At 33.5% G+C, this 105,002-nt stretch overlaps 12 protein-coding genes and 1 pseudogene across 18 annotated transcripts; 4 read left to right on the top strand and 9 right to left on the bottom strand.

Moving 5' to 3' along the window:
• The first annotated feature begins 4,600 nt into the window (after positions 1 to 4,600).
• LOC8280281 (nudix hydrolase 3) lies at positions 4,601 to 19,524 on the top strand. Its single transcript, XM_048377706.1, has 22 exons — positions 4,601 to 4,811; positions 5,320 to 5,433; positions 5,673 to 5,852; positions 6,065 to 6,142; positions 6,328 to 6,424; positions 7,128 to 7,261; positions 7,677 to 7,758; positions 8,711 to 8,797; positions 9,632 to 9,738; positions 9,951 to 10,122; positions 10,281 to 10,531; positions 10,631 to 10,712; positions 12,106 to 12,171; positions 12,816 to 12,893; positions 13,013 to 13,108; positions 13,346 to 13,452; positions 13,576 to 13,744; positions 14,130 to 14,213; positions 14,656 to 14,750; positions 14,825 to 14,915; positions 14,996 to 15,142; positions 19,256 to 19,524. Exons 2-22 carry the CDS (start codon positions 5,351 to 5,353, stop codon positions 19,307 to 19,309), a joined length of 2,340 nt encoding a protein of 779 aa, XP_048233663.1. The 5' UTR covers positions 4,601 to 4,811; positions 5,320 to 5,350; the 3' UTR covers positions 19,310 to 19,524.
• Positions 19,525 to 21,269: 1,745 nt separating this feature from the next.
• LOC8280278 lies at positions 21,270 to 23,829 on the bottom strand. The gene is made up of 5 exons (XM_015715398.3): positions 23,393 to 23,829; positions 23,000 to 23,217; positions 22,596 to 22,724; positions 21,770 to 21,901; positions 21,270 to 21,548 (listed from the first exon to the last, which is right to left on the bottom strand). Exons 1-5 carry the CDS (start codon positions 23,718 to 23,720, stop codon positions 21,435 to 21,437), a joined length of 921 nt encoding a protein of 306 aa, XP_015570884.2. The 5' UTR covers positions 23,721 to 23,829; the 3' UTR covers positions 21,270 to 21,434.
• A 967-nt stretch (positions 23,830 to 24,796) lies between these two features.
• LOC8280277 (tubby-like protein 8) lies at positions 24,797 to 28,659 on the top strand. Its single transcript, XM_002512711.4, has 9 exons — positions 24,797 to 25,977; positions 26,100 to 26,214; positions 27,069 to 27,245; positions 27,384 to 27,439; positions 27,537 to 27,633; positions 27,738 to 27,827; positions 27,915 to 28,007; positions 28,166 to 28,233; positions 28,331 to 28,659. The coding sequence occupies exons 1-9, from the start codon at positions 25,526 to 25,528 to the stop codon at positions 28,404 to 28,406; spliced, it is 1,224 nt and encodes a 407-aa protein (XP_002512757.1). The 5' UTR covers positions 24,797 to 25,525; the 3' UTR covers positions 28,407 to 28,659.
• A 1,500-nt stretch (positions 28,660 to 30,159) lies between these two features.
• On the bottom strand, positions 30,160 to 33,852 carry LOC8280276 (AP2-like ethylene-responsive transcription factor At1g16060). The gene is made up of 8 exons (XM_048377585.1): positions 33,217 to 33,852; positions 33,042 to 33,124; positions 32,881 to 32,889; positions 32,517 to 32,605; positions 32,346 to 32,419; positions 32,176 to 32,226; positions 31,539 to 31,615; positions 30,160 to 30,994 (listed from the first exon to the last, which is right to left on the bottom strand). The coding sequence occupies exons 1-8, from the start codon at positions 33,378 to 33,380 to the stop codon at positions 30,483 to 30,485; spliced, it is 1,059 nt and encodes a 352-aa protein (XP_048233542.1). The 5' UTR covers positions 33,381 to 33,852; the 3' UTR covers positions 30,160 to 30,482.
• A 6,158-nt stretch (positions 33,853 to 40,010) lies between these two features.
• On the top strand, positions 40,011 to 45,950 carry LOC8280275 (probable folate-biopterin transporter 3). Its single transcript, XM_025156214.2, has 5 exons — positions 40,011 to 40,693; positions 41,842 to 42,101; positions 42,516 to 42,611; positions 42,697 to 42,867; positions 44,811 to 45,950. Exons 1-5 carry the CDS (start codon positions 40,357 to 40,359, stop codon positions 45,399 to 45,401), a joined length of 1,455 nt encoding a protein of 484 aa, XP_025011982.2. The 5' UTR covers positions 40,011 to 40,356; the 3' UTR covers positions 45,402 to 45,950.
• Positions 45,951 to 46,002: 52 nt separating this feature from the next.
• Positions 46,003 to 49,342, bottom strand: LOC8280274 (aspartyl protease family protein At5g10770). Of its 2 annotated transcripts, XR_001534779.3 has the most exons (3): positions 48,440 to 49,342; positions 46,339 to 47,731; positions 46,003 to 46,127 (listed from the first exon to the last, which is right to left on the bottom strand). XR_001534779.3 is itself a non-coding variant. In XM_015715353.3 (2 exons), exons 1-2 carry the CDS (start codon positions 48,639 to 48,641, stop codon positions 46,458 to 46,460), a joined length of 1,476 nt encoding a protein of 491 aa, XP_015570839.2. In that variant the 5' UTR covers positions 48,642 to 49,342; the 3' UTR covers positions 46,306 to 46,457. The 2 variants fall into 2 exon arrangements, 1 of the variants encoding a protein (XP_015570839.2); XM_015715353.3 differs by lacking the exon at positions 46,003 to 46,127 and having other exon boundaries at positions 46,306 to 47,731.
• A 4,950-nt stretch (positions 49,343 to 54,292) lies between these two features.
• LOC8280273 lies at positions 54,293 to 58,229 on the top strand. The gene is made up of 6 exons (XM_002512707.4): positions 54,293 to 54,676; positions 54,781 to 55,005; positions 55,090 to 55,263; positions 55,367 to 55,473; positions 55,904 to 56,226; positions 57,409 to 58,229. The coding sequence occupies exons 1-6, from the start codon at positions 54,530 to 54,532 to the stop codon at positions 57,984 to 57,986; spliced, it is 1,554 nt and encodes a 517-aa protein (XP_002512753.2). The 5' UTR covers positions 54,293 to 54,529; the 3' UTR covers positions 57,987 to 58,229.
• A 187-nt stretch (positions 58,230 to 58,416) lies between these two features.
• On the bottom strand, positions 58,417 to 61,864 carry LOC8280272 (protein HEADING DATE REPRESSOR 1). 2 transcript variants are annotated; one of them, XM_048377880.1, is made up of 3 exons: positions 61,486 to 61,864; positions 58,950 to 59,300; positions 58,417 to 58,868 (listed from the first exon to the last, which is right to left on the bottom strand). In XM_048377880.1, the coding sequence occupies exons 1-3, from the start codon at positions 61,540 to 61,542 to the stop codon at positions 58,650 to 58,652; spliced, it is 627 nt and encodes a 208-aa protein (XP_048233837.1). In that variant the 5' UTR covers positions 61,543 to 61,864; the 3' UTR covers positions 58,417 to 58,649. The 2 variants fall into 2 exon arrangements, with proteins under 2 accessions (XP_048233837.1, XP_002512752.2); XM_002512706.4 differs by having other exon boundaries at positions 58,950 to 59,278; positions 61,486 to 61,859.
• A 2,865-nt stretch (positions 61,865 to 64,729) lies between these two features.
• Positions 64,730 to 70,170, bottom strand: LOC8280271. 5 transcript variants are annotated; one of them, XM_015715459.2, is made up of 6 exons: positions 70,095 to 70,170; positions 67,724 to 69,298; positions 66,805 to 66,891; positions 66,279 to 66,353; positions 65,877 to 66,191; positions 64,730 to 65,236 (listed from the first exon to the last, which is right to left on the bottom strand). In XM_015715459.2, the coding sequence occupies exons 2-6, from the start codon at positions 69,264 to 69,266 to the stop codon at positions 65,010 to 65,012; spliced, it is 2,247 nt and encodes a 748-aa protein (XP_015570945.2). In that variant the 5' UTR covers positions 69,267 to 69,298; positions 70,095 to 70,170; the 3' UTR covers positions 64,730 to 65,009. The 5 variants fall into 5 exon arrangements, with proteins under 5 accessions (XP_015570945.2, XP_015570944.2, XP_015570946.2 ...); XM_015715458.2 differs by having other exon boundaries at positions 67,724 to 69,333; positions 70,095 to 70,169; XM_015715460.2 differs by lacking the exon at positions 70,095 to 70,170 and having other exon boundaries at positions 66,805 to 66,888; positions 67,724 to 70,079.
• A 12,660-nt stretch (positions 70,171 to 82,830) lies between these two features.
• Positions 82,831 to 87,573, bottom strand: LOC8280269 (phosphatidylinositol-glycan biosynthesis class F protein). The gene is made up of 8 exons (XM_048378189.1): positions 87,307 to 87,573; positions 87,123 to 87,188; positions 86,700 to 86,742; positions 85,694 to 85,748; positions 85,261 to 85,309; positions 84,721 to 84,788; positions 84,046 to 84,154; positions 82,831 to 83,309 (listed from the first exon to the last, which is right to left on the bottom strand). The coding sequence occupies exons 1-8, from the start codon at positions 87,556 to 87,558 to the stop codon at positions 83,196 to 83,198; spliced, it is 756 nt and encodes a 251-aa protein (XP_048234146.1). The 5' UTR covers positions 87,559 to 87,573; the 3' UTR covers positions 82,831 to 83,195.
• A 1,521-nt stretch (positions 87,574 to 89,094) lies between these two features.
• LOC8280268 (leucine-rich repeat extensin-like protein 3) lies at positions 89,095 to 90,036 on the bottom strand. The gene is made up of 2 exons (XM_002512702.4): positions 89,882 to 90,036; positions 89,095 to 89,694 (listed from the first exon to the last, which is right to left on the bottom strand). Exons 1-2 carry the CDS (start codon positions 89,961 to 89,963, stop codon positions 89,324 to 89,326), a joined length of 453 nt encoding a protein of 150 aa, XP_002512748.2. The 5' UTR covers positions 89,964 to 90,036; the 3' UTR covers positions 89,095 to 89,323.
• A 3,744-nt stretch (positions 90,037 to 93,780) lies between these two features.
• LOC8280267 lies at positions 93,781 to 95,266 on the bottom strand (annotated as a pseudogene).
• Positions 95,267 to 97,837: 2,571 nt separating this feature from the next.
• LOC8280266 (mitogen-activated protein kinase kinase kinase 20) lies at positions 97,838 to 99,357 on the bottom strand. Its single transcript, XM_002512700.4, has one exon. The coding sequence runs from the start codon at positions 99,178 to 99,180 to the stop codon at positions 98,083 to 98,085; it is 1,098 nt and encodes a 365-aa protein (XP_002512746.2). The 5' UTR covers positions 99,181 to 99,357; the 3' UTR covers positions 97,838 to 98,082.
• Between the last annotated feature and the right edge of the window lie 5,645 nt (positions 99,358 to 105,002).

Here is a 105,002-nt window from a genome sequence, read left to right as displayed (position 1 = left end):
CCTAATTTTAGTGATGTATTTTTTTTTCTCTCAATAAGTGGAGTGATAGTAATTATAAAGAGTTAAAAGTTTGATATTAACTAAATTTGAACGAATCAAAATTTTATATAATATTTTATAAATTTCTATTCAAAAGTTCAACCTTTTAAATTCGCAATCGTGTTATTCGAGTTAAAGATAAAATATTATAATTTATCATATGCTATAATACATATAATAAAAAAATTACTGGCGGAATAATTTGACACCCTTTGCTACTATTTTTCTCTGTGTATTTCTCTTGAGAGGATAGACTTACTTTGCAGAAGTTCTATTTTTGACTTCATACAAGGTCTTCAAAGATATTATTAATTATTATTATTATTATCAGATATTCAAGAATTATGATTCACGAATCAATTACACTGAAACTTCTTCTGTAATTCTATCTGGTTTCAAATTTTGAAAAGGTTTCTCTGCAAAGCGTGGTTGCTAAGGAAGGAATCGGCCTCAGCTTTCTTTTTTGTTTTCATGTGTAGAAGATGAGAATAGAACCCACAGTTTCATTAGTGCTTTGTTAGTGTATTGTTATTTTATGATATCTGATGCTCATTTAATATTTTAGTGGCTGAATTATGCAAATACTGAAGCTAAAACATAAGTCTTAATTTCTATTTAAAATTTTAAAAAAATAAATATTGAAGAACTGGTTAAATATAAAAAAAAAAATCCAAAGTTAGAGAATATCATTTGATAATTAACGCACAAAAATTTGAAAGTTTCTCCTTTAGATGACACCTTATTTGCAAAAGAAAAAAAAAAAAGAAGCAAATTAAATTCTTTTGCTTCCACAAATTGTTACTGTAGATCTACCCGGTTCGACTCCTATTTTGTCATATTTACGTAAAAGTCAAATTTTAATTAAATAATATTTAAATTAGAAAAGAATTCTATTAAGCTAGTTGTTAAAAAGGAATTAATTTTTAAGTAAATAAAAGGCTAAATTATAAAAAATATATATATATTTTATATTAGTTATCAACTTTAGTATGTAATTTTTAAATTTTTAGATATCATATTTTAATATTAATATTCAAGTTTAGTTTTCGATGAAATTATAAGTTAAATTTATTAAAGTTGTGTGAATTTTGATGACAATAAATAAATGAGACTAAGTCATCATTTTTATTACTAAAAAATTATCATTTAAATGTATAAGAATATCAAACTTCAAAATTAATAAAAAAATAATAATTAATTTATATGCTTAAACGATAATATTTGAATAATGAGATAAATTAATAATTTTAATATTGATGATAACTCATTTTTATTGTTGCTCAAAATTTACATGGCATCAATAAACTTGATTGATAATTCTAGTAAATGCTAAAATCCAAATTAATATTAAGATATAGTGTTTGGAATTTTTTAAAATTTTAAAAATTAGATGCTATAATTACTAACAAGTGTAAAGTATAATACTTTTTGATAATTAAAATCTAAATATAAATCATTTAAAAAATTTCTAAATGAAATAATATATAAATATTCACTGAACTTTATATACCGAGAGAATATCAAGTTTAAACCTTCCAATTTATATTTTTACTCGGTCCTTAAACCTTTAGTAAATACAGAAATATTTACAAAATTATTTTTTCTAACTGAAATTAAAAGGAAAAATTAATGTATTTACCAATTATTTCAAATGACAAATCCTTTTATATTCTCATTATTTCAAACAATGAAGTTTTAAAAATAATTTAAAAAAGAAGAAGCCCTCTTTAAAAATTGTATACATTAATTGACTTCAATATTTCCATCAACAGCTTTTATTTATTGTCTATAAATTTTTATTTATTATCTACAAGTTTTATTATCGCTGGAAGCCCTAAAAAATGGCAACTTGATTATTATGAAGTCGACGTTCCCTCATAAACAATGCCTCAAGTTTTACCTAATTAAAATATACTTTTTTCTTTAGTGAAAGTTACTAATGTGCTAGTTATTTACCATGCGTTGCTCGACTGTTATTATTATTTCGATTATAAAATTAAATTTATAGATACGATTTAATAAATTTTTTTAATATTTAATATTAATTTATAATATTTTAATAAATAATAACAAACTCACTATTTTTAAACGTCATTATTGGTGCAATAATATAAAAATTATTTTTAGAATACTTATTTATTAATTTTAATATTATTTACGTTAATACTATCAATATAATTGATATTACTATTTTTAGAATTATAAATTATTATATAATATCAAAAATAATTTATTACTGGATATAATATTTAAAAATATTATTTCCTATAATTTTAATTATTATATAATTAAAAACTAATTTTTTAGTTAACTTAATATTAAAATATAATTGATATGCTATTTTTTAAGATAATCATTATCTAATTAGAAAATTAATTATTATCTAATTAAGAAATTAATTTATTATTAATATGTTACCTTTTGAATTAGAATGAGTGTTTAATTAAGAATATAATTTATTAATTAATAAATGAATAGAAAAAATTATAAAATTATATATAAGTTTGAATCCTATATGACAAAAATAAGTACACATGTCAAGAATACAATTCTATGTATTAAAGATTAAGCATGCATAATACATATATATATATATATATATATATATATATAGATTTTCTTAACTTGAGTTGAGGATATAGTTGTTGTTGTAACATTAAACCAACCATTCTGTTTGAAAAGCTTGTTTCACTATTCCATCTTCTTTCTTGCTTGAACTGCCTTGAAAAATTTGTAAGAGTATGATGTTCTAGTTGCCACCTTATCATTTTTTGGAAAGATTTGCTACATATTTTTATTGAGCAACAAAATTATAATGTAAAACAATCAAATTTATAAAAAAAGGTGTTAGTTATACAAGAACGTGTGTTATCGATTTTTCAGAAATATATAGTATATTGTGGTTGAATGGAATGAGAGTTCACTAGTTGAGTATGTGAATAATGGAGCAAGAACGAATTCTTAATTTACATAGAAACTCACTTTTAGGTGAGCCTTCAAAGTAAAACTACTTCTGAGAAACATCTTTTATTTTCTGAATCATGTAGGCATACGTGGCTATCTTGCATCATCAAGTTTCCTGAAACCAATGGCTCAACTTCCAAAGATAGAACTGGAACACTCTCAAGATCACAGCTAGTTGAAGTAGGAATTCCATCCCATATAGTGTCTTCATGCCTAATATAAAAATTTCAAAGTTTTCAATCACGATAAATGGCAGTCTTGAAGGATTTCTTTCCAGTAGCAGAGGAGTGAAGAAAGGGGACTCTTTGTAATTGCCACGGAATACCCATCTAGGCTCTTTCATATCAAATGTAAATAAGGGCTTGAAGCTAAATAATCTGTGTATCGCAGATGATTTTCATTTTGGCCATGGGGATGTGCAATCTGTTCAGTTAATGAAATAGCTACAATTGATACCTCTTCTAGTGCTGGTTTCTTTGAGTTTTATCTCTTTCTTTCTTTACCAAGAAAATAAAAGAAAAGAGAATAAAAAAAAAAAAAAAAAAGAAGAAGGAAAGAGTCACACTTTTTCTTGAAAGTTCTTTTTGTTTTCCAGATATGCAATTAAAGCTTAATTGAAGAGAGAAAGATGAGGAGAAAAGTGTTTTAAATTTGATATATTTCTTGTTCTCTCCTTTCTTTTTCTAAATCCTTGCTCTCTTTGAACTGAGACAATACATCTTATATTATATTTATATCTCTTAACTAAATAGACAATTCAAATAAATATGAGTCATATAAATTAATAATATCATATGAATAATTGATTTTATAATATAACTAAATAAAAATATAAAAATATATATTATATATAATATATAAAATGTCTGAAATCAATTAATTTTAGAAGATGTGATTCATTTTCATTAGATGCATTTAAATATAATGATAAAAGGAATCTATTTAAGAAATTCTTTATTTGTATTAATCTAATATTTTATAATGATAACTACAGCCGGATTATTTCTAGAACAAAAAAAATGAAAAAAGGAAGAAGTGCTCGCAAAATTGAATAAATTGTGTATTATTCTATTAAAATTATATTAAAAATTAAATAAAACATAAAAGGCTGAAGGAGCTTATATTCTTAGTTCAATTTCAAGGGTCAATATATGAAAATATCAATTATTTTCGTCACTATATAGGCTAGCTAAAAAAATTGAATGATTTTGATTAATGAATATATAATTTTATAACTTTATTTTTTTGCAATAATATGATTTATAACTATATTAATTAATATTAAATGAATAAATAAATCTTTGAGGTAGTTTTAATTGATGTCTTTTACTATTGCGATATATAATTAATAATGAATAATAAGTTTTTATCTGTAATTGAGTAGATTTTTTTGTAGATTATTATATTTTGAATCCATAAGGACATCTGATTTCAAAGTCTAATGAAATCAATCTAATTGGAATTCTGTTTCTCTTCAGCTTCAATCCATAGCTAGCTGGCACTTGCAAGTGCCATTTAGAGTTTTACCATTAATTCAGAAGGCAATTCCTCGCTTTCTTTTATTTGATACTGAATTTCCAGACATAGCTTTTGAATCAAGAAAAAGCAAACATCTTCTTTTGCATGCTTACTGAACTTTGTCTAGCTTGGCTTCGCTTTTTCAGATTCGGAAGGAAACCTGCCAAGTTTCGAAACTGAGTATTGCTATGTTTGGCGATTCAACTTCCGGGATTTCGATCTCGGGCGCTACCCTCATAAAACTGATTTAATTCAGTATTGTTTGGCAATAAAATAGGCGAGCAAGAATGGTAAGTATTGTTTGGCAATTTTATTCCATCTCTAAACCCGTCCCATTTTTGATGGGAGGATAAGGTTAATGATTGAACAAATAATAGAAAATAGAGCAAATTATGACTCCATTCACAAGCTTGGCCTTATTAACTTAAAAATAAAATATTAATTTTATAGTTTTTTTTTTATTTAATGAAAAGTATAAAATCTTGATGGTTTTTTTAAATTATTTTAACTGTTTTTGTTATGGAAAATGTACTTTTAGAATATGTAAATGTTAAACATATAATTAAGTAACAAATATAAGTTATTTTTCTGAACATAGGTTTCTCTTAAGAAGAATGAATAATTTCGCTAAGAAATGGATAACTTTTAGAGATAAGTTATTATTATTATTTTCTATTTATTTCTTTGCCGAAGAAGCAGTAAACGTTCCAAATAACATTATTGGCTCCGTGAATCGAACGCAAAATAATATAAAAATTGTTCGATTCCATTTACAAAGACATCGTTGACATAAAACAGAGAGTTAAACTTTTGACAAACAAGAGAGGAAATGGCTGCTCCTATTCTACAAGAAGAAGAGCACCTCGACGTTCTCACCAAAACCGGTGAAAAAACTGGCATTTCCAAACCCAGGCAAGCATTGCTTCTAATCGACGTTGTTTTTATTTTATTACGGCCGGATTCTTGATCAAACAGTTTCTGTGCAATCCTTACTTCTTCTTTTTTCACTGTTGTTGATGCATAACTTGTTGAAGTAGTAACTTTTGTGCTGTTATGATTAAAAAACAAAAAAACAAAAAAAAAGAAGAAGAAGAAATTAAGAAGAAATCAATCAATTGCATATTTAGCGTTTCAATGAGGTTGAAATGCAGGGGAGAGGTTCATAGAGATGGAGATTACCACCGTGCAGTTCACGTGTGGATATACGCAGAGAGCACGCAAGAGTTGCTTCTTCAAAAGCGAGCTGATTGTAAAGATTCTTGGCCAGGACAGTGGGATATTTCCAGTGCTGGTCATATTTCAGCTGGTGATTCTTCGCTCATATCTGCTAGGTCAACCTTTTTCTTTTTTGTTTCTTTTCTGCTCTAGATTTATATGCATTTTTGCATAAAGTATTGTTTTTAATCTTTTTGGTGCTAAATTGACTTGTTTCGAATAAATCATTAATTGAATTATAGCAACTATGACCTTTCAAGCATGAGAATTGACTCAATTGATATCATGCTTAGTTTAGTTATGCTTGTTGTTTATTGCTTGCATTCAGGAGGGAGCTTCATGAAGAGCTGGGCATTGTCCTTCCAAAGGATGCATTTGAGTTGATTTTCGTTTTTCTCCAAGAGTAGTTAGTTATTCGATTCCTCTAGGCTTTCCTAATTATGTTTTTTTCTTATTTGTTATTTTGGTTAATTACATGCTTCATGGCAATCTAATACTGCTTTTTAGTGCATTAAGCCGTTAACTACTCTCGTTCATTACATCTCCTTTTGGCCTAGGCACTAATTGCTGTTAACTTTACATTTGATGCAGTGTCATCAATGATGGCAAATTTATTAATAATGAATATAATGACGTATATCTTGTAACAACTATAGATCCAATTCCTCTGGAAGCGTTTACTCTTCAGGTGAGTCTGTTAATGATCATATTTTGTTCAAACTTAGAAATTAGGCTGTTTATTAGAGAAATCCCATGTATAAAATTTGGTGTTACTTATATAGCATTATCTCTGGACTTGATACATCTAAGTTTTGTTTCAAATGCTTTAACATGATGATGTAAGAATATTTATCATTTGTTCCACACTCTTATCGCTGCATGATGTGCTTAGCTGTTCCTGATCATCATCTTAGAGCTGTTTGTGTTGGTAGTTAAGATGATTCTATTATGCTTGAACTTGTGTTCTTATTCCAACTTAAAACTTGAAGGAAAACTTCGGTGAGTAACCTCTTAATCTGTAAGAATTTATCTCGCCCTTTAAATTTTATATTAGCTGCGACTCAATATGTGCTTTTCTGGGAATCAAATGTCCCTTGTTTATAAAAAATTGCTTCTGGGGATCAAATTAAATAGCTTGTTACTTCTATTTTTCAATGACTCTTGAAGGTTTGGCCTGTTTATATTGGTTTTTAACTCGAAAATCTTAAAACTCTTTGTGGCACATGCTAGTTGTAATTGCTGGCAATCAGATGGAAAGTTTGTGCTTTGATGCGCAATACCTGTTCAACTGTGGTTTGCCTGCTATTTCATGGTTGTAATAATCTACAAATACATGCTTTCAGTTTTAAAGTATAAGAATCTAAATATGTTTGTGTTTTTTCTTGTAATAGGAAACAGAAGTATCTGCTGTCAAATATATTTCCTATGAAGAATATAGAAGCTTACTTGCCAAAGAACATCCTGATTATGTCCCCTATGATGTAAATGGACAATATGGTCAACTCTTTGACATAATTAAGAAAAGGTATGTTAAACAGTGACCCTGTAACCTTCATTTTATTATTGTAGTATACAACCTTTTGCCTTATCCATGTGAAGTTACTTTGTTCCCCTAAAGAGTTTTAAGAATTGGGTGTAGTTGCTCACAACCTTAGGATTTATATCATGGAAAAACATTTATGAGAGATAAAATTACTTAATTACATTCTTGCATATGCGAAAAGATATTTCACGGTATATCCCATTTGTCTGTCACCTCCATTGGCCTGTTCTTAGGCCACCATTTTCCTGGCATTAGAGATATACTTTAGTAGAAAGATTTTTGGTAACATTCTGTTAAAGATAATATTGGGTGAATGCTACAGCCTTAACAACATGGAATTCTAGTTCTCTGACAAACCTTTTCTGTTTATGCCATGTATTCCATCTAATTTCCAAAGGTATAAAGAGAATACTGCAGCACGCAGTTTGACTCTACAAAAGCAGCTCGGTCGATATGCTCCAGTTTCTCTCAGTGCAGAGGTTGTCAACTTTCTCTTGTTATTTACCTTGATTTCTTTCATTCTTTGATCCTCAATTGCTGTAATATGTACTTAGTTTATCCCCTTCAAGATTTTGATGCCAGTCAGACTTGGCATAGCATTCTCTTATTGTGATATGTCTACCGTGCACTTATTCAACCTATAGTTTCTTGATTTGAGTGATTGCCGCTGGCAAGACCTGCTGAATATATGTTAATGGGAGGTGTTGTGAATATCTCCAGTGTTGACATGATTGGAAGTTTATATACTATTTTTAAAAGGATGGAAATTCTGGTGCTTAATGTGTTAAAAAAATATTAGCATATGCAGTCAATAGAAAGATATGCTTGATAAAATCCCATCCCTTGAAGCCTTTACCAGAGCAAGTGAAATGATTAAAAAACACAAACTGCTTACTTCTCATATAACAAAAAGACAATTATTTTATGAAGTTAGTTTGTGAAATGTATTATATATAGAATAATGACTTAGTTGGTATTAGACATTGTGCTCATTTCTCAGCTCCTAAAAGCTTTTTTAACTATATCCTCAAGGAACTGGCTCTGTATGCATCAAAGCCGAAATAAAGAAACATGTAATAGGCATTCTAAAATGTCAAAGCTGTGCTTGTGTCCATATGATGGGTCTAAGCATTTCCTTCAATTTAAGTTGTCATTAATTGAATGATTTGATGGACATAAGTACCAGGGATATCTTTGTTTCTTGTTAACCTCAGTTCATTCAGCTTACGTTGATCAGAGTTATATTAAATGCTTTGAGGAGGCATTTTGGACTGAATTTGAATATTTGTTGATTAGTTTTATTTCAGACTTCTATTGTTCAAATATCATGATATTATCTTTATTGTCGTAATTTTACCCCTTTTAGTTGTGAGCTTTAAATAACTATTTGTAAATTAAGTCAATTCTTTTTCTTTTTTCTCCTCGCTGTAGTTGACAGGCCTATCAGATGGGGACAGGGAAGCATTGGGTTTGCTTATTAAGGCTGCAAAAGTTGTGGATGAAATCTTCTACCGCCAGGTGTTTTATCTATGTAAACTTGCATGTGGATCTACATATGCATGAACATATGCTAACAAAAGCACGCAGGCTTTTAAGCTTCTGTTGTAGCTATAACATGTTTTAAATATCTGTGTTTGATCTTCACCATGTGGTTTACTTCAAGTTGTAACTTCTGCAAATTATCTTTAGAAAGGAAATTTTATAATGTTCCTGAAGTAATTATCATATCATTTCTGCATCTTAAACGAAGATTTATAATTGGATAGGTGATCCATACAAACCTTATTGAAAGACTAGGTTGACCCTTCGTTTTCGGGAAAAAGTGGAGGAGGGATGGTGGAGAGAATGGGGTCGGCAATGGGTTTAGGTCAGACAAAATGAGAACGAACTTATTCTGGGTGTGAAACTTCTAGACTCTTTCACCAACTCAATGAAGAGCTCTGTATTTGAAACTTGTCTTCCAACCATGAGTTAGTTAATTGCTTGATACCATGCAAAGTGGTTCCCCAAATCATTAACAGAATGGAGCTGGCCGCTTAGAACTTAGCTGCTTACTCAACTGTATTTGACATAATGCAAGCGAATCATTCTGACTTGCAAATTTATTTTGATATATACTCGTGATAAAGGTTTTATTTTAAATCTCTGTCAAATGTATGCATTTCACTGTTTTCTATCCAACTTTGCATGTTTTTCCTCCCTTGGAAATTCAGTTTGTTGGTTTATTGGGAAAAACAATGCCATGTCCCTTCAAAAAAGCAGCAATTTTAATGAGCCTTTTTGGTGCTGCTATGCTTGACAATGTTCACTAATTGCTAGTTCCCCCTCTCCATTTATTTTCCTCTTAATCAGGTTTGGTACAGCAATCCTGCTCTAAGAGATTGGTTAAAAGACCATGCTGATGCATCAGAATTGGACAAGCTAAAATGGCTGTATTATTTGATTAATAAGAGCCCATGGCAAGTATTCTTGGGGCTTCTCTTTGTGTTCCTGTTTTGTTTGTGTAAACTTTACTTGAAGGCATGACTGAGGAAGTCATCATAACACAATTTGCATATCCTTTTTTGTTCTTAACTCATTCTTTTCCTACAAGGGTTAATGTCAAAGAGTGACTGGTTTTTCACCTTAAGTTGTTGATTTTTTGAAATTTGAATTAATTCTCTATCAACAGGTCCTCTCTTGATGAAAATAAGGCATTTTTAACAACTGCTGATTCAGCCATAAAGTTGCTTCCTAAAGCCACAAAGTCAGTTGGTGAATGGAAGGGTCTAGAATACAAAGCAGCATTTCCTATTCTAAAACCACCTGGTGCGAACTTTTATCCACCAGACATGGACAAAATGGTATGGTAGGGAAAGTTCATCATGCACTTTATAAAGAATTTAATAAGATCTACATCATATTTGAGTCACCATGCCACTAATTTGCTGCAGAGTTCATCATTTGTGAGTCTTTTTTTCATATTGAATATGCAGACCACTAAGTTTCACTTGTTCTATAGGAATTCGAATTATGGAAAAGCACTCTGACAGAGAGTCAAGAACTTGATGCAACGGGTTTCTTCACTGTTATCAAAAGGCGTAGTGAATTTGATTTGGGCTCCCCTCTATCAAATCATGCTATTGATGGCACATATCATTTGGTGGGTAGTCATGATCTGTTTACTGTTCCCTACTCCAAAGAGTACAATTCTCTCCTCAGAAAAGCTGCTGAACTATTGCATAAAGCTGGGGACTTGGCTAGCTCACCAAGGTATGCTGTTTCATTTTTGTTTTGACTGATTGTTAGACATCATGCAGAATTCTGTTCCTTTCAACGGATTTTTGCTAAATATGTTCTTCTGCTGTGTAGTTTGAAGAGGTTACTACATAGCAAAGCTGATGCATTCCTCTCAAATGACTATTATGACTCGGATATAGCCTGGATGGAATTGGTCAGTACCCAGTTTACTTCTTTCTAATTCCTGAAGATATTCATAATTCTATCATACAACTTGTATGTTGTAGCTAGTTCAGGTACATGGTAAAAAGCTCCTCCTGTTCGAACTGTTTTTCTTCTTCTTCCTCCTTATTTTCCCTTGGGTGGCGGGGGTTGGGGGTCGCAGGAGCTTTCTTGTAGAAATAACTTCAGCCTTCCCGGATACTTTTAATACCCACACTAAAGACAAGGTTGCATGTTTGGGGTCAAATTTTCTGTGAAAAATTAAGTTATTGGGCAGTTAACATGTTCACACAGTTCTGATGTGCACATCTAAACCACCATGTCTTAAGCATTTTTTTTTATTCATGATTATGACATTCCAAATCAATCTTGGTATTGAATTGTCAAAATTTTTTACAAGAATTTACTGGAAGCTATTCTATGAATCTAAAATGTTCTTTTTCCACTGCTGGACACATTTCTTAATCTTAGAATTGTTTTATTACTTGTTTCAAACAAAATAGAGTACTCTTGTTGCTGTTGAAGCAGCAATAGGCTGTGCCTATGATGCTCAGACTCTTCATTATCGAAGAGGTACCTGTGTCGATAGGATATGACATGGGTAAGGGTATTCTTAATTAAAACAGTGGATTAATCCAAAAGAGTTTTGATTAAAAATTAATTTTACATATTTTTATTTTTTCGATGTATAAAATTAAAAGATGTATTAATGTAATATTTTTTGCATGTATATTTTTGCTGTAATTTAATATCTTTCCATAAATTCATAATTACAGGCTTCAATCAAATTGAAATATTTACATTTTTTTACATATAAGACGCATTCATGTATCCATATCCATATTTTGGATCTTTTCTAGCCGTGTCCACGTATCCTAGATTTTGGAGGGTCAAAGAGCCTCCTAGATATGTATCAATGTTTGATACCCGCACCCGAGTCCAAGCAACATAGGGCTGTGCATTAGGCTCTTTTCTCTGTTTCACTTTTTTATTCAAATTTTCTGCTAAAAACAATGCGGACTATGTGATATAAAAGGATATAATATCAGAAGAGTCGACAGCTAATAGAAGATTAGAGGAAAAAGAAACATGCAGATTAAGGCTTAGTTGAGTTTGTTTTGTTTCTCATTTTTTTTAAATCTCTATTTTATCATTGTTGCTTTATCAATTAAGACTGATTAGTATAATATTACACTTGCACCTCTATAATTTTTTATTTATTTAAATTTTTACCTTTACAAATGCATAAACAATGATCTTGTTCTTGTTAGAATTTTCTTTTCTGTAATATAAAACCTCATGCGTATGTTCCCAATCAGATGCTTAAGCTGTTAGCATTCTAATCAAATCTGATCAGCATTTATTTATTTGTTCTGATGATGTAGGATTCTAAGTTGGATGTAACTATAGGTCCATATGAGACATATGAAGATGCACTTTTTGGATATAAGGTAATACTTTTGTATCCATATGTTCATTTTTTTCAACTTTAGTAAGGCCAGGCATTTGTTGGCATTTTGCTTTCCTCCTTGCCCATTTTTAATGCACTTCCCTGGCGACATTACACAGTTTTTCTACTACTGTGAGGACTAACATGTTTGTTCTCAAGGGGCCTAAATATGTTCTAGAAATGTTGCTGACAAGCAGGTTTTTGGCTAGTAGCACTTGTTCAATTTAAAGCATTAGACTTACTTTTGATCAGGGCTAAGCTTGATCTCATATGAGCTTGAATTGAAAGCCAGTGGCAGTATGTGTTTATGTAATGTATAAGCTTAATATCAATTCTATACTGGATCCAATGCAAAATATTGGATTTCAGCTTCATAAAAACCAAGATTCCCATTGCATTGTTAACTGAATTACCCCAACCCACTGTTTCTCTATTTCCCATGCTCTTCTTTAGTCATGTACAAGCATGACTGCACGTGGCTGTGTGGCTGTGTGCATGAATGTGCGTATCTCTGTGTTTCTTTGGTGGTGTGTCAATGTGATTTATGTCTTAGGAGTAAATTTTCTAACCTTGTTCATATGTTCCTGTTCTTAATCTTCCTCAGTTGGCACATATTGCTTATGAGTTGTACTGGATTTATATTAGGCTACCTTTGAAGCATACATTGGAGTCCGGGATGACAAAGCAACAGCTCAACTTAAACTCTTTGGCGATAATTTGCAGGTATTGTAGCTATTAAAAATCAAAGTTGTAGCACCTTCTCTCTGTATTTTTCTTCTTTTAGTAGAAATTGTTTATCTACCTTTTATTTCCTCCTTTCTAACGAAAGTATGTACCTATAGGTTTTGGAGCAAAATCTTCCCATGGATAGTTCCTACAAATCAACCGATGTTAATGCTGCTCCTATTCGTGTCATCCAACTTATCTATAATGCAGGGGTGAGTTATTGAAATTTTTATTTTTTGATAAAGGTGGATTGGGGGGAACTGTAAACTAGAAACTATATATCCTAAGAATGTACTCTATTAAGATTTTAAGACCATCAAGATGTTATAAGAAAAATATTTCCAGTTATCCACAGATGAAGACCATATGGTTAGTAGCTACAGTTCCATTCTATGTAATCCCTTATCCAAGTAAGAAACTAAGGCTAACATGTTATCACTTTAAATCAGGATGTAAAGGGCCCTCAAACAGTTGCTTTCAATTTACCCAATGATGAGCGTATAGTCAAAGATCGAGGAACTTCAATGGTCATGCTTAAGAATATTTCAGAGGCCAAGTACAATGTCTTTCCTTTGACTTTATGTTATCATAGTATCTTGCTTGTTTCCATGTGCTCTTTTCAGAATGTTCTGCTAGTGCATGAAATGTTTTAAATGTTGGATATGACTATCCTAACCAGGTTCAAGCATATTCTTCAGCCTATAGCCGACGTGTGTATTACTAAGGAACAAAAGGAACTTGTAGATTTTGAATCTTTCTTTACACACACCATCTGCCACGAATGCTGCCATGGTATAGGACCTCATACTATAATACTTCCAAATGGTGAAACGTCTACAGTTAGAAAGGTTAGTTGCATAACTTTGTGCTCTATATCATCCTCAGATTTCATAGTCTGGATATTGGGATATATTTTCATATTGTAGCTCAACCTTCAATCATAAAATTAAATTCAAACAGAAGTCAGTTTTCATTTAATAAACATAACATGGCAGCATCAGTGAAATCACCGCATTTCTTCCAAGTAGTCATATGATAATGTCATCATTTCATAGGGCTAGTAGATTGGTGCATATATTCATCATTTAGTTACCCTTTTAAAGTTTAAGAATGAAAGGGCATTGGAACAATACTTCAAATCTACACAGCCATAGTTTCTTTAGTTCTTATTCTGCCTTCTGAAGCCAGTATCCTCTCTAATTTTTCTTGTTTCGGTGCTATAATTTGATACAGGAGCTGCAAGAACTCCACTCAGCTTTGGAAGAAGCTAAGGCTGATATAGTTGGCCTCTGGGCACTAAAGTTCTTAATCAATAAGGTTAGTCGCTTACTTTACATGACAATCAAGAAGTTTGTGTACGTGGCAATATACATTTCCACCTCAAAGATATTCGAAATTACATTCATCTATTAATACATTTATGAGGGTGCATTTAATAATGAGTGTTTAGGGCGAACCAAATAGTTTAAACTAAAGTATTAAGTCGGCCACAAGAAGTTGAATGCTAATCTGATGTTATCTTTTGCTCCATATGTTATGCCATTTATTATGAGGTGGCCTGTAGTCTATCAAGGAGACAGAGGGAATTCATTCTCCAATTTCAACCCAAGTTCCATTTGAGGATGCTCTAAGTTGATTATAAAGTAGCTGTACAGTTTGATATAATATGAAATGCAATATCGCGAGGATTTACTTGGTAATTTGTGTCCTCTCTTTTTATCTTTTTATCTGTTTATTCACGTGTGTCTGAGGAATGCAGAATTTGCTTCCGAAGAGTTTGGTAAAGTCCATGTACGTTTCTTTCCTTGCTGGGTGCTTCCGCTCAGTTCGATTTGGTTTGGAAGAAGCTCATGGGTAAGCTAAATTCATTCTTTCTTTATTACATCGGTGTGAACTTTACTGATCATTCTATTTTTACATATTTGTAGAAAAGGACAAGCAGTCCAGTTCAACTGGTTATTTGAGAAAGAAGCATTCATCTTGCACCCTGATGAAACTTTCTCTGTTGATTTTGAAAAGGTATGCTCTTTCCAGCTTTCCTTGTTAATAAATTCCTTTTACTGCGTATTAAGGCCATGAATGTTGTTTCCATTTGAAAGGTTGAAGAGGCAGTCGAAAGCCTTAGTAGAGAGATACTAACTATACAGGCAAAAGGTGAAAAAGCGGCTGCAAATTTGCTGCTTCAGAAATATTGTAAAATGACGGAGCCACTAAAACTAGCATTAGACAAATTAGAGGCCGTTCAGGTATGAGATGTGAAACTTTGCTACTAACTAATGCATGTGCGAATCTATCAAGGGCTAGGTTACCAATCAAATTTCATATATTAGCATGTTTATATTGATAATAGGAATTTAACTTAAATTTCTCTCACATCACATACACACACAGCTAAATATGTGAGATTCTACATAGTTATTATATCAAGCAGATTGTACTACTCATTTCTAATTTGGCTGTGAAAAGATAAGATCGGTTGCATTGTATGCTTGATAAAACCTGCACACCGAGGGGATGGAACTTTAATATCTGGAAGCATGCAGAGTGTCACAGCCCGTATATTTCCCTTTCTCGCACGAAGGTTCAATGGCCCAGGAAGCCTCCAGAGTTCGCTACAAAGCAAGGGAGGATTCTAGAACATTCTAGAATCATCTGGAAACATCTGGAACATTTTAGAATAATCTAGAATGCATGTATAATGTGTAGATAAGTATGGAAGTGTGTAGAACATTCTAGATACTTAATCTTAGCCATTAGATCGAATGTATCATCACCGTCCATTGAGGAGGTGGAGGCCTATATATAGCTTAGAGAATTCATTTGTAAGTATCAAGAAAATCAAGTTGTAATCAAGCTATTCAAGCTTAATAGAAGAGCAAGTAGTTTCTCTCTCTAGAAATTCTCTCTCTAAGCTTTCTTAAGCTCTCTTTTGTTCTTCTTGTCATCTTGGCTAGCATTTTTGCCTAGCATTTGAAGAGTAAGGCTGACTAGCTTACTTATTTCCGCGAGAAAGTAGCTAGTGCCGCACGGTTCGTTGGTAGAAAACACCAAGCCCGTGACAGTTGGTATCAGAGCAAGGTTCGACAATCGTTGAAATGGCAAAGACATCAGGAGCAAGTGAGGCTGCCAGAGTTCCGGAGGAGGTAAGGCAACTCCAAAGTGAAGTTGTGAAGGACCAGCCGGAAACGTCCAAGCCACCAAGGAAGGAGAGAGGAAGGTCGAGAGACGTTGTGTCCGACATGGAGGCCAGGCTAGCCAAGGTAGAGCTAACGGTGGCCGAGGGACAAGACACGTTCTGGGACTTGGAGCAACGCATCGAGGAGCTCGACAATGGAAGGGAAGAGCTCCAAGAGAGGATGCAAGCTGCCCTGAATGAGGGAATGTCCAGATGTCAGGACCAAGCCAAGACCATGGAGAAAACTCTCCTTGCCGAGGTTGTGACGTTGAGGGAGATGCTTGATGGAATGGTTGCTAGGTTGGTGGCAACCGAAGAGGAACTTATCCTTTGTAAGAAGGCAGCTATCCAGGGAGGTGGAAGTGTGCCGATGATAGTCTCCACTTCATCGAAGTTAGATGTTCCGAAGCCTAAAGCTTATAAAGGCTCGAGGAATGCGAAGGAAATTGATAACTTCCTATGGAGCTTGGAGCAATACTTCAAGGCACTTGGCTTAGTAGAAGAAGCCAAGAAAGTTGACGCTGCCGCACTCTTCTTAGAAGATACCGCAATGTTGTGGTGGAGAAGGAGGAGTGGCGACATGGAAAAGGGTACATGCACCATTAGCTCGTGGGGAGAATTCAAGGAAGATTTGAAGAAGCAATTCTACCCCGAGAATGCTATTCGAGATGCAAGGGCCAAGTTGCGGCGACTCATACGGGAAGTATCAAGGAGTATGTTAAAGAATTCAAACACACTTCTTGAAATTCCCAACTATACCGATGAAGAAGCCTTATTTGCGTTTACGGATGGGTTGCAGATTTGGGCAAGGTTGGAGTTGGAGCGCCGTGGTGTCCAAGATCTCAACACCGCCATTGTCGTGGCCGAATCCTTGATAGAGATCAGGAGGCAAGACAAGCACAAGCCCCGACCAAGAAAGGCAGTAGCGGAAGAATGGGGAGATCGCCACCACAAAAAGGAAGGCTCCTACAGGTTTGACAAGCCCAGAGAGGGAGGTAACCATGGCAACAAGGATGACAAAGGTGGAGAAAAGCCTCGTATTAAGTGTTTCTTCTGCGACGGACCACATAAGGCGAGAGAGTGCCCTACGAAGAACAAGCTCTCTGCGTTGGTCGAAGAAAGGGAAGAACACCAACGAGTGCAAGAGGAGTTTAAGATGGGTTCACTACAACTTCTCAGTGCCATCAAAACCAAATTTGAGATGCCCAAGTCCAAAAAGAAGGGCCGATTATTCGTGGAAGCGAAGGTTGGAAGCCGTACGGTAGAAGCATTGATAGATACCGGGGCTAACAACAACTTCCTCGAGGTAAAGGAGGCAGAAAGACTTGGCATCAAATATGTAAAGGAGCAAGGGTGGCTCAAGGCTGTGAACTCGGTGCCGAACGCAACATGTGGGTTTGCGCGAGATGTCAAAGTAAGCCTCGGTGAGTGGTCTGGCCTCTTAGACTTTTCCATTATTACAATGGATGACTATGAAATGGTGCTTGGCATAGAATTCTTGGATAAAGTGAATGCATTCCCACTTCCCTTTGCCAACACCATGTGTATCTTGGAGCAAGGGAATACTTGTATGGTACCGTTGAAACGAGAAGCCAAGGTAAAAGCCATGAAGATCTCGGCCATGCAATTGTCTGAGCGGGTAAAGAAGGCTCAACCGTCATTCCTTGCGGCACTAAAGGAAGAAGTGGCAGTCTCGCCACAAGATAAAGTGCCAAAGGAGATAACAGGGGTCCTAGATGAGTTTGGGAATGTAATGCCTGCGGAGTTACCGAAGAAGCTCCCACCGAAGAGAGAGGTGGATCAGAAAATGGAGTTGGTAGAAGGTACAAGGCCGCTTACAACAGTCCCTTATAGTATGGCACCCCTTGAGTTCGAAGAGTTGCGGAGGCAACCAAAAGAGTTGTTGGATGCTAGCCACACTAGGCCATCCAAGGCTCCATGTGAACCACCGGTACTCGAGCAAAAGAAGCCAACTCTGAAGCAAGAAAGATGGCAAGCATCCCTTGTGGAGTCCGATTTTGCGAAGGAGTACAAGCCGGGAAAGGCAAACTTAGTGGCCGATGCACTAAGTAACAAGGCAAAGTTAGCTTCCACCACTAATGCTAACTTTCCTTCATTGGACCAAGGCAAGGTGGAACGAAACAAGCCCACCGAATTGTCAAAGCCATTACCGAAGTACAAGGGATGGCATGAGAAAGCCGACAGGGCATGTGCTCCTCTAACCAAGGCCGCCAAGAGAATGAAGAAGTGGGCGGATGGAAAGAAGAGTCATTCAGAGTTTGAGGAGGGAGGCTTAATGATGGTAAAGCTCCTTCCCCATCAAGGCCGAAGATTTGCTAAGAAACTTAAAGGGCATAATCGAGGCATACAGCAGGGACGCGACGAGGGCGTCGCCAGAATGAGTGGGGGAGAATGTCACAGCCCGTATATTTCCCCTTCTCGCACGAAGGTTCAATGGCCCAGGAAGCCTCCAGAGTTCGCTACAAAGCAAGGGAGGATTCTAGAACATTCTAGAATCATCTGGAAACATCTGGAACATTTTAGAATAATCTAGAATGCATGTATAATGTGTAGATAAGTATGGAAGTGTGTAGAACATTCTAGATACTTAATCTTAGCCATTAGATCGAATGTATCATCACCGTCCATTGAGGAGGTGGAGGCCTATATATAGCTTAGAGAATTCATTTGTAAGTATCAAGAAAATCAAGTTGTAATCAAGCTATTCAAGCTTAATAGAAGAGCAAGTAGTTTCTCTCTCTAGAAATTCTCTCTCTAAGCTTTCTTAAGCTCTCTTTTGTTCTTCTTGTCATCTTGGCTAGCATTTTTGCCTAGCATTTGAAGAGTAAGGCTGACTAGCTTACTTATTTCCGCGAGAAAGTAGCTAGTGCCGCACGGTTCGTTGGTAGAAAACACCAAGCCCGTGACAAGAGGCAGGCACTTGAATGTTTTCAGAAAATGAATTAAATGATTAGTTTTTTGGGTCAAAAATTTGTGCCGCCAAATAATGTATGGGACTACACTTCTATGCTTGGTAAAACAAGATTTCTCATTCACAGCTTAGAAACTCTTTATCGCAAGTATATGTTATACGGTATGTGTAAGTAGTGTCAATATTTTATGACCAAATGAATTGATTTTGCAAAGACTTAAGAATTGTTTTGTCTCTTCCTCCTTTTTTCAGGTACCCGTGGATATAGTTCCCACATTTCCCATAGCCGATGAAATAGTGGGGTAAAGCCAGTGGGGGGGAGAATCAGACTATGCTTGTCAAGCCAATTCTGATTAAATCAATGAGAATAATTAGACAAATGCCATATGGAAGACATACCTTCAATATTTAAGGGATTAAAATCCAGCAGAGTACATGGGTATTATCATCTAAGCCAAGTAATGCAATTTCATTTCCCCCAATAAATGAATCAACCTTATTTGCTAAGGTTGCTTTTTTAAGTTTGTTAAATTAATTAATTGAGAAATCAAGAATCCTTTTTGGAATCCAATAGTTTGAGATTGGCAATTAAATTGATAATAGCCAAACTGAATATACCTAATCCGAATCTATATTCGGTATAGTATGACAATTCGGTTGTTTAAAATATGAACTAACAAAATTCTTAATAAGTTTACTGTAAAAAAGAATGCTACAAGTCTCCTTCATATTGAGACTATATTACAAGGAAAAAAAAGCACAAAGGAAAAAGCTCATTTTATCTCTCGCAGTCAGATACTGACTTAAGCAAGCATCAAAAAGGCTTCTTCTGTTTTGCAAGTCGAATCATCTTTCCATTGCCTCACATGTACCCTCTTTGGCTAGGAACTCATCAGTGCCAATGGAATTTATTTCTTCTTCTCTACTAAAAAAGAAAAAGAAAGGATTTTTAGGCAGTAAGCTCGAAAAGTATCTGCACTTGCTCTCTAAGAATACATAGGAAAAACTGCAAATGAAATGAATAACCTCCATGATTTTTAACTCCTTTAGCCAGGATGTGTATAAGGGACAAGGATCAGGTTTCCCTTCAGCAATTGCTTTTTGAGACAAGGAGTATAACCAGCCATTCCTCCATTTGAACTGCAACAAGTAAGATTCTAAATGAGATTCTTTTTCTTCTATGGTCTCTTTCTTATTGCCTCTTTAAGTAATTAACCAAGTTGCATTTCACAGCTAAGATAACAGATTAGCATATAGGAATTGGAATCCGTAGTAGTCCACTAAGGTTCAAAAACATAAGCTGTGAAAGAAGACTTTTGCCTCTCTAACAGCTGCTGGAAGGTGGCCAACAGCCCTGGATAAGCACATGATCTTTCCTCGACACCTTTATCAAACACTATCCCTTTTTATGCAGATGCAAGTTCTTTCATAAGACTACACACCTGAAATCAGAAACTCATGTCAAATCATTAATTTAATAACTGAACCTTCAGCATCTATGATATTTCTGTCTCTTTTCTTATTCTTTTTTCCCTTGGGCAGGGCTTCTTCATAAAATAAGAAAGAGTATTTATATCTTATTGGATGAGAAATTTAAGTTTTTCTAAGTAAGGCAAGAGCTGAGCTACAGTTAAGCAAAAGCAGAAGGAACTTGAAGAGGGTTTTGTTTGTAGTGGAGGTAAGTCGATAATATTAAACCAAAAGCAGATTGCGAATCGAATATATTTTAAGCTACTAATTATTGCCTACTGATTTATTACTGTATCCTAAATTTTGTCATTTCAATATTCAAGTATATAACTTAAATTGTCAATATGACAGAGATTGTAGTACTTGACCATGACTAAGTTGTTTGAATGGGCGACTGATAATACATATTGATGTCATGCCTGTTTCTCATGAAAGAAGAAAAAGCCATTGTACGAAGCTTAGTATTTGCATGGTTTGTTGTAATTCAGTATGCTTATGCCTACTAGCATTGTTTATTATTTTGTGTTAAAAGTGACATCGTCTAGTCATAGTTATTGGGCTGTTATGTTGTAAATATATATTTGAATTGGGCAACCCCCTCGGTTTGTTTTGGTGCTAGATAAGACTTGCCGGTTAGTTTTTATCATTTCTTTGTGGTCCATTTCTAAAACTGTGATAGAGTAGCCTCAAACTTGGTAACTCATGGAAATGAAGTCCGATGCAGCTTCATCAATCTGGTTTCTTAGCATGCTAAAGTGTATCTGGTGTGCGTGTGTAACAGAGAGAGAGAGAGAGGTGAGAACAAGTTTCAGCAGCCAAATTGCAAACAGAGATCAAAATATGCAATGAATTACAATGAACTTCCATGTCAAGGAAGCGGAAGAAAACATATTCCGGTATTTTCTACAGGCACTCCTAAGAAATGTGTTTTAGTTCATAACTAAAGTGAAATGCTAATAGTCTATATAACTTTTAGCTCCTTAAGCCAGGCTGTATGCAGGGGACAAGGATCGGGTTTCCCTTCAGCAATGGCTTTCTCAGAGAGAGAATAGAACCAGCCATTCCTCCATTTGAACTGCAAGAATAAAAATTTAAAATGAGATATGTTTTTCCCCATGTTTGTACTGTACAATGAGAGGCGACTCTATCCTCTCTCTCTACCCTTCTTATTCCAAGTATGTAAGGAGAATTCAATCCCACCTCTTAATATAACACCAAGTTATTTGAGAGTTAACAGGCAATATGGACAAGCAGAATCCATACATCCTCAAAAGCCTAAGGTATGTACAAACTTACCTCTTTCACAGCTGTTGGGAAGTGGGCAACAGCTCTTGAGTAAGCACATAATCTTTCCTCAACACCATTTTCAAATACTATCCCTTTTTCTGCAGATGCTGCAGATGCAAGTTCTGCAATAAGGCTAGAAACCTGAAAGCAAAAATATCAGTATCAACTCAATATGCTTGTTACCGCTGCTTAGACATCTGTGACATTTAGGAGATAGAAGGGTCCACAAATTGAGTTGGTGCAAGGAAAATTCATCTCATCAATGCCACTAATACTCATTGACCAACCAAATTGGTAAATGAATTAAAATTGATCATGAACATGCAACTGAAATGTGACACACTAGCAGTCTAATGCACTAAGGAGGAATCATGTCCATAAAAAAAACCAGTGGTCAAAAATCCTATGAATAGCCAAGTTATATATGGAACAAAATTCCAGTAACAACTTCCATATCATGATTCTATCCCATCTGTATTCTGAAGCGTGCATGACATCAATCAAATCATTCCTTAAGTCCAGATCTTCATTTACATACCAACATTTCAGAAGAAAAGTAAAATAATGTAACGATGCTTAGGAAACATCTAGTATCACAGTTATATCATCTAACTGGAGTAATGCTACAACATAGGCCATACACCATAAAGAAGCACTCTATTATATATGGAATCTACAAACATCACGAACTCGTCAGATTTACTACCACCGAGCTGATTACACTTAAATCATATGGAACTCACTCATATTTCAATTCAGCACAGCAGTACACAATTGATATGGAAAAAACCAAATCCGATGCTTCCAAATATATCACTGTGAAAGCCAGTATTACCTCAGATCGGTATTCCTTCTCCACAGCACCAACAGTTGCTCCTGGATGACGAGCTCCAACAAGCATGAATGCTGCAATCCAGATCAACTTCTCTAACATTTGCTTCTGAAAAGCGTCCTTGTCAAGGATCTGATTCAAGAACAGAAATATGCTTGACTGAGCTTTCAAAATAAAGGTTCGAGAGAAAATGCATCAACACATCACTGTTAATTCCAGAATAGTTGAAGTTCTTATAATGCATTAGAAGTTCCAAATACAAAGTCTAAGCTCATTTATGTCAACCTCCTATACCAACCCCATCAAACCTTAATTAGAAAACAAAATCGAGAAATCAGGACCTGTCAATTAAAAGAATGTCTCTGAAATAGTTTCGAAGTATGATTACAAAAGACTTCCTCTTTTACCTTACAAGATAGGCCACCAGCATGTAACCTTGAAGCCACAGCAGCAGCCCATTTTCCATAAGCTGCAGTCAGTCCTTCAGGATTGGTATCGGTCTTACCATCAATAGGAGGTTCTCCAAGCTTCGCAACAGCAAAATATGCCAGCACTTGGTCTGCATCTTCTAGCCCTTTACTTTCAAGCCACGGCTCCAGCATTCCGTTCTGGAAAAAGACCAAATCTGCTAGACTGTCAACACCACTCAAGCACACATAGAAACCAACAGGTATTGCCCAAAAAGAAAAAATCCAAACTTTCACATCAAAAAATCCCAATAATGACGCAATCCACCAATAGTGACAAAACATAGTTACAAGATTCAATCTTTATAATAATCAGGTGATTGTAACTTATACCGTTCCATCTAGACTTAGGAGTAGCTTCAAGAACAGCTTCAAGATCATCATTTCTTGTACAAACAAGAATTGGACCCTCAAAATCAAGTGGAACAGGCTCTCCTCTCTTCACAAGTAAATCTTGACCATTACCCATTTCTTGTAAAGCCCGTCCTACTCTTCCACCACCCACGATCACAGCAGGGGACACCGTAGCAGCAGGAGTTGTAGCCATAGCTAAAATTGAAATCTTTTGAGGTTTGGTAATAATTTTAGTGCTAAGGAATGTGAATTTTGAAGTGGGTTTTATGATAAAACAGCTAGAGAGACTAAGAGTAATAGGGGCCATGGATACTTGTGATGATTAAGAAGAGAGATGGCGGCATGGTGGAAATATGCTTTTGGGTAAGTAATTAAAGGGAGGTTCACAGAGGCAGAGTAAGAACAAGAAAAGGAACTCGCTGCCACTCAATTTCTAGCTATTTATCCAATGAATCAGTTTTATTAGATGACATGTGTACTTTTCCATGTAGGGTCCAGATTCCAGAATCTTATTTTTCTTTTAATTTGATGAAGAGAATCCATATTTAATATTTAACTAATTAATAATTCCAATAATCATTAAATTTAAAAAATTAATTTTCTTCTCGTTGAATAATCATTTATTTCATTAATAAATAAATAATCATAAATTCGAAATACTTGTTTATATTGTACTTATTAACGCAAAATATTTATAACAGCTTTTTTTCTTGATTTTACTATTTTAATATTTGCAATTGATAATAAATTACTAAATATATAAATTATGTTACTAAAAAGACGTGAAATAAAAATTGTAATATGTAATTCTTACATAAAATTTTATAAATTTTATCTATTAAAATATTTTTATATAAATTGTTCAACACCAATATATATAATTATAAATTTTTATTAAATAAACAAATGAGTTATTGAAAGAAACTTAAATTATTATAAACTATCTCACCCAATAACTTGGTAAAATTTGAAAAACAACGGACTTCTTTCTTTTATCATTAGGGCTCATAAGGAATTATTTATAAATTTTGTGGGCCTGAGCCTTTCACAGCATCACAAGTTCAGATAGTGGAGTGGGCCGAAACCTTAGTTCAAACCAAAACCAAGCCCGATTTATATATGCCAAAAATCGATTTATTTATTTTCAGAAAAATGTCAATTAATATTTTAACCAATGTTATTAACGATAACTAATTTATCTCTCCATAAAAACACACTAACACTTGACATATAGCACATCCTCACCATGCTTATGAAAATTACAGCACATCCTCTTCCCGTTCCAACTCAAATTTATAAATTTTATATTTTTTATTCTAATTATTTTTTAAAAGATTGTATCGCACTGGTTTATAGTAATTATTTTATTTATTTTAGCTCAAAATATCTATTGTTATATACTAAAATTTTGATTTTTCTACAAATTACTTGCTTTAAAAAATTGCAACTAGGAAGAGTACTTTTAAAAATAAATTATTACATATTCATACAATGGAAGAATGAATAGCTGAGAATAAGAAAAGTAGCCTGAGAGTATGAATGTTTAAACTGCGTTTCCCGCTCTAACGGTACTCCAAAATCAAATTTCCGACAGTTACCGTTAGCCCCTCAAAATTAAAACATATTATTACTTATTATTCAGTCCCCACTACCCAACAAAAAAGAAAAGAAAAACTATGCACACTTCTCTAACACACTTTCAAATTCAAATCAGTGGGACCCGTCAGAAAAAAATTAAAAAAAAAACCTCCATTACTCTTTTCCAAAGCTATCACAGCCAATCACATTCAATTTTGCTGCTGCATGTCATGGGACCTGTTTACAGCATCATGCTGTGTCAAAATCTGGATTTTAGATTTCTTTTTTGGTTTAAATGCCACCAAAAATCATATGCAGAACTAGTATTAAGCCATAGTTACTAGATTTTAATAAAGCTTGCATTTTTCTATGTAAATTCAGTTCTTTATCATTCAAGAATCTGTCTTTAGTGGATGTGAAGATGAAAAACAACCAGAACAAAAACCCATTGTTCTAAAATCTTTCCCAGAACATACCAAAACCCAAGCACCCAATCTTCATACCAGTTCTGTCTATTTTTCTTTCTATCAAGAAATGGCTGATGTCAAGAAACCAACTGCTTTAACTCAATCTTCATACAATTCCCTTTACTTCAATCCTTTAACTGAGTCCAAACACCAGCATAGCTGCAGTGAAGGAGACTTAGCTTCAGCTTTTACTGATAACAAAGAGAATAACCATCCAATCTTTGGCATTGATAATAAAGAAAATGCAAGGCCCACAAACTCTAAACCCTTATCTACAAATGGGTCTGTTGCTGTTATGCCAAAGAAGTTATCATCAAATATGAAATCTTTGTCTACTGGCAGAGTTTTTAAGCCATCTTCTTTGCAGTGTTGTATGCAGATGAATGAGCCTGAAAAGGTTTTCAAATCTATATTATGGGATCCTGTTGAGTCTGAGAACTCAACTTCTTCCTTGAAAATTTGGGATTTTTCTGATTCTGAGGCTGCTCCTGCTTCTTCTTGGTCTATATTGCCTAATAGGTAAGTAATGAGTTGATACTTGAATTCTTCAATTCTGAATTCTAATGTAATTCTATAAAACTTTGAATGACTTTGTCGCTTAATTTGTTGATGTTACAGAAGATTTTTGTTTTTGTTTACAGGGCATTGCTATGTAGGCCTTTGCCATTGGACATAGGTAGGTGTACCTGTGTCATTGTGAAAGAAGCACTACCAGAAGGATTAAATGGGGGTTCAGTGTACTCACTGTATACAAATGTAAGATCTTTACCGCTGGTTAATAGTTTTTATTTAAGGTTCCTATGAATTCTTGTCTTGATGAGGTTTCGATATAATGTTAACATAATTGCTCTGGTTGATTCTTAAGTAATTTAATGAATATGTTTTCATTTTGTTGAATTCAAGTAGCTATACTGTTAATGATGACCTCATATTAGTTGTATCTTTTAGGCACCATTTAGAGTCTAAAAGGAGAAAACTGATATTATTTTGAGTATCGGAGGTAACAGGATTGTTAACTTGGTGCTAGAAAGTAGACTTTGCAAAGAATATTTTGTACCTTTTCTATAATAGCGAGAGACTTGAGTACCATCTTGATTATTCATGAAACTTGAACTCTTTAGATGTACAATTCATAGATTAATTGGGTTGAAATGGCTTCTTTGGTTATCAGTACGCTACCTACATTATAACAAAAGATACTGATTCTAGCATAAACACTGTTGTGATTAGTAAATGATTCACCATAACAAACAAAGGCAGTACTTCCGTATTCTTACGCCACTGCAAAAGTTCAATAGAATTGATAAAAGAACAGTTAAATTTTACTTCTAGGTTGTTCCCTTCCGAATTTATAATGAAAAGAAAAAGGGTTACTGCTAGTACTCTTATTATCATTATGACTAACTTTAGTGCACCTTCTAGTTCTCTATACTGTCACATATTTTATTTCAATCCTGATGCTTTCCTTGTTTGGTTGGAGTGGAGCTGATGCTTTCTGTTACAAAGAATCTAGCACTAATGGCTTCTGCCTATAAAGATTGCTGAAAGTCCAGTATTGGGACTAACACTTACTACTTTATCTTCGATTTGGCATTATGTCAAAATTATAGGAAGGACAGGGACGACAGGATCGGAAACTAGCTATAGCTCACCACAAGCGGCGCAATGGAAAGTCAGTATATACTATAGCTCAGAACATCAAGGGAGTTCTGTCTAGTTCTGATGATAGTTTTCTTGGAAGTATAACAGCTAACTTCATGGGTTCCAAGTATCACATATGGGATCAGGTTTGGTTCCTCAACGCTTGCAAGTTTATAGTGAGCCATGTCGCATATAGAAATGTGTCCAAGATATTTCAAGTATATCTGTAACGATCTCTTTGATACTGTATAAACTAGAGTCACTACTCACATGTTTGATTGCAGGGTAGCCGCCTGAATTCGCCATCTAAGCAGCGTAATCCACTTCTGAGTGTTGTTACGTAAGGCAGAAGACCCCTCCTCCCCTTCTTTCCTTTTTCTTCGTTATTCTACTTCTAATCTTCGTTATTAATTTCATTTTCTTTGTCTTCTAAACAGATTCGTGCCCACTGTAACCACATGCATGGGGAGTTATAGAAGCATGAGAGTTTACATACCTAAGCACCAGTCAATGCTGCTAAAGAACACAGCTCAGGTTAGTCCTGGATATTCTGAGATATTAGAAACCCTAGCTTTAGGGGTTTGGAATTTTTGTTATGATCATCGGTTTCTTGACATTTCTATTCTCTGTGGGGGTAGATGCAACACATTAATGGTCTGCCCAAGGATTGGGAGGGGAAAGTGGAGAAAGTACATCAGCTACATTCAAGAAGTCCAAACTACAATAATGTAAGATTTTAAAGAGTTTATTCCCATTATTCAAGAAAAAAAGGATTACTTATTTTGTCATGGAATTGATTTCTTTCGGTTTTGAAGTTTTCAAGGCAATATGAGTTGGACTACAGAGACAGGGGCAGAGCTGGACTTAGAATCCAAAGATCAGTGAAAAATTTCCAACTGACATTGGAGGTATAATGAATTCTGCTACGTAAATATCTTTTTTCCTTTTCTGGGTTTCAGTTAATAACTCAAAAGTTAACACAAAGGAGCAAAATGCTGTGAATTTTTGTCAGTTCCAATCTATTGTTTCTGATTAGTGTTGCTGACTCGTGTATGGCTCTGCATAGGAGAATGGGAAGCAGACAATTTTGCAGCTTGGAAGGGTGGGGAAGTCAAAGTTTGTGATGGATTTCAGGTGCATATTCATTTTAAGGATGGGATCTTTTTTTTTTTTTCACTTTTGGCATGTAAACTTTGCTTCAAAATAAACTATCTTTTTCTTTGATTTGCAGATATCCTTTAACAGGTTATCAAGCGTTTTGCATATGCTTGGCTTCAGTTGATTCAAAACTTTGTTGCACAGTTTAAGTCACCAAGTTTTTTGCAGTTCAATCTCCGAACTCAAATCTTTTTAGTTTCTTTCTTCTTTCTGCTGTTTCTGGTATGTGCTTCTCACTTCAGAAGAAGCTACCTCGAAAAGTGTCATTTTGTAAGAGTAGGAAACAATTAGCTGATAGTCATTACTTATGAAGTGATTGATATCTGAACCCATTGAAGTTATATGTAAATGCTATGTGATATTCTGATTCTGGAATTAATTTACATGCATCTGAGATTCAAATAGGCAATTCATTGTATCACTTTCAAGTAGAGTTGCCCATACCTGTACATATTATACTCCTTGCTAATCCATAACTTTAAGTACCAAGTCAACTTGTATCTGCCTAACCACTTGCCCTACCGAAAATTGTTCTGCTTATTTATTTTTGCTAGCCAATGTATCGGTGTATAATGGCATCCGGTGCCTAACACCTAATTCTGCTAACTTGGAGAAACTCATCTCCAATCAAAAAGTCAAAACCTTCAACAGAAAATATCGCTATTCTTCCTGCTAAAACTTCTGTCCAATTCTTTAGTTTAGTACATTCGACTATTATTTGCCTTTTGCCGCCTAACATTAAAATTTGAATTTGTGATAGAATTACTTATTTGATTTATGACATTAGTGAAAACGAATATTAAATAAATCATGTTTATTTTAGGCGTATAATAAAAAAAGATCAACTCTTTTTTTTATTATTTATGTCCCAAGAATTGTAATGCAACTGCATGCTTAAAACTCGAACTCGAAACCTTAATTAAAGTAGAAGAGATTTTTATCATCTCATCTACATGCTTTCGAATAAAATCAATTCATTTACATTAATCGGTAAAATAAAATATTTTAGAATTCCAAAGAACTTTTTCTAGTATTAGCTCGGAATCTCTAACAATCTAAACCATAAATTCAGCTTGACGATGCAAGGTAGGGATGATAAGTGATATTACATATGCATATAAGTCAAAAGGGCATTAAAAAACAGGTAGAACGAATTTTATATATAACTATTGTGTGGTAACTTCACCGTCTAACGAACAATGTGTTTATAGATACAACAACATTCCGAGTATGTGGTCCACTTAGCTATTCTTGCAATGTCTACCATCCCTGCAATAATATATATATATATATATATTTCTTTTGTTTTATCAATTAACAACTACTGCCTCTTATCCTTTCTGTTTGCAGTCTTGCGTACCCCCTCTTTCTTATTATCATTTTTTTTGTGAAATGTCTTATTATCAGTTATATATCAAGATTTTAACTTGTGAAAAATTAATTAATATGCTTACAAATTTAAATTCAGTCCTAATTAACCCTTGGCCAAACTAAACCTCAGAGGTCCCAGAAAATGGAAAAAGAAAGTAACAAAAACATCCATCGATTACTATCAGCATGAATATATATTATCTTATTTTGCATGAAATTAGGGTATCTCAATATATGGGGGTCCAAAAATTTCGATCTCTCCTGCTATTTAGCTTCACATACTCAATTACTACTATTTACATTACCACTAACTGCCCATGATTAAAAATCAATTAATATAAACATAACAACTAATAAATAAATAATATCACATATAATTATACAATTGATTTTACTTGAGAATTTCTGTTATCTTACTAATTTGTTTATGAATTCTTTCTCAAAGAAATTTAATTATATCTATTGAAGGCATGAAATCAACCATTTAAGAGAGGTGAGAGCATACATAGCATAAAAGATCAAATAAAATGAGGCCCATAATACTTGCCAAATTTGTCTTATTAATTAGAAAAAATAATTGATAAATGAATGTCAACTAATTTGTTTTATATATCTACATGTAAATTAAAATTAAAATTAAAAATTAAGAAACTCTCTTCTATTCACATCTTTCAGAAAGAAGAGAAGCCATATGTGAAGAAAAACAAAAAGAATATTCTGTATTGTCTCTATTTCCTTACCCTTGATCGTCATCATCGTGTTATCTGCTGCCACCATCCTTAACTCCATATATTCACAAAACCCTAATACGATATATTGCAAGGATATATGCTTATTTTGCCGAGTATTCTTCTCTAATCATTAAGTTCACAATGAAAAATAGGTGAAGCAAATGCATCTAGTTCTCCAAATATTATGTCATCACCCTCCGTGAAGCTGCCAGTGTCTTGACAATCGAAGAAAGTCTGAATGTCATCCGGGAAGCTCCGACGAGGCGGTTCAGACTCGGGTGGTGTCATAGGGCAATCATTGGCTGATGTTCTTTCTAGCATTTCCTTGAACTTCGTTGACTGCAACAAAAGCCCTAATGCAGATGAAGCCGAGCCACCGCCTCCGCCACCACATGTTGGCAGAGGCATGGTGGTTTCCGCTGTGGCGGTTGAGCTTTGGTGGTGGGCTGTGAAAGTTAATCCAAGATCTTGAGTAGGGTTTGGCATAGGATTAGCATCAGAAGTAGGGTTTTCTTGAGGGTTATTAGGACGGAGCCATTTGATGTAACGGCTAAGGTCAAAATTTGTAACGGCATTAAGTCCACGGTACTCTATAGCTGCCATGTCATAAGCTGTAGCTGCCTCCTCTTGAGTGGCTGAAATGGGAATTGCAAGAGATTCAGGGGTAATTCGGTAAAAATATATATGGATATATAATAGAATTTAATTTGCATGCAAATACTGGTAGTAAGTTTGAAATCTTAAATGGCAGTTGAGGTTTGGTGATCTATATCTCAACCAACTCGATTTGATTGCAAAATTTGACCCTTTACTCTTTGTCCCATTATCTTGGATTATATGCTCCCACACATTTAAAATCTGTTAAGTTCTCATTTGTTGTTTCAAAAAATCTTGGAGCAACTGTTTGATTTCATCTAATTCTATCAATTATGTCAACATATTAACAATTAGAAACCCATTTACTCGACTATTAGATTAATCAAAGCTTAAAGGAATATAATTGTTTTTTTTTTTTTCTTGAGATAAAAGTTTTGGTCCAAAAAAAAAAGTTACCATATGAGGAACAAAGGTGACATGTTTCAGTAATGGATGTAGTTATAAACATCAGAAATAAAAGGACACAGACAAAATAAAAAGGATATATAGAAGATAGAAGATAAGAAAAGCAGAAGAAATTACCGTATGTTCCAAGGTAGAGGTATTTGTTACCAAAAACTCTTCCAATTCGAGCCTCCCATCTTCCATTATGATGGTGTCTGCACAATTTAGGGTTTGCTCAAAAGAAAATCTAGATAACATCTACCAAAAAGATTGTGATTAAATTTCTTTCTTAATAATCGTCGAGAACTTGTGGAAAGTGATAGCCGACATATATAAGTGAAAGGGTTTCGCCTATTGACTAAATGTGGTAAATTCCTTTATATATATATATATATATATATATATATATATATGTTGAACTTCAACTTTTCTTCAATTTAAGTGTCCATATTTCCATATTTAATTTCTTTTTCCTTTCGCTCTTCTGAAAATTGAAACCTAATAACATTGGCAGCACATTGAAGAGAAATCAAATCTTTTTCATGAAAAAACTTACAAGCCATCCAAACACAACCAATGAATTCATTATTTTCTTTCATCAGAAAAAAATATTACGTAAAGGCCTGCAAAGCCAACTAATTAAGGACTGCGTTTTCTATAGCAACGTGTCAGAAAAATTTGCAGCTTTTCTCTAATCTACAAGACAAGTACTACTAAAGGTAATTAGTTCTGCATTTGCATGCCATAATTGGCAATGAATCAAATGAATTAGTACCTTGCAACACCTCTATATTTGGACACCCCACGAGAGAAACCACTGCTCTTCCTGTGAACCCAGTTCATGATAAGTATGAATATCTTCATCCAGCAATAATTACTTTTTATAAATAAATCTATATATATATAAACTAATTAAACTATAGAGAAGTTGTATATAATAATTACCTCCTCAAGGATCCAATATACTCTTCTTTTGATTGACCCTCCATCTCTTTGAGCTCCTCTTCATAAGTTGACAACTAAAACAACATTTACAGTCGTTAACTAACATGACTTTCATACAAAATGAAATTAAGATTTTATTTTATTTTTTGTTTTTTGAGTAGAGAAATTTACTGGGAAATTAAGGATGGTATCTTGCCCCCAGTACTTTAATGCTGCCAAGTCATAGGCATGTGCAGCAGCTTCTTCATCATCATATGCACCTACCAAAGCCAATTTCAAAAAAAAATTAGTACAGTTAGCAATAATATCAAAGCAAACAATTCAAATTCAAGATAACCTTCGAGCACCATACAGAACACAATAAAGAAATAAATATCAATATTGGTAGAAAATTTGTTTTAAAGAAATTTTTTTTAAAAAAATAATAGTTTTGCGCTCTTTCATCTTCATGAATTTGACAATGACAGGATCAGAAAAGATAAAGAGAAAGGAAAAGGAACAGATACAAAGACAAAGACAGATATACCAAACATACCTAGATATACTGTATTTCAGTAAGATTCCACACCAAGATGACCATCCAAAATCGAATCCAAACACACGAAACAAATAAATAAAAAGATTAATCAATAAAAAATAATAAAATAAACATATAAAGTGATTGCAAGAAAGAAATGGAGAAAAAGAATAAGAAACCTTGTCTTCCTTTCTTGTTTTGTGATTCATTCCAGCAATTCTTGTCCCACAAATGAGCCTCATACCGTCCGGTCCATCGATGCCTGAGAACCCATTTTTACACATACCAATAAATATGAACAAGAGACCAACAAAGAAAGACACGAAGCCATAAAAATATGGAGAGAAGAAAAACCTTGTAACACCCCTGTAAATGGAGCTACGTTGAGGAGGAGAGTCTCTAGGGACAGTTTTTCTAGTTCGTTTAGCCTTGGTTGAAGAAGGGTTGGTGCCAGTTTTTGCACTAGTATTAGTGTTATTGCTGTTGTTCCTTTGCCTTTGTTGTGAGATCTTCGCCATTAAATTACGTTCACTTGAGCTAAAAATATGTAGAGAAGAGAAGAAGGAAAACCCACGTTAAAAAATGTGTATAGATGATCAGAAGGTAGTTTTAGTAGGGAGAGAGAGAGAAATAAAAGGGAGGACTGGGTCATAAATAATAAGATATCCAAAGCCAAAGAATAAGGATTTTAAAGGGAAGAGAAGAGAGAGGAAAGCCGGCTACAGAGAGAGATTAGAGAAGAAGAGTGGTGAAGTTGAGTGGCCGTCTCTAAGCGGCCTTTTGTCTTCTTTGTCTTCACCTATGGCCATGGGCTTTTGTGAGTTATGTGCTTTTTTTTTTCTTTTTCTTTTTTTAAGTATGAATTTTTAAATTTGGTGTAATATTGTCATAACAATTAAGTGTGGGTTTGACTTTTTATAGTTCTGTATTATGGCCTTTAATATATATATATATATATACAATAATTTTTTCCAAAATTTTATTGTATTTTTTCATAAAATTAAAATAGATATCAATTCTTCCAACATTAAATTTTACCATTTATTTAAATTTAACGGTAAATTTTGGAATGTTGTAATTTATAATAATTTAATTTTTTAATATTTTATATTTTTATTTAATAAAATTTAGATCAAGCTTGTATAAAAAAATTTACAATTTATATAAAGACATTTTAATATGTAACATCTATAAAATTTTAGATGAACATTATAAATAAATATTTTTATATAAATTTAATTAAATTTTATAAATTTTTATTGAAAAATATATAATAATATTAAAAATAATTACATATGCCATCCTGAAATTCACCAAATTTAACATTATTCTATAAACTAACTATGTTTTTTATTTAAATGATATTACATGATTATAGAATTATATATATATATATATTATTTAGTTCATTATTTTTTATAATAAATTTATTTGTAGTTTTCTTATTCATTGGATATATATGGTAGGTTATTATTTGTACGAGAGGAGATAATTATTTCTTTATATTTCTCAAAAAAAATCACTAATATTAATTAAAACGTTTTTTGATTCTCACAATAAAAAATAATTAATTAGGTTATTTCCTAGTTAACATTTACAGTTATTGTGCTCAATCATGTGGAGTATCAACCACGAAAATCAAATATTAATTGATACTAATAAAGTAAAATTAAGGAGTGCGAGGATTAATAGTATAGTTACTATTTAGGTGTCAAATAATAAAAATCTTACGTGTGACCTTTATAACATTTTAGGCCACCTTGAGTTATTGCATTTATGGGCTATACTACTTCATAAATGTGTGTCTTTTCTACTATATATGAAACTTTATGTTATAAGATAAATAAAATATTAGTACCCGTTTGGTGAATAAAAAGTGGAATTCTTGTTTTCAAAATGACATTACAGGAATTTAAATAATAATAAAAAATAAGGCCTTGGGAAGATCATTAGTTAATATTGTTAACAGGAAGGATTTTATTAATAGAGTTATTAAGTATATAATCTTAATTAATGTGCCAAAATATCTCAATTAGGCTGACATTCTTATATATTAATTATCATTTATCACATATAATATATATCATACCCAATTAATCATAAATAGATACGAGATTTAGAGATGGAGATTTAGGTAGAGTTGATAGTTTGGAAATATATATTGCTTTTTTCTCATTAAAGTAAGAAGATAGATTAAAGAAATTCTTTTTTTTCTTTCTTTCTTTCTATTAGCCTCTTTATTTTCTTTTTCATTAATTGGGAAAGGATAGGAAACTAGGTAGAGTTACATTCCAAATAAAGTGATCTATCTTTTGTACCTAACATAAAACATTTATGTTAAAAAGATATTATTCAAAACATATAAGATATGGACGAATTTGATAAAAATAAAATAAAAAATCAAGAACCATCCAGTAACAAATGAAATTTATTTATTTGACCATGCATAAGTTTTTAATGTTTATGGTACGTACGTATTAGAAAATCTAATTTAAAGAGATGTAAATCTTAAAGCCCTAATTGATTAATATATCGAAACAGGAGGCTGTATTAAATGCTATATATTTGAGAAGTGGACAATGGGGATGAAAGAAAATAAAATTTTAACAGGAGCTAAATTAAAAAATTTATGAGGGTTAAATTGAAATCAAATTGAATCTTTTTCTTTAAAAAAGAAAACTATACAAGTAAATATAAATATATATTTATATTGGCATCTGGAGTTTGAAGACATCAATAGAATGAAAAAAGAATTACACCCAGAAGGAAATTAAAATGAGTAAGTAATTGATCATTGTCCGATGGAATATCTATGTAGCTACAAAGGAGTTAACATGGTGTCTTATTACTTGTCATTATTTGTGTATTGATTACCAGACACAGACAGAGACTAGTGGCCAATGGCTGCCTACCTAGCTACTAATTAATTTCAAAAGCCTTAATTAAACAAGGCATAATTTTTAGAAAATACTATTATTAGATATGAGGAAAATTAGATTGTTCTAAACATGGAATGTTATTAGTCTAAGTTAGAATTCAATTAGAATTTATACATTATTAATTCTATATTTTTTTGAATAATTTTTTTATTTATTTTATCGCTTTTGTATATCTGATACAATATTAATTTTTATTTTTTATTTTTATGTTGAAATAAATATAATAAATTTATAATATCTGTACAAGTAATTTAGTCTAATTTAACTAGTTTTTTTTATTATTATTAAGTCTATTAAATATTTTTTAATTAAAATAAATTAATAAAAAAAGTAATCGTTAGTATAAAGTGAGTAGTAATTATAAAATTATTGATCCTTTCTCACTATTGAACATAGATTCACCTGTGTGGGTTGAATCCTATAATTATCCAAGATTATTCTTCCTCTAAGTATATGTAATATTTATTACCAAAATCTAAATTAATTTTTGCCCCTTTAATTATTTTTAGAAACAAAAAGAAAAGTAATTGAAGAAGTGCCAGAACAGATCTCGAGATGAATTGGGTCTCTCTGCATAAGGAACATGAGCATTGAGCAAACAACCAACCAACCCACCAGAAGTTAAGGGGGGCGAGAGTCGAGACCCAATGTCTTTAAGTGCCATCATGTTTTGGTGCACTATATTTTGCGGCGTGTCGCCTGGTTTTTAGTGCACTATTCAATTCCCATTTTCTTTTTTTATGAAATAATTTTCAATGCCCACAAAAGTTGCTGTACATTTTTGTACCAAACTTTTAGAAGCTACTTATATAAATAGAATTTAATTAAGACTATAAGCTATAGATCAGTAGCCTACTGCCCAATTCCTACCCCATAAAGAAGGAATATACTTGAACTCTTACCCTATTGACCATTTATGTTTATCCTCTTTTCTTTCTCCTAGCTACTTTCTCTTTCAATGGAGAGGAATCTTGATAATCTAAGCCTAATATACATTATATATTGAAGTCTTCAATCTTTAATCAGTTCAATAAGAATTAGTGTCTTGTGAGGAATCGAAATTGAGTTCAAGTTCTTTGCAACTTAAATTTTCTATTTGTATTTGGATTTATAAATAAATATAGTTTGATGCATTTAAGTTTCTTTAATAAATAGATGTAATTTATTTTTCTTTTTTCTTTTTATGTTTCTTTTAAATTAATTAAATATCACGCTTTGACTAGATCTCTTCCATTTAAGTATAAGATTGGTGTTGTGATGACGAGATTGGATTCCGTATCAAGCTAATTATAAATTTATGAATATTTTATAATAAAAAAGAGTTTGTATAATTATTCTTATAAAAAATTATTATTATTGGTCGCCCTTTCTTCCCCTTTTTGCAAAAGAGGCAACGAAAGGTAAGTATCTTGCTATATATGAGATGTGATAGATGCTTATATATATCTAGATTCAATGCATATAAAATAAAAATGGAACTCCTTGGAATATATAATAAAATGCCACATTTCAGTGGAAAGTCACGTTCACTATATTGTAAATGAATCTTTTTTGCGGTGGTTGAAGCCATTAAAATCGAATTTTCATTTTCATAAATTATATTTTTGAAATATAAATAAACAAATATAGCGTCGGCAGTGTACTTTTTTAATATATGTAAACTAAATTTATAAGTACTTACAAATAAGGTGGCCACGATTTAGGAGTCGTTGGTTTGGTTCAAAACCGCTAGTTTACAATTCAATGGAACTAGAATCGGTCAGTTTCGATTTACAGTTTCGGTTCGATAGCTTCATACATAATAAAATTAATATTTCTAAATTTTTCTAAAAAAGTATGAAAAATAGATTTTGAATTTAAATTTCTTACCAAAAATTAAGATGCCTACATATCATTTTGTAGCTTTTTTACCTATTCTTTAAAAACTTATTTATCTTCTTAATCACTTTCTACATCGGAAGTTGAAGTCCCTTTGTTTATGTGATTGAAGAAATATTTAAATCCTTCTTTTATAAATTTTATTTATTTATTATTATTATTAAATTTTTTATTCGTTATTATTTTTATTTATCAAATATTTTTAATATTATTTATGTTACTATAATAATAATTATTATTTATGTATATTATTATTAATATTAAAAGAAGTTAATTTTATTTTTAATTAAAATAATAATTATATTATATTATAATAAATACTATTACTATTTATTATTATTAATTTATTTAAAATGGACGGTTTGGGACAGGAACTACCGAATCCGGTTTCAATAAATATTAAACCAACTCCTTTTCGATTTTGGTTCCGGTTTAAGCCGGTTTCGGATTTAATTGATTCCGATTTTAAATTTGACCAATCCAGTTTCAATTTTGTCTACTCATAAATTCTCTCAGAATAATTTAATTTCACATGATAAATATCTATAATAATGTCCACTCAGGTGCAAATGCAGTCTTTAACTTGTCAACTAGCCTTGTGTCAAATGATAAATTAATTTGGCAGGGTATGGATGTAGTTGCTCAAACTCTTAAGCTTTATGGACCATGATACCAATGATCAAATTATCTTAACTCTATGCGTCTTGAGAGATTGTGGAGGGAGTTGTGGAAGTTGAAGCTGCCAAACAAAGTATAGATTTTCTTAAGGAGGACGTTAGGCAAAGGACTGTTAACAGGAGAAGTTTTAGAAATCGACTGCAGCATGCTAATGAGAGGTGCAAGATTTATGGTATTAAGGAATTTGATACGCATCTTTCCTTTTTCTGTCCGAAGATGAAAGATATCTAGTCAGCTTCCTCAATTGATTTGAGAACCGAATCATAAAATTGCTCTAACAATGTTATCCTTCGGATACCGCTTTAAAAATTATTAAATATATATATATACATAACCTTTCTATAGTAATAATTTATATAGGAATAACCTCTACATAGTGATAAAAAATTACGGTTCCAATTTGGATCAGTTATAAATAATAATAAACTCTTTATTGTAATAAGTTATAAATCTTTTAAGTCTCATCTTAAGAAATTATTCCTCTATATAGAAATATTTATATATATAATTTTAAAAAAATATATATTATGCTATATTTTATCTTACTATAATATTATTTTGTCTCATTAATCTTATTTGTATAATATAACAAGATATTTACTTATTTTATCTCTAGTTTTTATTATTTCATCAGCAAGATTAAGTATTAAATTTTTGTAAAAAATTAAGATTCAGACCTCTATTAAATTATAACCTCTTTATATTTAATTATATATGTATAGGATAGAAATAATAATAATAATAGGAAAGCCCTTTGTTTTGATGAGCTCTTTTAGTGTAAGTGCTCAAGCCCAATTGAGGTGACATAAATATGGTATAGTAAAGCCTCCAACGAACAATTCATTTAAATTTTAAAACTTTCAAAACTCTTTTATGAAGAAAAAAGAGAATATTATAGTGAAAATTTTCTTTCCAAATACAATTAAAACTTTTAGAATTTCTTTACCTCTTCTAATATTATCAATTAGTATATTTTTATAAATAACTAATGATAATTAGAATATTATTTTAAAACTAAAAAATACTATTTCAATTAAAAAAACAAATAAATAATTAATTAATTAACCTTTTCGTTTTAGTCTCATTTCCAACAAAACAAACGGGCTTTTGAGCGCGCCCAAGCCCGACTAATGCCATCGTCTTTCCTTTTGCTTCTTTTTGTTAATCTTTTTTTATGATAGGCACTTTCAATTTTTCCTTCAAATAATGATAAATCATAAAGAAATACTATTTTATAACCTTAATTTCTCATCTGTTTTTCTAAATATTTAGCACGATATCTTAATTCCATTTCTTTGCTTCTATTTTAATCCATTCAAAACCTATTTAACAATAAAAGACAACCTTTATTACAAAAATTAATAAATTTATACTATATATTGATCTACGGTAAATAACAATTTTAAATTGAAAACCCCACTCGTTTTCATATGGATCCTAATTTTAATTATATTAGCCATCTCTCTTTTTTATTATATATTTATTAAATACAAAGTGATTTTAATTTAATCTTTATTTAATTGTAAACATATACACTCATATAACCTCTGTCTAACTACAGTTTCTAACCACCTAAAGTCTTAGCGAAATGGCGCCAAAATCAGTAAATCAGCTCAAAATTTCTGTAGATTACATAACTATGCAAAATACATTTTTGTTAACGTAATAAACCTACAAATTAGCTGATACAATAAAAACAAAAATTTGAGATAATCTTAAGAATGTCCTAACAAACGACACATCTAGCTCAAGATCTTCAAAGTCCACCTAAGGATTTGTTTATTTCGGCCTCAAAAGATGATGCTGCATCGGTCAACGTTCACGATTCAGTTGTCCACAACTAGAAGTCATCAAATTGAAAATTTTAGATCCAAGGTTTTGTTAGAGATCATCTATCTTTCTCTCTCTCTCTCTCTGATTCTTTTGCAATACCTTTGAACAGATTTTGATCAAAACTTGAGATTCCCAGTCCACAAAACAACCCAAAAAATCAAAACCCATGGAGGAATCCAACATAGAAAAGAACCCAAGTAATGGATTTTTGGGTTTGATGTTGGGGCCAGTGCAATGGTTCAAAATGCTTAGTGAAGAGTTGCACTGGAGCTTTGTTTTAGGAGTGGTGACTGTTTATGGAATTAGTCAAGGAGTTGGTGTGGGTTTGAGCAAAGTTAGTACTCAGTATTACATGAAAGATGAGCAAAAAGTGCAACCTTCTGAAGCACAGGTGTACCTTGGGTTGCTTCAAATCCCTTGGATTGTTAAGCCTTTATGGGGTCTTTTTACTGATACCCTTCCTGTTCTTGGTTACCGTAGACGCCCTTATTTTGTTTTTGCAGGTAAGCTAATCTGCTTTCTTGTGCAACTGTAGTCTCTTCTATCGTATGCAATTTGATATGCTTATAACGTCTGATTTAGAGCTCTAGAATCTCAAGTTTTTTCTTTTTCCTTTCTTTGTTCTTGATGATTGAATAAAAATGTAAGATAGCATGAAGAAGCGAAATTTGTTATACATTTTCTTTAGGCTTAACTACCCAAATAATCATGAGATTTGCACTTTTTTCAATTTTATCTAATTCTTTCGATCTTTTTTTTTTCAGATTTAGCAACAAACCAAGACTTTAATTTCAAATCTAGAAACCCGACGGATTTGTTATGAAATATGCAGTGATTTTTTGCTTACTTGGAACTGAATTCATGGATTTGAAATAGAAGTCTTAGTTTGTTGATACAACTGAAAAATTTGAAAGAATTTAGATAAATTGAAATAATAAAATGCAAAGCTCAGAATTAGAAAAAATCCTGAAATATTTACTGCATTTTCAAATTAAATTTTCCGGATTCTAGATTTGTACTAAAGTCTTAGTATGTTGCTAAAAATTGAAAATTTTGAAAGAATTAGATAAAAAAAAGGAAAAAGTGTAAGGTTCAGATTTATTTGGATTATTAGGCCTTTACTGTTTCTTTGCAGAGTAAAGAATATCTTTCTGCATTAGCTTTTTCTTGTTAATACAAATTTTGCAACTTAGATTTGTTAAAAACACAATGCATGTCAATGCTTGAGCTTTTGGCAAAGCTGTGAATTACAAATTGGGATTTTTTGTTCTAGATGTTGGACTATAGGATCACCAAGTGTTTTCTTTTTTCTCTTAAAAAGAGAGGCTAAAACAATTCTCAAGTCTATGATAGACAATCATATTCTCTCACTTCAATTTAGTGAGAAATCACAGTCAAGTGATTCAGGTCCAGAATATGAGTGCAATTTACATAAGATGAGGATCCGCAAGGAAGTATTAGGAGGGATCAGACAGGCTAGCTGAGACTGGCCCTTTTAACATATGATTTTCCATTCATTTTCCAGTGATATGTAAATGTAAGTGAGAAGCAACTGAGTTTTACCTTCTCTTTACATGAATGTATATAAGAGAACAAATGGGAAGCAAAGTGCAGTGGTTTGACATGTGTGGCTCTTCCTTATTTCTTTCAGGAGCTCTTTCCATTATAGCAATGCTTATGCTGTCAGTGCAGAAAAACTTGCATCTTGCATTTGCTCTGCTGTCTCTAATGGCAGGAAGTGCCGGTGTAGCTATAGCTGATGTGACCATTGATGCTTGCGTGACACAAAACAGCATAAGTCATCCTTCTCTAGCTGGTGATATGCAAAGCTTGTGTGGAATCAGCTCTTCCGTTGGGGCCCTTGTTGGATTCACTCTCAGTGGCTTTTTGGTTCATATAGTTGGTCCGAAGGTAGCTCCTGTTGATATTTATCATTGGCCATATTCTATGACCAGAATAAGTTGGTTCTGTTGCTTTTTAGACCTGTTAATATAAAGTCCTTTTAGCCAGATTGGTTGAAGACCTATGACATTACTGCATTTTGATCATGTGATTTGTATGAGAAGGGACTGGAAACAAAGAATCAGATTCTCAGGTTCTTTTGCAGTCTGAAAAAATCTCTGATATTGACATGCGACACAATTGAGTTTTTCTACGCAGATACTATTATCAGATAAAGCCCTTGCATAATATTTTGGGCCATAATTGTTGTGAATCCAACTGGACTCTAGAGGTTGTTCTTATGCAACCTTTTGGAGCATTATCAGATTACTTTTTTGAATTTACCCATTCTTTACTTGTTAAAATGCTCCTCTGACCTGGCAGGGTGTTTTTGGGTTGCTCAGTATACCAGCAGGCCTGGTCATTGTGGTAGGAATAATTCTGAGAGAATCTCATGGGCATAGATTTGCTTCCAAAAGGGTAAGAGTATTTGAATTATTCAAATTTTCATTTGGCACATTTATATGGCAGCTTTCTTTTATGCTCACATGAAGCCATAAATTAGGTAAATGAGAAGTTCTTGGATGCTGTTAAGGCAATGTGGACGACACTTAAATGTCGGGATGTATGGAGGCCATGTTTATATATGTACTTGTCACTTACAATGAGCTTACATATTCATGAAGGAATGTTCTATTGGTATACAGATGCAAAAGGAGGTCCATCTTTCTCAAAGGTAGATTGTTTTGCCCATTGTCTACTTCACATGGACTTAGGTAAATTATCCAATAGAACTGCATGCCTGGAGGTTGGATTTGTGTATTTTCCACAATCTCCTTGCATTTTCCCACTATGATGTTTTTGAATTTACATTGGTTCCCTGATTTTATTTTCTGGTAAGTTGCATTCTCCTCTGCTCAAATTTTTTTTTTTCCTCCTAGTCTTAATTGAGAACTTAGGTACTTTAGAATGGATTACAATGAGCCTAGGCATAGGAAGGTGAGTGGCACTTATTGAGGATATAGAGATGGTCAACTGATATGGGAAAATTAATGGAGTCAAATAGTATTGCATATGGAGAGGTCTTGACTAAAATGATATAGCAATGGTAGAAGTTGATCTAGTATTAAAATGGCTACTAGATGGTTTTGGCCTTGAGCAGGGTTTTGGCCTTGAGCAGAACTGATGGATAAGGACTATTTTGAGACCAAGACTTAGTTCATTTGACCATGTTCTGAATGTTGATAACTGTAGGATGATTACCAACTTTGCATAACTTATAGAAAAAAGTCATGTGTCTTCCAACAATTGGAATAGCTTGATCATCTGTTATGGGACTCTAGGTGCAAAGAAAAAAAAGAAAAAACTATATATGGGGTTCATATTACCAAGTGCATATTAAATGCTTCAGCTGCTCTCTTTGTAAAGAGAGAATTTTAGCACTTGCATGGGCTAAAGTTGATTCCATGCACTTATGTTTTGTTAAGGTCATGCATAGACTTATAGAGCCTAAAATTGAAGGCTTTTGCCAGTGAACTTTCCAGTTGAGAATGATAATACTGATGGAAATGTGCATTCTAATATCAAAATTATCCCAAAGCCACTAATAATAAAGTACGCTGTTGAAGCTGGTATGGATTTTCAAAGAATTTTATCTGCTTGTTCGACACACAGAATTCCTTTTGCTATTCATGTTGCAATTTATTAATAAAAGTTTGTGCCTGTTGACCATTTTGCTTTGAAGAAATGATATTGTCACCTGTGTGCCAAATTGTTTGATAGTCAAACTATTGTTTGAGGAACCCTTTAATATTCATGTGGAAAACTAACTAATCTGATTGTGCATCTGGTTTTATTCTTAAGAAGTTTGCCAATGACATTCATTTGGAGCTTCTTTAATATGATGTGCATCTCAGAATGTTACTGATCCATAGGATGTCACTTTGCGTTGGTAATCAATTCAGCTCAATAGTGACTCCTCTTTGGGTTAAATTTAACCTTTTGGTTTAGCAATATAAAATGCTGGCATACAAATGCTCTGACAATTTTACAAAAGACTGAGCACTTCTGAGTTCAAATTTAGAAATTTTCTTTAAAAAAAGCTAGGTTGGTAACTTATCACATTTACGAGTTTGTATCTAATTTCTGGTGCCTAAAGAATCTCACTACAAATTTATCAAACTGAGTGTACAAAAAAAATATTAAGCTGAAGTTGATGACTGTCTTGAACTAAAGAACTTGTGAAAGTTCAATTTAGCAAATTAAAATTTAAAACTAGGAAATATGGTGCAATTTTCCTTGTTTGTTTGACATATCTACCGACATCATTTATATTATAATCATTTTAAGTACCCAAGAGCGTGTAGTTGAAATAGTAAGGGTATCTTCTAGCTTAATTGCAGTTGTGTTAAAACTCTTGAGATAGTATTTTATCACCTGCAAGGGGACCTGCCCAGCACGTCCTAAATTACTCTATATTATTAGATCAAAAATAAAATCATTTCAAGTAAATTGGACTCCCTAATGTTTTTGCATACAAGATTGCCACTGTATGATTTTTTAATACTATTCTCAAAAATCAAATGTACCTACGATGTGCAATTCCCACTATGTTCTTACAAATTATTACTTGTAACATGAAACGCGATTTGTAAACTCTTTGATTTCTTTTTTATACAGGAGGTTGTTGGGACCATATTCTCAGTGGGCGCAGTTGGTTCTCTCTGTGGTGTGCTTATCTACCAAAATTTGTTAAAGGACCATCCTTTCCGGAACATACTTTTCTGGTCTCAGTTACTATATGGTGCATCAGGATTGCTAGATTTGGTATTAGTCTTGCGTTTGAACTTGAGAATTGGTTTACCTGATTACTTCTTTATTGTGATTGATGAAGCCGTTTCTCGAATGATTGGACGCATTAAATGGATGCCTCTTCTTGTACTCAGCTCCAAACTTTGCCCAGCTGGTATAGAGGGCACTTTCTTTGCTCTGCTTATGTCAATTGATCATGTTGGTATGCTTTCATCAACTTGGGCAGGAGGTCTCTTACTCCATATTTTGAAGGTTACACGAATACAATTTGACAATCTCTGGATGGCCATCCTGATCCGGAGCATCTTGCGAATGGTTCCCATCAGTCTGCTATTTCTGATACCGAAAGCCGATCCCACCTCATCCATCCTTCCAGCAGAGATGTTGAATACGAAAAAAGGTGATGATATGCTTAAAAATGAAAACCTTGAAATGGTCTCCCTTGTTAATGATTCTTAAACTAGAAGGTAAAAAGGGCATCTAGGACACTGCTTGTCTTTTCATGAGAGATAATAAAGTGAAAAGAGGCCATCCATGCCCATGCAATTAGATATTCCTGTTGATGCATTTACGAGATAATGTCAGGAACTATCATCCAGTAGCTGAAAAGCGGTTGCACAAATTTGATCATCCCTGGAATTAACTATTTTCAGAAACGTGTCTGGATATGACTTAGACATGATTTCTTTCTACTACTAACAGTCAGCAGAATAGAGTGGCTTGGTCAACCTTATGGACATTTCCTACTATCCGAGGATCAAGCAGTCAATTTTGTGTATATCACTGCAATATTTCTGGTAGGCATTGCTTTAGATTACAGATAAGATAAAGCTCTGTAATCAAGTTGAAGTAGAAGCACAAATATTTTTGGACCTTATTGAAGAGATAATTCTAACATGGGAAATTTCTACAAATGCCCATTTGTCTGTCTTTTATTTGGATAAGTTTTACAGATACTAATGTATCATCTTTTATTTTTCGGGAAAATCCATTAATATTGTTGGGATACATGTGGCATCAAATCTGTCCTGAATGCATTATCATCTTCTGCATGATATTTAGATTCCTTGTACAAAAATATTTCTGTCTGTTTTCATTTTTACGCAGTACAGCTGACAGAATATTGTGCTTGATTTGAAGTCTCTTGAAAGACTGAAAAATTCCATGAACTCTTGATCTGATCATCTACAGGAAAAAATGTAGTGGATAGTTAGTTATATGCAACGCTGTCATTGCATCTAACTATCATAGACATGCATCTGCATTCTTCCATCCTTCTTAGATTCAAACAGATCATACACAACTTACATGGATTTGCTGTGTTAGGAAGTCAGAACATTATTACACTGAAGAAACACTCAAGAAAAGAAAAGAAAAGGCATTTAAAATTCTTTACCTTTCCAATGAGATACAAAATACATGTCTATCATTTCTTTGCCAACAGAAGAAATTGGCTACTGCATTGAAGAAAATATATTCACAAACCCAACACCTAATACTATCTGAATCATATTCTCAGTTGAAACTGCAAGCTTCTGCTGCAAATCCTAGCTTGGACTCCTTAGTATTATAGATAACCCTTTGGTTTCTCTGCTGATAATTTCCTATTATAGGTATCTCGTCATCAAAAGAGAGACTGGCAAGAGCCAAACAGACCTGAGATGCATCAGTCTTTACAAAATAGAAAATCCCAGTTACATCCACAGTCAGTTCAGCGTTTCCCTCAAACTGCATCCTTATTGTAGGAATATCAACTTCATCATAGCCGTTAAGGTTAAAGCAAGTATCTAAGATTGAGAAAGGTGGAGCAGAAGGAAACCCAGAAAATTGTTTCAGAAACTCTGCTTTCAGATCTCTGTAAACAGGAGGAGGGAGCCTGGTAATAACTGTCCCTGAATCAATCAGAATTCCGCTTTGTCTGTAGTTCGGGGCTTGTAAAGCTACTCCACCAATACTAATACCGGTTAGGTTGAGAAAGTAGAATGTTGGTAATTGAGGATTCGCAATCATTCTAGTGTAGGAGATGGGAGTTGTGTTCTTGTAAACTGAAGAATTACCACCCAGGATTAATGAACCTGAAGCATCAGCTGCTGTAGTTGGTAAACAATATGAGAAAACACCTTCAAAAATTGCAGAAGTTTGAGAGACCAATGAAAGATCACTCCTCCCCAATCCCATAAGACCTGAAGCTCCTCCAAAGAGACCTTTATTATTCCTGCCACAGCCAAAAATGAAATTGCTGACATGAGTGGTTCCTAAATTGAGCTGCTCCATGCCTAAATCGCCGCGAGTATAAGACCCATCACCATAGTTAACAACATAATTACAGGTTGGTGTATTGCTGCCACAAACTCCTAAATTCCCAGTTGCATATTGGAGAGATTGACAAGTTGAAGAATTACATAAAATTGTCTGGTACGAAGGGGATCCTGAAGGATTGAAAAGAGGGTCTTGTTGGTTATAACATAGTCTACAAGGTTGGCATTGAACCCATGTTAAGTCACTTCCAGTGTCTACAATCACTGTCATGTTCCGACCGCCTATTTCAACTGTAACTATGTAGTTTAATGTTTGAAGTCTCACCCCAGAACTTAACGGAATTTGACTATCAAGAGCATCTATGTTATTTCCAGAAAAAATGCTTTTGATTCTAGATTGAAGTGACCGAACACGAAAATCATCAAGAATCAAGCTTTTCTGTAGCTTCTTGTTCCAATCAGTGCTCTTTCCTGATGAGTTGCAGAAATCTCTGTGCTTCATTTCCAATATGGTTGCACCCTTCTCCCGTTCTAAAATTTAAAATAGAAGGAGAATGCGTGTCAGAAAATTCATCAAAATAAGCAATTTCTTCTTCTTAGTTAGCACACAAAATAGAATACCAACAAGAGAGAAAGAGAACTTATAAAAGCAACTGAAGCTATAGCTAGATGCATTATTAATACGTTCAATAAATGAAATGCATTTGGAAGAAAAGTACTTGTCTTTAGAAATCATATATCCAGTCCCCACACCATCCCCCCTCCGCCCCCGCCCCCCCGCCCCAAAAAAAAAAAAAAAAAGGACACACATATATGCATAAATGTTAGGCTATTAATTAATGTTGACAAGAAAATTAGCTAAAACATATTGAAGTACAAAACTCAATAATAGATTACATATTAGTATGGAAAGTAAAGTTAAGTCAAGGTAAGCTTTTATCAAAAACATTCAGTTTTCAACCTAAAAAAGGTTAAAGAGAAAAAGAGAGATAGAGATCAATGATGATTGTTTCCCTCTAGCAAAAAGGAGCAAAGCAAGCAGTGGATTACAGATCCCAAAGTGCAGAATAAAATAAAGAAGCTAAAAGAAAAAGAGAGAGACTTGGTTGGTCATGATTCATGACGACCATTTTATCAATATTGCCTTATCAAAACCAAAGCCATTCTTTGATCTTTTACTTTCCCTCTTTTTTTTTTTCTTTTTTTTTTTCTTGGGTTGCTCTTTAGGGTTGGACTTACTTGATTTCTGGGAAAGACAACTTGAATTAGTATCAGTATTACTCTTCAGTTGCCATTGATATTCTTGCAGGCTGAGGACTTTCTTTTCTTGTAAAGATTGAGCACCGCCATTAACAACAGTAAGAAGAAAAACAAGAAGAGAAAGAAGAGTGTAGTAATAGTGTCTCAGTGGCAAAGTAGGCTTTTGTTTTTCTTCCACCATTGTTGATATTGCTCAAGAAAATTATGAAATGTATCAATGTAAAAGAAAAAAAAAAAAGAAGAAAGAAGGAAGAAGAAAAAAATCTGGGGTATGTGTGGGAGAGAAAGAAGAGAAGAGAAGGGGAGATTCTTGAGAGTTGGACTTTGGCAAGAGAACAAAAGAGGAAGGGCTGGCTAAAGGACCCACTGTTGCATGAGAAATTATTGGGGATTCACGTGCAAATTATACTTGAACATAGAATTATAAAAAAAATTATAATTATAATAATATAAGGGAAAAAAATATTGATAAGCTTTGGTTTTAATTGGTGGAAGTGTGATCGTTGAACAGGTTTCATGGTTGAACTGAATATGAACCCTATCATTAAAGAAAAGAAAAGAAAAGAAGAGGTAGTGTGGTTTTTATAAGTACAGTAATAGTGGTGGTGGGATATGATAATATATGTGGAGAAGTATATATAGTGATTACTTTTTTAGAATGATTTCATTGGGTTTGCTAAGCTTTCATTAGATAAGGACTTTACCCATCACGGAATCAACTGTCACTGGACTGCTTATGTATCACAGACAGAGAGAGAGAGAGAAAGAGAGAGTGGGTGATGATGATGGTGGTGGTGGAGGTGGTGGTGGCGGTGATGGTGGAGGATTGGTGGGGAAACACGTTAAGACATGTTGTGTGTTTCATGTTGTCCCTTTCTATAAGAAGAGTAGTCATATGTCATATCTATTGAACATATTTGCTTTAGATTTCTTTTTTTATTTATTTCTTTCCCTTGTTCTTTTGCGTTTAATTGCTTGTTATAATAAACATATACCTTTTCAGCTTTAGCTCCTTAATTAACTTCCTTTGTCTCAAACCAACTTAGATATCACAAATGCAATCCCATCAATTTCTTAATATAATTTCCATTTGGCTTATTTCTTTTACCAAATTAAATTCAAACTAAACTAAATTTTCATTTTTGTATTAATATGTGGAATTGATAATAATTAATATAAGTCCTAAGGACACTGAAAAATTCTCTTGAGGAATGAATTTGGTGGGACTGAGGAGGCACAATACGTATCCATCGTGCAGAGAGCAAATGTACTTTTCTGTCTTTCCTTTTCTTTCTTATTGAAAAATACAAAAAAACAAATGTATTCTATAAATGCCCTAATTCCTGTTTTCCTAATGCACATCCAATTACATTAACTTTCTTTGCTTTTCTTCCTCATTTTGTACTCTAAATTACTTAATTTGTTTTGTTTTCTTTTTCTTTATTTTCTCCTTTATTTTCTTATACATATTCTTTTGCAGAAAGTTTCTTAATCATAGTGTAATCACACCACCAATTACTTTAAAATACTCCCGCACATAATAGTATTTAAAGAAAAACCTTTTGCACAGCTCTATTGTATGTCTTCGTTAATACACCGAATTAATAGATAATTGACATGTATTGATTAATTTTAATAATGTATTAAATATTCAATACTAAAATATAAAACACAAATGCATACATGTCACTCTTTTAGTTATTATGACACATACCAAATATGGATAGAGATTTTTCGTATTTATAAAAGCATGAAAATGTAAGTAATTATTTAATATTTTATGTAGCATCATTAATCGAAAAAAACTAATGGTTTTCCACTTAATCGAAAAAAAAACTGCTCGATTAACTATTGATTACTCAAAATAAACTATCCTATAAAAATAAAAATAAAAAACTATGAGAAAATCGGTCGAGTCTTTTTAACTGAATTGACCATTTAATTATTTAAATTATTTAAAATTAAAATAAAACATAAAAAATGAAACCAACTGATTTGTTTGATTTTAATTCAGTTGGGCTATTTTTGTTTTTAGTTATTTTCCTTTAAATGCTGAATTGGTGAGTAAAGGTAGCCCAAATATTCTTTTCATATGAAAGCCAATAATTGGCCTTCTTAATTTACAAGCCCAGTTGTAGCAGTCACTATATATTAGGTCCATTCCTCTCTTCCTTCTTTTTCAGTAAGATTGGAACTGCAAAAAAGAGTTAAAATGGATCTACCGATCCTTTCAGCCAGAAACTACTTTTTAAGGAACATCACCAGTTATAAGCATTTGTTTTGTAATTTGTCAACTAAATTTTTTATAAAGTAAAAAAATATGGTAATTAATAAATTTTATATTTCAGAAGTAACATTTAGTATCCATTACAAAACAATGAAAATTTTCAAACAATGATATTATGAGTCCAATACCAGGTGTTCTTGGGTTGGGTTCAGCACCGTAAATGGATGACAGATTTTTATAAAAAGTTACATGTTTACGGTTTTTTTAATAAAATTTCTATTTATGATAAAATATGAATAATAATTCTAGGCTAGTATAGAAGGTCGGCTCTATATTTCGAGAGGATTAATTTAGTAAAGAATGACTTTATATCATAAAACATTCCTATCAAATGTAAGGCATCTATTAAGAAATCAAATCTAATAATCTAAAACGACAATATAATAATTTCATCAAAAGAACATTAAATTTTAATATATAAAAAAATATAATTTCTTTATTATTTTACTTGAAACCAGACTTCATCGATTTCCATGACTCGGTGAGTATGGAAAACACGACAACTGAGGAACCGCTCTTACTAAGTGCAACCTCGGATGCCATTTTCATATTAATGATTCACTCTCTAGACGAATTGCTTACCTCAGACTCCATCAGCTCACTAATTAACTTGCTTTTCCACCTCCGATGCGGTCAGACTCGTTCATCGACAAAGCAACTGTAAGTTTTTCTACTAACAATAACCCTGTTGAACCTTTGGTCTAGTTACAGTGGCCAAGAAATAAGTGGCACATCTCCACAAATTGATTCAAACTTTTTCACAGTACAAATCTAAGAGGAGGAGAGAGGGGGAGATGCTAGTATAGTTGGTTAAGATTTTCTACTGTCCGAATAAATTTGCTATCTGCATAAAAGTAATTAATTTAGAAGTAGTTCTTCTTTTGATCAAAATTCATGTGCAAAAGTGAGAGGATAGTTGTGATCAGACCAAGACGTTGCTCAAAAGCTCGGATGTTTCTCCAGAAAATTTCTGGATAATCGGTCACTTCAATTTTTTCCTTTCTCTTAAGGATCGTCATCTTAAATTGAAGTATGCTCGGGATCCTTCAACTTTATGTTAAGGAAAATAAATACTAATTATTTATAAGAATTGTTTCTTGTATTCAATCAATTTAAACAGGCGAGGCTTCCTATTGGCCAATGACATTTACGATCATTGAACAAATTCAGTTAACGAATATAATTATGCGCGGCCAATGTAGCGGCTTTTTTTTATTATTATTATTTTATTTTAGCAAACGCTAATGCAGTACCAATTGACAAATTGACACTATCAATTTCAAATTGGATTATTGTAACAACGGACACGTCAGCAATCCAATCCGTAGAATTTTATTTTCCTCTTTCGTCCTGGTGATACGGAGATCTATGAGAATTCTTACACATCTCTTACTGTTTCTTCGTTATTGTCCGCTCATAGCACCATTTGGCATCATCCTATTCTGCATAAAAACATCTTAGATTTTTTAGAAAGTAATAAATGATTCTTTATATTTGTTCTATCTTTGTAACTTGCTTTTTAGATATAGTTTTAGTTTGATTTAATTTTTTTATTTTTATAGATTATTATTTTTAATATATTTACTAACAATAATAATAAAATTTTAGTATTTTCAGCAATAATATTATTTATAGTAGGTAAATTGAGCTTTTAAATTTATTATATCCTTATAATTCGTATCTAAATTTAGTTTTAATTCAATGCATATAAACTTGATGAATTATTATTGTTGAATCTTTCTCAAACATAAATTAAGTCCATTGATTAATTTATTGAGAAATTTTAATAAATTATATATTATTAAAATAATTAATTTTATTAAATAAAAAATATATTTTTCTAAACATTTAAATAAATCATTATTATTTTTTAGTTCTTTTGCTATTAAGAATTATTTTTTTATGCTCAACACGATACCCACATTAGTAATCGGTGTAAAAAATTATTATAATTAGTTTTGCTAAACTACTAAAATTTATTATTTTAGTATTTCTATAAAATACACTTCTAATATTTGTAATTAAAAGAGTTAAAAGTAACTTGAAAGTTTTAATTAAATTAAAATTTATTTAGAATTTAATTATATATTGGTCATATTATTATTGTTAGAATTTATATTATTTTATATACAAGCATAATATCTATAAAGTGAAATTCAAAAACAATAACTAAAAGAGATATATTTCAAAATCCATATATTTATCCAAAGTAAAATTACACTATAAAATGGCATAAATTTATTAAGGATTATATTGTTGGAATGCATCATGACAATAATGGAAACAAAAACGTAAAAATAGAAAATAAAAAGAAAATTAAAACAATTCTTAAGAAAACGTGAAGAAAAAAAGAAATAATGTAATGCTAATGCGTCCTTTGATAGTCAATAGTCAACACACAGAAGGAAGACAAATCCAAGTTGGAAACGTTATCCAGAAACGGCATCCATAAACAGCATCTAAACAATTTTGTTAAGAACAATTTAAAATGAAATACACACGTGTCAGTCTCAAGCCCACCAGATTCTTCCACGTTATAATCTGTAACCAATCACAGCCACTTACTTTTATCAGATTAAAGCCAAAATAAAATCCCCGACATTGACATCTCATCATACCACAAGAACGTTCACGAACTGGGTCCCCCTTTTCTTGTTATCCACTCTCCACTATCCATTTTACATGGTCACGTGTTCTCACCTGATTTTGACACGTAGCACACATTGCCACCTTAGCCGACATCATCGTAGAGTGGTGGCAAATTTATCCCTACCTATTAATAAAAATAATATTTAAATGGTTTATATGTAAACATTTGGATAACTATTTTTGCCCATTTAAATACAAAGAATTATCAATCAATATCCAATTTTGTCTTCATAATTTCCACAAACTATAGGATATCTAGAGACGTCATCATTGGCATCCGACAAAAATGCTTAATTGGATCCCAATTTTAATAGAAAAATTTCAAAACAATTAGAAATCCCATCTATTAATTTCGATAATAATTTAGCATCCAGTAAATAATTAATAATAAGTCAAGATTGATGTTTATTTAATATTTTTTTCAAATTAAATTTGAATAAATAAAATTTATTAAAAATTATATTTTATAAAATAAATTGTGTTATGTAGTAATTGGTAAAATTAATATGAATACATAAGAGACTAATCATTGTAAATATGGAAAAATGAGTGATATATCATCCAATTATATCTTGATCCAAAAAACTCCCCCATTTTACAAATTTACCCATTTCAAGAGTTGACATTGTTTTAGGAGTCTATTTTTCTGAGACTGAGGATGTTGATTGATCTTGAAAATATCACCCATATTGTTTTCAAACTATTTATTTGAAGAGGTCAGTCTCTCAAGAGTATGTTTATATTTAAATTATTTCAGGAATTTTAATTTTAATCAAATCCAAGGATATTTTAGTAAAATTCAAGTTCAACAATAGTCCTCGCTGGCCGAGGCAAAGAACACGTGGAAATTCGGCTCATTCACGTGACAGCCGCCTTTTGTATAAAAAATAAATAAATCTAAGGAATGAAATAGCTTCAAGGAAGAGCCATTGTAAAATCGCGGAGAGCTGAGGAAAGAGGAACAGAAACAGAAACAGGAAGAAAGGAGTAAGAGTAGGAGTAGCAGGAGCGTGATATTTTGTTATTCGAAAGATTCTCTCCTAAAAAAATCTTTGATTCTTACCGAGTAAACCGCCGATTCTCAAAAAGAAAAATAAATAAAAGGCAAGGATTTTGAACCAGAAACAATTATAATGGTTCAGCTAATGAACAATTCTTCTACTAGAATTATAAAGAAATCACCAGTCAAGCTCGAACTGGACGATTCCTCTTCATTAGAAGATCAACTAGGTCCGCTTCACAAACGTTCAAAACTTGACTACTCTTCCTCTTCCTTACAGGTTTGGTTTCTTTCTTTCTTTCTTTCTTTCTTTCACTTTCCTGTTTTTCATTTCTTTAATCTTTTATTATTCATATTGGATATTGGATTTCTCATTTGTTTCAGATGATACCAGCTGCTTCTTTGTCTAATCCACTTGAGGAGCCAAGCCCTTTAGGTTTGCGTCTCAAGAAAAGCCCTTCCTTTTTGGACTTAATACAAATGAAACTTTCTCAAGCAGCAAATAATCCCAATAGCAAGAAAGATCAAAAGACTGCTGTTATTACTGCTACTGATAAGCTCAAGGCATCTAATTTTCCTGCTACCCTTTTGAGAATTGGGAATTGGGAGGTATGTGATTAATTGTTTTATTGCTGTTTAATTATTATTATTATCTTTGGGTTGGGAATTAATTTTGGTTTTTGGGTCTTGCAGTATAAATCAAGACATGAAGGAGATTTGGTTGCGAAATGTTATTTTGCAAAGCATAAGTTAGTCTGGGAAGTTCTTGATGGCGGTCTTAAGAATAAGATTGAAATTCAGTGGTCTGATATTGTGGCTATCAAGGCTAATTTTCCCGATGATGGACCTGAAACTTTGGATGTTGTGGTATTTTTTTTATTTTTGTCTCTAACTATGTATATCTTTTGTATACTTTAGTGATTAGGGTGGTGATGATAGATTCATATATGGATGTTTGTGTTTTGTGCAGTTGGCTAGACAGCCGCTTTTCTTTAGGGAGACTAATCCACAACCTAGGAAGCATACTTTGTGGCAGGCTACTTCAGATTTTACTGGTGGACAAGCTAGCTTACACAAGTAAGGTTTCTTTTTTTTTCTTTAAAGAAACAATTATCAAGATTGATTTGTTTACTTTTGTTCCCTGTAGTAAGCATGGCTTGAAATATCAGTCTTTGTTGAAATATTAGTGCCTTCTATAAATTCTTGTGATTGGATTAGGGGAATGTAGTGGGGTGTGTTTCTAAGGTCAGTTCCCATGGGAGTCTTAGTGGATCTTTGCTTCTGTTTTGGCATTTAGAGATTGTTTGGCATCTAGCATGGCCACGTCGTTTTCTTCTTAACACTGCCCAATTTAGTTTGAACTAAATTGAAATAAAATCATTAGTAGTGTTGGAAGATTCATCAAACTTTATGACGTGCATGGGACACGTTTAAGAATAAGTTCCATATCAAAATCTCATATCATGTGAATTGGAACGCTGTGTTGATGCTGTTACTTTTGTTATAGGCAACATTTTCTGCAGTGCCAACAAGGCTTCTTAGGAAAGCATTTCGAAAAACTTATTCAGTGTGATCCTCGTCTCAACTTTCTTAGTCATCAGCCAAAAATTTTGTTGGAATCCCCGTACTTTGAGCAAAGGCTTCCTCAATTTGGTGACTTGAATGAATCTGCTGAGGTGCTCGAGCCAAAAGCTGAGGAGAGACCTGCTGTCTTTGCTTTAGGGGATGCAGCTTCTCCAGTTCTTTCATCTTCCTTGAGTGATGAACACCAATTTTTCATTGGCAGGACCCCAGAAAGTATTTCTAGGGAAACTCCATCGCCTAGCTCAGGTGAGATATGATTCTAGAAATATTTTACACTTGACAACATTTGTCAGGTTTTTAAATAATTATAACGTCCATGCTCTTTTTATAGATAATTAGCCTCATCTCTGTTAACATCCATGCTGCATTTTGGATCACTGAAATTGACCTCTTAACTTATTCTTTTGCTACAATGATGATCACAAGGATTAGGAGTTGCCTTACAACATGTTTTACAGAATATGGTAATTAGTTGGGCATCATGCTGTTGCCATATTGGTATTGTTGACATTTATAATGAAGTATGCGTATTCATAGCTCTAATCCTACAACTCTGGAACAGCTTTGAATGTATTTGCTATATTATGTTAATTCTTTTCATTCCCACTTCTTATTTGGTTATTTATTGTAGTTTGGTTGCCTAAGTAGACATCTGAGCTTACATAGAGACCACTAATATGCTACTATATGACCCACGTAATTGATTGATTAAGCATTTTCTCCCCCTTTTGAGATGTTATTGGTGTTTCCTTTGTGGAATAATTATAACATTGAACATATTTTAACCTTTATCGGATGACAATTTACTTGTTGCCAGAGAAGGTAAATCTTTGTACCTTCTTTATTTGTCTCTGGCGCCAAAGGGTATTGGTCTACTATGGAAATCTACCCTGAGGTTGAGTGTAATTTCATCTGTAAAATCATTGAACTGTTCTTTGCAAATGATTGTGGCATTCCAAAAACCATTTGGTGAGTTAGAAACTATATACAATATTGTCACACACAAGCATGCGACCATCTGATTAAAACTATTGGTTATGTCATCTGATTAAAACTATTGGTTAATGTAATGTAATCAAGAATCTTTTGTATACAAATGATTCAACATAAAGAATCATCGGTTGGGGCAGAACACATGCTATATGTGATTGTCAGTAGTTTATCAGTCCATACTATCTGCGGAGGGTATGTAAGTACATTTGATGCTTCTGTAAAACTGTATCTGAATGCCGCATCCTAAAGGAGTCTTTTGTTCTGATTCAGTTGATTTTGCAACTATATGCAGTCCTGCATTTCATGCTTGTTATTATCGTATCTGTTTTATTATGTGTTTTCTTGAATAGTAATATTGTCTATTAAGTCAAGCATGAGCCCTACTTCATCAATACCATCTTACTAGTCAAACTTATCACCCGGTTTTGTTGATAGATGCCTATGGAATCAAAGAATTCAGGAGTCTCAGAGCAGACAGACAGATGACGCCAAGCCATTGGAATCAAATCAAGGTGCCTGGACTTCATCAATCCATGTCGATGAGCGACTTTGTGAACCACATTGGGCAATGCATTTCAGAACAGATGACCACCGGTAATCCTACTATTTTGGATGATGAGACAAAGTACAATGACATTCTGGAGGAGATTACTCAATACTTGCTCAGCGACTACCAACTAACGTCAGCATCAGACGAGCAGTCCCTCATGTCAAGGGTCAATTCTCTTTGCTGCTTACTCCAGAAGGATCCTGGTTCAGCACGAAATTTACAGGCTAGGAGTAGCATTGATCTTGAAATAGATGGTGATGGGAGAAAAGGTGAAGCTATATCCAATACTATGGCAGCCTGCCAGAGTAAAGCTGCAGATGGCTTTCCATTGCCCGAGGATCAGTTGGATAATGTATCTAGCTGCAAGCAGGCACCGGCTATGTCGAGGAAGGATTCAATTGGGGACCTGCTGCTTAATCTTCCAAGGATTGCATCCCTACCCCAGTTTTTATACAACATATAGGGAGAAGATTTAAATAATCAAGTGGAATGAATGCCGAATTCTGCTGCTGTCAACTGACCATAGCTGGGAATTATCTGGTGGGAATTATCTCATCGGAATGTCAATATAGTGCTTTTAGTTTTTGTAAATTTGTAGCGGTTTTGAGGATTTAGAGATTTAATATTGATGAAGGATCCTCCTATGTTTATAGTAGGAAAGTGTTGGCGCTTTATTTGTACATAATTCTGATATCTTAACTGTTCATATGGTTGTCTGGAGAATTAGATGGTTGTAGCTCATCTTTCTTTACAGTATTTGCTATATATGGGTGTCATTCCTCAAATTACAATGCATTTCTACTTCATCTTGAAATAACTGTCATATTTCTATAGTAAGAATATACGAATAACTGGCAGAGGTGGGGAAAAGGGCATTGCCATGAAGAAGGATATAGGCATCAAAGAATTGCAATTATTAAGTTGTTATTAACCAAGAAGAATTATTTAAATACATATACCTTTCAAGAAATATGGGACTAAAAAATGCAAACAACAGCAAGCAGGCACAACGTAGTACCATCTCCAGCAAACTATTATAACAAGACTAATGTATATATGCATGTATGATTCCTTCTAACTCTGCAAGCAAACCTACAAAACAATAAAACAAGATGAGACAGCTAGTTTAAGGTTCATCAGGACCTTCATCTCCTGCGCCTTCATCACCCATTGGCTCGTTGTCCTGCAGCATGTTCATCAGCATGGTTACTTGGTCTTGCAGCATGGTATTTTCTCTTTCTACCTCTGCTCTTTTACTCCGCTCCTGCAGAAGCTGTACTTGCAGGTGCTCTAGACACCTTGCGTCTTCTTCCAATTGTTCGTTTAGGCCATCAATCTCCCGGTCCTGAAAGAAATATTCAATGATGGTTTTTTCTGCCCGTGCAACCGTACATGATTAGGAGATGTCAGGTGTATGGAAAGTTACCTTTCTGTTCATTTCCTGAACAGCAATCCTTCGCATGCTCTCGACAACATCTACATTGACAAGCTTACGCTTCTTTCCAATCAGCCACCCCTTTGGATAGCTTGCGGCATCAAAATCTGGTGGAGGGAGCAGAGATTCAGCTGATGGTCGCCGGCCATTGATATTGTTTACAGGTTCCAGTGGTTCAAAGAGAGCCTTCCGCTTCTCAGAAAGCACTGGAACTGCATTTAGCTCCTCCATCTTTTCGTCATTGTAAGATTCTTCCTGTTTGTCGGGTGGTGTTTCATTAGCAGTGTCGTTTGTTACCTTGTCAGAATTCCTCGCGCTAGCTGTTGGAAAGAAGTTACCATTCTAGTTCCAACTATTTTAGAACACGTGAGAAACTTAGAAACACTGATAGCATAAGAAAATACAATGATGTTGGGTGTATTCCTGCTCTCTGCAGCTCCACACATCAAAAGCTTTGAAGGGAAAATTGCAGATACTAAAATTGAAATGCAACCATATTTTTCCTTTCAGTACACCAACGTCCTGTATTATCCGATTTTAAGCCTAAAGGGCTAGTGAATATTCTATCCACTGAATCGAGTCTTACAGCAAGATTCCCCCCATTATGACCTCTTCCCATTTCATCCACCTTTAAATTTTCTTCCAATCAAAGAGAAGATTTTTAATTATCTCCCTTCAATATTCTGTCTTTCCTACTTTGGCAAATGCAATGACAAGTTTCTTGCTGCATGACAGGACGGACTAGAGCATGCTTACTAGGTTAATTAGTAAACTAACTTATGATCTCCAAAATGTCGAGGAATTAAAATTAGGGTACATTATGGAGCAGAGAGTTCAATAGTACAGACTATAGAGCATTCCTATTGTGATAAAGTTGCTGGTTAGAATTAAAAGCAGGAGAAAATACTACAGACAAGCTACGGGTCAGTGACGAAGATTCAGGGTCATTGTCAATTGGAAACACAGCCAGCCATTGTTTGCTTCTTCTTCCTTTAAAAATTTAAAGACACTGAACTGTGTATAGTAGTTACCAAAGCATAAGCTGAGGGCAAATTAACTGTAAGAGAATTTTGCACGGAGTCTGAAAACTTTTACCAAAGCTTATTAGAATAAAACAAAAGGAAGAAATCATGAGAAAAGGAGAAACAGAAAAAACATACTTGAATTTGCTGTCTCGAAATTACTATTACATAATTGCAATCTTTTCTTAAAGAAGAGTTGTAAAAATAAATAAGAATGTTAAAGAGTCACTGTTGACTGGGAGACTCTATTAATTAAAAGAAAAAAAGACCATTCGAATAGAAAAAGCAAAGCAGCAGTTGACCAAATAGCCCAAAAGCGACATAGTTTCAATGACACCAATTTGCAAACGAAAACTCTGTTCTTTTAAGAAACAGTTTCCTGAAAGCTTATACGAAAGTGATCAAATGAGTTTAAATTATATTATTTCCTCAAAGACTCATCTTTCCCTCGTCCAACTACTTCGCATTAAAAATTCGTATTGATATTGTCCTACTCACATGCAAATGATGATTGTCACTGAAATGTTCCTTTCTATTTTGTTCTTTTTAAACGGCATTGAAATGTTTCATTTAGGGGTCATCACGCTTTGGGAGAATCCGACAGTTTCCAAACAGAAATTCATTATTACATCCTTAGAATTGCACCGGAACATAAAAATCTCTATTCCGAACTCTTTTAGTTTGTCGGAACATCGGTATTGAAGGGAATAATAGAAATTCAGAGATTTTTCAATTTTTTTGTTCACATTAAATAATTTGCATTCAACTTGAAAATCTATTAAATAACTTAAATTAAATACAAAAAATTAAAATTAATAAAACTAAATATTGCATTCTCTTTTTTTAAAAAAAAAAAAAAAAAGAATGCATGTGGAAAAGTCAGTGGAACAAATCTTGATAAAATATAGGTAAATAAAAATTTCATCAATACATGAATTTTAGCAGAAACGAAATCAGTGGCAAAACAATAATCATAATAATAATAATAATAATAATAATAATAAAAGACATGATTTTCATGAAAGATAAGAAAATATATTATGAATAAAAAGAATTTGAAAAAATAAAAAGGAAAAGGAGATATAAAAATAAGAATGGTGATAATGAGGAGAGAGTGACTGGTAAGCAACCTAACCTCAAGAATTAACGTAGCAGCAAAGTAACTGTCTAACAGCAAGTCATAACATTCTTAACAGCCCTAATAACAGCTGGTCATATCAATAACAGATGTCAAAGTTATTCTCTTACTTTGTCTCAATACAGAATTCGTAAAACCTTAATTATTCCAATTATGAAAATGGGTAAGAGTCGGCTATTTTAATTTAGATCTTCAACTTCAATCAAAATTTCAAGATGTGGGTTCTCTTGATATATGATTTTGTAACAAGAAAAATATCAGAAAGCCAGCTTCTTTCTTTCTTTCTTTTTCTCTTTGATTATTACTTTCTCGGAAAGCAAACAAAAAAGTAAAGAAACAAAAAGGAAAAAGAGTAAGAACTAGCTACCTGATCTCCTTCTAGATTTCCAGGAGATATTAGGAGTAGAGGATATAGAGAATCCATTCAAAAGCCCATCATCGACCTTCTTCCCTTGTTTACTATCGTACTTCTTATCCTTTTCCATTAAAGAAGCACTTCTTGAAAGCTTCATGCTTTTTCAAGAATTGAACATCAACAAAATTAAAAGAGAGGCCTCTCTTCTCTTCTCTTGTTGCTGAAGCTTATGCAGAGAGAAAGATAAAAGAAAGAAAGTTCCTGAGAAAAAGAAAGAAAGAGATAATAAGAGTGTTCTGTCCTAAATTTCCTTCTTTTTTTGTAATTTGGGTTAGCTCCAGAGCTGCAAAGAGAGAAAGAAAGAAAGATGATGCTATGTCGTTTGTTGCTGCTGTGTTGTTTGTTGGGATTTTCTTGGGGTCATGAACTGATGACGGGACCATCAAGGCTTTTCTTTGATCTAACGGTTAGGATTTGGCATTTTGGAGGAAGATTTTAAGCCAACAGTTATCTCTGTGGGCCCATCTGATCTTGGATTTTTTTGTCAACCCCTTTCTTTTTCTTCCAATTTTTAATTAATTATAATATGTTTGTTTTTATTTCTAATTTTATAGTATTTGTCAGCATTTTGTATTGGCATCTGGCTGCTCTTTTTCTAAAAGGATAATTTCATTTCATCAATACAGAAATTCAGCACAAAGACATACATTAAGTGAGAAGAGGTGCAATTTTAACAAGTTTAATCTCTTAATTATTATTTTTATAATTCATTTTTTGAATATCCAATTAATAGTTACATATATATTCTTTAAGCCACAATAACAATTATTCTAATAACCCTAAAATCTAAAAACATAAAAAAAGAAAAATTGAAGATAAAAATGACCCATTGAAACCCTTAAGCCTCATTTTTAAAACTTATTTTCTATATTCAAGATTGAAATTTATATGAACTAAATCAAATTCATAAACAACATATGAATGGGAGAATATTTTTCAGGAATAATGGGTATATCTTTCTAAAATTAAAAATAATAATAATAAATTACTAATAGATGAAATAAACTAGCAAGAGTGAAGGGATAAAAGAAAGGATTTTTGTGAAACAAAAGAGAGAGAGAGAGCAACATTCCAAACTTGTTCTTTTAGCTAATTGTTTAGTGCTGATGGAAACTATATATTTCCATTCATTGGAAAAGAAAATAATTTTATGATAATAATAAAAAAAGTAAATTGTGGAAAGCATATACCCTAAAGGATAAAGGAATTTTTGTTGGAAAGAGGAACCCTATCTCATGCTTCTGATTCTATATTTCACTTTTTCTTTTTAGTGTTTATAGTAAGAGTTTTTTTTTTTTTTTCTTTAAATCTACTCTCAATAGGTATAATTCTAAAAATTCAGATTAATGACATTTAGCTAAAAAACATCTTAAGAGATCTTATTAATGCCCTGTTAGACCAATACTACATCAGTCTAGTAAAAGTTGATAAGAGCATATTATGTGATTGGATATTTAATTTTAATAAAAGTAATTTAAATATTAAATTAATATAAATAATTTTGGTCTTTCATAATTTGATTTGATAATTCCACATAACTTTATTCCAATTAAAATATTTATATATATTTTTAGTAGTTATTATGAAATTAAATTAATTTGATTAAGGTACGAGTTAAATGGGTGAGAGTATAGAGTCCGACTATATCTATATAAATTATTTATTTTTTTATTGATAAGAAATTCGGATGAAAAATCAAAAAATTAAAAAACTGTACCATACTTGTTTTAAAACTAAAATGATTAGAATTAACTATAGTTTCATCTTTATTTATATAAATTATTTATTTTTTTATTTTTAATAATGTGGAATATCTAACAGAATCTATGCTAGATTTTTTATAATAAATTTAAGTTGTTATTTTTGTTAACATGGATACTTGATATAGACGAGAAAGTTCATGTCTTGCTAATTCTATTAGCAAGGATAAAAAAGACAGTTTTTATTATTATAATTGTAAGAGAATTATAGTTATTCACCAATGGAATAAGTTTTAAAACAAAATATAACATATACTGAATTTCTATTTTCCAAAAAGAAAATGCAATGGAAAAACCAAAAAAAGAAGAAGAAAAAAACCAAGTTTCTGTTAGGTGCAGATGGCAATGGAAAATGATTAATTAGATAGAGATTTCATATTTGGAATACAAAAAGGACAAAAAAGTGATTTTGATAGGATACTTAATGGGCTCCATTATTGGGTGAAACCAAAAGTCAACAACATACTAAAGCCATGCTTTTAGACAATATATTAGCACAATTAACTTGATTTTAGTGGTCCTATGTTATTTGCATGGAGCAGGTAATTTAGTTTAATATTAATCATTTTGATTTAGAATTTAGCACTAATATAAGGTGGGGGGAAGGGGGCCAACTAGGAAAATTATTTCTATTCAATAACTCCAACCCATGTGATTAATACTTAAATTTCCAATATTCCAATAATACAAAAAGTGTTAACATGGTTGTATATGATCACTATATTATGATTAAACACACATTTTTCTTATCAAATGTAAAATTAAATGTGACAAATCATATGTTTCTAATAACAAAAGTGAGTTTGTAAATATCATATTTTTAAGGCTAAATGATTTGTGGAGAACCGCCCTTTCTAAATGATTTTACCTGTATTTTTTGGAAAAAAAAAAAAAAAAAACCAACAAATAAGAAATTGTCAATCCACTTCCTTATCTATTTGGCAAAGAGTGAAAAGAAAAATAATAATGGCCCAAAATTTGTTGGGGAAAAGCCTGTTCAGTCCCACATGGAAAATGAAAGTAATCAAGTAAGGGGAGACAAGGCCCTCATAATGCCAATAAACTTGTCAGCCTTATAAATGGGCTCATCTGTATAATCATTCTCAAAACCACCTTCTTGTTTACACTTGTGGGTAGCACCTCAAAGTTCCAGCAAGTAATATTGTATGTAATGTAGGGGGCTGCTACACTGTTCTGTGATAGTATTTCTCTTCCAAATTTTGTTCAGCTTCTGCAGATTTTGCAGAAGCACCAAAAAGAAAGTAGTTCAATTCAATCACAAGTTAATATGCAAAAGCATCTACAGGCTTAGCTTTAGCCTAATGGTATTAGATGGGCAAAAACTCAATTTCGAATTCCCTTCCCTCCTATATAAATCAACAAAAGAAAAAAGTCGAAAGAGAGAAATTAATAAGCAAGTCTTCGACATACCAGCCTTTAGCAGTTGAAGGATTAAATATTCAATTGAGAAGAGATATATCATCTTAATGGTATTGTATGGACCCCTATATACACCTTAGAATGGCATATCTACTACATGAGATGACCTACTAATCCTATTTATACCCATCATCTGCTATATACAGTTACTTGAGTATTAGCTGTGTTTGCCTTAACCACTCTTCTATAAACTTCTCATTTTCCCCATTATATCCTGACTAAGGCCATCAAGAAGTCAAAAAAAGCAAAGAATTTGAATAATCATGAAGACAGCAGCTAGTTCTTGTCACCTATAGCACAAGGGATGCATGGAGGATCTTGAGCTTGATCTTCAGGAGTGATGCGCTGCAAGCAAGAATCATGAAAGTGGTGACCACATGGCAAGACAGCAACAGGTATTGGTTGCTTTGGCTGGTCGATGGGGCCTTCTGGTGTGAAGGAGAGATCCCTGTTGCATATGTAACACTTATTTCCACTTGGTACAAGTGTTTTTTCATCCTTGGCTGCAATGAGAAGTATACGATCAAAATTTCTATTCCCAAAAATTTTAAAACTACAAAGTTGTTATATCACCAATGATAATTGATAAATAAACATCATCAACAAATAAAATCTGATTTAATGAAAAAAAGAAATGGCAATTCTGAGCAATGTTGATTCTAAGCAAGCAGTCTCATGTTTCAGAAGCTGGCCCAGCCAATTGACATGCTTTCAGTTAATCAATAGACTGACAACTGGCACAGCAACACTTTTGCTAGTGGCCAAGCGGTCCCTTCAGCGGGTTCCCCACTAAAACATGCATCAGTCAGATTGAACTCCAAATGCTATATTTATACAAGGCATGTATACCAAGATGCACTTCTGAAGAATGAAAGTGACACTATAGAAAGCATATATCACATCTCATAATCTCAAGCAACAGATCTATTACAGCAAAGAAGGGAATAATATAAAATAAACACTCCAAAGTTTAAACAAATAGTTTAAATTTAACAAGGAAAGAAAAATATTTTGGAGAGAGGACATTGTAATCATCACAAAAAAGCACTTCAAAGCCATGTCTAGTAAGTCACTTCCATAAATAAATTGTAACATCGGAAATCACCATCGTACAAAATTTGATCAAAGAAGCCTTGAGAATACCTTGGTGCTTTACATACCGCAGAGGAGAAGTTCTGGCCAAGGATGGGAGATGGGAAGAAGTGTAGGATAGAGGTGGGCGACAGCGAATAGTGTGAGGTATGCGTGGGCTTAAGGAATTAACTGGAGCTAGAGGTGCATCAGGCACACCAGTTTGGGCCAAAGCTGCAGTAGACAGATGACTGCGAGGTTTAGTTACTCTCGTTTTCGTCCGCGGAGCTTTGGTAACATCAGAAGGAGATGCGCTTGCAGCCCTCTTACGACATGGTTCAGGAGAAATGCTAGAATATTGAGCAGGAACATTTACTGCTGGAATGTCTTTAGTGTGGTAAAATTAACACTAGTTATTAGACAGAAACATGCAATAACACTTCAATATAGATGCAATAACGGTGTTATATGTACCAGTAGTATGAGGAGGTCCTAATAAACTTTTAGAAGGATTAACAGAAACCAAGGCTTGAGATAGATGGTGATTACCTGCAAGCAAACATTAAAAGAAATCATATTACTAGTCAGAGCAGACACTGAAACTTGGCAACCAAAGTCTACATTATTGAATTTGCAGATATGAATTCCATATATTAAGAATGTAAAATCAAGTAGCACAAATATCATTCAGAGACTACTTTATCATCATTTTCCACACATTTATTTATGAATGAAAGCATTTCAGTTTAGTGCGGATTTGAGTTAGTATTAAACAGAATATCTGCTGTCTTGGTTATAGAGCCTGGCTACCAGTCTACATTTCAGCTATGATGCTTGAGATTCCAACTAAAGTCCATACAAACATTGTGAAGTTGGGATGTCAATTGCAGCTCTGCAAAACCAATTAATTAGTAGATTCCAGAAGGAACTTGAATCATGGTCTTTCTGATACAGACGCACAAGCCAAACATGTGATGCTGGTGAAACATATGAAGCATACCATTACTATCAGGCTGAACTCCATTCTTGCAAAGTGTACCACATTCAGCAGCTTGAGCAGCAGACACCTTACTAACATGATGACCTGCTAAAGAAAGTTTTGACATGATTTACACAACAAGAACATTAATAGATATCAAAGCATAGAATTTTCTCTCTCCCATCCAACGAACACCAATCAATGCTGGAGCAATAACTCAAATACCCTTTACATGCACAAGAACAAAGGGACAAGCACCAATAACTTCTCAAAATCTAAATGAGCACTCGTGGACAGATACATGTTGAATCTTCACCAACAGTGAAGCACATTCTTTCTTCCGCACGTCAATATCCATCAAATAGAAATACTTAAAAAGAAAAAAGAAGAAAAACCCTGATTAACAAAGAAATTAAAGCTTGACTGGATAGCCATCTTTTTTCTCTCTGCTATTTCCAAGTATTTTTGCTAGGTCCCTGAGGAGACATTCCAATGGTTGAAACTAGGGAATTCAACTAGAAGGCCCCAGGTCCAATTCATACTGGAATGACAATTCTTTTGGGATGAGGAAGGGCTTCCTGCTGCTGTAAAGGTTAAAGCCTAATTAGACACCTGACAAATCAAACCATACACATATAGCATACATATACTATTTGTATGTATGATCTATTGAACAGCTACATCTAAAACATTAGCATTTACAATTAAAAAGCTAGCATTAATTAGGTATTTAGTGGATTCATTTCATTCCAAGACTACAAATGGCTCATGCATATTTTACAACTAAAACAGTCAGTCAAGTTCATCATTAACTTAATGACACGGTGATGGGTTAGAACAAAAGGTGGTCCAACTACAGGAAAATTTAATGCACCTGGGTAGTTGCCGATGAGAATTTTTAGATGAGAATGCACTTGCCATGGATTAAACATAGAGTTACCTGACTGATCCTGCCCGGCCCTATTCCTTGTGACCCCAATAATGGGAGAAAAGTTCCTGACTGCTCCAATGTGAGGATCCTGAGATGATGATGGCATCCCTGTTGCTATAAACCATGGTGTATTACCAACTTCATTGCTAATATGTGGTATTGATGAATTGGTTGGAAAGCCTTGAGAGCTTGCATTATTATCTACATCAACAAATCTTTCAACCCTTTTCTCTCCAAGTCCTGAGTTTCCCCTGCTTGGAATATGAAGATTTTGTTCATCTACTTGTAGCGACAGGATTCGACCTGTCTCATTTATAGATGGTTTAGAGAACCCATCTACATTCTGCACTACACCAGAAGACCTATCTATATTCTGTGCTTGATGAGAAAATCCATCCACATTCTGCGTCAGACTTAAGAACCCTCCAGAATTCTGTACCAGACTAGAAAATTTATTAGCGTTCTTTACATCATGATAAACCCCACCTGCATTCTGCCCTAGACTAGATAATCTATTGAGATTCCTTGCAGGATAAGAAACCCCGCCTGCATTCTGCCCTAGACTAGAAAATGCATCAGGATTCTGTGTCTGGTATAGACTCTCATTCAGCGCTAATCTTGAAAACCCACCCGTAAAATTTTGGAAACTAGAAAAACCACTGGCCATGTTGGAACTAGAATTCATAAAACTTCTAGCAATATTTTGACCAGAGGAAGTATTTACTGTGGGAAGGACAATCCTTTTAGTGCTCTGGTTGCTATCTTTACTGGAGACCTTGTGTTCAGATCTTGTCTCCACATTACATCCAATCCCAAGAGTCAGAGTTTTCCCATCAAGTGCTTCAGGATGATTAGATTGAGCTGCATCTCTCATAACATTATTATTCATTCGCAGTTCTCCACCACTTAGGCTATAGTCTGATACTGGTAATGTACCTGAATGGAAAAATTGGTTCCTCATTAGCGATTGCCTAGATATATTACTACCATTTGCTTCTCCACCAGGTCTGCACAGTTGCGAGCTTCTAGTGCTTGGGCTATGGCTTGATAAATGTGGACTACCTGCATAGGTGCCTTGATTTCCTATTAACCAAGGTGTACAAATATCATTAGCATTTGCTTCTTCACCAGTCCTCGGCATTTGTAGGCCTCCAGCCATATCAGTCCCTGTGGTTATAATATTTCTCTCAGCTGCCAGAGCCCCAGGAGCATCATGTTGACCAAATTCATTAACATTCCCTACCAAAGATTGCAAATCCGAGACAGGCTCATAAAAGTAACCATACCCAGTTTCAGGATAAGCAGAGACATTAAATGGGCCAATATCATTCTCAGTGATAGGAAAGTATGACATATCCTGTTCATAAGGTTGAGGCACTTCATACATACCCCCAATTGATAAGTAAGGAACTGGATATGCCGCATGATCAAAACTATTATCATCATCAACAGCTCTATTTAGTGGATGCAAGGACGCAAATTCTTCATTACTTTGTGGAGAGGAAGTAGATTTTGGTGATTTATCTCCTTGATTTGGCTTTTCACTCGCCATGGCATAACTAGTTCCGGGGAAGTAAAAGTGTACTGAAATATATACATTTCCAGAAGGATATACAAAACTGAAATTTAGACAAGTGTGCACACAGTCACACACTATAAAGAAAGAAAGAAAGATATAAACAATGGAAAGCTAGGAGAAAGAAAACAAATAACATAAACAAGAACCACCAACGCTCCTAAAAATTGTATCAATTAAAAAAATGCACTTTCACTAAATCAATTAAAGGAAATAATATCAATTAGAACGCAATCTTGACATAAAGCAGATAGTCATTGTAATCCAATTCTGCCATGAAAATAGTTGCATAAATTTACCACATATACCTACAATCAATCTTTATACATGTTGCATGTTTCTCAAATAGAATTACTACTATTAAGACGAAAGAAAATCCCATTAAAATACAACACAAACAGCACATTTAAAGACCATAAACCCATACTGAAAAAACCCCAAAAAACCCATAAAAAATAATTTAAAGCACAGTAGCAAAAATTGATACAGCAAAGAAAAAAAAAGAAAGAAAGTAAGAAACAAAAGATTAAAGAAAAAAGAAATTAGTACACAAAATTAAGCACAAAAAACTAATAATGTAAAACAACCCAATCCAAAATAAAAATAAATAAAAAACCCTAAATTAACAATCATTTGCATATCAAAGCTACATGCATAGAGGAACCATATCAATAAGAAGAACATGTAACCATATCAAAGTCAATACTTTAAATTTTTCGAAACTATCAAAAATCAGAAAAAGAAAAAAAGAGAAGAAAAGAAAATAACAATCAGATTAACATTAATAAAGACTCTCTTACTTACCAGAGAGAGTGAGTGATGGCACAGATAAGAGTGTTGTGTATGTATGTTTTGTTTTTGGCGGTTAGGTCCCTTAAGGAGGTGCTTTTAAAGGGTTCGGTGTGGGACCCACTTAGACTTTTTAAGAAATTGCCACGTAATCGAGTGGGGACTCCATGTAGCAAAGCTGCGTGCTTACTTGTCTACTTTCAGTTGAAACGGTCAAACTTCAATGGACACCCGTAAAACGACGCCTGAGCAACGCGTGTCGAAAGCAGTGGCATTTCTGTTATTAGAAGCAAGCTGCTGGGGGTGTTTCGGTTATAAGGATGACGATTTAGCAAAGCAGTGTCATCAGGGGGCGGGCGGCGTGTGAATGGCTAGTTAGATTCGAAGGAGCGTGACTTGCACGTGAGATTTTATTATATATTTTTCCCACATTAGGAAAAAAGGTGAGAAACTTGCACGTGACATTTTAAGCACGTGGAAGAGGTCTAAGTAAGGCTTGCACAAGTACCAATTTGTGTATATTGCTAAAACCAATCCCTCTAGATGTACTGTATGGTTCAGCTTTTGGCAGCACTTAAACTACTCCTATCATGCCTTTACATTTCTTTTATCATTTTTTATTCATAAATATATTGAAATTTGTTATTTGCAAAAAAAAAAAAAAAAAAAAAGGTTAAAAGGCTCACCATAGTCACCTATTAACAAAATAGAAAACCACCACAGTGAAGAGACATATATTAAGACATTTATATTTGAAAGGGTCTAAGTTCCCATAATATAATTACTAACACATTTATATTTTCTATAAAAATATTATCTTAAATTAGCTATGATTTTATATTAAAATATATAAAATTAATATCAAAAATTTAAAATAAATATTAAAAATATTTCAAATAATATTATATACCAAATATTCTAAAATAATACGATATAAAATTTTCTAACTAATTATAAGTATATATATATATAAAATATGTATATTATATATTAAATAGAAATAAAAATATATAATAAATATAAAAATATGTGAAATTGATATCAAAAATCTGAAATAGATACTAAAATATAATTTTAATTAATATTTATATACTATATATATATATATATATAAAAGAGGTATATTATGTATTAAAATATATGAAATAAATGTAAAAATATAAAAATATATTCTAAAATATAATTCTAAACGTCAATTTCAGATACTGATTATATAACAGACATATACTAAATAGATACTAAAATATGTGAAATTAATATCAAATATCCAAAATAGATACTAAAAGATAATTTGAAATACTAGTTATATATTAAATATATATGAAACTTATACTAAAATATATGAAATGGATACCAAATAATGGTTTTAGATATTAATTATCTATATACTCGGCTCCAAAATTGATTGCCTTGCAATCAAATTGATATTACCGAATGAATACTAAACATATATCAAACATATACTAAATATATAAATAATTCTCTATTTAGAGCAGGTACTGCTACTATTTGTAAAAATGTAAAAGAAAAAAATCAACAATAACTTGATAAATTAAATGAGTTAGCACAAGAAACTTTGATATAAAATGAGAAGAATGAATACGATGAAGTTGATGGATATCAAAAATAGATTGAGTCAATGATTATTCTTATTTAATAAAATTTAATCTTTTTTTAATTTAATGAAGATAGATGACAAATAAAATTGATATATATGGTCTTTTAATAGAGTGAAAAATGATAAAAAATTGTATGAATGTCTCTCAATTTCAGGTTCATACGTAAATGAAAGGAAATACACTTATCTAAGCACGCATGAAAACATGTATCTTTTTTTTCTGACGCTTATTTATAATAATTTTTTATAAAAAAAATCAACTAAAATCGATTAAATATAGATGATAGTCTCAGTTAATTGAAATAAATTAATAAAATAATATTCACGATTTAAAGTAAAATAAATCTCTATTTCTTACTCATTATGAGTTAGTTTTCTTTAGTTATACAGGTTGGTTGGTTTTCATGTAAAATCTCGGCACTAATTAGTTGAATCCTTAACTGGCTTGTCACAAGACTTGGCTTTTCTTTGTAGCTCAATTTGGATATATCAGACAGGGAAATAATTAAGTCCTACACCAAGCTTCTACAATGGAATTTTCTGTATTTAAATGCTAGATATACAAAAAAAATATATATTATTAAATATATACTAACTAGATACTATAAATATATTAAATATATATAAATTAGATATTAAAATATGTAAAATATATACTAATTAGATACCAAAATGCTAACATATACTATACAATTTTAAATATATACTTAATATATATCTTTTACTTGTACATTCTTTTTTAAAAATAAAAATTTACAAACATAATTAACATATATAAAAATATCACAATATTATTTTATATTTTTATATAAGTCATGATTTTTATGTAATATATGACTCTGTTTATTATTTTAGATATTGAAAATTTTTTTGATAAGTTTTTTATCAGTAATTTTCAATTACAATAATTTATAATATTTATAGAAGTTATATAAAAATTTTAAAAAATTGAAAAAGATATTTCAAATAAATTTTGGCAATTTAAATAAAAATATAATGTTATACGAGCTTGATAATATTATTTAATCTAAATTTTAATTATTTCTATTAGATAATAAGAATAAATCACATTAAAATTAAAAATTTTAATTATAATTCAATAAAAAGGTATTTTTAAATCTTTTAAATGGATCGAATTGATTATTTTTGTCAAATTACTGAGTAAATCGACTAAAAAATTAAAATATAAACTAATTGTCTATTGTCTGTATAAGTTCTGGAGGCAAACTGATAATTTAATTATGAAAAAATAGAAAAGAAAAAAAGGCAAAATGATTTGTCATGTTACACGAACTACCAACAAAAAATTTTCATATTACATGCAATAAATGCAACTAGTACATAAAACTAATCCACATGCACATGGTAAGCAAAGGGCAAAAATCACCTGCACCAAATATATTAAACCAACGTAAGGTACAGATGATATTTTAGGAGCTAGATGCAATATTTTTTAAAGAATTCAAATTATATAGTAAAAATATAACAATTATCATACTCTCTCGTATGGCTTTCTAAATTTCTTCCTTCTCTCCTCTCGATCCATTGGTAATGAACTAATTGTTGCACGATCTGTTTCTTCTATGATCTAAAAGGGCTAACTCGATTATCGAAGTCCAAAAGAGCAGAAAGATCTCCCATGGCGAGGTGCCTCTTTATGGTCTTAGCTTGAGGACATTCTTCTGCCTTGAGTTTACAACATGAGGATTATAGAATGAACAGCTCTCGGCTCCCTTTGGTATCAGAGCCATGGTGACAGTGAAGAGAAACCCAACCACTATGTCTTCAGAAATTACTACTCACACTTCTACCCTGCAACTCTCCCCTTCTTGCAAAAAAAACCGTATCCAACAAAATAGACCCTCTTGTAGAAATTTCTCATATACCTGAGAACGTCCAAGTTGAAAACACCCTTGTACCTATTATAAACCCGTATAATATCTTTAAAAAATAAAATTTTGTCAGAAAGACCCTCAATCAGATTATCCACAAACAACCCCTTTCTGTTAAAGAATATGTACAATCTTCTTCCCTTTCTCAATGTTCTCTCACTGCTACTACACAGGAGCAGTATGTCACCCTTGAGATCCCAACATCCTTCATAGAACAATGGAGGAAACAAGACTATACACATCTCCATCTCGGAGCTGTCAGACTAGTCTTATCCTATCATGGAAGGATGGGTTTGCCGGTTACAGCCGTATGTCGCTGCTGGACACCAGATATCTTAGGTACAAACATGCAGTAATTGGCACGATAGTCACAACACTTAACACAGGCAGTATTGTTTTGACTTTCTTTCCCAATTTCAATCTATCCCTCAACGATCCCTACCTATCAACTGCACTCAAAGTATAAGTCCAAATCACGGGGGCAAATCAAGTAATTGATGCTCTCTCTGCGACCCTACATCATCAGATAGTCTACAGATTACAGGATCATGCCTTTAACCTCCAAATCTCAGGCTTCCAAGCCTCCTCTGATGCTTTGTTCATTATGGCTGACTCTAGCCAGATTCCTACAATTGTCCAGGCTCCAAGGCAGCTGAAAAAAGAAGATCTGCAAAAGTTGATCCCAACTGAATGGGTAACCAACTATGAAAAGCTTCAGGCATCCCAAGCTAAGCCTGTTCAAGCCACCGACCCTCTTTTTGTCAATCAAAAGAACGGAACAGTAAAAACGATCTTCACAAAAACAGGAGAATCTTCTTCTGCACCATCTATCTTCCAGGCATCAATGATACATCCTGTATCTAAACCAAGGGAGAAGATCCCTATTCATTCATTCCAGTCCTCTGGACATCAGATCTATGCTGCTAAAGTAAAAGGACACTTCATCTGGGATGTTGACCCAGGAATGTGCCAACCAGGATACACCTGTGAAGATAATCTCGATTTTGCTGAACCTTGTTTTTAGCATTCTAACAAAAATCCACGAGTTATGACTCCAGACTCTCCATGCTCAGCCATGGAACCAAGGCCGGATGACCGGGATCCAGACGGTCCTTGGATGGGCATTCCCTAGAAACAAAAGCAGAGCAAAGCACCGCTCCCAATGTTCAACAAGGCCTTAGACCTTCTTACAAAAGAAGGAAAGACTGTTCTTGACATCTCTTTTGATGAAATGAAAGAACTTTTGGCCCAATTAGGAATTGAATTTGGAAAAAGTCCTTCTGCAACTTGCAGAAAGGAGATCTAGGCTGATCTACCAGCAACACAACCACCCCATGCAATCCAAAGTTGTTATATGTTTCAGCCAGAAGATTTCCCTCCTTTAGGGAAGACTGAGAATAAGAGATCGGAAATCCTTCCCTCAAGGATTACTCCCTCCGGATCCATAGAGCCCCTCACACCACCAGAAGAGGTTCTGAACTGGCAAACTTCAAATTCCATTGTCCAGAATTCCTATCTAAAGAAAATAGATGGAAAACTGGATCAAGCTCTACATCTGGCTCATAAACTGGACCACAAGTTGGATACATTCTCTCAGGAAGTACTCCAACTCTATTCAACACTCACTGCCAAATATCAAGCTTTGGACAAAGAGCTTCGAGTTCCTCAGCCAATCATTCCAGCCTTCATCCATAAGGAAAAGGAAATTACCAGGCTAAAAAGGCAAATTGACAAGATTGAACATGATCTTCGAAGAGATCAGTTTGCTACGATCCCATCTTTTACATCAGCAGCTTCTACATCTTCTGCTATTGCTCCCTCATACTATTCTTCATTTCATTTTCTCCCACAGCCAGAACAACAACAAGAAACTCTCTACCAGCCCTTTGGCATTTTCTCTTATCTTTACCCAAGAGACTCAAGAACCCAGCAAAAGAAAATCTCTCCTTCTTTAGCCTCTAAAGAAAAATTACCAGAACAATCTCTCATCAGTCCCTATGATTCTGATTTCTCCTCAAACACCTCAGAAATGGCAGATATCACTGAAATTCTGATGAATACTTTACTACTGATCCCAGCCCAGAAGTAGTGGAACCTGAAGATGAGGATGCATAGTCATTCTTTGCCCCTACTGGAGCTCTATACCCAAGGTCAAAATCGACAACTGGTACGGGACCTTGGTTCTCCTTTGATGACATGCCTCCATCAAAATGGAAGGGGACAAGCTTTCTGAATTCTTGGCATGGATCGATCTCCAAATGACCCTTGAAGGGGCCACACTAAAAAAGGTTCTTGCCGAATTCGTCACAAGGTTCACAGGAAGTTTGAGAGATTGGTTTCAGTCACAGCCTGAGTATACCAGGCTTCAATTTGTGACACTGCCAACTCCATCGTGATTCTGATCCTCTATAACCAGTTCCTTGGAAGTTATGATCTTGTCATACGACAACAAAAACAAGAATTCTTTGATCGAAAATGTTGTTCGTTAAAAATGAAGGATCTGGAAAGATATTATTCTGCTATGTCTAAACTTTATTATGTCATCGGAGGACATGATGGTGATGATACACTGAAGTATACTTTCATCGCCTCATTACTAGATGAAATACAACTAGAGGTCAATAACATGATTGCTGCAACAAAGAAACCGGTCACCTCCATCACTCTTGGAGAAATTTGGCAATTCACTCTCTCTTCCATCAAGAGACTCTGTGACCAACAGGATTTGTTCAGAAGGCTATCTCAATGAGATTTAATAGTTTAAAAGCCTGTAATAAAAATCATCTCAAGATCAAGTGCAAGGCCTCAACCTGCGTATGTTCCAATCATAAGAAGAAGACTGGGTATCATTTCCAAAAATACCCGCGCAGGAATAAGGAGTTCAGATAAAGAAAGACGCGCTCAAAAGGGTTCAGATATTTCTGGAAGAAGCGGAATCAAGGTCACAAATCTGATAGATGTTACATCTGCAGAAAAAAGGGACACTATGCTAAGAACTGTCCCCAGAATCCGGAAAAATCAGCAAAAATGATTCAACAAGTCAGTATGTCTATGTCCATTCCAGACTCATTTGAAGAGGATATAGAATCTCTCATCTTAGAACAGGATAATCTTACTCCAGAAAGTCTTTTTGGGATTGAGGCGGAATATTCAGATTCCACGGAATCCTCAGAAGGGTCCTCTTCAGACTTGGATGATAGCGAGATCCCAATCTTGATGATCAGTCTCTCTTTGAGAGAGGAAAAAGAAGAAGACATTCTGAGAGATGTAATGCAGTACCCGTTCTCTCCACATCCACTCCCTCAGTTAGCTCAGTTCGCTACTCCTGAATTCTCTCACCCTGTAAACAAAATCCCTCAAGTACCCTATGTTCCTATACAAATTCTACCCTCAAAATATGAAAAACCTGTTCCAGTTATAGCTTTCTTTGACACTGGAGCTCAAAGAAGCATGATGAATCCGGAGGTCCTTCCATCTGAATACTGGAAGCCCCATGATCAGTTTTTCAGGGCAGCCAATGGTCAAACCTTCAAAACTACTCTAATCACAAAACAGAAAATCAGGATACAGTTTTTTCCTGATTGCGTAGTATGGACGCATATCATTGGTTCGGATCTTCCAAGCAAGGACATCCTAATAGGGTTTGATGTTTATCATCAAGCTCAGAAGCTCCAGATTCTTCCTACTGGCATAAAATTTAAAAGACAATTTCGGCCATACACAGAGACCTCAAATCTGTTCACTATAGCAGATACCGGTCCACCATTCTTGCAATACACAGAAAAATTCCTTCTCTTTTGTCCAGAATCTCATTCATACTTCCAACACCCTCTTCTACTATGGAAAAATCCCCAGTTCTATATCAGACTCCCTTTCAAGCTTAATGAGGATATCAACCCCACAAAGGCCACACATTTGGGAATGTCTCCTACAAATCTAGCCCTTGCCAGATCAGAATGCCTAACCCTGTTACAGTAAGGTCTCATTGAGCCCACAACCTCACAATGGGCTTGTCAAGCCTTTTATGTGGAGAAACGGTCTGAAAAGATACGAGGGAAAAAGAGACTTGTCATAGACTATAAGCCCCTAAACCATTTATTATAAGACAACAAATTCCCTCTCCCTCGAATCTCAAACCTCAAGGTCCATATCCAGAAGGCCCAATTCTATTCCAAATTTGACCTGAAAGCGGGCTTTTGGCAGCCGGGTATCCAGCCCTCAGAGAGATACAAAACAGCCTTTTGTATCCCTAATGCCCAGTATTAATGGACAGTCATGCCTTTTGGGCTCAAAACGGCCCCTTCAAAATTTTAAAAGACCATAATTGAGATCTTTGGGCCTATCCTTTACTCCTCTTTGATCTACATCGATGACATTCTCCTATTCTCAAAAACAGTTGAGGAACATCATCAACTCCTAAAATAATTCCTCGCCATTATTCAAAAATATGGCATCATGCTGTCAGAAAAGAAGAGTCTTATTGGCCGACAAGAGATAGAATTCCTTGGCATGCAATTCAAAAATGACCAATACAAGTATGGTCCCCATCTGACAAAGGAACTTGATCACTTTCCAGAAGAAAATCTCTCAGTAAAACAAATTCAACAGTTCCTTGGGATTCTGAATTATGTCAGAGAAGCCATACCACACCTGTCCAGTTACACGTGCCATCTCTCAAAGATGCTCAAGAAGGACCCTCCTCCTTGGGGAACAAAGCAGACTACAACTGTTCGGAAACTAAAAGAGTTGGCTCACAATTCTCCACCTCTTACTATCCGGTCCACAGGAAAGCTCATTCTCGAGACAGATGCGTCTGATTATGCATGGGGGGGCATCCTCCTTGAAAACCTCAATGGAAAAGAACAACTTTGTGGTTATGCATCTGGACAGTTTTCTTCCTCAGAAAGACATTACCACACAATCTACAAGGAGATTTTGGCAGTCAAATATGGGATAAAGAAATTCGAATTCTTTTTGATTGGACAACACTTCCTGGTTCGGATGGATAATTCTTCTTTTCCAAAAATCCTTGAATCCAACCAGAAAGCCTTACCAGAACCTCAATTATTGCGGTTAAAATCATGGTTCAGCAGGTATGATTTTGAAGTTCAGCATATAAAAGGGACGAGAAATCTAATTCCAGATTTCTTATCCAAACTTTCAAAACCACAAAATCAACCTATAGTCCTCCTCACCTCGACAGTAAATCTTCCTATAATCTTTATGGCTTCTTCATCTTCAAAAACCACTCTGCAACCTCCCTCACCACCAGATCTTCCCACCAACCTCACAACCAAATAGGTCACTGATTTTGCCAGAAATATGATGTTCCATTATTTGGCAACCTTTCAACAAACTTTCTCACTATCCATCCAACCCAACTTCTTTTTCCCAGATTACCCTTGGTGTCTGATTTATCACCTGTCTCCTACCTATCCGCAGATTGAAAGTGAATTATGGTTCTTATGGTGTCTCTCTACAGTTTGTCATCATGCTATTGAAATTCCCATCATGGATCTCTTACATTTCTTCAATAATGAAACAAATTCGGGGTCATATCCATGGAGATACCTCACTTGGTTCAAAACTCCGTACCAATGGACAAAGGAACTCCTTAAGCTTATGCATGAGAACATATTATTTACAGACAATAATCCCAGAGCTTCAGAATGCCATGCCATTTTCATCTTCCACAGGCCTTACCTTCAGTTCTCGGAAGACACTTATGCAACTCAAAATATCTGCCATTATTGGAGAACACTTGATGTACCTTTGCATCTTGCTCCTCCACCAATCACAAAAGATCTGAAGCAGGCCCTCTAACTAAGAAATGAATTAGGAACGACTGATGTCTCTACACCATTAGTCTGCACTTTCAATGGACATCTGTGGTCTGAATACCCCATTGGACATTTCAACTTTCCCATACTTCCGACCCCACTGGATGATCCAAGCCTGACCAATGAATAGAAGGATGCCATCATGCAAGATTCTCAGCCAATGGATGATGATCACTATGACAGTATTTTCTAAATACGTGGTATGTGTGCTGGACATCAAGACAAGCACTCTACTCAATAATTCAAAAGATAGTGGTTATGTGTGCTGGATATCAAGACAAGTTTTCTCTTCCATAATAATACAATAAAAAAGATGAGATGTCAATTTCATCTTTCGGTGCATTATTTTCCACATGTGTATAGTAGCAGCATTATTAAGACTTTTTGTCTTAAGATGCATGTGAAGCCTGTATTATTAGGTGTATTAGGGGTCTTCACTTTTGTAAGTGGGAAATCAAGATAAGATTCCCACCTTGTCTTTCCCTGTCGTTTTGTATTATCACTTCTCTATATAAGGAGAGGTCGATTGAGAATAAAATCAAGCAAGTTTTCCATTTCATCTAGGACCATCATACTCTCTCATATGGCTTTCTAAATTTCTTCCTTCTCTCCTCTCAATCCATTGGTAATGAACTAATTGTTGCACGATCTGTTTCTTCTATGATCTAAAAGGGCTAACTCGGCTATCGAAGTCCAAAAGAGCAGAAAGACCTCCCATGGCGAGGTGCCTCTTTATGGTCTTAGCTTGAGGATATTCTTCTGCTTTGAGTTTACAACATGAGGATTATAGAATGAACAGCTCTCAGCTCCCTTAAATTTTTTTTATTAATTTATTAATTTATAAGTTATACTAAACGCTCTTTCTAATTCTAAGAGATAACATATTAATAATAAATTAGTTTTCTAATTAGATAATAGTTTTCAAATTAGATAATAATTCTAATTGTAAAAAATAATTATCTTTAAATATTATATTTATTAATAAATTAATTTTTAATTATATAATAATTTCTAATTATAAAAATAGCTATATCAATTATATTGATAATAATGATTTATATAATATTAAAATTAATAAATAAATTTTTAAAATAATTTTAACATTTATTATATTAATAAATTTTTTAAAAAATTAAAAATATTTAAAAATAGTTATTGTTACTTCTAAAATATTATAAATTGATAGTAAATATTAATTTATTTTTTTTGTTTTTCTTTTCTTTTAATTTCATCGAGTCGTATAAGGCGGTTGTGATTATTAAAAAAGAAAAGAAAAACTTTTGGTCATCTTCATCGTCAACAATAAAGAAACGACCAGGAAAATAAAAGCCACAGTTAGCCCAACCACAGCCGCAACGCCGCCAAGCTATTTAATATCCCCCACCATTTTTGAAGACTAGTAATACCGGTTCAACTCGGACTGGAATCATTCTAAAACTATCGGTTTAGGTACTTTAGTTTTTTTATTTAATTAAGCATCAATTTTTTAAGTGCTTACTATTTTTTTTTTATTTAATTCGATTTGATTAATTTCAATTTTATTGATTTAACTGGTTCTACCAATCTTGGAATACAACTCTAATTCCATAATGGAAATCTCAAAAGTTAAACTTTAAATATAAAATTATTTTAAAAATTAAATATGTTATGAGTTTTTTCTACAGTAATATTACTTTAAATAGAATTACTAATTATAAATGGCACATAAAGATTAATCGTTAAAAAATAATATTTATCAATTGAAAAAAAAAAAAGAAAAAAAGAAAAGGAAAGCAACAGTCATATTCATAACTCGTGCGTTGCTTTGCTTTATTCAGGATGGTAGGGCTAAATTGGTTCATGCTTTAGACTGTTCATCCTTTCCAGCAGTAAGGTTTACTCTACGGTTTCGAGCAACCGAAACCGTTAACCGGTTTGACTTTACCGGGTTTGAACTTTGAACTCCCGCCGTGACCAGGTCTAGAGCGACGTACTGGTGCCACAAGGCAGGAGCAGTGAGACCAGTAGGCCTTCGGAGAAGAAAAGCTGATTAAAAGTAGTAAGTGCGATTATGATTTTATAGAGATAATAGGAACCTGCTTTAATCACAATTATGTAATCACAATGAAACGCAAATACAAAGGGGAAACCTCAACGAGTTGATTTTCCCCACTTCCCGATATGATCAAAAAGAAAAAGAAAACATATTTTTCTATGAACTGGTAAGCTGTTGAGAGAGAGAGAGCTGATCCATGAGAGAGACGATACGAGCGTTATAAGCGCGGGCTTGATGGACGGCTTCCGCTTCAAGCTCGCCCAGCTGCGAACAGAGCATCTCCTCCGCCTCTTCCGCAATTCTCAGTTTATGCAACACTCCCTGAAGCTCGTGTCTTGTAATTGCCTCTCTCTCTTTGCTTTCTCTCAGTGCTTTTTCTAGCTCCTCGTTTCTCCTTCTTAGTTGATCGTTCTCCATTTTCTATCTGTTTGCTGTTGCTCCTCCACCATTATGGATGCCACTTTTGTTTCTTTTTATAGCCTAAAATTTATATGTCCAGATTCATTGTATCTGCTTTTCTCCTTCCCTTCTACTTTTCTTTTCTTGTTTTTTCTTTCTTTTATAATGATTTCTCCTTCCATTATTGATTACTATTCTGGCTTACGTATTGGCTTTGCCATATAATAATAATAATTTTTTTTCCAAAGTTTTATTTGAAATTCAATGCCTGTCCATGTCATCTTTCTGCTTTGAGTATTTACTTTGTGCTGTGATTTTTATTATGGAATAATGGATTTTGGAGAAACATCTCTTTCGCCCAAAAAAAGGGATGTAAAATCACCGGTGCTTTAGTTTCATGGTAAAATAAAATTATAATTAAAAATGAAACATTAGGAATCTAATTTCATCAGGTTCAAAATTAAAAAAATAATAATTAACACCAAATATCTTGCAATTGACATTATCTTTTACTCATACTCCAATTTTTGTGTTTCAAGAATAGGAATTAGAAAATTAAACCCTAATAATCTTATACGTGGAATTCCAATTAAAGTCCTACAATAGAATATATGCAACGTCATCAATCTATAACGAAACTAATTTTTACCGACTTATTTATTATTATTTTATTACACGTCAGCATATTAAATTAAGATTTTATTAATTTTGTGATCAAACCGACCCTTCATATCAAATCAATTTTCAATTCATAAAAACAACTAGCAAATATATCTATCCTGTACATATAAGAAAAAAAAAAAAAAAAGAGGAAAAAAACGGTAAACGAACTCCAGATGCTTGCTACTGTATGAGGAATATTCTTAAATTATGTTGACATTATTATATCCTGTAATTTGCTGATTGATTCATGAATAGCTTCTTTTTGGCAACTAATACTATGCTTCAAAAAAATGGTATGCAACAATTTCCAAAAGTTGAAAAGGATCTATGGCAGTTGCAGATGCTCCCTTAACAGCCGCAATGAATTAACATTCTGTATCAACAACAAAACTAACAGCTTGCAAGAGTGATCATGCCTGCTAAAGAAAGAAAGAAAGTAATTCCACATGATCAACTAAGAGAATGGTTTTATTTCTTCTTCATACAACCATACATGAGCACTCCAAATGATCTATGCTGCTTCTCCATCCGCAATACAAGAGTATGGAATCCGGTTCGTCTGTTTTGCTACTTTATATTCAAACTGCAAAGATTATGCTTCCAGTAAGTCCCCGAAATGCCACATGCTTGCTACCGCAACCTTCAGTAAGAGTGTATCTTCTTTTGATTTTAGTCCCCTTTAGGATGCTGCTGTCCACTGCGCGCAAGTACAAAACCCAGAGATACTAGCATTCCAACCAGATAGCCAATCATTGCTCCATAAGTCACGCATATTGGCCATTCCTACAAAAAGGAAAATAATAAACATGAAGCTGCAAAAGTAATAAAATGGGCGGATGTGGATTAAAGATAAAGTTGATATAGGAATTGAAGGTGTCAATTGCAAGTCGAAATGATGGCTTGAGGTGGTGTTGGAGGTTTCACTAGATCAGGGCTGCTTGCAGAGTCATTGGAAAGATTAGTACTCATTTATGGAAGATGACAATGTTGCTCAATTGAGAAAATAGAGAAAAAAGAAAAGACAAGGTAGTAACTGATATATTTTTGTGCGAGAGAGACAATAATCCTTTTTAGTTTGATTAGTGTTGTGTTATGGTGACTGATGCCTTTATCGGATTTGGATTGTTGCAACACCGGACTGAAAAAGAGAGTGGAAGAAGAAGGGAAAAAGCTCTCTATTCTTTTTATTATTATAATTTTGCTATTTGTAATTATTTGAGACATACTGAAAGCATATTATGACTTCTTAACCCGTTTAATGGTAGGTGAACTTAAATTTAAGGAAAGGATTATTTAATTAATAAAATAAAACTCAGATGACTTCATATGATTTTCAAACAAGAGGGATCAAAAGTGCTAGTATTATCAAAACTCATATGAGAAATTATAACTTGCTCATTAACTTGAGAATTTATAATTTATGCCAGTACATAAGTAGAGATGTAAGAGCAGATTAGAGAATGATTAAAATGGCCTATGATAGACAGAAATTAGGAATTGAAGGAACAAAGAACAGTACCTGCCATGGCCTTTCCCAGTCAAGTGGCATAGGCCAAGCCCCAAACCAAGCTGCAATTACAGCCCCATGTGCTGGCATACAAATCATATACTCTAAAGATCCATTTGGCCTAACAGGAATTGAATTTAAGTTCCACATTAGTACCATAAAAAGTTGCGACTTGATTACAATTCAACTATGCTGCCTTAAGTTCTGAAATGTACAATTAGTTTCTCTACAGTTCAACTTTCTTAAACAGATCATGGATCACCGGTGACCTGATTTATTTTTGTGAAGTGTCTTAAGCATACTTTTAAATACTCAACAAATAGCAAGTGTCCATATTTCTGGATTTATCTGACTTGAAGAAGACACCATAGATCTAAAAGATACATAACAATCAACTTCTTTCAAATATGAAGGAGATGCTTTGAAGGAATGCCTGCAATGCATAGCTAGGTGGCTAAACAGGGACATAAACTGCCAATAAGTGTTGGACCATTTCATTTTGACTGGAGGACAAGTATTAAGTAAGGCTATGTTTCTCAGAGTAACAACTACTTTCTCCAGATTTAACAAATTTCATCACTCTTTTGAAGTGTCCAAGTGATAATTCCAGTTCAAGTATTCTTATCTGATACAGATGTTTCATGGTCAACTGAATACTCCAAGTAACTACGATGTTGGAAAACTTACTTTGAATGTGCAAATATGCGGTGCCAATGAGACCATGACGAACCAAATACAGAAGCTGCAGGCACAAACTGTATAAGACAAGCTTGCTTAATAATATCATAAAGGCATAGCACAACTGGCAAGGAAGAAAAAGAACATGCTCAAATAACTTGGATTTGCATATAATTATACTTCCTCCTCTTCTTTTCTTTTCTTTTCTTTTCTTTTTTTCCTAAGCAAGGCCAGCAGATTGAGTAAAACACATATCAGTTTACTTATATCAATCTCAACATGTAAGCAATAATTGAGGACTCATTCACCAAATTAATATCATTTTACTTATATCAATCTTAACACGTAACAAATATGTGAGGACTCATTCACCAAATAAATGGACTTTGGAAAGATATATAACAAAGAAAAACATTCCTCTAGATGATGAACATTTAGTGCGAACTCATGAAATAGAACATAAAAGATGGAGTTTGTCAAGTTTGGATGTTTCAAACTAAATCCTTCAATAGTTAATAAAATGGTTTAGAATGAGAGCTAAATACTTACTGTGAATAATGACATAAGAAGAGACCAATTAACGGTCTTTGATAAGCATCTGTCTCCAAATAAAGAAAAAATCAATAAACTGCTGCAAATTTCTAACTCCAGAAGAAAAAGTGAGAAGAGATTAAGTCTGGGTTCCATCATAATTATATTAAACATATGTCAGTCATATCCATTACTTTCCATCTTCTTAATTCTGAAACCATGAATCATAGTTGAGGTTGGACAGCCACCTTCACCATAGACACTTAATACCCAGCTGAATTTTCGACCACATGAGAGAAGGCCAAGAATCAAATATAAAGCAGGGGACTTAAGTACTTGATATGGAGAGGGATACAGAATATGAACCTCTTTCCTCGCAACCTCAACTTTGATTTCATTTTCAGAATTGTTTTAGAAGATATGAATCCGTTGATCTCACTATATCACATACTGGATGCCAACAGGTGAGCCCAAAACAATAGCTCCAAAAGCATTCACTATAGCCCCTATAAATTCGAAAAAAGAAAAAGTGTCAGGCATGCAGATAGAAACTACAATGAAAAGTTGCGTCAGGCATGCAGATAGAACTACAATAAAAAGTTTTGTTATAGTAAGGAAAAGGAAAAGGAATGGCTAACAGTACAGACAGAACAAATGCCAATTAGCCACATCTAAGCATTAATCTAGTTATAAGTGCTCTGATCCAACAAAGCAAACAAGACGTCCAACCACAGTTCAGCTATTAACAAGGTAGCAAACCAATGAGAAGCTCCCCACCTAGGAGTGATCAAAGCTTAATGAGGTATGGTAGTAGTACTAGTAGCACTAACAACTTCGACAGCAGCTAGATCTAGAGGGAACTTGTGAACATTATGTTCATGCATAACTTGAGAACATTTGGATGTCCCTTATGTGTCTGTGGAAGAAAAAGAAAGTATCGAAACCATATATATATATATGCATCAGACTATCTTGAGAACATTTGGATGTCCCATATGCGTGTGTGTATAAGCAAATGAGAAAAAGTTCTTAAAACAAGCAACCCACTCAGATAATGTTTAATCCCCAATGAAAAATGTTATCAAAGAAAACTGCCTGCCATCGCTAGGTAAAGATCTAAATTGATCAAACGTCATTTACTTCAAAGTAATATTTCAAAGTTTCTTTTAGACGGACCCCTCAATGTGGCAACTTCTGAATCTTTAAAGTGTATATATAAAAATTCAAACCTCAATATAACTCTTCATAGATACTATATCCATTTGATAAAGGCTAACCAAATTCCAAGCATCAAAATACACATTGCCAAAGCTGGCATCAAAATACACACTGCAAATCACGAAACTTAAAAAAAAAAAAAAACTATAAAATCTCTGAATACACACTAGCCAAGCTAACACATGCAAAATTAGCAGTGATCAGTAATCTAAATAAATAATGTGTATATATATACTAACCAACTGGAAGAGCCAATACCCCTCGTCCTACAGCTTTCAAATACTGTAACATCACATTCAAAGAAAAATAAACAAATAAATTGTAATGAAACCGAACGCTATTGTTTGGCTTTTATCAAGTGCAAGAGGTTAAATCATGTTTTTCTTTCTTTTGCATGATTTCATTTCTTTCAAAATGTCATTATTTTCTTCTTTAGGTTGAAAGAATTGAATTTTAAATGTAATTGCTTAAAATAGAATTCACTGAATTGGATTCTTGCAATATTCAGAATTTTTAAACACAAACGATACAAAAATTTGAAGATTTAAAGTCTTTCAACCAAATTAGTTTAATCTGTTTCCACATTTCTTATTTTCCCACATTTTCCCAACGACCAAACATGAAAAAGCAATAAAAAAAAGTAGAAATAACGAAATGCATACCGAGCATTTTTTAGGATTCAATCGAAACCAACTGTAAAGAAGAACCACAATTGGAGTCTCCACAGTCTAAAGAAAGAAAAAGAGAGAGAAAAAAGAAAATGAAATAAAGCAAATTACTCAAAGAAAGAACAATAATTGTGATTAAGGATTCGAAAAAATGAAGTTAAAAGAGAAAGAAAGGTACCCAGATGAGAAGGAGGGTGTCTGATGGATCAGAGACAAGATTGACGGAGTAGAGATTGTGGGCCACCCACAAAGATACTGCTAAACCAAGTCCACAGATCAGATGGACTAAACATGCTAGCAGAATTGATACTGATCGGCATGAAGAAATTCCTGACGTTGAAGCTGCTGTACTACTTTTATTCTTCTCCTCCTCCATGTTTTTTGAACTTGCCATTGCCCTCGCCTCTGCTGCTCCAGCTTCAGCTCTCATAAACGGGTACTTTAAATGGGCTTATCTGGGCTTCCCATTCTCGCTTGAATATTCGGAGTGGCCCATCAGCCCGAAAGTTGGAACCTCAAGTTACCAGCATTATTGGGATTTTAATGGATTGATATTCTTTCTACTTAAAAGAGTATGTTATATTTTAATATTAAATAATTATATATGTATATTAGTGAATAAAATTTTGGGGCAAGCAAAGCCTTTTCTTAATAAATTAACAGTAATTAGCTAAAAATGTTTTTTTTATTAATATGTAAGTATTTTTCTTATGAATATTAATATGTAAGTATTAAGTACACTTACCTTATTATCTTTTGATTTTGGAATTTAATTTTGTGTATGCTCTCTTTCATAAATCAAAAAAGGAAATAACTCACTAACTAATTGAGACAGTATTGATGACCCAATAGCTGCATCATAACATAAGAAGAGTTTAAATTTCAACTACTTTTAAATTTTATCTGTATAGTTGCATTGGAATAAGGAAGTTTTAGAGGCTGAGCTTTGGCAGTCATTCAACGGCTAAAACTGGCATGGGAGAATGGCTGTGTCGTAGGGTCAGTCTAGAAACGGGTTCGGCTCTTGTTGCCAATTGATTAGTGAGTGACACTGACAGTAGCTTCTTGAGTCACCATTCCAATTAACCACTGCGCATTGGCCTGGTGGACAGACATTTTCAAAGTAGAGAGCTCTTCTAATTGTGGGATTTATTCTTCAAATATATAAAAAATAATATCCCACTTTATATTAGCAAAGCCGCAGCTATTGTGGAATAGTAAAGAGTAAAAGCAGTAATGTTTAGACATATTTACAAGCTTGAAAGACTAATGCATTGTTTAGATGACCAGAAAATGCTAATGTCATGATTTTTTGCTTTTATCTTAGATTTTGTGCAGATATCATAATGATTTGCTTCTGTTGGGCAAAGAGAAGCAATCCAAATCCATCTATTATTATTATTATCTATAATGTAAAGTGGATTAAATAGTTAATTAAGGCATGCAATGATAAGTGGTGGGCTACAGTTTATTATATGTTTATATTAATAAGATTAGCATCCAAGAGGGGTATTTTGTGATGCCAATTTTTGTTAAAGTTCCACAGGCCAACAAAATGATTTTCTTCTTTTAATTATTAGTGGCGATGGATGTAATATGGTATCTTGGAGTTGGCTTTTTTTTTTTTTTGAAACCAAGATTATGGAGTTGGCTTAAGTGTTAATTTGCTCCCTAGAATGTCATGTAAAAAGATACAATATTCCCCAAAATTAATTTTCTAGTAAATCTACCTAATATATTTGGTAATTTGGCTGATTTGTCCCTCTTCTTGTACAGTGTTTCATGTAAAGATGATGTTTGTTTGGAAAATATTATATTACACAAAAAAATATTATTTTTATTTATTATATAAAAGATAAAGCAACTCACTGTAAGATTCTGAGAACACAAATTTGTTACATCACTAAATATATATAAATTTTTTGGGAATTATATATTATAATGATTATGCTTGATAGTCGGAAGAAACAAACAACCCTGGTTTCTATATATATATTTCTTTGATACAATACAATAATTAGTACACCTTCAAACGATTAATCATGGGTTCAACACCCAGACGCTTAAAACACTGATTTTGATTAGAAAAGAAAAACCCTGATCTAACCAAAAACCTCACCAGCTAGAAGACAGTCTAACTCTCACTATAAATATTATTAGCATAGAAGCATAAAGCATACGATACGAGCCCTAGCTCAAGTTGAACCTAAGAAATGTTGAGTAGGGGGTGATATTTCATGCACTATTTGGCGTGGAGGGGAAGATGACATTGGAGGAGGTGGAGGTGATCTTGTTCTTCTTCCAAAATCTGTCACCATAGATATGTAATTATCATCATAGCAGGGAGTTACTCCTTCAGCACATGGAGAAGTAATATCCCCGAGCTGGCCTATAGGGGGTGCAAGTATTGGAGGAGGTGGTGGTGAACGTAAAGCCTTTCCTTTATCGTAGCTAACCTCTTTGGACTGTGGTGATGGTACTGGAGATGGTGGCGGTGGGCTGCTTAGACGCGGCCTCAGATTCCTTCCATACGTTCCGAATATTGCTGCTTTCAAGAGAGAGTAATCTGGAGCACACATCAACAAGATTTTAAAAATAAAAATAAAAATAAGAGATCTCAAGTACATAACAGATCATTTGTATAAATTCATAATATAAATTAAAAGATGAACGCATAGATATCTTTAATCAGAGGTATATAAGATTTGGTATGTGATTATGCAAGAAAAGAGAAGAAAGGTTTTGCAGTATACCTGCAGGTAGAGGTCTTGCATGAGCAGCAGTGAAGAAAAGGACAATAAAAGCTAAAGTAGATAAAAGAAAGAGAGAACCCATTATGATTTGGAGATGTAGTAATAATGCTTTCTGTAAGTTAAGACATTAAAGCCATGGACTAATGCTATTTATAGGCATAATATATGAAAATGTTTTCAAGTACGTAGTAGGTAAATGTGGACACTGATCTTCCTTTTCTTCTTCATTTCTCTAATTAACAGATTGTTGACCTACTTAACAGTTTGACCAGTCACTGCTTTGGACTTGGTTCCACGGTTTGGTCTTCCACAACCGAGTGGGAAATATATACAATCAGTACTTGGTCTTGTTTCCTACTAAATAAAATAAATCCAAGAACTGGGCAGTTGGCATTTTTAATTACATTTTGGTTAATTTTTCTTATATTATCCCTTATTTTGAAGCTCATCAGACTATTTGCTGCAGTAAGGACTTCTCATTTTTTTATTTTTCTAATAAAGGCAACTTCTTGTTGTTTGTTTTGATTCTAATGTGAATCTGTAAGATATAAGGTTGAATTGAATTTTGAATAAGTAAATAACAAAGTTTAAGTTTGAATATTTTTCCCTTCACATTTAGAAAAGGAAACCCTAGTTCTTTTTTTTTAGTTATATAAATTCTAAATCTAGGGTTACTTAGCACAACCCTAGTTTGTAACTCAAAAGATATCAGACTTTTTTAACAGTTTGAGTAACAATTGATCACATATGTATACTCATGGAAAGCACTTTTGTGAAGGCAAGCACTTTCATTTCTAGTAATTCTTGCCTTTTTCTTTTATTATCAGTTATATCCTATGTAATTCATAACTTTCATGTGTTTATAACTTATTGCATTTTTCACTGCACCCTATTTTTTTTTTGTTCTGCCAATTGAATAGTGAGGTCTGTTGGTTGCACAGTGCATAGTAACTATTTCAATAGTTTTCTAAAAATAAAGTATTGAATTTTTATTATAAAGTCAGTATAAAGGTGATAATAAAGGTTCAAGTGATGAATATTCACAAACCTTTTTCTTTTAAGAGAAAAGGCATACGAAGAGTAGAAAGTTGATTTACTATTGCCTATAATATATTACATCCTTCACTCTTCAATCTTCATGTTGTAGATCTATTAAATTCTTATTGAATAATTATATAAATTATATTTTTATCTAGATTTAGTGTATGCATCACAACAAATAGGAGAATATAACATATATTATTAGTATTTTACTTTTTGGTATCAAATGATTGATACATACTCAATTATTTAAAATCAATGAATATGCGTGAATCATCTATTGGTTTAGTATATAAATGAAACTATACTCTAAGTTTAGATAAAAAATTTGATACAAAGATTTAATAATAGTATAATCAAAACCATATCAGAAAAAGCAAAACTGTATAAATGAAAATACTCATACCTCCCAATGTTAGCAAATAAGAAATAACAAATTAATCTCATTTTAGAAATATAATTGTTTTTAGTGAATCTCATTAATGATTTAGAAACTTTCAGACAAGATTATGTGATTGAAGTCTGAACTCCTATATCATCAATAAATTACTAATCCAATTATAAATTACCATGTGAGATGAAAGAAAAATTTCGACATTTCTATTTATATTTTATAGTTAAACTAAATTTTTAAATTTGAATAAATTTTGAAAAGTTACTTTTATTAGTATAAAAAAAGGTTATTCTCGACTCAAATATGGTATCATACTCTTATTTATAATATAGTAATTCATACATTTTAATCTATCCTTTAGTTATTAATATTAATAAATATATATATCAATTGATCGTATAAACCGAACCTAATAAAAGAAGTGAAGTATTTTGCTTACTTCTTCCTTGTGAGAACTTGAGTGAAAAATGGCAGTGCAAAGTGCTTTAAAAGTGATTAACTGGATTGCACAATGTCTTTATCTATAAACTTTTTTTTGTTGTTAATATTTATGTATTTATATTTGTTTTCTTTGACACTTTGAAAAGTGATACAATTGATGATATGCATAGTTTCTGTTGTGTGGTAGGGCTGTGATCTATTCAACTTAGCTTTTGTTTTGGTTTTTAAGAGGTTATTTTCAAGTGCTCCACAAGAAAAGATGCCAATGCCAAAACACTCAAATTGTTGTGTGAAGTGGGTGTTTGTAAGTCCCACCATTGCAAGCCACTCAGCCACAAATTTTCAAAAAGTAAAAAAGAAAATATCAATTTTTGAATTATTTTATTTAATTATGAATTACTAATACAATGCTTACTATGGATAATGATAACAATATTTTATCCTTATTTGATTGATTAATGTTATATAGATTTGATGATTTCAGACACTAAAGCACTGTCATTGCAATTCTATATTATAAGCATTCAATAATTGTGAATCCATAATTGTGGTAAAACTAGCAAAAGGAGCTGTCACTGCTCACTAATCCTATTCCACAAATTGGACACATGACAATGATCTTTGATAGAATATTAATTAAGCAGCAATAATAGAGAGTAAACACGTTTTGTTTTAATTATCTTTTCTTTTACCTAATTGTCACTTCCCCACAATTTGAATGTGGTAAATGTGGATGAATTATATCGAAGTCCTGAGGGATGTTTCCTGTCAATGATTTAACTACAAGGATATCATCCTGATTCAATTGGTAATATAAAAGAACCTGGAATCTTTTGATGTTCCAGAAATTAATCTGTCTGGAACAATCCCAACTAGCCTCGACAAGATTAAGCCCTTAGATTTGTAAATCTTTTCTTTTAACAAGTTTCAAGGACTAATTCCTCAGGAGGCGTCTCCAATGCAGTCACAGACCTGTCATTAGATTCATTGACTGTGTTCTAGCCATGAATTTAATTAAGGACATGAAACTAATAAATTACTTTACCTTCTTTGCAAGTGTCTTTCGTGCTTCTTCCCTTATCGTGAAGCTTACCATTTAAAGTTCTATTTTTCCCTTGTGATCCATCACTTGATTTGGGTATAAGGTGACATGGTAGCATGACTATTCCATTCTGTTCTGACATCTATTATTTATATTTTGCATTAGCATCTTTTTATTGATTCTGGATAGGCATGTACTCAATATATATGTATGTATATGGTCCTATATTATCAGGAGGATATAAATAATTGCAGCAACCTTATAGGCTTCAATTCTATACCTCTCACTCTGTCAAGCATGAGGTGAAATTAAAATGAAAAGTTTATTTTGTCCCAGTTAATAGAATGTGGTAAGTAATTTATTGCATTTTCAATTAGCTCCTAGTTTTCTAATCCTCATATAGTAGATTGCTCAGTTTGATTCAAAATTTTGGATCTCACTCTTTCTTTATCCAAGGATTTTCTCCAGCTCATTGTTCTAGGTAGGATAGCTCCGACAGCATTTCAAAGGAAAACTGCTGTCGCTAACACAATCCTGATAATCATCCAAATTTCAAGAAAATCTTTAAAAGTGTCAAGCAACTCAACAAGGGTATAATGTTAAATAAATTCTGTTTCAGAATGTATCTTGCACTCAGTATTCATTTTTTCACTGGCATTGCAGTACAGTAGACAGGAATCTCTCTATTTGCAGATTCAAGAAATGAGTTATTTTCCTATTACTATCATCTGTTTCCCTGCTAAAATTTTCTCTTTGTTTTCACTTTCATGCATATGCTCTTTATCTTTGATCGTTTCATTTTCCGAGAAAATATACTAGAAAAGAGAATCTTTAACGTTGCTTTGAGTACAGAGCAGAATCATACATTTCATTATTAAAACTAAAAGGGCACAAAGTAACATAATCAAGTTTTAACAGTTTGTCTGGTAAAAAATCATAGCATTTCATTCTTCTAGCAATTCAAACTAAGGCCAATTTTCCTTGATCTGTTACCCAGCACAAAACCTCCTTCTTATAAATGTTAAGCCATTAATTACATATGAGAAAAAAATAAAAGAAATGATCATTTGGTACATGTACATTTCTAATCCACAAGACTTTCCAGTAAGAGTGACATCCCTCTGTCGTGGAAAGAAGTGTGAAGTATCAACCGACCAACTAGTAACAGAAATCAAGCTGAAAGTGGGGAAACTATACCATTCCTTGATCCTACACATTCCTAGCCAGTTGAGCCTTCTCATTGCAGTTATCTACGTCCTTACCTGCAGGTCAGGCCAGCAATTTCCGCGAAATTTTGGCCAGTGGTCACTATACGATTTCCTTGGTCTCCTAAGCCTGTGAATTCAGGGAAACTATAATGCAATAGATGATTTGATGAAGGAGAGGAAACAGAGCCCTCTTCGTACACGCTCCAAGCTTCAGAACAGCTGGAAGCACAAAAATCATCATCAGCATTAGACACATTCTTCATCTGAAATCTCCTCGAAGTCAGTGGTGCCATTCGTTTCATCCAATCCTGACATGAAAGGATGATTTAGTAGCATCTCAGCAGTAAATCTAAACTCTGGTTTCTTCGCAAGACTCCTTTTCAAGAAATCCTTGCCATCTTTGGGAATCTCAGAAGAAATTAAAGGCAATTCAAATCTGTCACCAATCCTTCTCATCTCGGAAGGAAACCAAACCCTCTTCCTGGTAAACATCTCCAAAACAATGAAACCTAGAGCCCAAATATCACAGGGAGACTTTGGAATATGATCAACGACAGTCTCAGGAACCATATACAGAGTGGTCCCTCCAACGCAATAATCAGTCATCTTCCTCTTCTTGTTATTCTTCACTAATTTCTTGGCCAAACCAAAATCAACAATCTTAGGCACAGAGCCACCATTGTCAATAGCCACAAGCAACACATTCTCAGGCTTCAAATCACAATGCACATAATCATGGCGATGAATATAAGCAATTCCTTGAAGAATACACGTTGTGTATCTCCTCACGTCAGACTCGGGCAATCCACAACCACCCGATTGATTAGTAAGGGTAGCAAGGGTTCCACAAGATGCATACTCCAATAGCACATTGTAAAACATCTCACCATTCTTGTTAAGAGTAGTTTCTTCACCAATACATTGAAGAATATAAGGACAAGTACAAAGATTGCTGAATACCTCTTTCTCTTACTGCAGTGAATTTGATTCAGAGAACTCCGCTGACTTGACGGCCATTAGCGGTGGATAAACTTGATTTCGGGAATAGGTTTTCTTTAATTTTGCCAAGTAAACAGACCCGAATCCTCCTTTTCCAAGCAACTTCCCTCTCCACCATGAGACACCATCTCCAAGGTTGCACTCTTCTTCAAACTTCCTCTTCATGATCCTCTATTCTAACAAAATAATCACTAGGGTTTGGCTAATGAAAGAAGAATATGACCAATTTGCTAACCTAGTGCTAATATATATTGTTTCAGTTTGCCGCCTCAAATATCAAAACAGGCTGGGAACCATAACTATCAGCTTCCTAAGTAACTGCTACTAACTATAATAATTTCAAGCGCAATAAACAAATAAATAGTAGAAAACAATTTATTATATTTAATTTGCTATACATTTTATATTTAAAATAAACGTACAAACTACGAATAAACTTTTAATTTTTATTCTAAAATTAAATCAATTATCCAACAATAAAGTTGCTATTAATCTACTAAATAATATGAAAAAAATGCAAATTCAAGCTTTAAAATTCACCTTTGCTTTCCGCGAGTCATACACGAAATCTATAATTGTAAATTTGGGGTTGAATTTTGTTCTTAATTAAACTTGAATAGTTATAAAAATATTTATAATTTAGTGAGACAAAATGAGGATGAGGTAGCGAATTATACTTTAGAGTAAAGATCAATGGGTTTATCAGTACTTTTGGCATAAACTAAAATTCACATTTTATTAATTTATTAATCAAAATACATCCTCAAGAACTATCACTATATATTTCACGAATAACCTTTTAAGTATTTTTATTAAGAAATTAATTGTATTTAATTAATCACAAAATTCGGTTATTGGGTTTTTGGTCAAAATCGGTTGCTCACCTGACTAAAATAGTATAAGAAGCTAATATATATTAGCTCGCTATTTAGTGTTACGTGACATATGTATCATAAAGATTTTATTTTTAATAAAAATAAAATTGTTAATATTTTTAAAAAAATTTATATAATCGGTAGAATAAAATATAAATATTATTGAATTTTATATTTATATTGCATATAATAGTTAAAAAATAATTTATTATCCTATTAGTAAGTTTTTATCCAACAGTTGTGATACCTGTATCACGTTACATCGAATCAATTGCTTGTTTTAGTATATTGCTTTCCAAATATTTTTATTATTAAATAATTTACAACTGCTAGATCCCCGAGGGAAATTGGGAAGTTTCCTGTCAATGAATTAACTACAACTCTAGCTTGGTTTCGGAAAAAAAAAAAAAAAAGACTACAACTTTGTATTTCTGTTTCAATTAATGATGCAAAAGAACCCAGAATGTTTTGATATTTCACGAAATAATATGTCTAGAATGACTCCAAACAAGCCACAGCAAGATTCAAGCCCCCATTATTTTAAATCTTCCTTTTAACAAGTTTCAAGGACCAATTGCTGTTAAGGCATCTCCAGTTCAGTCACAAAAACACAAATTTGTCATTCTTAGATTCATTGATTGTGTTGTAGCCATGGTCTACAAATGGAAAACTCAATTTCACGAACTTGGAAATTAAGCTAATAAATTAGATTACCTTTCTATAAGCATCTTTGTGCGTATTTCCCTTCTTGTTAAGCTTACATTTATAGTTCTATTACGATTAGTTTTTCCTTCTGATTCATCATTTGATTTGGGTACATATATATATATATGTTCTGTGATGACATGGTAGCAAGACTCTTCCATTCTGTTCTGATATCTCTCAAATGTGTTTTGCATTAGCATCTTTTATTAAGTATTGGATAGGCCTGTACTGAATATATATGTTTGTGTATATGGTCCAACAGATCAGAAGGATATAATATCAGCAACCTTATAGACTGATACACATCTATTCTGTTCTACTCATTCTGTCAAGCATGAGGTGAAAAGAAAAATGGTATCAGTCCTACTGTTTCTATCATACGGTTTTCTTCCATAGTTCTTCCATGTAATGTAAATAGTAGAGAATTCTGATATTTTATTTCCATATTTTATGCTGCAGTCACTGTTCAGGATTATCAAAGACTTGCAAATATTTCTGTTAACCAATCATACATAATTAGTAACTCGTTGCATTTAATTATGCTTTTGAAAATTCAGAATATACACTCTAATTCCTGTGAAAAGTTTATTTTGCATCATTAAACTATTAGCTCCTAATAGTTTTCTGATCATCAGATGGTGAATATTCAAATTGTTTTTTAGTCTCACTCTTTCTTCATCCAAAGATTTCTCCATCTCATTCTTCTAGGTGTGCCAGCTCTAATAGTTATTCAACCGCTAGAATGCTACAATGTTGTCGCCAGTAGCTACAAAATCATGATTTTCTTGCATATTTCAAGCAGGCTTTTGGAAGTTTCAAGCATCCCAACAAGGGCTGTAATGTTTCCTATATTGTTTAAGAATGTAATTTGCACTCAGGCACTTCAGTTCAGAGGCATAGCAGTAGACAGGGATCTCTCCAGTTGCAACTTAAAAGGAATGATTTGTTTTACCTACTATCAACTGTTTCCCTGTTGACATTTTCTCCTTGTTTTCATGAATATGCTCTTATATCTTTGATCATTTCATTTTCCAAGAAAATGTACGAGAAAACAGAATCTTAGAACAAAAAACCCCCAGTACAACATTGCTTTGTACACAAATCAGGGTCATATATCAGTCTTAAAGAGTACGAAATAATATAATAAAACTACAACAGTTTATCTTGTAAAACTGTCATAGCATTTCGTTATTATAGCAGTTAGAAGAAAGGCCACAATTTACTTGATCGGTTACCAACCACACCAACTACTAGAACTAAAACATTTATATTCCTCTTATAAATTTTAAGCAAGTAATTACATTTGATTTGAGAGAAAAAATAAGACTGAATTGGTAAATGTACATTTTTAATCCATGAGAGTTTCCAGCAAGAGTGGCATCCCTCTGCCATAGAAAAAGAATCAACCAACCAAAAGAGTAACAAACTGCCGCTGAAAGCTGAACCTTTGTCCTACATCCTACACGTTACTAGCTAGCTGAACCTTCTCAATGCTTTTATCTCATCCTTACCTGCAGTTCAGGCCATCCTTGGTCTCCTAAGCCTATTGTTTCAAGGGAACTACAATGCGATCGATCATCACTCTCTTCTAGAGAGCTATCTTTAGACGTACTCCAGTCTTCAGAATAGCTTGAATCATCAAATTCATTATCAGCATTAGACACACATCCTTCATCTGAAATATCCTTAAAGTCACTGCTCTTGCTGTCATCCAGTCCTGACATGAAAGGATGATCCAGTAGCATCTCAGAAGTGAATCTAAACGCTGGTTTCTTGACAAGGCACCTTTTCAAGAAATCCTTGCCATCTTGCGAAATCTCAGAAGGAATTACAGGCAATTCAAATCTGTCACCAATCCTTTTGATCAATTCTTCGGTTGCCGCTTCAGGTTTTGAATCCCAAACCCTCTTCCCAGTAAGCATCTCAAAAACAATGCAACCAAGAGCCCAAATATCACAAGGCGACTCTTGAATATGATCAATCAGAGTCTCAGGAGCCATATACAGAACAGTCCCTCCAATGAAAGAATCAGTCATCTTTCTTCTCTTGTTATTCTTCAGTACTTTCTTGGCCAAACCAAAATCAGCAATCTTTGGCACAAAGCCATCATTCTCAATAGCCACAAGCAACACATTCTCAGGCTTCAAATCACAATGCACATAACTGTGACGATGAATATAATCAATTCCTTGAAGAATACACCTTGTGTATCTCTTCACATCCGATTCAGGCAACCCACAGCCACCCGATTGCTTAATAAGGGCAGCAAGGGTTCCACCAGAAGCATACTCCAATAATACATTGTAAGATAAGTAACCATTCTTGTCGAAAGTAGTTTCTTCACCGTAACATTTAAGAATATAAGGACAAGTACAAAGATTGTTGAATACCTCTTTCTCGTTCTGCAGTGAATTTGATTCAGAGAACTCCGCTGACTTGACGGCCATTAGCGGTGGATAAACTTTTTTTCGGCAATAGTTTTTCTTTAATTTTGCCAAGTAAACAGACGCAAATCCTCCTTCTCCAAGCAACTTCCCTCTCCACCATGAGACACCATCTCCAAGGTTGTTCTCTTCTTCAAACTTTCCCTTCATTGTTTCAAGAAAGTAATCACTAGGGTTTTGCGCTAATGAAAGAAGAATAATATATAAAGATTTATATGATCAATCTATTCTCCTAATGCTAATAGGAATACAATCAGTTTGCCGCCTCAATTAGAAATAAAGCTATCAGCTTTCCGACTAACTACTTAATAATAAGTTTACACAGCGAAAAAGAAAAATTAATACAGAGGGAGACAATTGAATTATGAAAAGATTACAAGAAATAAAGATTTATATCTTAAAATTGACCACTTGGAGATTTTAAAAAATGATAAAATAAATTTACTTCATTAACTTATTATTAAGTAGTTAGTTAAAATGCTGATAGCTTTATTTCTAGGATTAGGAGATCATATTGATTATATAAATTTGGGTTAATTGCAAAAGAATTCTCGACCTTTGGCGGTTTTCTCAATTTAATCATGTCTTTTTAATTGTAACAATGTCATGCGTGACATTATCAACTTTGTTAAATTGATACATAAATGAAATTTCCGGTGAAGTTTATTCCACGTGGATGTCGGCGCTCTGGTAACCTAAACACGTAGATACGGTGCGTTTTAAAGCAAAAGCAGAAATGCTGCGTTTTGCACTATAGAAACGGTGCGTTTTTTACATATTAAATAGTACAAAAAAAAGAGATCGAAACGATGGCGTATATGGTGTAAGAAAACCCTAAATCCCCAAAATTGAAATAGCTGTTACTTCTTACCGTTTGTGATTACTGAAACCATTTGAAGAATAGAGTGAAAGTAAAAGAGAGTGAAAGTGAAGCCGCTTTGAAGAATCAAACACGTTGTGGTCCCTTTAACCAGCAAAGACAGCAGCAGCCATCGAACATTGTGGTCCCTTAAAGTACCGACCACTGCTAAAAAACAAGTAAGTTATTACATTGTTAATTACTTTTCTAAGAAACTTTTACATTAACGAGATGAGTGCGATATGTGTGGGGTAAGACATCAATCAATTTTTTATTACTGCACTTTCGAGTTTCTCAAAATGTATTTGAGTTTGTCATGGTCTGGAGGGTCTTATTCATGTATGTCTTGTGTTTGTCTTGTTGAAATATTAACTCATGCACTTTTTCAACAGAATGTCTGACATCTTTTCTCTATATATAAAATATGGTGGGCGTTTTGCATCTGTTGGTGGGAATGTGGTTTATGTAGGTAGAGATATTTTGCCTAAACATGGATTAGACCGAGATAGAATAGGATATTTGGACATACTTGATGAAGTAGAAAAACTAGGGTATTATGGGCCAAAGATTTCTTATAAGATTCCAAGAATGAGTTTGAATGATGAGTTAAGGGAAATGGTGGATGATAAAGGGTTAATGAAAATGATTAAGCATATAGATGAAGGCAATAGAGTATTACAAGTCTATGTCGAAGGATAGAAAGGACAAGTACCATTGCCTGGTGGTGTTAGCTGTATTAGTGAAAATCCAGAAGGTGTACATGAAACTGAGCAACATAGTGAGCAATTGCAGCCGAAAGTAGAATCAAAAGAGGATCCTGACTACTTACCAGTTGATAAGAGTGAGACTGAGACTGATGATTTAGATGAAACTGAGGATGGGAGTGACAATTTAGCACCTTTAGATGAAACTGTGTTTGATGTCAGTGTTGAACACAATGAGCAATTGTAGCAGCAAGTAGAATCAGAAGAGGATCCTGAGTCTTACCAGTTGATGAGAGTGACACAGATGATGTACTAAATGATAATGAACTGTCAGATGATGATGAGTATGTGGAAGCAAGGAAAAGGACAACAAAGTATAAGAATTATGTGCCTGTTGATGAGCTTGCTGACAGATTACATGGCAACATTGGTTTGCAGTTCAAAAGATCATCTACTGATGGAACTACTAGGGCAGAAAATGATGGACATGAAGCATCTGGCTTTGTAAGTGAATATAAGGACTCTGATGGGGATGTGAATTCAGACAGTACTGATGAGGATGACATTGAAGAGGCTTCAAGAAAGAGGATTAAGAGGGTTGTATATGATCCCAGATGTGATCATAAGTATTTGCAGCTGGTTCTTGGAATGCGATTTGAAGATGCACATCAGTGCAAAGCTGCAGTTTGTAAATGGGCAATTATTAATGGTCACACTGTGCAGGTGATGAGAAGCAGCAAGTACCAACTTCAAATGAGATGTGACAAGGAATGCCCATTGAGACTGTATGGAAGCATGATTAAAAGAGAGCATACCTTTGCTATTAAGGCATATGTTGGTGAGCATAGGTGTCCTAGGGAGATGAAAAATAAGCAAGCTACCTCTGAATGGATAGCTAAGGAATATATACATAGATTCAGAAGAAATGGCAATTGGAGTGTGAAGGACTTGGAGGAAGACTTACTTGAGAAGTTCTGTGTTCAAGTGTCAAGAACAAAGTGCTATAGGGCAAAATGGAAAGCTCTTAATATGCTAAGAGGGTCTGTACAGGAACATTATGCTAAGTTAAGAGGCTATAAAGTTGAATTGCTTAGGGTGGATAAGGAAGGCAGATTTGATTTCCTCCTTGATGAAGACTGCACTTTTAAAGGTTTCTTCATAGGCTTTAGTTCCTTGAGGAAAGGATTTTTGAAGGGTTGCAGACCCATTATTGGATTTGATGGGTGTTTTTTGAAAACTTTTTTAGGTGGGGCACTATTATGTGCAGTTGCTAAAGATGGGAACAATCAAATGTTCCCCATCTTTTGGGCTGTAGTTGAATGTGAGAATGAGTATTTTTGGACTTGGTTTTTAACCATTATTTTAGAGGAGCTGCAAATTATAAATGGTTTAGGGTGGACCTTTATATCATACCAATAAAATGTGATTTTTCTTTACTGTTTCATTTATTGTTCTATTTTATTTATTGTTTACTTTATATTTGTATTTGCTTAATAATTATATTTGCTCTATTGCACAGAGTCTTACTAATGCTATAAAGAACCTAGCACCTTTTGCTGAACATAGGAATTGTGCTAGGCATGTTTATTGTAATTGGAAGAAGGAGTTTAAGGAGAAAGTTTTAAAAAATATGTTTTGGAGTGCAGCTAGAAGTACTTATGAAGCTGTTTATAAGGAAGCCATTAATCAAATTAAAGTAAAGAATGAAGCTGCCTATAACAATTTTTTACAGAGGGATCCATCCAAATTTTGTAAGTCATTTATTTCTGAGCTTCCTAAGTGTGATATGATTGATAACAATGTTAGTGAAACCTTCAATGGTTACATTGTGAAATTTAGGAGTATGACCATTATAGACATGCTAGAAGAGATTAGATGTGCATTAATGGAGAGAATGCACAATAAGTTTATGTATGCTACTGGTTTAACTGACTCCATCACACCTAGAATTAGAACTAAGTTTGAAGAAATCAAGTACAATAGCAGATTATGTACTTCCAAACCTGCTGTTGGTGGCAAGTTTCAAGTGAACATAGGAGAGGATCAGTTTGTAGTTGATATCAATGCGCGCAGTTGTACTTGTAGAACATGGCAGATAACAGGCATTCCTTGTATCCATGCATGTTCTAGCATTCATTGGATGAACCAGGATAGTGCAACATTTGTGGACAAGTACTATAGTGTAGAAACTTATATTGAAACCTACAAAAATGCTCTTGAGCTACTGAATGGCAGAAAAATGTGGCCACAAGCTGATGGGCTTCCAATCAATGCACCCAAATTTAAGAAAATGCCTGGCAGACCTAAGAAGAACCGGAAGAGAGATATCACTGAAGATCCAAAGAATCCTAATAAGCTGTCTAGACAAGGAAGTCAAATGACTTGTGCAGTTTGTGGAGGAGTTGGGCACAACTAGAGGAGTTGTAAGATGAAAAATAATCCATCTTTTAAGAGGCCTCCTAAACTGCCAGTCAAGCGTGGAAGGCCACGAAAAGCAACTTCTGCACTTCGATCTACTGCAACTTCCCTAACAATTCAGTCTGATGTCCCTAGTTCAAGTAGACCAAGTCAATTTGCTGGCACACCTTCAAGTGGACCTCAATCTGGACCAACTCAATTTGCTAGCACACCTTCAAGTGGACCTCAAAGGAGGAAAAAAGAAATTGCATTAGTAAGTTATTTGAACACTTGTATTTGATTTACATTTGAACAGTGGGAAGCAATTTGTATTCATTATGGTTGTACAAACAGGTTAACCAAGGTTATGGAGTTAGAATCTTTGAAGATTCTGGAAACATGTATTTGAGGGTAATTTCAGTACAACATTTTATTTGTTATTATTTTATGCCTAGGCTAATGAAGCAATTGTGTTTGGTTTCTAGATGCCTGAATCAAGGAGAGTGAAATTCATTTCTGGTACAAAGTCAGCAGCAAGTAAGGGCAAATCAGTTCCCTCTTATGCCAGACCAACAATTGCAAGTTCAACAAACAATAGACCTGGCAGAGGTCGTGGCAAAGGAGCTAAAAATGGTGGGAGAGGTGCTGTACCTGTTGGAACCCAAGAGAGTCAAGCAAATTGAGTACTACAATGCAATTGTGATTAAATGTAGAGCATGACATTTCCTTTTTTAGGCAAATATTGTGTCTATTATCTTGTTTGCAGACTTGTGCCTTTCTTTGTAGCAGCCTTTGCACTAATTTTTTGTAGGCAACTACTGACTTTATACCCATACATATTAACAGAACGTTTTGAAGGCAGATAATGCCTTTATTTTCATCAATTCATACTCTTCTTAAACACTTGTATTCTCCATTTATGATTAATACTAGTACCATATATGCAAAAGGCATCCAACTTCAAGTTATATGGCCTATGTCAAAATGCTCAATAATCATAAATTAACATTGTCATTTATTCAATATTTCTGTTCAAATTATAAAATAAACATTTATCCAACAGTTAAGCTAAACTCATAGGCATTACAATGAGTAGTACAATATAAAACTTTCTCAAACCACATCAGGACACTCTCTTTGTAGCATTTTCTTCTCAGAATCAAGCTTTCTGCAGTAATCAAGTTTTCTGCATTCATCAAGTTTCTGCAGTCATCAAGCTTTCTGCAGTCATCAAGTTTTCTGCAATAGTTGACTCCATTACCATCTTCACTTTCATTATCTCTTCCAATGCGTCCTTTCAGCCTTCAAATGATTCATCACCTCTTTCGTATAAGGAAGACATTCATATGTCAGGGTGAAGCCATCGAACTACTGATCCAGTTTGCAATTTAAGCATTACAGGATCAGAAGTTCCAAATGAATCTTTCAATCAACCTAATACAATATCATTACCTCTTCCATGCGCGACCTACAAACTAGCAGACAAATGTCAACCATGAGAATAAGAAAAACTAGGGTTACAGATTGCAAATGAATTTGGAAATTAGGGATTTGGGGCATATGAAGCACGATGCATTTGGGAACAAGGATCTTCAATTTAATATGTGAAAAACGCATTGTTTCTATAGGGTAAAACACAACATTTCTGCTTTTGCTTTAAAACGCATCGTATCTATGTAAACACACCGTATCTACGTGTTTAGGTTACCAGAGCGCCGGCATTCACGTGGAATAAACTTCACCGAAAATTTTTTTTATGTATCGATTTGATAAAATTGATAATGTCACGCATGACATTATTACAATTAAAAACACATGATTAAATTGAGAAAACCGCCAAAGGTCGAGAATTCTTTTGCAATTAACCCTATAAATTTTTATTTTGTTCTTTCTTCCAGTAGTGTACGGTTCACAGCTGAGTTTTTTCTTGAAAATTTAAAATTGTTTTTTTTTTGTCGTTTTGCTTTCTGATTTTCTGCAGCAATGTCTCTGAAATGATCACTTTAGTTAAA

Source organism: Ricinus communis, chromosome 8, assembly GCF_019578655.1.
Source record: "Ricinus communis isolate WT05 ecotype wild-type chromosome 8, ASM1957865v1, whole genome shotgun sequence".
Classification (NCBI taxonomy): Eukaryota; Viridiplantae; Streptophyta; class Magnoliopsida; order Malpighiales; family Euphorbiaceae; genus Ricinus; species Ricinus communis.
Note: the sequence above shows the minus strand (reverse complement) of the source record. Positions and strands in the feature narration are given on the sequence as shown.

Bases quoted from the DNA above. Each gene is read 5' to 3' on its own strand.
- LOC8280273 (XM_002512707.4), top strand. From the start codon at position 54,530: ATGGTTCAGCTAATGAACAATTCTTCTACTAGAATTATAAAGAAATCA. The intron at 55,264-55,366 runs GTATTTTTTTTA...TGTTTTGTGCAG, and splicing joins CTGAAACTTTGGATGTTGTG to TTGGCTAGACAGCCGCTTTT. The intron at 55,474-55,903 runs GTAAGGTTTCTT...CTTTTGTTATAG, and splicing joins GGACAAGCTAGCTTACACAA to GCAACATTTTCTGCAGTGCC.
- LOC8280272 (XM_002512706.4), bottom strand. From the start codon at position 61,630: ATGAAGCTTTCAAGAAGTGCTTCTTTAATGGAAAAGGATAAGAAGTAC. The intron at 59,279-61,485 runs GTAGCTAGTTCT...TCTTTCCAACAG, and splicing joins GAAATCTAGAAGGAGATCAG to CTAGCGCGAGGAATTCTGAC. The intron at 58,869-58,949 runs GTAACTTTCCAT...TATTTCTTTCAG, and splicing joins TTCAGGAAATGAACAGAAAG to GACCGGGAGATTGATGGCCT.
- LOC8280281 (XM_048377706.1), top strand. From the start codon at position 5,351: ATGGCTGCTCCTATTCTACAAGAAGAAGAGCACCTCGACGTTCTCACC. The intron at 14,214-14,655 runs GTTAGTCGCTTA...TGAGGAATGCAG, and splicing joins TAAAGTTCTTAATCAATAAG to AATTTGCTTCCGAAGAGTTT. The intron at 15,143-19,255 runs GTATGAGATGTG...TCCTTTTTTCAG, and splicing joins ACAAATTAGAGGCCGTTCAG to GTACCCGTGGATATAGTTCC.
- LOC8280277 (XM_002512711.4), top strand. From the start codon at position 25,526: ATGGCTGATGTCAAGAAACCAACTGCTTTAACTCAATCTTCATACAAT. The intron at 27,634-27,737 runs GTTAGTCCTGGA...CTGTGGGGGTAG, and splicing joins TGCTAAAGAACACAGCTCAG to ATGCAACACATTAATGGTCT. The intron at 28,234-28,330 runs GTGCATATTCAT...TTTGATTTGCAG, and splicing joins AAGTTTGTGATGGATTTCAG to ATATCCTTTAACAGGTTATC.
- LOC8280269 (XM_048378189.1), bottom strand. From the start codon at position 87,558: ATGAGAGCTGAAGCTGGAGCAGCAGAGGCGAGGGCAATGGCAAGTTCA. The intron at 85,749-86,699 runs GTTAGTATATAT...TCGAATTTATAG, and splicing joins GGTATTGGCTCTTCCAGTTG to GGGCTATAGTGAATGCTTTT. The intron at 84,789-85,260 runs GTAAGTATTTAG...TGTCTTATACAG, and splicing joins TTCTTATGTCATTATTCACA to TTTGTGCCTGCAGCTTCTGT.
- LOC8280278 (XM_015715398.3), bottom strand. From the start codon at position 23,720: ATGGCCCCTATTACTCTTAGTCTCTCTAGCTGTTTTATCATAAAACCC. The intron at 23,218-23,392 runs GTATAAGTTACA...ACAGTCTAGCAG, and splicing joins TCCTAAGTCTAGATGGAACG to ATTTGGTCTTTTTCCAGAAC. The intron at 21,549-21,769 runs GTAAGTTTGTAC...TTATTCTTGCAG, and splicing joins TCCCAACAGCTGTGAAAGAG to TTCAAATGGAGGAATGGCTG.
- LOC8280275 (XM_025156214.2), top strand. From the start codon at position 40,357: ATGGAGGAATCCAACATAGAAAAGAACCCAAGTAATGGATTTTTGGGT. The intron at 42,612-42,696 runs GTAAGAGTATTT...GCCATAAATTAG, and splicing joins ATAGATTTGCTTCCAAAAGG to GTAAATGAGAAGTTCTTGGA. The intron at 42,868-44,810 runs GTAGATTGTTTT...TTTTTTATACAG, and splicing joins GAGGTCCATCTTTCTCAAAG to GAGGTTGTTGGGACCATATT.
- LOC8280276 (XM_048377585.1), bottom strand. From the start codon at position 33,380: ATGGCGAAGATCTCACAACAAAGGCAAAGGAACAACAGCAATAACACT. The intron at 33,125-33,216 runs GTTTTTCTTCTC...ATGGGTTCTCAG, and splicing joins ATTTACAGGGGTGTTACAAG to GCATCGATGGACCGGACGGT. The intron at 31,616-32,175 runs GTACTAATTCAT...TAAATTGTGCAG, and splicing joins AAATATAGAGGTGTTGCAAG to ACACCATCATAATGGAAGAT.
- LOC8280268 (XM_002512702.4), bottom strand. From the start codon at position 89,963: ATGGGTTCTCTCTTTCTTTTATCTACTTTAGCTTTTATTGTCCTTTTC. The intron at 89,695-89,881 runs GTATACTGCAAA...TGTGTGCTCCAG, and splicing joins TGCAAGACCTCTACCTGCAG to ATTACTCTCTCTTGAAAGCA.
- LOC8280271 (XM_015715459.2), bottom strand. From the start codon at position 69,266: ATGGCGAGTGAAAAGCCAAATCAAGGAGATAAATCACCAAAATCTACT. The intron at 66,892-67,723 runs GTAACTCTATGT...AACTTTCTTTAG, and splicing joins GGCCGGGCAGGATCAGTCAG to CAGGTCATCATGTTAGTAAG. The intron at 66,192-66,278 runs GTACATATAACA...ACCACACTAAAG, and splicing joins AGGACCTCCTCATACTACTG to ACATTCCAGCAGTAAATGTT.
- LOC8280266 (XM_002512700.4), bottom strand. From the start codon at position 99,180: ATGAAGGGAAAGTTTGAAGAAGAGAACAACCTTGGAGATGGTGTCTCA.
- LOC8280274 (XM_015715353.3), bottom strand. From the start codon at position 48,641: ATGGTGGAAGAAAAACAAAAGCCTACTTTGCCACTGAGACACTATTAC. The intron at 47,732-48,439 runs GTAAGTCCAACC...TTTAAATTTTAG, and splicing joins TTGTCTTTCCCAGAAATCAA to AACGGGAGAAGGGTGCAACC.